We start from the raw sequence: 144179 nt of genomic DNA, 5'->3' as shown, positions 1-144179 counted from the left end.
ATTTTAATTTTTTGATTTTCAATTAAAATATTTTGTACAATGAACAGATTTTGGGAGAGGAAATACAAAGTAATACATACAAAGTAAGCAAATACTCCAGTGACTTATCTGATAAAGTCATTTTCTAAATCACCTTGATATATACATTATAGTCCAAAAGAAATGAAGGAGATAAATTTCACATTATTCTTTTGTGAATATAACATATACTCTTATCCTTTACTATTAGTTTTTAGAATAAAGGAGAAAACCATTAAACCAAATAACGAGGTGGTTGTGAGCTAAAAAAATTTCTTACCTTAAACTATGTAATTCAGAGTCAAGTGGTCATACATTAGTTAAGCTTTTTAAAACTTTCATGCTAACTTTTTCTTAGGCTTACTATTGATATACTGGAGTTTCAGGGTTTTTTTTTTCTTTTTTTTTTTTGTGGGCTCTTAGTTGCCTGACCAGAGATGGAACCCATGCCCCCTGCAGTAGAAGCACAGAGTCCTAACCACTGGACAGCCAGGGAATTCCCTATACTGGGGATTTTAAGTGTATTCTAAGTTACACATGGCCACTCAGTGCATTTTGGACTCAACTGATTCTTTCACTAGAAATGTTTACGAGTTCATATGTATATGAATTATTTCAGGGTATTTTTGTTTTTATCAACTGTTAGTTTGGGATGGTTGGCATCACTTACCAGGGTAAATAAGAGTTCACAGATAATGAAGCAAGATAGACAAATGCTTAAGGAGTAAAGGATATCATTGAATTCTAATTGAGGTACAGTTTTTGCATTACATCACCTTGTACTTCATTCACCATGAATATAGAAGAAAGGGAACCAAATTCTTCATTTCTTCCCTACAATAAGTTTTATCATCCTTTATCTGTTTCAGTGATGTGATCACTTTTTCTTATTAGTGGACTTTGTAACTCAGATTCAGTTTTTTGATTTATTCTTATTCTTTGTTTACCTAATGTAGTTCTGTTCCCCTTCTTTCCTTTTTTTCTTTCTCTTTTTTCCCATTCCCACTGAAACAAGACAAGTTCAGTTCCACAAAGCCTCACATGCAGATTATCACGGTAACCTCTTAGCATGCTTAGCTGATCTGCTTGGTTTTTATTTCAGTTTAATATGACTTATTCTGATTCTCTCAGTTTTACTTTTTTTTTTTTTATCATCAACAGCTTTCTATTAATTACAAGTTTCTGTTTTAGACTGGGGGTATAAGAAATGTAAGTTTCAGGCCTACCTCATGCTGTCCAGATTTAGACCATATTTAATAAAAAGATAAATAATAGTATATGAGAGTAACTGGTTAATGACAAATGAATATTACAGATTATCACAGTAGCTGCTTCAGTGACAGGAGAGTGAGATGAGGTGGTGCTAAAATAAATCTAGGAACTTTGATAATTAGAGTGGTGTTGGTAGTCCATTCTGGGGAAGATGGTGAGAAAAGGGCATGAGCAAAATATGGGAGGAAATAAATATACACTGTGCAGCGGGAACACAGTGAGCTGACTTGACAAGCTGGCACCAGGAATTCAGAATGACTGACTGGCAGCAGAGCAGGTACATCCTTGGCTACCAAAGTAAGGAGACATGGACTTCACTGTGTAGGCAATTGAAATATTTTTGTTAGGAAAGTTACATACACAGAGCCTTAGTTTTGGTTGAATTTAAGGGAGGCAAGACTGAGGGGGGGAATACAAATGAGGAAAAAGAAGTAGCATTTATTTAGTACCTTCTGTAGTTTCATTCATGTTACTGAGGTAGGGAATGGTGGTACAAATATATATATTCCTGAAAAAATATTTGTGTGTTGGAAAATTGTATGTTAAAAGTAACATGGCTTAAAGGAAAAATAGGATTGTGCAGACCACTAAAAGCCTACATAACTTTGAAACCACAGCACTAACAAAAGCAGTAACAATCTTAATAAAAACAGCACAGCTATATCTCCCCTGACATTTGCATCCAGTAACAAAGTCAGTTGCTCCTTTGCAGACTTTTAACCCTTGCACTCATAACTCTAAAGTCTTTGGGAACATTCACCTATAACAGATCAGGTACAACAAAATTGAAAAATCTTATCCAGGGTATTTAACACATGAGAAAATGTCTTCATAGTTACTTCATCAGTACTTTCAAATTCCCTAGGTTAATTAATATTGTGGAAAGTGTAACAGTCTTTGAAGCAACTAACTCCATGCCACTCTTAGATTTTCAACCTTTTTCCTTAAGATTTTGTGTATTACTAACATATTCTCTATGATTGTGAGAAAGTTTGCCCTTGATCTCTTCAAAGTATTGAGAAAGTTATGAATGAACAAACATTATATTAACTTCTGCATTATACTGATATCATTCCCCTACTTTAGCAATCATAAATGAGCTAATTTTCATTAAATAAATACATATTGTAGCAGAACAGATTGAAATATGTTTTAAGGTAGAGGCTACAGAGGATATCAAGAGATCACAGAGAGGAGATACTTGATTTAACTTGAGGTCTCTGGGAAGGGGTGCTGGAACAGGTGACATCTTAATTGGGCCTTAAGGAATAAGTAATAGTTGCCCAGGTAAAGATGCCACATTCCTCCTGATGGAAAGGAAATTGAAGCAGAGAGAGGTTGTAAAAATTGCCTAAGATTGCAGAGCGAGTAAATTATTGAAGTTAGTATTTGAACATATGAATACAGTTCTAAGTGTACAATCTTTGCAAGTATATTAACTTTTTTATGCTTACTATTTAGAATATATTTCCTTAGACTGGGTGAGAAATGTTGAGAGACTGAATAATATCATTGATGCTAGGAACAGAGAAAACACTATGAGTTGGAGAATCATTTTGTAAGTTAGTTATATAAGATTCAGTCACTGATTCAATGTAGGGGTGACAAATGGAAGAACAACCTTCTGACAAGGGCAAATCACTCTTGCAATGACAATATCACTAACTGAAATTTGGGATGAAAGAGGAGAAATGAGTTTTGAGGAGAGATGCTAAGTTTAAGTTCTCTTTTGTACACGTTGAAGTTGATGAGCCTGTGGAAGAGTTAAATGAAGAGGCTTAGCTGAGTAACTGAGTCAAGAATTGTATATGTAGGACTGGAGCTCAGAGAAGAGCTCAGGACTAAAAGCATACATTTATAATTGGTAATTAATTGCATACAAATGATTAAATGCATACAAATTAATTGCATACAAATGATTATTCAAAGTGTGAAAATACATGAGATTTCACTCCAGAGAAGCACACCTAAGCATCAAGCAGAGGAGAAAACTCACAAGAAAGACTATAAAGGGAAAGTTCTGGAAGTAGGAAACAGTAGGGTCATGGAAGACCAAGGTAAAGAAAATTCAGGAAGTCGTGAGTGGTAAATGCAAATTTACTGAAGAGGCCTATTTTAAAACAGTCAGGTGACTGACAGCCTAGATATGATCTAATTTAGAGGATGGGCAAGTCTGTTTCCAATAGGCTAAGACATAAAGAATTGAGGAAGTGTAATTTTGCCTGGAAGGTTAAAGGAGGATTAGGATGGTAGCTTAAATTTAGATCTTAGACCAGGGAGGGACATGTCAGGATGAGAAGTTTCAAATGTGTTTAAAGATTAAGGTAAAGAGTAAGTAGACGTGGATATTTAGGATGTAGTAGAAAAGGGGGCATTAGTAATGGAACAAATTCCTGAATGAGATAATATGCGAAGTGGGTGATCAAAAGAAGAGGTGAAGGGTTGACCCTGAACAAAGGCGAGGACAACTCTGTTCCTAAAACTGGGACCAAAGGAATAAGAGTGGGGGCATAGTTAGATCCACTTACTGGTATGAAGATAGAAAGATGAGATAAATAAACCTGACAGCCTCAGTTGTGTATGTAAGGTTGAAGACAAAAATGACACCTGAGATTAAATGGAATGAAAACAGGTAAAATGGTTTATGGGGAATGGTGAAGGTTCAGAAATGTTCTGAAAGTAAAAGGAGAAGAAGCAGCTGATTAAGAAAATAATGAATTATTATTGGAAGCCCAGCTACTCTTTATGACTTTGAATTCACAGAATTGTATGATTTTCTTCAGTAATTCTCAGGAGTCTGAGGTGGAAGAAAGGAGCAATCGTGGGAATAATTGAGATAACAGATTTTCCTAAGTGGGTACTAGACTTGTGCTAAGTCTTCAGATAAATTATGTCAGGTTATCCTCACATCAAATCTGTAAGGCAGCTATTTTTAATCTCCATTTTACAGATGAGGAAACTGTAAATTTTAAGTGACTTGCTGAAGGTCACACAAGGTAGTCCAACCTAGGTTCATCTGAACACCAAAATCTATGTTCTCTGTTCCACAGTCATGGAAATGGAGGATCCACAAGTTAATTTAGACTGGGGAAATGACAGTGGGAATGCAGTAGAAAGACTTGGGTAGGAGGTTAATAACAAGAAAGTTTTTGACTCATTTTTTATGGTAAGAGAGAAAGAAAAGCAGATAATGTATATATATTTTGCAGGGGCTTGAGAGAATGGTGGTAACCTGGCAATGGAATCTGGCTTAAGGAGAAGTTGATAATTTCAGTTTTAATATGTTGTGTTTGAGGCTATAATGAGAAATATGACTAGAAACAACCAAGTAGCAATTTGGGGTTTGGAACATGAGTTTGAAAGAGATATGGCTGAGGATAAAGATTGGATATCATTTTACTTGAGAGATGACTGAGAGAATGAATGAAATCTCCATTGTAGGGAATAAAAGAGGGGAAAGAGAAAAGCCTGAATAGAATATACATTCAAAGTTGAGTGACATGCATTCAAATTATGGAAGTAAAAATACAGGAAAAAAATACCCAAACTAACAGGAGGAGAATAATGAGAGGGTTGTCCTATATAGACCAAAAGAAGTTTGGTGTTTAGGAACTGCTCCTTGGAGCCTAAGAATAGAAATGGGAATGAGCACTTTGATATATCCATATTGCATTATACAATTATTGACTTCAGAATGAAAATTTCTAAAAGAGAGGTGGGAAGAGAACCTACATTACAGACTTATGTATACACTCATGTATAAGTATTATTTATTGACTTAACAGACTCATATTTTGGTCACAGATTGCAAAAACGTAACTTTCAAATATCACCCTTTGTAATTTCCTTACACTGAGGTACCAACCTGCTTGATGACAAATTAACCTAGGATCTTTATAGGTCTCCCTTTGTCAGCACAAGTATTTAACATTCAGTTTTGGTTTAGCCCAGTCTCACTTCAGTTCACTGTACTCAAAGCCCTCTTGTTGTTGTTTCTCATCCTGCTTCCGTTTCTAAACTCCAGGGGACCTAACTGCTACCAGCAGACTAGCTGGAGAGGAGTGATCCTGCCTCACTCTCACTCGCGGGCCACGCTGCTCTTCTTCTCCTGATGCAGAAGGTCCCAGTATAGTTCTCAGTGTTGATGCCTCTGGCCTTTGTTCTACCAGGTCCTTTTGCAGTAACCCTAGCTCCAACACAGTCCCTTGATGCCCAGCCTCCGAACCTCTAGCCATGTCTTCCTGGGCCCGGCTGCTGGAGAACTGGCTATTCATCTATGCCTTTCTGAGGGCTGCAAGTACTCAAGTGTCAGTGGTTACTCTTGTTGCTCTGTAAGCCCCTCTTCATCACTTCTGTGAAGCTACTGACTACCCGTGCTCTAGCCAGGACAGGAGAGATGCTAGTCCATGCAAGCTAAGAATGTGGGCAGAGACCAGGCACCTACAATGCCTCTAAGTATAGTTTATTTTCTTTTCTCTTCTGCCTGTCTTAACTGAGAATTCTTTATGTGGTAACTGGAAGAAAAACATTCTTTATGTTCATTTCACAGTCTCATTTTTTTTTTCTTTATATCCAATGAATCCTTTCACAATTAGAAGCTACAAAGGAGGGTTTTTTTGCTTGTGTTTATTTTTGCTTTTTTTGTTCCAGTCTATTTTTGACAGCTGTTCTTGGGGCAAAAGCTGGCTCATTGTCTCTCAGTCAATGAGTTAAGTAGGGAGACTCACATGAGAAAATGGAAAATATATGCTGTTTATTATCTCAGATTATTAATCTTCCTTATTTATCGCATCTTTTCCAGAAAATGATTTATGGCAGCTTTCAGATATTTAGATAAATTGAAGTAAAAAAATAAATGGCAGTGGGGGAGAAGGAAAGCAAAAGAAGGAAACATGAGATGAATTCAAGAGTGCCATAAAGGCATCTAAACTTGCTTGAGGCAGGCCACACATCTGACTCTTGAGTTTTGACATTAGAGGAAACATGTTACCCAGTGCCAATAAAAAAGAAGCTCACCTGTTGCCTAGAAGAAGCACAATTATTCCTGGCACTGAGTCCAGAGAAAAACTTCCCCTTTGAGGCCTCATAAAAAGGGCACTGTGACACAGTGAACAGTATCCTCAAGAAACTGTTGTAGTAACTATATGAAAGTGTTTTATGGGACTTTTTGTTACAGAATCCTGCAGTGCAGGCCTGGGCATGATGCCAAGGTGAAAGCACAATTGACTAGAAGTATTTCTATGGGTGGACAGCGTTTGGCTGTCTAGGTGTGCATTTCTCTGTTCATCAGGCTTAATCCATGGGTTGATTTTAATGGTTCCTCTATGTGGATTCAATTACACTTCAGAAAATTTTCCAGATACCATTCTCTTAACTAAAGTTTTGATGGGTACTGAGTGGCAGTAATTTGTAGTTGGATTCCCTAACAAGAGCTTGGAGTGCAACTGCTTTGTGTTATTAATGAAGACCAGAGCTGCACACTTCATTGTTCTGTGGTCTGGGAGTAGACCAGCATTTCTAAGGAAGGAGGAGGGGACTTAGAAGGAGCTGGGATAACAGCTACCCCATTTCTACTCAGCAAATGTCTGTTGGGAAGACATTTCCTCAGAAGGCAGTTTGGAGTCTATTTTAACTCATAGATAAAAAAGACCCTTGTATCTAGCCACTATAATTTCAGCCTGAGGAAAAAAAAAAAGTGTACTGTGTGTATTTAAATACTCAGAGCAATTATGAAACACAGCTCAGCCTCTATAGACCATTTAACCTTGAGCTTTGTCATTTCCAGGCATGTCCTGCAAAATAAATGGATGGCAAATCATATATAGATGTAAATAGATGAGTCAAAATGAGTCTAAAATTATGTCAAATAAATGTTGCTTTGTATCTAACAAAAATAATGAGGTTGTTTTTAGTGGGGTAGGTTAGCACCTCTATTTTGGCAGTAATTAAGTAGTGGACCAACTTGTAATTTTAGAATCATAAAAGTAAAATTCACTCATAACCGTTAATTTTAAAGTATATTTTTTAAATAAAATTCTTAAAAAAATGGAATTCAATATGCTGAGACATTTTATTTCTTTAGCATGGCAATATAGTTAACTTTGCAGAATCAGCTATGGTAAAGAATGGTTGGTCCCCAACAGTATATAGCTTTTTAAAAATTCATGTTTGGATTGTAAACTTCATCAAAACAGAACACTTTCTTTCTTTTTTTTTTCAGAACACTTTCTTTTTGACTGTTTTATCTCTAGCCCGCAGAACAGTGCTCAGCACACAGCAGATGTTAACAGCTGCAATAGCTGATGTTATTACCTTGAACATTATGCTCTGGTAAGACAAAAAAAAAATAAAAATCATAAAGAGATGTTATAGTTTTTGTGTAAGTATTATGCATTTAAAAGTACATGGTATATGTTTGTATTAAAATCATATCAGTTTTTAATTAGTGACTTTTGATTCCTTCTTTAATTAAAAAAGTGGCTATCACATTTTAATCAGTGGTCTATCACAGTATCCATGGAGACATGATATAACTAATATATTTTTACAAGCCACTTTTGCTTGCTTCTTTGAAATCAGACCTCTAAAATGTGATCTGAACAAAATATATAGCCCAATTATGATCCAACCTAAAAACTGAAAAATATAGGAAAGTTTATTGTATCATATTAGAAAGATTAATGTGATGAGACAAAAACTCCCAAAATTTTAGAGACAGTGGTTCTGCATTTGCAGGTCATTATGGTAATTAAAGTAAATGCCAGTTGTTTCTTATGCTTTTAGATTATCTATTCACGTTACTGTGATGCTTTTATGAAGTTGATTAAGTGCTGAGTATTAGATTAACTGTCTTAGCAGGCTCAAAGCCCAAAATCAGAACCCTGAATTTAAGTTTGAATTAATCCAGCTTGCCATTTACTTGCTTTTTGATAATAGTCCACCTAAAATGGCATAAGTAGTAGAGATTTTTATCTCTGAATGATATTCCTGCCAGCACCACCAACTGTTGAATGTTAAATACAAGATCTGGCAGGTGCAGAGATTTTTAGTCACCTACGAAAAGCAGTATGTAGACACCCAAGCCAAACAGCTTTTACACTAACAAAATCAATATCCAAACCACCTGCCAATGGAACAAACATGTCAGTCATCTTTCCATTTGACTGGCGGTGTTTCTAGAAATGGATGATTTTAAACATTATTTCTGATCCAAAAAAGAAAAAAAAAAAACCCATAGAGTTTTAGAGTTTTATTTACTTGACAACTGAGCTGATTCTAGGCAAAATTATGAGGTTAAAAAATGTCTTCAGATTTTTCCCAATGATCTTTCATTGCCTGCTTCCCGGTTACCAGTTTACACCCTGCACACTCATCCTAGCACCGTTACTAACTCTTGCCTGCTGTTGTACAGTGACTAGGACAAGTTAATGCTTGCATCTGATTTATTTCCTCTTAGCCAAACTATGTTTTTTAGGACTCTGCTTATAGGTGATTATATGTAGTAATTAAATCAGGTAAACCGATTCTTGAGATTAAACTACCTAGTTAAATTATAATTCCTAGGTTAAAAATGACATCTGTATAAAATATGCTTCTGCACTTCCCTAAACATCTTTAAAGAGTAAGTATAAATTCTTAAAATGCCTGTATCTCTCTAGTCTGCTTAGGAAATGTTTGAGAAATGGTTAGCTTATTCAGTGCCCCTGAAATTAGAGGTTTTAAGCAGTAATGTAATCTCTACTCATTTCTCTGGCTAACTCTGCTTGGAAAATTCTGCTGACAAATGACTCTGCTATGGTTTGGCAGTGGTAGCAGAAGGTCAGAGTCTCTGAGGTTTGCCAGACTCTCTGAAATTTCAAAAGGACCTAATTCCTCACTCAACAGACAAATTCTTATTCATTCATTCAGTGAGATGCTAGACTGAATTTAACAATAACAACAACAAAAATTCAGCAGCAAGTCTGTATGTTTAAATTAGGGGCTACTTGAATCAGAAAGAAAACAAAATAGATGTTGACAGTATCATTTTATATTTTACTTTCTACTACCATGTACTCTGATAACAATTTATTTCTACTTTTAAAAGGAGAGGAATTAGGTATAGAGAATACTGTAATATTTATCTTGTCTTTCTTTCAGGATAGAGTATCCAATTATATCTTTTGCATAATGCAAAATCTTCACCATTATAGAGAACACATTTTAAATTTATGGCTCAGAGGGATTTCAATCATCTCTGACATTCAGCACTCAAGGGGTTTCAGATATTTATTCAGAGAAGTATAACAGAAAGTACACAACAGATTGCAATTTAAATGCTGTACTTTTTGCAACATATATTTGCAGTAAAAGCTTGTAGAATATGTGAAAGTAAGAATGTATTATGAGTACTGCACATTTTGACTACACATTTTGATAAGAGAATTCTTACATTCTTCCATTTAACAGACATTTTCTCAACACAACTCTAAGCATAAAAGGACACACATCTGATGTTATGATCTTATAGTCATGTGCATTGTTTTTTGTCCACTTCTGGGTATGTGCACCTCTATGCGGAGATCTTTTCTCTATGCAGTAGAGGGCAAATAAAAATATTGTAATATCGCATTTATTTTTTGGCATATAACCAAAGAGTTATGCAGAGGATAGACTGAAGTCATTGCAATAATCCATGAGGCCTGAAGAAGAGGCTCCAGCTAAGAAGAGAAAGAATGGGAGACGAATGCAGAATTAGCATTTTCTAGGGAGGTAAAGAAAAGAATGGAAATCCATGAGAAAGAATGAGATACATTAAGAAATAAATGGGATTGAGGAAAGGCATGCAACATTAAATTAGAAGAATTTTTGCAAAACCTATATTTAAGGATTTTTTTTAAAGTAGCCATTAGGAAAAAATTGTATCAAGGACAATTAATCAAGAGCTGAAGAGTTTCAGGATGTTGAGGGTGAGTACAGTCTTGGTTAGCATGAACGCTGAAAGTAAGTTGGTCTTGCTACCAAACGTCATAGATAAATAGAAGCCCTATGGTATCTGTGTGCACACAAAACTAAGAGAAAAGTAAAAGCAAGAGGATAAAAGAGCATCCACGAAAAGAAGTTAGTGGTTGACCATACAAACCAATGCTTTAGACATATCAAAGAGTTTGGAAATAGTCCAGTTGGATTTGGAAATTAGGATATCTTGTGATGTATGTGAGGGTAATTTTATTAGAATAGTGGAGATGGAAGTCAAACTGCAATTGACTTATGTGATAGGGAACTGGGGAAACTGGGAAAGCAAGTGTGGGCAATATCTTTTAAATAACTTGGTCACTAAGAAAAGGAGGGAGGCAGAGTCTCAACTTGAAGGATATGAAAGTTCAGAAATTTCTCGTTTAAAAAAATAATTATGGAAGGAAGAAAACTGAATATATTTCTATAATGAAAAGCAAGAGAGAGGTGCAGGTAGAATATCTGGAAAAGGCCAGAGAACGTTGAGGTGGCAATTCAAGATGGGGCGAAGTGTGCAGGTGAAAGTGTGAATCTTAGGAGTTGGAAACGTGGGGGCTATTAGGTATAGATGAGAACTGGAGAAGGAGGTGGCAGGGCACTTTCACCACTGATGGCATCTATTTTATTTATGAAGTAAAAAGATATTCTGATGGCGAGACAAGTAGAAATCCTTTAGGGAACTTGAGGAGGGAGAATATCAGAATTGGGATGCCAGATAGTTTGAATGCAGTAAGCACATGCTTAAGGATAAATACTCTAGTCACTAAGGAATCTCTGAGAATGGTGGCTATTTTTAATATTGCTCTCACTAGTGCTTATCACCACACTCTTTATAAGTCCCACAAAGATTTATTGAGATCAGCCTATATGCCTGGAACTATATTAAGGTCTGGCGGGTTTTACAAGACAAGGAGAAGAGGTGGCTCTTTAAGGAGCTTGTGCTCCTGCCAGGTAGCAGTAGGCCAAGGAAAATAATTTATTTCAGCCCATTCTCTTCTTGTATTGAACAGTATTTCATTGTCATGTTATTCCATTTGCTGTTCATATGTGACTGCTTCATGGTTTCCTTCCACTTCCCTGGGCAGGTTACCTGTACTTTGTGAATGGAGAAAGGATCCATAATGATAACATTTTGTTCTTTCTTCTTATGCTTTCAAATAGGCTACTTGTTTATTAGCGCTGCCTGCTGTGAGCAGCTCTGTCCCAATTTAGCATCATCAGTAATGACTCTGTTAAGGTGATTTTCCCTGTGCAAGATCAGTAACCAGGATACTAACCACAAAGCTCATTCCACTAACTCATTATGGAATTTGAGTTATAGTTTCATTATAAATGAAAACAATATTCATTTATTTTTAGCTTATCCAGTAATCTTCAAACTGCTTTTTCAGGTATACATCACCAAAACATTTCCTATATCTGTAATGTTTTCAAACTTCATTATTTTTTCACTCCAGTAATTTAGAATGTATGCCTCCCTCAAATTTTATGAAATTAAACTGCAATCATTTAACCTTTGCCATTATGCTGATTTATTTATTTCTTCATTTATTTATGGCACATGAATACTTAATAAATAATGGGGATAGAGTTAGCTATTTAAAAATAAAGAGCACTTATAGAATAAAAAGTTACCTGACAGAAAGTTTTAAAAATATCATTTTTGTCTATGTATTCACTCCACATTTACTAAAAATCATGGTGGAAATTACTGGTTCCACTTCTATCCCTGCAAACCATCCATTCCTTTTCTTTTCACTAGGAAGCAGTCATTTAGTTCCAGTGGGTTGATCCCACCACTGACAGCAGAAAAGAAGCTCTGCTATTCAGCATAAATCACACATCCCCACCTCAGTGACTGTTCAGGGCACTTGAACTAAGTTGGGCCAAGCAGAATTAAATGCATGGCAGTTATTTTCTGGTTGGGGGAAATCTTTTTCCCCCCTGATGGTGTGGTACTCTGGTGTGACACATGGCCCTACTGCAGCTGAGTGGAAGGGGACTGAAGCAGGGAGCTGACCCACAGAAGAGCAGTGATCAACCCTCCATCACAGTGAGCCAAGCCTGCCCTTTCTCTGGTCATTTCAAGCATGTAAGCCAATAAAACTCCTTTACAGTTTGCACAACGTCATCTTCCTAATTATTACAAAACCCTGTTATAAAAAGCAGTGTGGTAAAACTCTTTGAAGCTAGACACACTGATAAGTTATCCCAGCTCAAGGAGATACTGACATCTAAATGTCTCTGAACCTCAGCTTTTCTTGGGTAATAGAGATAATCGTACTACATTGCAGTTATCATAAGAATTAAAATAATATATGTAGAATAGCTACCACACAATGCATTTATTGTCACAAGGTAGTATTAGGAATACTAGATCAAATAAGAGTGTTTTGGACACAATCACCTAAGTAAAATGCTCTTTAGGTTGATTTTTTTGAAGTCTCAACTCACTTAACTAAGACACAAATATCTGCAGGTAAGCAGGAGACATACTGATTGCGTACCCATCAGTAATGGAACTAGTTTTATGATCTTCATATTGTGGAATTTCTGTGCCCACTGAGTGAAAGCTTTCTTCCTATCTCTCATCAAAATGCATTTTACCAGTTTCTCTGAATGGGTATCTGTATCAATATCCTTTTTGCATTCCAGGTTTTCTGCAAAAGAAATGAAGAATTCTCCAGTCTAAATTTTTTTCTTGACATACTAATTCCTAACTATTCCTGGTTACCAGGTGCTGGATCTGATCCTCTAAATTCTTATCTAGAGCGGTGGTTCTTCTTCAGAATGGCTAGATATTCTGTGACTACCCTGCTGCCTCACCTTTGTGAATCCCTGGAAATGTCTGGAGACTTCTTCAGAGTCTATGCATCTTCTCTACCATAAGACTCTGGGCACTGGCCCGGGGTTAACTAGAATTTGATATTCTCCTTTTCACATTGCAATAGAACCTGAAGACCACTTCCCCATCCCTTCCTTAGGAGCTATCCTCACAGCAAGGTTGGATTTTCAGGGCTTAGCAATATTCTTCTTTGCATTTTCTTTCTCTTAGACATGCTATTGAGATAGCTTGATGGGCTTCATGGTTCAGTCCTCTTACATTCAGAAAAAAATGTTTTCAGAAATATTTAGAGTCAAACAATTGGAATATATTCCAATATTTTTTTTTTTTTTTTTTACTTTCAAAAATTTTGGCTAACATGACTGGGCCTTAATTATGTGCTGGTAATTAGTCTAAGAATTTTATATGCACTTTCTCATTCCAAAGAAGGCATTCTTTGAAGACCTGTGTTTTCATTCCTCCTAGAGTTGCAATATTTGGGAAGGTTAAACTCCCTTAGTATAGAATCTGACTAAATTTAAAAGTAGACAATATTAATAAGAAAAAGCATAGGAATTTCTTGTATTTTTTCCTATGATTTAGGTGTTCAAAATCAGAAGAAGAACAAAAAAGTATTAACCTAAATCTAAGAGATATAATATCTTTGCACTGTGACAAATTTGGTAATAGATAAGCAGAAAAACTGAAAGGAAAAAAACACCCACAGTTTTAAATAGAGTAGTCTATAAATTTCTCATACTGATTATATTTCACTTTAACTTAGAAACATATGAAATTACCTTATGTCCTATAAAATGAATTTATGAAAGTAAGAATTTTTTTTCCTTTTGGGTTATGTCATAGAGTATTCTTCTTTTGTTGAGTAACCAGCAAATTCCAATTGTAAGTCCAAGTTTTATCTTCATTCTCCTTTGAAGTTTTATCTTCATTCTCCTTGAATGACTAAAGGAAGCTGTTTCTGTAGTAAGTCACTTTGAATCTGATAATGCAATCAGATTTATGAATTAGGGTTTCTCCTTCCAGTTACTCTAGGAATTCAACTGAAAATGTCTTCTGAGTGAATAATTCTTCTTTTTTAGGTCTTGAATTTGGGCAATACTTAGGAACTTAGGCAAATAGAATCCAATGAGAATTGCCTGTGAAATCATGTAATCTTTATAATGTTCTGAGCTGAGAAAATCAAGAAAATTCCATTTCCTGACCTATGTATTCATGGGATGTTCTGAAGATTAATGTGTCTCTTTCAGAGCACTAAGGTACATTTAGAGCACTAAAGAAGTCATTTACTAAATGGTGCCCCTGGGACTTGAAAGAGTTAATGTACCTCTCAAAGGTGAGCAATGAACTGTCAAATGTGTGCAAGGATCAGTACCAAAGCTTATAAAGAATTGAAAGAATGTTAGTTAAAAGCAGCTGTTAGTCCATAGTTCTATTATTCATTACTATACTCTTTAGTCAGTATATTTGCTAGTATTCAGTGGGTACCTTACAAACAATGCAGACAAATGAGAATCTTCTTACTTTTAAAAGTGAAAACATGAGGTGCTATAAACATTGACCAAGAAAAAATACTGTAAATGTGTAAATGTTATCCAAATAGCTTAAATTTCAAGAATGAGACAAATTATGGAAAACTAGACCTTCACTCCCAAAGTGTTTTTTTTACAAGTTACATCAGAATAGTATTAAATCCTTTGCATATTTTCTTCTGAAAACAAAGTATTATTTGAAGATAATTCTGAGAAAATTTACAATATGTAATGCTAAATGATAAAGTAGGTATAAGACTGCATATAGAATATAATAACTATTTTATTAAACATACTATATGAGATATGAAAGTCCAGAGAAAATACAACAAAGCATTAAAATCTTTTACTCTATGTGATGGGATTACAAATTATGGTTTTATTTTCTTATAATTTTTGTTTTTCTCTAAATTTTTTGCAACGAACATTTTTCTTGAGACAGTTAAATGTTGAGAGAATGTGAAAAGAGGTTAGTGACAACTTTATCATGTTAAAGAATGTTGCTACTTTGCTTTCTTTCATCTGAAGCAAGAAATTTGAGCATCACTCTATGCAGGATCCTCGCCAAAAGCGAAAATTGCGCTCTTCTCAGTGATTCTTATGGAGAAGTCAATTATTCTTCACAGGCTAGTCCAAGTTTCTCAGTATGGAAGTTGAACATAAAGAAGAGAGAAAACTCCATACCTTGAATGATGGTAGATCCTAGAATTCTCTTCTCACCTTCTCAACTTCTTACTCTTTCTGGGTGATAAATCTACATTCCTGGCTTCAAATGTCAATCTACATACTAAAAACTCTCAAGTATTTATCTTTAGAATATCACACTCTCCAATTTTCCCGATTTACATACACAGACACCTGTAAATATGGTTTACTTAGTACTCAATACAAGATGAAAACAACCTCAACTAAACTCAGAAGCTTCCCTAAAGCATTTCTTCTTTCTGTTTCCTTTCCCAGAGAATGACGTTAACATCCTCCCAATTTCCCAAACCAGAAAAAATGAAGCCACACTTGACTCCCTATATTCCCATTCACTCATTTGTTCTACAAATATTTTACCTCCTACGTATTTCTCACATCTTTTTTATTTCTCTTGAACTCACTCTTACAACCCCTACCTGGGTCCTCAATTTGTCTTACATGAATTAATGCAATAACCTCTGATATTTTCTCCCTACATTTGGCCTCCTCTTTCCATATTTGTCATCTACATTAAAGCTGGAATCACATGAAGTCATAATTCAGGCCCATGTTTATCTCTGATTCCTGAGTTCTTTCCACTGTAATATTTGCTTCCTATGATAAAGAATTTGGGGAAAACTTCAACCATCTGTTTAGGGGGAAAAAAGACAGCCTTCCAGTTAAAGTTGGGGGGTTGAACTCATGTATCAGCTTTCACTCCTTCCTCAAACCCCACAAAAATGATATAATAGAAAGATTGGTTTCTATCTTTCAGTCATAAATTCAAAAGGCTAAATAGAATTTCCAATATACATCTGGAAGTTGGAAAATGATAACTGATTAAATAGAACCAAGAATGTTGAATCTCATGGCAGCAAGATTCTGAGAAGCAGAATCCCCCAAAGGGAAAGGTTAAACAGCACCAGGTATTTCTGGAAGTAACTGTCAAGATGGGACTATAATCTAGTGAATTTGGGGAAGTCTATTTAAGAAACAGTTAAAAGATCTTTTCATTGACACTCTCCCTTCCAGGAAGCAACTGTCCCTCAGGAAACACTGGATGGTTATATTAGTTTGTCCAACAACAGAAGGATGCACTTTATGGTGTGGGTCCTCCACACAAAGCAATATACTGGGCTCTCAAAAAAATAACATATTTTGAAGTGCAAAAGAAGTTACTTCCCCTCACCATGCACTGCATTTAAAAACAAAGAATGAGAAACAACTAACAATAATATAATGTGACAAATCCTGTTATATACCTAAATGCAACCAATCTGGGTTAAATGCAACCAATCTGTATGGTGGGGGCCATAGGGAGAGTTTTCTTAAGTTAAGACTTGGAGGGTATCTATTTTTGTAGAATTTTTAAAAAAGGACACTAAGCAAGCAATAATATTCTAATTATAACTTGGCCTGCATAAATAATGTTTGCACTTATAATAAAAATGCTGCTAGACAGCAGGAACAAATAAATCACCCACCAACACTTGTGCCTTAGGTGTCAGGCACATAGCAAACTCTGGAGAAGGGATATTGTAATGAATTACTCACTCAGACTTTATTCAATTCCAATGACCACAGTTTTGCCCAAACAACAAAACTGCTCTATCAAAAAAAAGATGTAAGGAGCTCCAGAAAGTATTCTAATGGCTCAGTACAAATTCATGTTGACAATTAGAAACAGTACACATATACAGTTTCCTGCTGCATCTGAAGCAGGAGAGAATATATCTGAGAATTAGATACATTCTCACTGTGTCTGGAATTATTTTACTTATTTCCAATTATTTCTACTTTGTTACCAGTTGACAGATATTTTTATGACATTTTTATCACTTTCTTCCAAATAGATTGTTAGCTCTTGAACGGGAAAGCCAGGAGTCATTTATTCTTGTGCCCTCTGAACCTAGCAGAATGCTTGAACATATGATGGATACTCAATAAATGATAATGTCTTATTTGACGCTAATTCTAATACCAAAAATTATTGATTCTTCTTTGTGACAAAGGGTCTTTCTGGTCAATTGGATGAACAGCTCAATTCCTGTATTACGAATCCTGTGTCAGGATCCCTTCCAAATATCCTAGTTCCCTTGGTCTAAGATTCCTATCCTCTGGGAAACTAGAACAGAGTTTGGAATGCTACCCCTGAAAATTACTATGGAACTTTTACCGTGACACTTAATATACTAGTATGCTCCTTTATTTACATGAGAATACTACATCTATTTATTTATTTCCTGTGTTCACTTAAGAATGTTGCTGAGGTACTGGCATTAGTTGAATTATCTCTATATTGCTAGTTACTTTTAGATACTATATTTGTTTTGTTATGACAAAACACATGGAGTGGCTTAAACATCAGAAGTATACTGTCTCACAGTTCTGGAGGCTAGAAGTTCAAAATCAGGGTGTTCAGGGTCAGTTCTTTCTGAGGGCTTTGAGGGAAGGATTTCTCCTAACTTCAGGTGGTTTGCTGGCAATCTTCATATATCTTGGTGTGTAGATATATCACCCCAATCTCTGCCTCTATCTTCATTGGTATTCTCCCTGTGTCTTCACATTGTCTTTCCTTGTGCATGTTTCTGTGTCCAAATATCCCCTTTTTATAAGATCAGTCACACTGAACTAGGGCACAACCTAATGACTTCATTTTAACTTGATTACTTCTGTAAAGATCCGGTCTCTATATAAGGTCACATTCTGATGTACTGGGTATTAGGATTTCAACATATGAATTTCGAGGGGACACAATTCAACCCATAACAGTATTCACTGTCTAAAGAGAAATTATGCTGAAAGTCTCTTGTATGGGAGCATACCAGGCACAGTTGAGAATGGGATTATCATTCTAAAAATTTGGGAATAAAGTAAGTGCTATACATATACTGTGTCTGTGACGCTTTACTTGTTCATCTCTGCCAGACTCCAGAATTGTGTGGGTACAGATAGAATTAGGTCTTCTTAGCATTAATTTAGAAGTGCTTTCTCTAGAAAATGAGATTAGTTTAAGAGAAAGTATACTAACATCAGGGATTCTAGCAAGGGAATGGCCCAAAGAATCACCCTACTCTGGAACCCACAGTTTATTAGCACCACCCAGTATCACATAGATAGAACTTCTAATCAGCATTTGGCTGCCCAAGTCAAATAGGAACAGATAGCCACAGGTCACCAGACTTAGGGAATTCCTGTAACATCAAAGACAGAAGCTAGAACAAACAGAAACACCAAACAAAAAATAAAACCTTGGAAGAAAGAGTGAATATAGGGAAAATGAAACTTCAAAAAAATTGTTAGTGGCAAGGGTGAGGGAGCTACAAAAGAGCAGCAGGAGGGAATCTGTGAGGATGATGTAACTGTTCTGTATTATGACTGTGATAGTGGTTGTATGACTTTATGCATTTGTCAAAATGCATACAACTGTACATCATAAAGAAGAAAGTTTATTGTATATACAAGTTAAAAAAAATCACTTGGATGTAAGTGGAATCCAAAATAGAATATAAACTGTAACAAATGAATCTAACTGTATTACATATGAATGATATAACCATACTGAAGAAGTTGAATTGTGTCCTCTAGAAAAGATATGTTGAAGTCCTAACCTCCAGTGCCTGTGAATGTGATCTTATTTGGAAATGGGGTCTTTACAGACCCAATCAAGTAAAAATGAGACCATCGGGGTGGAGCCTAATCCAATGATTGGTGGCCTCGTAAAAAAAGGAAATTTGGACATAGAGAAAGACATACACAGAGGGAAGACAATTTGAAGACACACAGGGAGAAGAGGGCCGTATTGACCAGAGTGATGCATCTACCAGCCAAAGAATAGCAAGAACTGCTGGCAAACACTATAAGCTAGAAGTGGCAAGCAAGGATTACCCCTCTAAAGCCATCAGAGAGAATATGGTCCCTTAGTTACCTTGATTTCAGACTTATAGCCCCCCAAACTGTGAGACAATAAATTTCTGTTGTTTTAATGTTATCCAGTTTTGGTACTTAGTTATGGCAGCCTTAGGAAACTAATGCAGTAAATTACTTTGGAAAACAGCACCTTTATTAGGTTCTATACAGCTAATAACAAAAAGAACAGTGTACAAATACTGTACTCCAGTTAACAGATTTGTTTGTCACAGGAGTATAGTTTAGAATTTTAGAACTACTTTACATATACAGTAGGACTGAACAAATAAATAAATGTACTGTAGATACTGCAAAGTGAGAGTGATTTCCTGTTTTGGACAAAAACTTTACAGATACGGAAAGGAAAAGGCTAGATGGATTCTGTGGTGTTGGTTTAGAATTGCAGCTATTGATATAAATTAATGATTTTAAATGTTGACCAAAAAAAAACTAACCAACAGTCAATCTAAGAAATAAATAAAAATTTTTATTCAAGCCAAATTGAGAATTATAACCCAGAAGACAGACTCTCAGAGAGCTCTAAGAATTGTTCTGAACAGGTAAGTAGGGAGGTCAATATATATGTGATTTTGGTGGAGGGGATACATGCAACCAACCACACATCTCAGTAGAAAGTTGCTGCTACTCGTAAGGAAGAGACATCTTAGTTAATGGTTTTAGTGCTTTTCTAAGTATGGGAAGATGCAGGAATCCAGGGCCATAAAAAAATTTCTCCTGAAAATACCAAACTATCTGAAGGCCTGCTCTGCTAGTTTTCCCAGAGCACAAAGTGCCTCAACCTGATCTTCACTCTGAATTCCTTTTTAGGTTAGCAACTGCAGTGGCTAACGATTTAATTATTTTAGAGCTGGATGGTGGGCAACATTCTTTATTTTACAATCTCTTTCCTTTTGGTCTTAATTTCAACCAAGGTTTGGGAGGTATCCTTTCACCAGTTTGTCCCATGGCCCTAGGAATGCTCATTCCCAACTCAGGCAAGGATTTAATTCATAAGTCACTCAATGTGCTTTCACTGGACTAGGCCCTGTTAATAGTAATCAGAAAGCTTCTGGACTGCCTGTCTTACTACTCTGTCATGGGAAATGGTTCCCTCTTGTCACTTCTTCCTGTATCTAGAGTTACACTATCAGAATCATTGCTTTTATAGGACTATATATTTGGTCAATCTTTTCAAGTTTCCTAAACGTCATTATTTTTATCTGAGTTTCAGTCACACATTTGGTAATGCAAGAAACAATAATCTTGTAAAATAGGCAGAATACAAGTAACATAGCTAGTAACATTAATAAAATCATAAGTAAGTTTTTTTAACATCTTTATTGGAGTATAATTGCTTTACAATGGTGTGTTAGTTTCTGCTTAATAACAAAGTGAATCAGTTATACATATACATATATCCCCATATCTCTTCCCTCTTGCATCTCCCTCCCTCCCACCTTCCCTATCCCACCTCTCTAGGTAGTCACAAAGCACCGAGCTGATCTCCCTGTGCTATGCAGCTGCTTCCAATAGCTATCTATTTTACATTTGGTAGTGCATATATGTCCATGCCACTCTCTACCTTTGGTCCAGCTTACCTTTCCCCCTCCCCATGTCCTCAAGTCCATTCTCTAATAGGTCTGCATCTTTATTCCCATCTTGCCCCTAGGTTTTTCATGACCATTTTTTTTTAGATTCCATATATATGTGTTAGCAAACGGTATCTGTTTTTCTCTTTCTGACTTACTTCACTCTGTATGACAGACTCTAGGTCCATCCACCTCACTACAAATAACTCAACTTTGTTTCTTTTTATGGCTCAGTAATATTCCATTGTATATATGTGCCACATCTTCTTTATCCATTCATTTGCCGAGGGACAGTTGGGTCATTTCCATGTCCTGGTTATTGTAAATAGTGCTGCAATGAACATTATGGTACATGACTCTTCTTGAATTATGGTTTTCTCAGGGTATATGCCCAGTAGTGGGATTGCTGGGTTGTATGGTAGTTCTATTTTTAGTTTTTTAAGGACCCTCCATACTGTTCTCCATAGTGGCTGTATCAATTTACGTTCCCACCAACAGTGCAAGAGGGTTCCCTTTTCTCCACACCCTTCCCAGCAATTATTGTTTGTAGATTTTATGACGGCCGTTCTGACCAGTGTGAGATGATATCTAATCGTAGTTTTGATTTGCATTTCTCTAATGATTAATGATGTTCAGCACTCTTTCATGTGTTTGTTGTCAATCTGTATATCTTCTTTGGAGAAATGTCTATTTAGGTCTTCTGCCCATTTTTGGATTGGGTTGTTTGTTTTTTTTGATATTGAGCTGCATGAGCTGCTTGTAAATTTCAGAGATTAATCCTTTGTTGGTAGCTTAATTTGCAAATATTTTCTCCCATTCTGAGGGTTGTCTTTTTGTCTTGTTCATGGTTTCCTTTGCTGTGTAAAAGCTTTGAAGTTTCATTAGCTCCCATTTGTTTATCTTTGTTTTTATTTCTATATCTCTAGGAAGTTGGTCAAAAAGGATCTTGCTGTGATTTATGTCATAGAGTGTTCTGCCTATGTTTTCCTCTAAGAGTTTGATAGTGTCTGGCCTTACATTTAGGTCTTTAATCCATTTTGAGTTTATTTTTGTGTATGGTGTTAGGGAGTGTTCTAATTTCATTCTTTTACATGTAGCTGTCCAGTTTTCCCAGCACCACTTATTGAAGAGGCTGTCCTTTCTCCACTGTATATTCTAGCCTCCTTTATCAAAGATAAGGTGACAATATGTGTGTGGCTTTATCTCTGGGCTTTCTATCCTCTTCCATTGATCTATATTTCTGTTTTTGTGCCAGTACCATACTGTCTTGATTACTGTAGCTTTGTAGTATAGTCTGAAGTTAGGGAGCCTGATTCTTCCAGCTCCCTTTTTCTTTCTCAAGATTGATTCGGCTATTCGGGTCTTCTGTGTTTCCATACAAATTGTGAAATTTTTTGTTCTAGTTCTGTGAAAAATGCCAGTGGTAGTTTGACAGTGATTGCACTGAATCTGTAGCTGCTTTGGGGAGTAGAGTCATTTTCACAATGTTGATTCTTCCAATCTAAGAACATGGTATATCTCTCCATCTATCTGTATCATCTTTAATTTCTTTCATCAGTGTCTTATAGTTTTTTGCATACAGGTCTTTTGTCTCCTTAGGTAGGTTTATTCCTAGGTATTTTATCCTTTTTGTTGCAATGGTAAATGGAGTGTTTTCTTAATTTCACTTTCAGATTTTTTATCATTAGTGTATAGGAATGCAAGAGATTTCTGAGCATTAATTTTGTTTCCTGCTACTTTACCAAATTCACTGATTAGCTCTAGTAGTCTTCTGGTAGCATATTTAGGATGCTCTGTGTATAGTATCATGTCATCTGCAAACAGTGACAGCTTTACTTCTTCTTTTCTGATTTGGATTCCTTTTATTTCTTTTTCTTCTCTGATTGCTGTGGCTAAAACTTCCAAAACTATGTTGAATAATAGTGGTGACAGCGGGCAACCTTGTCTTTTTCCTGATCTTAGTGGAAGTGGTTTCAGTTTTTCACCATTGAGGATGATGTTGGCTCTGGGTTTGTCATATATGGCCTTTATTATGTTGAGGTAAGTTCCCTCTATGCCTACTTTCTGGAAGGTTTTTATCATAAGTGGGTGTTGAATTATGCCAAAAGCTTTCTCTGCATCTATTGAGATGATCATATGTTTTTTCTCCTTCAATTTGTTAATATGGTGTATCACATTGATTGTTTTGCATATACTGAAGAATCCTTGCATTCCTACAAGGAAGTATTTTAACTAAGAATTTCCATTAGGTGCGGCCCAGTATTTCCCCAGGTCATCTGACCAGTCTGTTCTGTACCAATCCCAACTTTAAGGGAAATGATATATTGGCATTATTACATATAAAGTTTACCAAAGATGTCTGCACGTACAAGTGGTAAGTCATTGTGACCATTTGTAGGATTGTAAAAGGTATGTTATCTTCTAAGGAGTTACATGGCTAATGCCAGAAGGAGAAAAAATTGATCTTTATAGCTGAGCAGGTATTTCTTCTATTGGAGAAGTCTGGTTAACACATAATGGAGATGCACAGTGCGCACTAGAGGGGAAGGAGGAGGCCAAAGGGCAGATCCAGGGATATAGATACATGTGTGTTTGTGTGTGTGTGTGTGTGTGTGTATACCTGTGTAAGCATAACTTTTTATGTATACATATATTTTCAAGGTCGGTCCACTGCGAGGTCCTACAAGCAATGGTAGACTTAAGGCCAAGATTTAGTTTCTAAATACCATTATTCAGTAAGTGTAACTAAGGCTCCTTGGAAAAGTTGTTGATTCCAGGGCTGGGATGGTGTAAACACATCATGAGCCTGGAACATCTTGTTGTGCTCTTTGTATACATTATGCACTTTTTAGAGTAAGAAAGTGCTCAAAAATAGGTGAATGCATGCTAAAAGTCACTAAAACCAATATGATGCCATGGCCAAGGACCAAAGCTAGAACAATCAGAGCAAGAAAATAAATCATAATAGTATTGGATTAAACTGAAAGAATAAAATGAATATCCATGAGTCTGTACTTATATAAATAAATAATTAAATAAATAAGAAATGGAGGAGAAGACACAACTCTTCCTTGTAAAACAATTCCAATTATTAGATGAAGATGGTATGAGAAAAATAAACATCACAATTATACATAAAGAAAATAATGAGTGATATCTACCCTTGGCAATGGAAGCTAAAATTAAGATCCAAATGTTTGAGATGAACCAGGATATTGCAGTCTCAAGCAATCTCCCCTAAAATATTTATTGACTACAAAGCTTTAAAAAAAGAAAAGAAAAAAGTACTTTTACAGTGGATAAAACAGGCAGATACCACTTACCCAGGTAATCAAGGTAAATGTCATCAGTAATAAGACAGATCAATATCAGGTATCTTTGAGATGATATACTGAGAAGGACACATAACCTTAATAATTTCCTCCAGAACCCACAACCTCAATATAATCAAGGGAAACCATCACATAAACCCATATCAAGTTGTATGTTACAAAACAATTGATCAATGACTCTTTAAAAGTAAGGTCATAAAAGAAAAGGAAGGACTGAGGAACTGTCACAAACCTGAGGAGACTAAGGAGACACGATGATTACGTGTTGTGCGGAATTCTATAAGAGATAAAGGATATTAGAGAAAAAAAAAATCTGGTAAAATCAGAATGAAGTCTGTGGTTTAATTTATAGTATTTTATTAATGTCAATTTCTTAGTTTTGATCATTGTGCAATGGTTATGAAAGATGTTAGCCTTAGGGGAAAATGAATGTAGGTATATGAGAACACTCTACTATTTTTGCAACTTCTTTGTAAGTCTATGAAAGAAAAAAATTAAAAATGCTAATTATAACCTCAGAGAGATATGAAAATATATTGAGCTATGAACAAGATAACAATACTATAAAAATAGTATTTATGGAACAAAAGGATATTCCTTGAAAATTAAAATGATGAGAGTGGAAAAATTCAATAAAACAGTGGGTAGATACAGTTGATGAAATCTCTCAGATGGTAGAAAATTAAAGAAAAAAATAGGAGAGAAAGATAAGAACAGTAGAAGAGAACTTTAAAAGATCTAGCATCCAAGAGAGAAGAATAAGAAATTATCAAATCCATGACAAAATGATTTGAGGAAATGTCTTAATTAAAAGATGTAGAGAATGCTTTTATTTGTCTATATCAGTATGGCATAACTGGTATTTATTAAATTATCCAGTGCTACTGCATTAGATGAAAATGGATATAAAAAAGACATTCCTGTGAAACTTCAGAACATTGGAGGCAAAGAAAAGGTTTTCAGAGAGAGAAAAAATGTCTTAGTAAAAAGGTCAAAGATATAAGAACATTTTATTCTTTTGGACGTTTTAGCAGAAGCACTGGAAGCTAAAAAATAATAGAAAAATTTTAGTCAAAAATAACTTTCAAATTAGAATATAACCAAGCTAAACTATTATTCAAATGTGAGAGCAAAATACAGACATTTTTATACAGGCAATGTCTCAAAAATTTACCTCTAATACACTTGTTTTAGAAAGTCATGGGAGGATTACTTCATCAAACCAAGGGAGTAAACACAGAAATCATGGATCCTGATGCAAAGGAAAAACCTTAGGATGATAAAGGGTATTCCTGTCCTGCCCCCCAAAAAAGAGGCTCTGAAAGAGATTTTCAAGATGAAAGCTCATAGAATACTGTACGGAAAGTGTTTAGTACATTAAAGAGAAAATTATACAACTGAAAAAGAATAGGAGGATAAATTAGTGATAAGTATATAGAAAACCAAGCAGAAAAATGGAAGTAATCATTAACTCCAAGGAAAACAAAAATTGTGCAGTAAAGGAAGAGTTATTCATAGATTACTCCATATATGGCTCAGCTATGAATAGCATTGTGTCATATAAAGTTGAATATAGAATTGACAAAAAAATTCTGTGTTTATACTGGGATAATGTGGAAATTAGAAGCATGAATATGTAATGTAGAGGTAGCTGTATGACAGAAAGCTAAATATTAATACTCCTATCATGGGAGTCCAATGACAATTCTTACAGTGTTAAAAGATAGAAATAACAATGAATTGCAAGGTATTTAGAAGTGTAGGAGAAAATCCCTAAAGAATAAATTCAAAATGTTGAAATCAGTAACCTTTAAAGTATAATAAGAAAACACAAATGTAGAGTTTTTGGAATCTTTAAACAGTGTTTATAAATAAAATTCATAAATATTGAAAACAATATAAAAAAAAGAAGTAACTAGTTGATTCCCAAATTAAAAAAAAAACACATTCCAAAGTTACTAAAATTGTTTTGCCTAGTATTAAGAGAACGTTTACTATGTGCTAGGTACTGTTTTAAGTACTTCATATTTATTAACTCAATCCTCTTAATGGTTATTCTCATAAATAAGGAAGACACCATGTTCAAAGAAACTATGTCCCCAAAGTCACACATAATGATATGGCAGCAACGGAGTCTGCACCCAGTCAGTTAGTCTTCAGAGCATGCATTCTTTTTTTTTTTTGTTTGTTTGTGGTACGCGGGCCTCCCACTGTTGTGGCCTCTACCATTGCGGAGCACGGGCTCCGGACGCGCAGACTCAGTGGCCATGGCTCACGGGCCCAGTCGCTCCGTGGCATGTGGGATTATTCCCGGACCGGGGCACGAACCCGTGTCCCCTGCATCGGCAGGCGGACTCTCAACCACTGCGCCACCAGGGAAGCCCAGAGCATGCATTCTTAACAGAAATACACCAAAATCTCACGCATGAAAAAATCTATTAGCAGAATACTGCAGTCATGTGGACAGATCCCTGGAGGTGGTGCAAGAACACCTAGCTCTATATTTTGACTCTATCATTTAATAACTATGAAGCTTTTTACAAGGCAAGTAATTTCTATGAACTTTAGATTTCTTGTCTGTACTGAGAATAACTTCTGAGTGCTGATACTAAAATAAAATAAAGTGATGTGAAGTCAAGCATAGGGAACAAACTGATATAAAGCCTACATGGGGAATGGCACATAGTAGACATTCAATAAATTCATTCAATAAATGTTAACCTATTTGAATTTATAGGTTACTGAAATGGATGTGAAGTTCAATGTTATGTTGGTGCACCCGTAATTTTTAATTCTAGCTATTGCTCCTTAAGAGTGTCCATACACATCTTATTATGATTGAAAGTAGACGGTCTAAATTTCCTTATACATATATTATTTTTCCCAGAATCAATTTAGGGTAATTATTAATTAATCCACCATGATATCTTCGACATCTTTTTTCAAATGCTCCTTTTCCAAAAATAGCTTGTTGTTTGAAATTAATTCATGCATCTGACTTAATTGCACTTGTTAAAATTATTCTCTCGGGTTGTTCTGCATGAATAATAAGTTCAGTCAATACTTTTACATTCCAGAGATGAAATGTTGACAACTTTAAAATGAATATGCTTCCAAATAATCAGACTCTACAAAACTTTACTGTAGAAGAGCAGCTTTTAAGTTTTCAAACTAAGACATTTTTGTCATCTCTGAGAATTTCCCAAGAGTCCAGAGAAATATTTGTGCCTCAGAATATTAATAGCAGCTATGAGAAAAAGATGTTCTGTGATGATAAAATATTTGGAAAATGCTAAGTTAAACTAGCAAAAGATAGGTTTCTTTTCTGTGAGACTTTTCAGAACCTCTAATGTGGTAGCTTATGCTTCAATCTTAATAGGAAACAAAATGTACACTGTTACTCCAAATTACATTGACCACAGCATCCTTTTTGCTTGGTTTTGTTTGTTTGTTGTTTTTTTCTGAAGCTGACCTATTTCCTATTCGATAAAGTTGACATTTCTCTCTAGAAGTCAAATGAGTAAGGGGTTTTCCCCCAATTATTCTTTATAGTTTATTTTTCTCCTGTATTCTACAATAAAAAGAAAAAAATCAATAAATTCAGAAACCAATGTGTAAATGAGTCAACATGTAACTATACTTAAAACTCAATTAATATGTAAGAGCAACTTTCACCAGGAAACTTATTCCTACTTTTAAAATTACAAACATAGAAAACAAACTTCTGGTTACCAAAAGGGAAAGGTGGGGGGAGGGATAAATTAGGAGCTTGGGATTAACAGATACACACTATTAAATATAAAATAGATAAACAACAAGTACTTACTGTATACCACAGGGAACTATACTATATTCAATATCTTGTAATAACCTATAATGGAAAAGAATATGAAACTGAATCACTTTGCTGTACACCTGAAACTAACACAACATTGTAAATCAACTATACCTTAATTTAAAAAAACTACAAATATAAACAAAGTATTCAACAATGGTTCAAACTTTATGCACTAAAGTTTGGGTTTGAATCAGATCTGGGCACATAGTTTCCAAGAATTAGTTTTGTAGGTATTGTAAAATAGAGAGATGAATCTAGCATATTTTCTCATTTGGGTTGAGGAAGTATTTTGTGGTTTTTCCTAAGGATATTTCCTTCACAGAGAATGAAGTAAACAATAATATATAATTAATGTCTAGAAAACCAAATTTGTATACATGTATTTTATCTCATATATTAAATAAAAAGTGAAATATGAGAAACTTGATTAAGGAATTTCGTTGTATGTCTTCTTTGGAGAAATATCTATCTAGATTTCTGCTCGTTTTTTGATTTAGTTATATGTTTTGTTTTGTTTTTTTGATATTGAGCTGCATGAGAAGTTTATATATTTTGGAGATAAATCCCTTGTTGGTTGCTTCATTTCCAAATATTTTCTCCCAATAATGTCTAGCCCTACATTTAGATCTTTAATCCGTTTTGAGTTTATTTTTGTGTATGCTGTTAGGCAGTACTCAAATTTCATTTTTTTACATATAGCTGTCCAGTTTTCCCAGCACCACTTATTGAAGAGACTGTCTTTTCTCCATGGTATGTTCTTGCCTCCTTTGTCATAGATTAGGTGACCATAGGTGCATGGGTTTATCTCTGGGCTTTCTATCCTGTTCCATTGATCTATAAGTCTTTCTCTGTGCCAGTACCATGCTGTTTTGATGACTGTAGCTTTGCAGTATAGTTTAAAGTCAGGGAGCCTGATTCCTCCAGCTCCGTTTTTCACATGGAAATATGCTCAACATCACTAATTATTAGAGAAACACAAATCAAAATTACAATGAGGTATCACCTCACACCAACCAGAATGGCCATCCTCAGAAAATCTACAAACAACAAATGCTGGAGAGGGTGTGGAGAAAAGGGAACCCTCCTAAACTGTTGGTGGGAATGTAAATTGGTACAGCCACTATGGAAAATAGTATGGAGGTTCCTTAAGAAACTAAAAATAGAACTACAAGGTGATAAAGCATTCCCACTCCTGGGCATATACTCAGAGAAAACAATAATTCAAAAAGATACATGCATGACAATGTTCACTGCAGCACTATTTACAATAGCCAGGACATGGAAGCAACCTAAATGTCCATCAACAGAGGAATGGGTAAAGAAGATATGGTCCATATATACAGTGGAATATTACTCAGCCATAAAAAAGAAGGAAAATAATGCCATTTGCAGGAACATGGATGGACCTAGAGATTGTCATACTGAGTGAAATATGTAAGACACAGAAAGACAAATATAGGATAGCGCTTAATTGTGGAATCTAAAAAATGGTACCAATGAACTTACCTACAAAATGGAAATAGAGTTACAGATGTAGAAAACACACATGTAAGGGGGGAGGAACAAATTGGGAGATTGGGATTGACATATACATACAACTATACATAAAATAGATAACTAATAAGAATCTACTGTATAGCACAGGGAACTCTATTCAATATTCTGTAATGGCACATATAGGAAAAGAATCTTAAAAAAAAAGAGTAGACATGTGTATATCTATATCCCAACAGCCAGCAAGCTCCAGTGCTGGATGGCCCATGCCAATCAGCTAGCAAGACAGGAACACATCCCACCCATTAGCAGAGAGGCTGCCTAAAATCATACAAAGTTCACAGACACCCCAAACACACCACTGGATATGGTCCTGCCCACCAGAAAGACAAGATCCATCTCCACCCACCAGAAAACAGGTATCGGTCCCCTCCAAAAGAAAGCCTATACAACCCACTGAACCAACCTCATCCCCTGGGGGCAGACATCAAAACAATAGAAATTACAAACCTGCAGCCTGCAAAAAGGAGACATCAAACACTGTAAGTTAAAGAAAATGAGAAGACAGAGAAATATGCAGTAGATGAAGGGGCAAGGTAAAAACCCACCAGACCAAATAAATGAGGAGGAAATATGCAGTCTACCTGAAAAAGAATTCAGAGAAATGCTAGTAAAGAGGGTCCAAAATCTTGGAAATAGAATGGAGAAAATACAAAAAACGTTTAACAAGGACTAGAAGAACTAAGGAGCAAACAAACAATGATGAGCAACACAATAAATGAAATTTAAAATTCTCTAGAAGGAATCAATAGCAGAATAACTGAGTCAGAAGAACGGATAAGTGACCTGGAAGATAAAGTAGTGGAAATAACTACTGCAGAGCAGAATAAAGAAAAAAGAATGAAAAGAATTGAGGACAGTCTCAGAGACTGCTGAGACAACATTAAATGCACCAACATTCGAATTATAGGGGTCCCAGAAGAAGAGAGAAAGAAAGGTCTGAGAAAGTATTGAAGAGATTATAATTGAAAACTTCCCTAACAAGGGAAAGGAAATAGTCTATCAAGTCCAGGAAGTGCAGAGAGTCCCATACAGGATAAATCCAAGGAGAAACATGCCAAGACACATATTAATCAAACTATCAGAAATTAAATACCAAGAAAAAATGTTAAAAGCAGCAATGGAAAAGCAACAAATAACATAAAAGGGAATCCCCATAAGGTTAACAGCTGATCTTTAAGCAGAAACTCTGCAAGCCAGAAGGGAGTGGCAGGACATATTTAAAGTGATGAAAGGGAAAAACCTACAACCAAGATTATTCTACCCAGCAAGGATCTCATTCAGATTTGATGGAGAAATTAAAACCTTTACAGATAATGAAAAGTTAAGAGAATTCAGCACCACCAAAGCAGCTTTACAAAAAACTCTAAAGGAATTTCTCTAGGCAGGAAACACAAGAGAAGGAAAAGAACTGCAATAAAACATCCAAAACAATTAAGAAAATGGTAAGAGGAATATATATATTGATAATTACCTTAAATATAATGGATTAAATGCTCCAAGTAAAAGATATAGACTGGCTGGATGGATACAAAAACAAGACCTGCATGTATGTTGCCTAAAAGACACCCACTTCAGACCTAGGGACACATACACACTGAAAGTGAGGGGATGGAAAAAGATATTCCATGCAAATGGAAATCAAAAGGGAGCGGGATTAGCAATTCTCGTATCAGTCAAAATAGACTTTAAAATAAAGACTATTACGAGAGACAAAGAAGGACACTACATAATGATCAAGGGATTAATCCCAAAAGAAGATAAAACAATTGTAAATAGTTATGCACCCAACATAGGAGCACCTCAATACATAAGGCAAATGCTAACAGCTATAATAGGGGAAATCGACAGGAACACAATCATAGTAGGGGACTTTAACACTCCACTTTCACCAATGGACAGATCATCCAAAACGAAAATAAATAAGGAAACACAAGCTTTCAATGATACGTTAAACAACATGGACTTAATTTATATGTATAGGACATTCCATCCAAAAACAAGAGAATACACTTTCTTCTTAAATGCTCATGGAACATTCTCCAGGATAGATCATACCTTGGGTCACAAATCAAGCCTTGGTAATGTTAAGAAAATTGAAATCATGTCAAGTATATTTTCCGACCATAACACTATGAGACTAGATATCAATTACAGGGGGAAAAAAATGGCAAGAAATACAAACCTATGGAGGCTAAACAATACGCTACTAAACAACCAAGAGATCACTGAAGAAATTAAAGAGGAACTCAAAAAATACCTAGAAACAAATGACAATGAAAACAACCACCCAAAACTTACGGGATGCAGCAAAGCAGGTCTAACAGGGAAGTTTATAGCAATACAATCCTACCTGAAGAAACAAGAAACATCCTAAATAAGCAACTTAACCTTACACCTAAAGCAATCAGAGAATAAAAAAAAAAAAAAACAACACAAAGTTAGCAGAAGGAAAGAAATCATAAAGATCAGATCAGAAATAAATGAAAAAGAAAGAAGGAAACATTAGCAAAGATCAATAAAACTAAAAGCTGGTCCTTTGAGAACATAAACAAAATTGACAAACCACTACCCCCACTCATCAAAAAAAAAAGGGAGAAGACTCAAGTCAACAGAATTAGAAATGAAAAAGAAGAAACAATGGAACTGCAGAAATACAAAGGATCATGAGAGATTGCTACAAGCAACTGTATGCCAATAAGATGGACAACCTGGAAGAAATGGACAAATTCTTAGAAAAGCACAACCTTCTGAGATTGAACTAAGAAGAAATAGAAAATATAAACAGACCAACAATAAGCACTGAAATTGAAATTATGATTAAAAACCTTCCAACAAAAGCCCAGGACCAGATGGATTCACAGGAAACTTCTATCAAACACTTAGAAAAGAGCTAACACCTATCCTTCTCAAACTCTTCCAAAATATAGCAGAGGGAGGAACACTCCCAAACTCATTCTATGAGGCCACCATCACCCTGATACCAAAACCAGACAAAGACGGCATTAAAAAAGAAAACTACAGGCCAATATCACTGATGAACGTAAAAATCCTGTAAAAATCCTGTAAAATCCTGTAAAAATCCTGTAAAATCCTGTAAAAATCCTCAACAAAATATTAGCAAACATAATCCAACAGCACATTAAAAGGATCATACACTATGATCAAGTGGGGTTTATCCCAGGGATGCAAGGATTCTTCAATTTATGCAAATCAATCAATGTGATTAAACATATTAACAAATTGAAATATAAAAACCCTATGATCATCTCAGTAGATGCAGAAAAAGCTTTTGACAGAATTCAACACCCATTTATGATAGAAACTCTCCAGAATGTGGGCATAAAGGGAACCTATCTCAACATAGAAAAGACCATATATGACAAACCCACAGCCAACGTCGTTCTCAATGGTGAAAAACTGAAACCATTTCCACTAAGGTCAGGAACAAGACAAGGTTGCCCACTCTCACCACTATTATTCAACATTCTTTTGGAACTTTTAGCTGCAGTAATCAGAGAAGAAAAGAAATAAAAGGAATCTAAATCAAAAAAGAAGTAAAACTGTCACTGTTTGCAGATGACATGACACTAAATATAGAGATTCCTAAAGATGCTACCAGAAAACTGCTAGAGGTAATGAATGAATCTGGTAAAGTAGCAGTATACAAAATTAATGCACAGAAATTTCTTGAATTCCTATACACTAAGGATGCAAAATCTGAAAAAGAAATTAAGGAAACACTCCCATTTACCATGGCAACAAAAGTATAAAATAAACCCACCTAAGGAGACAAAAGACCTGTAGACAGAAAACTATAAGACACTGATGAAAGAAATTAAAGATGATACAAATAGATGGAGAGATATACCATGTTCTTGGATTGGAAGAATCAACATTGTGAAAATGACTGTATTACCCAAAGCAATCTACAGATTCAATGCAATTCCTATCCAACTACCAATGGCATTTTTCACAGAACTAAAACAAAAAATTTCACAATTTGTATGGAAACACAAAAGACCTCAAATAGCCAAAGCAATCTTGAGAAAGAAATATGGAGCTGGAGGAATCAGGCTCCTGGGCTTCAGACTATACTACGGAGCTACGGTAATCAAGACAGTACAGTACTGGCACAAAAACGGAAGTATAGATCAATGGAGCAGGATAGAAAGCCCAGAGATAAATCCATGCACATATGGTCACCTTATCTATTATCTTATCTACCTTATCTAGAATATACTATTGAGAAAGGACAGCCTCTTCAATAAGTGGTGCTGTGAAAACTGGAAAGCTACATATAAAAGAATGAAATTAGAACACTCCCTAACACCACACATAAAAATAAACTCAAAATGGATTAAAGACCTAAGTGTAATGCCAGACACTATCAAACTCTCAGAGGAAAACATAGGCAGAACACTCTATGACATAAGTTACAGCAAGATCCTTTTTGACCCACCTCCTAGAGATATAGAAATAAAAACAAAAATAAATAAATGGGATCGAATGAAACTTAGAAGCTTCTGCACAGCAAAGGAAACCATAAACAAGATTAAAAGACAACCCTCAGAATGGGAGAAAATATTTGCAAACGAAGCAACTGACAAAGGATTCATCTCCAAAATATACAAGCAGCTCATGCAGCTCAATATCAAAAAAACAAACAACCCAATCTAAACATGGGCAGAAGACCTACATAGACATTTCTCCAAAGAAGATACACAGATTGCCAACAAACATATAAAAGGATGCTCAACATCACTAATCATTAGAGAAATGCAAATCAAAACTACAATGTGTTATCAGCTCACACCAGTCAGAATGGACATCCTCAAAAAATCTACAAACAATAAATGCCGGAGAGGGTGTGGAGAAAAGGGAACCCTCTTGCACTGTTGGTGGGAATGTAAATTGATACAGCCACTATGGAGAATAATATGGAGGTTCCTTAAAAAACTAAAAATAGAACTACTATACAACCCAGCAATCCCACTACTGGGCATATACCGTGAGCAAACCATAATTCAAAAAGAGTCATGTGTCACAATGTTCATTGCAGCTCTCTTTACAATAGCCAGGGCATGGAAGCAACCTACATCTCTATCGACAGATGAATGGATAAAGAAGATGTGGCACATATATACAATAGAATATTCCTCAGACATAAATAGAAACAAAATTGAGTTATTCGTAGTGAGGTGGATGGACCTAGAGACTGTCAAACAGAGTGAAGTAAGTCAGAAAGAGAATAACAAATACCGTATGATAACACTATATATGGGACATAAAAGAAAATGGTCCTGATGAACTTAGGCGCAGGACAGGAATAAAAACGCAGATGTAGAGAATGGACTTGAGAATGTGGCGGGCGGGGCAAGGGTAAGCTGGGACGAAGTGCGAGAGTAGAACTGACATATATACACTACCAAATGTAAAAGTTAGCTAGTGGGAAGCAGCTGCATAGCACAGGGAGATCAACTTGGTGCTTTGTGACCACCTAGAGTGATGGGATAGGGAGGGTGGGAGGGAGATGCAAGAGGGTGGGGATATGAGGATATATGTATACATATAGCTGATTCACTTTGTTATACAGAAGAAACTAACACAACATTGTAAAGCAACTATACTCCAATAAAGGTGTTAAAAAAATGCTATCCATGCATCTCATTTCTTCACAATTAAATTTTAAATAAAAGCAAAATGTCACTAATGCATGTCTAATTTTACAATGCAAGCAGATGTTGTTGTTAAAACATCTTCCACTGTTAGCCTCTGGCTCCAGTGACTGCCATCCAAAGAACAGGAAGGAAGAAACAATTTGGAGAGCAAGATAAGTTGTTTGCTGGGGGCACAGAACATGATAAGTAGTTGGAAGTCATTAAATTATAAGTGCCTATAAGTGTGACTCATAATCTGTCTATTAAATATATTTCAACTACAGATCACTTTTTATGAACATCATTTCTCATGATGTCATGAAAATACTCCAAATTTTAATAAATTAAAGAAAATGTGATAAACGTAACTAACTGATATAATATAACCTGAATTTGTAGTTTTATTTAATTTAAAGAATTTATTGGAATTTTTTTTCCATTTAACTAGAAAGAATCTGCAGGTTTGTAAATGAAAATAAAGAAGAACAGCCTTGGGATTTCTTTTAATTTTGCATGTGTGGGAAGAGAGAAGACTTTAAAATGTCCCCCACCTTTGGGAACACATACACAGAAAATTTTCAGTCCTAAATGACTGGATATTATTCAGGATTGATAATTTATTGAGTTAAAAATTATATTCAAATATGCATATAAATAGTAATAACTGATTCATATGTATCTGTGGTCCATTGCAAAAGGTGGCCACAGATAATTCTTACATCTGTACACATATTTCTTTGCAGTGTGACCACTAGTACTTTTTTCATCAAGTGGTAGAGTCTGTTTCCACTCTGCTTGAATTTGAGCTGGCCCTGAAGATTATTCCTTGACCAAGAAAATGTGGTAGAATTGATGCTGTGCAACTTCTAGGTCCAGACTTCAAGAGTACTTGTAGATTCTGCTCTTTCTTAGAACTTACTGTAACCTTGTAAAGAAGCTTGAGATAAGCACCTTGAGGGTGAGATACTGCTGGAAAGAGAGACTCTACCAACAATGCACCAGATGCCCAAAATGTGTAGGGCTACTTTGAACCATCTGTCCTTACTGGAGTCACCAGTAGACTGCAGATGAATGCATGACTCAGGTGAGACGAGCAGAAGAACTACCAGCTGAACCCAATCCAATGCCCAACTCACAGAATCATGGACAAATAAAAGAGTTGTTGTTTTAAGCCACTACATTTTGGGATGGTTCATTTTGTAAAATTAGATTACTGAGACAACAGCATTTTACCAAAGGTTTAATATATGGAATATCTTACAACACTTAAAGGGACGATATTATCCACACTGCTTTTTACATAATTTATAAACTGTATATTTATAATGTTCTAATTTAGAACCCATTAAAGATATTGCATCGGCTAATATATTTATTGGATATCATTTTAAAATCATTTTCTGAAAGATTCTCATCACTAACTTTTTTTTCTGGTTTCCTTATTCACAGCAAAGCTTTCTTCAGTTTAATTTCTTTCTGGTTAAGTATATTGTCCTGAACTCTATTTAATGAATTTCATTATATTGTTGCAGAATGTGTTTCTAGGGTCATTTGGGACACTTCTGTCTTCTTTGGATGTGCTGTTCACACTCCTTAGTTCAGTGTCATTGGTATTCTGTCATCAAGCTCGTTATTTAACATGTGAAATCTCACTGAGTATAGGATTAACTACAGAGGAATAGTTCTTGGTTCTCTCCATTCAGAAGACACAGCTGCACTCCTGACAAGAGCCCTTGCCTGCCCCTGCCTTGTCTCTATCAATAATAATTTGTTCCAGTGGAGCACAGTGCCAGATGTGATACAAAGGTCTTGTCCTATATTCATTATGTCTGGGGTGAATAGAGCCCCACATAAATATGCATATTTAGCAGAGACATCTTACCTAATCCCTTTTAGTATTCCTCAAATTATCTTGGATAGACCCTTGATTTAAAACATGGATATCCTTTACTCTAATAAAAGTTCCACCTCCTAGAAAACCCACCACTAAGCCAGGTCTAAGACTCCATGAATCACAACCTTTGGTTAGGGATGCTGACCAGAATCATATTCAACCATGTAAGACTTTGGAATTAGTGATTTATATTGCAATTTTGCCCTGTCCAGACAAAATCTGTATTTGTTCTTCCTTTGCAGCATGACTACACCAGCTAAAACAAATAAACATCTTCTTGGGAAGAAGCTTCTTGATTTATTCTGAAGGATTATATGTTCATTAGGATCCCAGGAAGAAACAGGTTGTACCCTCAAAGGGATAATTGAAGGGAATTTAATAAAAGGATGCTTTTCAGAGGTGGAGATAAGATAAAGCCATTACTATCCCTGAAGTGGCGAGTATAGGCTGTGGCCTTACAGAATTGGATTAGGGCCACAGTCATAGAAAGTGAGCCACTGCCAAAACAACAGTCCTTCACAAAGAGGAATGGATTTAAATAATATCCTAGATACTATTTCCTTCAGACTTCTCATCTTCAGTTGATTCCTTCCATTTGCCAAATCCAACAGAAACCAGAGGGCTCTACAACTTTGGACTCTTGGGGCAAAGAGCAGGGCAGGAAATGATAGAATGGATATGGGAGAACACAGAATAACCATCACAGCTCAGGTAGAATGGCTACAATGTTCTAGATTGAATTCAGGCTTTTTTCTCCTACTCTTAGCAGATCAGGTGCACTCATGTACTGCTATAGAACAAGATGTCCTCTCTGTATGCCAAATATGAAGTGTTAGCAGGGAATTTAACTTTACTGTATATACACAATAAACATATCAAAATAATACCCTTGCTAGAATTGTCTTTCCTTATCTAGAGAAAATGTGGGGAATAAACCTGGGCTCTGAATATCAGAAAATTTTGTTTTAAATACTGAATTTGTCACTGCTTCGCTGTAAATCCTTGAGTAATAAACTTAGTTTTTTGCTCCTTTTTTCTTTACCTATGAAATGGAAATATCATACCTACTGTATAGAATTACTGTAAAGATTAAATAAAAAGATGGTTGTAAAAACTTTATAACATGCTCAGAATTTAGTAAGCTCTGAATAAATTTAAGGTATTGTTTTCAGCTAAAAGTTGTTAGAGTTGGTAACCTTGATTATTACTACTTTTTTCCTATTTAATGACTGAGAATGTTCCTGAATGTGTGGGCCTCTGGACTCCTGCATCTACTAATAACTTTCTTCCAAAAACTGTGAATTCATCTTCTAAAATAAATAAATAATTGATAATAAAATTAAGAGCAATTAAACAAATGAAATTCATTTAAATCTATTATTAAGTTATTAATAATACTATAATTATCTATTAATGATAAAATGAATATAAGGCACATTAATCTGCTACTCGATGGAAGTTTATGACTTGAGTCTTAGGTCAAAATATGGATTAGATTCTTCACTCATGAGAGTTACTCAGCATGTAGTTAAGATTCTTACTGCCAAGTCCATAAGCTGAGGTGGCTGGAGCAATGAACATCTTAGTGAGAAGATATTTATAGCAGCTGGAGACATATTAGTGATATTCCCAAGAAATTGATCAAAGCACTTACTGCACTGAGGGTTTTTACATTTGAAATTTTAATAAAATGAATTCACATTTGTATGGACAGCATTTTTATAATCACAACTTCAATCAGATATTGTTTTTTTTCTCTCTCTCTTGAAGATTTTGGGATGAATATAATTTTCAAAACCTTTCCTATCACATTCACATGCTCTGTTTTGTGATAAGCTCTCATAGCTGTTACTTTGAGAAGAATAAATGGTACAAGATAAAACCCTTTAGATGGGTCCAGGATTAGGACAAAAAAAGTGATGGTCTAAAATGTTATACTTCAAAAAAAATCACTAGAGTGTTAAGTGATGCTTTATAAACACAGCCAAACTTCCAACCTCTAAGAAAATCTGGGAAACATTTATCAAAACCAATAAGGGTACTTTTCAAATGGTATCTCATCACTAGTTTTATTTTGATCTATTTTTTAAAACTTCAATTCCTCATGAAAACAAGTTGTATAGCTTATGGTATTACTCTAGCAAAATCATTTCCATAAATAAAGCAAGATGCAATGGAAAGGAACATACATAAAGATTAATGCAGCAGGCTTTTAGGCTTATGGTGACTAACTATAATTCCTGAGCCTGAAGTTACTGGAAAGAAAATCTCTCTTATGGAAACAGGCAACAAATCCCGAACTATCTGGTCAGCACAAGCAATTTACTTTCCCTTGACTTAAAGAAGTGTGGTTTTATAGCCATTTTCCCTGTGTTTATTGATTTCATATGCAGTTTTGTACAGTGACATAATGCACCTGGGCTTCACACACAGAGAGAGAAAGGATAACTAACATTTGTCCCATTTGTCAACCCAAAGTAATCAATGGGACCTGGTCTCCACTTAGATGTGCAAAGCAACAAGGCAAATTCTCTTCAATTAAAGTGTCTCAGGAGCAAGAAAGGTAAGAATATTGCAGAAAAGAAGGAGCAAAAATAAGAAAAAAAATCCTAATGTTAAATGCTTGTCAGAAAATAAAATCATGTGTAAGTTTTTTTGCATCTTTCATCAAGTGTCACTTTACCAGCATTGTAAATGCTAGTCATTTGTGTGCTCTATGCACCAAGAAAAAGTGTGGGTTACTTAAGGTTATTAATATGTGTGCTCAAGGAATATGGATGCACTTTAATACAACATAATTAGGTAAATTTGCTGCAATATCAAAGTTCTATTATACTTTATAAACTAAAATACAAAGTTTTTAATATTATTTAATGTTTCATTTTCCTATATCAGTATACCCATTCATGTTAGAAAAAAATAATGAAATATTCAGTAGAAATGATAGCACTCAGAGGCAAACCTAGTCAAAATTCTAAAGTTGGTGAAATTGTTCCTTCTTCCTTCTAACTATTCCCTGCCTGTGCTTTTCTTCCATAACTCCAACCACTGTGCCCAGTATCCACTGCTTTCATGTTATTTCATTGCTGCTCTCTTGTTATGGACTGAATGTTTGTGTTGTACCAAAATTCATATGTTGAAACCCTAACCCCCACAGTGTGATGGCATTAGGTAATGGGGCCTTTTAGAGGTGATTAGGTATGAGGGAGGAACCCCTATGCATGAGATTAGTGCCCTTATAAAAGAGACCCCAGACAGTTATCTATGATCAAGGAAGGTGAACTTCACCAGACTCTAAATCCGATGGTACCTTGATCTTGAACTTCTCAGCCCCAGAGCTAAGAAAAAATAAATGTCTTGTTTAAGCTACCCAGTCTATAGTATTTTTGTTTATAGCAGCCCAAACATAACCTCAAGATCACACAAGGTAATCTAGCAAAGATTTTGCTCTGTGTTGTAAACTATTTGCTCTACCCTACTTATTCTCAAAGAACTTGCCTCTCAATGTAGCTACTGTGAGTAGGCAGGGGACACCTTGACCACATTGCTCCAGCTAGTTTTGGTTGGAGACTCTTTCATAGCAAGTCTGCTAGCTCTTCTTAAACATCTTAAAGGAAATTTTAATGAAACAACCCATAAAAAAACACATCCCAGGTCAAGCAAATAACAATGACACAAGTAAATTTCTTTACCTCTGAAGAAAGTTCTGTGTCATTCAGGTGCAGTTCCAGCAAATCATAAGTTATTCTCATTCATTCATTCAGCAAATACTTATCAAGCAAATATTATATGTTGCTTTTGATGTGGTGAAGCAACAAACTAGACAGACCCATTCCTTGAATTTGTCAAGTTTAAATTCTAGAATAACAAATTCTGACAGCTCACTACTCCTTTTGTCAGTACAGAAATGTTTGTATCCAATATTATAAACTTAGAACCTGGGGAAGCCAGCAATCTAATGAAATATCTATGCAGATTTGGGAGATCCTGAGGGCAGAGGGGCTTTCTCCTTTTTTTTTTTTGGGACTACAGAAGAAAAATACATCATAGGACCTTCTCACACAAATATAAGCAGTAAATTCAGTGGTACATCTTATTGAAAAGATGGAGGGCCTCAGTTTCTCAAGTTCTCTTTGGAATATATACAGCTCAGAAGATGTCTCAGAGTGTATTAAGGGTGTTAGTGGATAATCTGACTGGGTATCTTGACTAAGGAGTTTGCCAGAAAGAGGCAAAGTGAACTGAAGCTGAGGGCTGTGGCAGACAGCCTCAGTCAGACACACACGGAGATCACAGATGGATCCCCCTGGTCCACAGCCCAAAGGGATCAAGCCCAGGACCTGGTCAGTCTGCCCTACTGACAGGGACAAGAATCAGGCTCTGAGATATGCACCCTGGAGATTATACCAGCAAACCTTTTTTAGAATGGTGACAGGAAGAGCAGTGGGGCTTCAGTTGTCACCAGTCTGGTTTTTCAGCACAGACCAGTCACACTTAAGTATATACCAGTGAAGATGAGAACCTGCCTGGATTGAAGGGCTTCCAGAGACCTGCCCTGCTCCTTCCCATCACATATGGTACCATACACATATCCTATATACCCAGATAACATCCTAGAGAGAAACAGCAAGAACATGGAGGTAGGGGGAGACTGGGGAAACTCTAAAGGCAATACAGTTCATTCGAAAAAGAATGATCCAACTAAAGATACTGTCTAAATTATAGGATAAACAGCATATATTATATTAAGTTTAGTTTTGTATTGCTCATATGCACTAGCATAGTGTGTGTGTGTGGCGGGGGAGTTGTGAGGAAGATCAGATAATTTAATAGAAAAATTAAGAAGCTGTATAACATAACTTAGTGTAGTGAAAAGAAATTTGCAAGCCTGTATGTTATCATCAACTCAAAAGAAAAGAAATATATTTGTGAAATATGGATCACTGCTTTTTATCAAAATTACGTGTAGGGTTTTATTTCAAGTACATTTTTTTAAAGTACCATTATTGGTTCATTAAAATAAAATTGAAGTCTAAATCATATTAGCAGCTACATCACATAGTAATTAAAACTTCCAGTCAAAACCATTTCAATGTATGCCTGTTTAGACACTGTTATTATTATTACATAGTGTCTCTAATGCATATAGAGATTGCTTATGATTCCAGATTATAGGTGATATTTATGCGAGGATAAAACTCTAAAATATTATTTGAAATTTCCCTTTTTGGTGTCCACTGGCCCTACATGCAGCTCAGCTAGCTGGGCTACGTCTAATGGCCAGTCTCAGGTAATGGATGCCAAAGCAGAATTTGAGGCCAAGGAGAACAGTTCTTGGTGTTTTTATTTTCCAAATATAAGCTTTGAAGTTAAGGTTTTAAATTTGCAAGAGCCGTATTAGGTAAGGCCCAAATGTCTAAGCCCTAAAATCTCTAGTGATGAAGATTATATCACAAGAATAGAGTGGGAAGAAGAGTAGCAGTGCCAGTCTCCCTCCTCCCTCAAGCCCACAAGAAATAAAAATTCCAAGAACCAAGGGAAGAAACTGAGGGAGCACCGTAACGGGACAGAGCTATGTGGGCTTCTGCTGGAGAGAGAAGAGGAACGACCCTGTGGATGTGACTGAGTCTGCAGTGAGTGACTGACTCTGCTCCACCCAGGTCACAACCACTCATTGCAGGCTGCCAGGGAGCCATGTGGGAGACAAGCCAGTGTCCCAGACCATCCCAGGAGCATCTATACCGCATCAACAGTGCTGAGGAAGCATAGCAGCAGTTCTTTTCAATATTGTTCAAAGAAGACTTCCCTTTTGCAGCAGTCAGAACATCTCTCATTGTTCACACGGTAGCACTGACAACTTCCTGGGCCCTGAAACTTTGCTCAACCCTATCTGAACTACCCTTCCAGAACAAATGAACTACCCTTACAGACTATTCAATGTCTTATGATCCACTTAAGTTCCAAAGTAGGGAATGGAGGCCTGGACACCTGTACTTACGTGGATGTGCTGGTTTAAATCACTTCAACCTTCCCTGAGCCTGGATCCGTGTATCTTTACAAAATGAACTGCCTTTGAAAATAGAGCTGACAATGGTATTTAGTGAGCAACAAACGTCATGCCTCTCATATACATAGGAAAGAAGAAAGTGTTAAAGAGAGTTTCCTCTTCAGGGAGAAGTAGTTACCCATCAAAACTTTAAGTCTTGATGAAAGAAATTAAAGATGATACGAATAGATGGAGAGATATACCATGTTCTTGGATGGGAAGAATCAACATTGTGAAAATGACTCTACTACCCAAAGCAATCTACAGATTCAATGCAATCCCTATCAAACTACCACTGGCATTTTTCACAGAACTAGAACAAAAAATTTCGCAATTTGTATGGAAACACAAAAGACCCCGAATAGCAAAAGCAATCTTGAGAACGAAAAAAGGAGCTGGAGGAATCAGGCTCCCTGACTTCAGACTATACTACAAAGCAACAGTAATCAAGACAGTATGGTACTGGCACAAAAACAGAAAGATCAGTGGAACAGGATAGAAAGCCCAGAGATAAACCCACGCACATATGGACACCTTATCTTTGATAAAGGAGGCAGGAATGTACAGTGGAGAAAGGACAGCCTCTTCAATAAATGGTGCTGGGAAAACTGGACAGGTACATGTAAAAGTATGAGATTAGATCACTCCCTAACACCATACACAAAAATAAGCTCAAAATGGATTAAAGACCTAAATGTAAGGCCAGAAACTATCAAACTCTTAGAGGAAAGCATAGGAAGAACACTCTATGACATAAATCACAGCAAGATCCTTTCTGACCCACCTCCTAGAGTAATGGAAATAAAAACAAAAATAAACAAATGGGACCTAATGAAACTTCAAAGCTTTTGCACAGCAAAGGAAACCATAATCAAGACCAAAAGACAACCCTCAGAATGGGAGAAAACATTTGCAAATGAAGCAACTGACAAAGGATTAATCTCCAAAATTTACAAGCAGCTTATGCAGCTCAATAACAAAAAAACAAACAACCCCATCCAAAAATGGGCAGAAGACCTAAACAGACATTTCTCCAAAGAAGATATAAAGAATGCCAACAAACACATGAAAGAATGCTCAACATCATTAATCATTAGAGAAATGCAAATCAAAACTACAATGAGATATCATCTCACACCAGTCAGAATGGCCATCATCAAAAAATCTAGAAACAATAAATGCTGGAGAGGGTGTGGAGAAAAGGGGACACTCTTGCACTGCTGGTGGGAATGTGAATTGGTTCAGCCACTATGGAGAACAGTATGGAGGTTCCTTAAAAAAACTACAAATAGAATTACCATATGACCCAGCAATCCCACTACTGGGCATATACCCTGAGAAAACCAAAATTCAAAAAGAGTCATGACCAAAATGTTCATTGCAGCTCTATTTACAATAGCCCGGAGATGGAAAGAACCTAAGCGCCCATCATCGGACGAATGGATAAAGAAGATGTGGCACATACACACAGTGGAATATTACTCAGCCTTAAAAAGAAATGAAATTGAGTTATTTGTAATGAGATGGATAGACCTAGAGTCTGTCATACAGAGTGAAGTAAGTCAGAAAGAAAAAGACAAATACCGTATGCTAACACATATATATGGAATTTAAGGGAAAAAAATGTCATGAAGAACCTAGGGATAAGACAGGAATAGAGGCGCAGACCTACTGGAGAACGGACTTGAGGATATGGGGAGGGGGAAGGGTGAGTCTTGACAGGGCGAGAGAGAGTCATGGACATATACACACTAACAAACGTAGTAAGGTAGATAGCTAGGGGGAAGCAGCCGCAAGGCACAGGGATTTTAGCTCGGGGCTTTGGGACAGCCTGGAGGGGTGGGATGGGGAGAGTGGGAGGGAGGGAGACGCAAGAGGGAAGACACATGGGAGCATATGTATATGTATAGCTGATTCACTTTGTTATAAAGCAGAAACTAACACACCATTGTAAAGCAATTATACCCCAATAAAGATGTTAAAAAAAAAAAAAAAAAAACTTTAAGTCTATAGAGATAATGACACCAGGAAAATTAGAGCTTGTAACCCTCTTTTATAGCTACTGCTGAGTGCTCTCTCAATTTGTAAGAATATGATCCATCTAGGTAGTTGTCTCCTTTGTAGTGCTCTCCCTTGCGTTAGGGTTGTCCATATGCATTATAACTGACATGGTGAGAGCCCCTCTCATATTCCTCAGCCCACCTCTGGAGTCAGATTCTGTTCTGGCAGACAGATTTTATTCATACCTATAGCTTTCTGCTCCCCTTCTCCTGGGGCCAATCTTTGGCCCTGGGACTGTGTTTAGCACGGAGCTATGCCACCATGAGTGCCTCTCAACCAATGAATAGCAGTCGGTATATAGCTTCATGCTTTCCTCCCTTGGTTGCAATAATTCTACAGAATCTCTTAAAGGGTCCAGAGCAGGACTGAGCTCCAGTTCCCCACAGCAGTAATCCACTCATTAGTAAAACTTTGATGGCTGTCCTCCCTTTTGTTTCTCACTTGTTCTCTCCTTCACTGTCCAAATATTTGGTTTAGTATCTGCTTTTGAGGGACCCAAACTAAGAAATGCACATTGTGGAGTCAGCGTACCTATGTATCACAGCCCCTGATAACTTCAATTGTAAGAAATGTGATGTGTTGATATAAATTATCCTTAAAACAAAAAATCATTTTTATAGCTCCATCTTTATAGATTTATTATGAGAAAACGTCTTTCTTTTAACTTTGTAAGGAAATTACAATGAATGTCAACTAAAGGAATTCTTAAAAAAATGAAATCTCAAAGACAGGTTAAGTGCAAACTGTTTGCCTGAGTATTCCATTCTTTCGTGTTTATACTCATTTTAGGTTCAGGTTTATCTCTAAGCTGGGTGCCTATCATTTTCTATAAATAGCCATTAAAATTGTCTTCTGAATCCCTTTACAGCACTCCAAAGATATGAAGTTCTCATCAGAATAAAGCACAAGGGAATGTGAGTTTGATTTTTTTGAGTTGAGAGATCTGTCCTTGGGAAATGTTTGTTATGTTTAATTATGTACCCCTGTGTCTTCACGAAGCACCCTGTTAAAGCAATATTGATCTACTTCCCTTTCTGTCTGGGCATTCTATTCCACAGATCACTGTGGACATGTCAGGCATTCCGAGAAATTTAAGTATAGAGAAAAATATATAGGATAAAAAGAAAAAAAAAGAGCACTAGTTCCTGTTCTTACATTTTTGCATTAGTTTGTTGATAAAATACGAAGAAGCAAGGGTAATTGTTTTTACCTCATACCTTCTAGAGGTCTTAGAGGCTGTGAGTGAAATGAAAAAAATAATAAAATGAAAGCAGTGAGTGAATTTTTGGATCAATTTACATAGCTCTACACCTGGGGCCAGCTTGCCCTGGTTATGATGGACAGGTGTCTGTTGGTGCCTTCTTGAATTCATCTTTGCTTATGGATCTGAGAAGGCACTTGTCATTCCAGCCACATCTCATGTCATATATAGACTATAACAGAGAATAAAAGAACAAATACTGAAAGAGGAAGGCAGCTGGCATAATTCAAGGTGAATCTCACACCTGGGGAGAGTCTGTCTTTATAAGAAGGCAGTGTAAACAATAGGTATAATTTGTGTCAGGACACATTCCTGAGAGCTTTCAAATTGTCTGATGGTAAAAATGGGAATGCTGCTAATAAAAATGATTAAGGGGAAAAAAACCGAGGGCAACTGGCTAGCTAAGACGTTTAGTAATGGAATATGACACTGTTTGCTTCTAGGTCACTAGCTCCAATTCAGTCAAAATCAGAAGCAGCTGAAAGCTGTGATCATGTAATGTGTGCTTGGTGGCCTATGAGAAATAGTGTGATGGTCTTAGTTCAGGGAAGATGTGTCCCCTGCACCCATAAATATACTGAGTATCAGTTATAGCCTTTCAACAGTTTTAACTGTTTTGCAGTTACTCTAAAGAGACCAAATATTGCTCAGGACTGACTAGATTCTATTCTGATCTTTCTTACTGGTATCTCATTGTTGCCAAAAGGGGCCCCTCAAAATGTGAGTACAGTCAGCCCTCCTTATGTGCAGATGCAGAACCCACAGATATAGAGAGCCATCTGTACTACGCCAGTTTATATATGGGATTTGGGCATCCATGGAGTTTGGTTTCCACAGTATGTGGGTGGGGGGGGAGTGGAAGTTCTGGAACTAATCCTCTGAAGATACCAAGAGATGATCAGAACAATTTTTTCCCCCAGAGACTTTGGGGACTGATTGGTGACTTTAGTTTTGTCCCATATGGCAACTACTAGCTTCTTAGAATTTTTATTTTAAAGAAAACAAAACAAAAATAAAACAAAAGGCATTGTGTTATTTTGAGGTGGAATATGAAGGAATTTGCATTGATTTAAGGGTGGTATTTTCTTCTTTTTTTTTAAGCTTCTTTAAAAAGCATAGCTTGGGTTTCTGGATAATTTTAGAAATGTGATAAAAAATAACTTTCTAAAAAAGCCACCTAGTTCCCACTATGCTTAGCTCAACATTTAATTTCTCCAGAGAAGTATCAATTTTGAAAGGTACAGACTTGTAGCCACAAAAATGGGCAGTAATACTACAAGTCAGGTACCTTCTATGTAATACATACACAAAATAGCAATGTAGTGTTTACTTTACCAAACCCTAGAGCAGAAGCCATTTTCAAAAAGTAAATAGTTATTTACTCCAGTCCAAGGGGAGAGGATTAAACTTGAACAATAGTAAATGACTATGAAGGTAATTATTTTTCAGTTATGAATGAAAGTCTTCCAGATAGTTATCAATCCTAAATATACTCTCTATATGTTATACTCCAGATGAGATTTGCATTTTGACGGTTTTGGAAACTTATGTCATTGTGAAGTATTAAATAGGAATAATAATAGATAAAATGAAGTCTGTGTCACTGAGGAAATGTTGAATGGTCTTTGGCGTCTGTGGAGCTTGTACTCTTGGCTCCATCATTTACTACTAGTGTGCTCTTAAGCAAGAGTATTTCCTCTAGCCTCAATCTTCAATCCTTAATTTGTAATCCAAAACCTACAAAACTGGACATAACAGTATAAAAATTATTTGGTTCCTGTGGCTATATAGAGATTATAGACATATTAATATTAGTTTGCTTCCATTTAAAGTTTGAATTTAAATAAATAGCATTTCATATATATTAAATTAGATAAAAATATAAAATATTACACACACACATATATATATATATATATATATAGCAAATTCCCTCCAGTATGAAAAACCTGAACTCAAGATACTTATCTCCTTCGACCATTCTAGATAGTATATAGAAATTTACAGTTTGGCATGAATAAGATAAACACTGCCTAAGCAAAAAATAAACAAACAAAAATAAAGTAACAAAGAAAGGAGCCGGATAGGATGGGATCCTGCCTGCTACCATGATTATTAACAGTTGATTCATATTCAATGCATAAATGTATATTATTTATAATTTTTTCTATGTATTATGGTGTGTGTGTGTGTGTGTGTGTGTGTGTGTGTGTAAGATAAGTATAAATAAACTGATTCTACTTCATGAGTTCAATCTTCTCATCTAATTTGTTGGTAGCTGAAGGGCCCAATTAAATATTCTCCCCTTCCAGTGTACTGCAAACAAAGGGAGAGAAACAAGGTGCCAAATGAGAATTTCAATATTGGTATTATTCTTGATGGGCCAATCACTGCCAGTAGTGCTATACTGTAGAAGGCGGTTGCAACCTAAAGCCAAAATGGGACACTTTTCCTTCCTCCTCCTCAAATCTCCGTTTGGTACAGCTGGGACTACAAAGTAGTTTAAAAGTACACGCATTTGGACTTCCCTGGTGGTGCAGTGGTTAAGAATCCACCTGCCAAAGCAGAGGACATGGGTTTGAGCCCTGGTCTGGGAAGATCTCACATGACGCAGAGCAACTAAGCCCATGTGCCACAATTACTAAGCCTGCGCTCTAGAGTTCGCAAGCCACAACTACTGAAGCTCGTATGCCATAACTACTGAAGCCTGCACGCCTAGAGCCCATGCTCTGCAAGAAGAGAAGCCACTGCAATGAGAAGCCCGCGCACTGCAACGAAGAGTAGCCCCCACTCGCTACAACTAGAGAAAGCCCCCGTGCAGCAATGGAGACCCAACGCAGCCAAATAAATAAATTAATTAATTAAAAATAAATAAAGTACATGCACCAACAAGCTTTGTGGAGGATCAGTGCACTTTACAAAACAGGTCACCTGATAAGAAGCCATTGAGCTCAAGAGAGAAAGATGGAGTTCCTGACCTAGGTGCAGTTTCTGCTTTCATTATCTACTAGGTATGGGCTGTGTGGAAATCACTTAACATCTCTTATGCTTCAATTTCCTTCTCTATAAAATGGAGATGACTAAAGACATTTTACAGGGCTGTTTGGAAAATTAAATGAGTTAATGTATATAAAAACTTTAGAACAGGTGTCATTTTTCTTACCTACAGGTGAGAAGTGGGATGGGGATGGGTGCCTGTTTTGAGGCCTTAGACACTAGTATGGTACTTGGACTAACACATATCAATAATCTTAGCTACAATGTTGAAGAGTAAGGAGTGGAGAGAGAAGCTACACATGTTCACTTCCTTATTGCTCTTTCCTGGAGTAAAGCAGAGCCCATGCCCTCTATTGAAAGAGGAGGAATGAGAGACAATGCTGCCCTCTAAATTCAAATAATCATTTCACCAGCTTTTTGAAGTCCCAAGGTAAAAGCATCTCTTCAGGTACTGTGAAATACAGCACCTGAAATGTGCTTTTGTCACACTCATCTCTCTGCCCTTGGAAGAATAGGGAAGTATACACTTCAGAGAATGGAGTCTAAAAAGGAACCGCTCCTATCTGGCTGTTCCATTCTTTGTGAAAAATTCAAAAAAGTACCTCCATAAGACCTTCCAGATTAAGAATTTAATTTACTTCCCAGAATAATGATGAAGGTTGTTGTTTTTCAAAATAATAAAATCCATGGACTTAGTAAGGGATCCTGATGAAGTACTATATAACTATGCAGTATTATTTTAAAATGTGTACTTTTAGAAATCACAGAAGATTAAATGGGTTGAATTTACAAATATTTGAATCATTTCTCTAAGGCTTATGGGGAAAATTAAATTCAAACAGGTTTCCTATAGGCAAAGGCTGAAACCTTCTGGTAGTGAAAGTTAACAGCAGTGACTGAGTTTTCAAATTCTTTTAAATGTATTGTCTTATTTGATCATTCCAACAGCTTTGGGAATTAGGACACTTCCTAGTCACACAGCTAGAAAGTGGAAAAGGCAGGAATCAAACCACAGGGCTCCACATCTCTTGCTGCTTCACCGTGCTGCCACTAAGCAGTTACGATTTTACTTTCCATTTTATTGGGCATTGGGTTAGATGTTTTACCCTGTAAATATCTCTCAGAAATTACAGTGCAAACTAAGAGAGGATCATTCAATTCAACACATACGTATGGTATATCTATTATGCTATTTGACAATAAACTCTCTTTTTATAGTTCTCAGGTACACAAAATGAGATCAGCTTACACTATATATTTGCCCCTGTGAAGAACTGTTTGTTTAGCATTTCATCTACTGCTGTTCCTATAGCAGGGATCTAAGGCTAAATGTCTTCTAAATGGAAAACTGAACGTACAAGGCTCTTTACTAAAACAGACAAACTAGTGAGCCAAGTAATAGATCTCCTTAACACAGTTGCAGGTTATTCCCACAATATCTAAGCCCCTCTGAGTTTAGAAAGATATGTGACCATTTTTAAGTTATTCCTATTTTGTACACAGATTTGAGAGACTGAATAGTAAGTAGGTTCAAATCTTGAAAGCCTTTTGCACAGATCATATACTGACTGGCATGATGTTGAAAGATGCCCTAGTGGAAAATTCATGGCTTACTGCATTCCCCTAAACTCCCCAAAGTTAGAAACATGAATTAGCTTATCTTCTTGAGAACTATTTGTGAATAAGTGTTCAACATTCATTGGTAAAGTAGAAAAATCTTGATAAATATTTTAATTTTAGGATCTTAAGTATTTTACAATTGATCAAATACTTACAATTACAAAAATGTTTGTCATAAAAATAGATATTACAGAAGTAGGTATTTCCATATGTCTTCCTTTCCAAGATATTTATTGCTCATTAATCTTGCATCATTATCTCTTACACCTTTGTTAGAAGGTTAGTAGCCTTCTAACAAATCAACCTCTTCCACTTTTGTCCCTCTCCAGTCTATTTTTGCTTTCTACTGCCATCTTTAAATATATGTATATGCTCTTTTCTTTTCTTTTTTGTATAAATACTTCAGTGATTGAGCAACACAGTAAGAATAAAACCCCAACTCCTTACTATGGTTATAAGGCTTTCCACAATCTGGTTCTAGCCTGGAATGACCATCTTATTACACACTTCTCTCCTTTTTTTTCACATTAAGTGATAGACATAGTTTTTAGCTTGGCAAACCTACCAAAGCTTCTCCCACCTCAGGGCCTTTGTACAGGTTGTTCCCTCAGCCATTTTAACATAGCTGGTTCATTAACACTCTTTAGATTTCATCTCTATTGGGTAGTCTTTCCTGAGCTAGAGTAGATGGACATCCCCACAAACACCAGCCCTAATTACAGAAAGAACAAAGTAACGTTCTTTTCAACTTTGTTTTGTTTCTTAGCTTCTATAATAATTTATCCTGGTCACACTCCCCATACCCTACTTTTCTTTTTTTTTTTTTTTTTGGCTGCAATGTTCAGCTTGTGGGATCTTAGTTCCCTGACCAGGGATTGAACCCATGCCCGCTGCAGTGGAAGCAGGGAGTCAACCACTGGACCACCAAGGAAGTCCCCCAACACCCTACTTAAAAAAAAATTTTAATAGATTCTAATGAAATATTTGAACTCACTTATTAGAGAAAATATACAGAAAAAATACATTCAAAGATTTGAAAAACTTTTAATTAAAGTATAAAATACATATAGACACAAATTAAAAGCATACAAATTGATGAACTTTCACAAATTGAACACACCCTTATAACCAGTACCCAGAACAAGAAATAGATCATCACAACTAGCCCCAGAAGTCCCACCTAGTCCCTTCCCAATGTTCACTAACACCCAAGAGTGCACAATAGCCCCATATAACACTATAGATTAACTTTGCCTGATTTTGAAGTTTTTATAAATAGAAATGTGCATTCTTTTTTGTCTGTCTTCTTTTCCTCAACTTTATGTTTGTAAGATTCATCCATGTCTTTGCTTGGGGTTACAGTTTGTTCATTTTTATTCTGTATTGTATTCCACTGTGTGACCTTTATTTTATTATTTATGGAGTGTGGTTTTCAGCTTTTTCTACTACAAATAGCATTTCTATGAATATTTTCCTACATATCTTCCTGTGTGTGGGGAAAAAATATATATACATATATACTATGGGTTATGCATATGCTTAGTTTTGTTGATACTGCCAAACATTTTCCCAAAGTGATTGTATCAACTTATCTTTCCATTAGCAGTGTGTAAGTGTTCTCATTGCTATACATACTTGTATAAACTTCTTTTCTTTTCTTCTTCATTACAGCCTTTCCAGTGGCTGTCTAGTTGTATAATACTGTTACTTCGGTTTGTTAGTTTTCTTAGTTACTAATGAAATTAAACACCCTTTCAGATGTACTTTTTTGTTTCAAACTCTTATCTATTCTTTTTGAATGGTTTTCCTGTCTTTTCCTACATTTTTAAAAATTTCCTTATATATTCTAAACAAAAGTTACCTGAATCTGTACATTGCTTTGGGTAGTATGGACTTTTTAACAATATTGAGTCTTCCAGTCCATAAGCATGGAAAATCTTTCAATTTATTCGTCTCTTCTTCAATTTATTTCATCAATGTCTTATAGTTTTAAGTGTACAGGTCTTTTAACTTCCTTGCTTAAATTTATTCCTAGGTACTTACTTTTTTTGATGCAATTGTAAATGGAAATGACAAGAAATAACAATTGTTGGCAAGGATGTGGATAAAAGGGACACTTTTGTACTGCTGGTGGGAATGTAAATTGATGCAGCCACTGTGGAAAACAATATAGAGGCTCTTCAAAAAATTAAAAATAGAACTACCTATACACTACCAAACGTGAAATAGATAGCTAGTGGGAAGCAGCCGCATAGCACAGGGAGATCAGCTCAGTGCTTTGTGACCACCTAGAGGGGTGGGATAGGGAGGGTGGGAGGGAGGGAGATGCAAGAGGGAAGAGATATGGGAACATATGTATATGTATAAGTGACTCACTTTGTTATAAAGCAGAAACTAACACACCATTGTAAAGCAATTATACTCCAATAAAGATGTTAAAAAAATTAAAAAAAAATAAACCATGCTCATGGTAAAGAAATATGAATAAACTTAGTGTTGAAAAGGAAAAAAAAACAAAAATAGAACTACCATATGATCCAGCAAATCCACTGCTGGGTACTTATCCGAAGAAAAAGAAAACACTAATTCAGAAAGAAATATGTACCCCCATGTTCACTATAGCATTATTTAAAATTAGTCAAGATATAGAAACAACTTAAGTGTCCATTGATGGATGAATAAAGAAGATGTGATATATATATATATGTATCTCCAATGACGGACATTTAGGTTGTTTATATATATTTTAATATGTTTATACACACGCACACACACAATGGAATACTATTCAGTGCTAAAGAAAATGAAATCTTGCCATTTGTGACAACATGGATGGAACTTGAGGGCATTATGCTAAGTGAAATAAGTGAGACAGAGAAAGATAAGTACTGTATGATCTCAGTTATACATGGAATCTAAAAGGAAAAAACAAAAAGACAAAACAAAGCTCACAGAAATAGAAAACACATTGGTGGTTACCATAGGCAGGGGTGTGCAGTGCACAAAATGGGTGAAGGAGGTCAAAAGGTAAAAACTTGCAGTTATAAAATAAACAAGTCATGGGGGTATAATGTACAGCAGAGTGACTATAGTTATTAATACAGAACTGTATATTTGAAAGTAAATCTTAAAAATGCAATACTAGGAAAAAAATAAATTTCTGTAACTATGTATGGTGACAGATGTTTACTAGAATTACTGTGGTGATCATTTCACAATGTATACAAATATTGAATCATTATGTTGTATAATTGAAGCTAAAATAATGTTATATGTTAATTATACCTCAATAAAAGAATTCTTAAAAAAAAAAGTTACTTGCAGGACTTGTAGGATATTATATTGCATTTTCTCCCTCTCTGTGGCTTCCATTTTTCAGAGCCTTATTCAAGAGATGTCTTTTGAACAGAAGTTCTAATCTTATCATTGTCCTATTTACCATTTTCCTATGTTTAGCACTGTTTATTATATGTGATCTTTGAATACTCTATATTCATGAGGATGCTTTTCTATGCACTCTTTGGAAAGTAGTATTGATTTCCCTTTTACATTTAGATCTGCAATCCATCTGGAATTTACTTTTGCATAGTGTGAGGTACAGGCCAGGATTTATTTTATCCATATAGGTATCTAACTGACCCAGCACCATTTACTGAAAACTTAACTCCTGGCCCACTATGCTGACCACATTGTTACCTTGTCAGAAATCAAATGACAATCCATCTATTGATTCAATTCTGAACTCTCTTTTCATTTCTATTTTTCTGTTTGTCTTTGCGCCAATAATATTCTGTCTTAATTACTATAACTTTACAATACAACTTGATATCTGATAGTTTAAGTTTTTCAGCTTTATTTACCAGCTTTGTTCTTAGCCCTTTTCAGTTCCATATAAATTCCATATAAATTTTACTATCAGTTTGTCAATTTCCAAAAGGAAAAAAAAAAAGAGGGGGATGAGCTACTGGGGCTTTAATGAATCATGTTAAATCTATTAGATCAGTCGGTGATATTGACATCTTTATAATATTGAGTCTTCTATGTTGCACAGACATTTTTACTCACAGTTTGACTGTGTTTCTTCCAGTTATACTGAGATATAACTGACATACAGCACTGTATAAGCTTAAGGTGTACAGCATAATTATTTGACTTACATACATCATGAAATGACTATCACCGTAAGTTTAGTGAAATCCATCATCTCATATACATACAAAATTTAAAAAACAGAAAAAAATTTTTCCTTGTGTTGAGAACTCTTAGGATTAACCCTCTTAACAACTTTCATATATAACATTCAGCAGTTGTTTATCATGTTGTATATATTTATCATGTTGTACATATCACATCCCTAGTATTTGTTTATCTTATAACTGGAAGTTTGTCCTTTTAACTGTTTTCATCCAATTCCTCCTCCTCCCACCCCAAATCTCTTGTAACCCCAGATCTGATCTCTTTTTCTGAGTGTTTTGTGTGTGTGTGTGTGTGTGAAGTATACTTGACCTACAACACTATGTTAATTCCTGGTATGCAACGTAATGATTTGATATCTATACATTTCAAAATGATCACCACAATACATCTAGTTACTATCTGTCACCATAAAAAGATATTACAAAATCATCACCTATATTTTTCACACTGTGCATTTTATCCTCAGGACTCAATTCTTTTGCAACCGGAAGCGTGTACCTTTTAATCTCCCTCACCTACTTCTTTCCTGCCCCCACTGCCTCCCCTCTGGCAGCCACCTGTTTGTTCTCTCTATATATAAATCTGTTTCTCTTTTGTTATGTTTGTTCATTTGTTTTGTTTTCTAGATACCATATATAAGTGAAATCATTTGCCTTTCTCTGTCTGACATTTCATTTAGCATAATACCTGTAGGTCCATTCATGTTGTCAGAAATGGCAAGATTCCATTCTTTTTTATGGCTGAGCAATACTCCATTGTATCTATAAACCACATCTTTATCCATTCCTCTATCAGTGGACGTTTAGGTTGTTTCCACATCCTTGCATTGTAAATAATGCTGTAATGAACACAGTGGTGCATATATCTTTTCTAATTAGTGTTTTGTTTTCTTCAGAAAAAATACCCAGAAGCAGAACTGCTGGATGTGCTGGATCATATGGTGGTTCTATTTTTAATTTTTCTGAGAAACTTCCATACTGTTTTCCACAGTGCCTACACCAATTTACATGTCTACTAACAGTGCATGTAGATCCCCTTTTCCCCACATCCTCACCAACACCTGTTGTGTGTTGTCTTTTTGATAATAGCCATTCCGACAGGTGTGAGGTGATATCTTACTGGGTTTTGATTTGCAGTGCCCTGATGATTAGTCATGTTGAGCATCTTTGCATGTGCCTGTTGGCCATCTGTAAGTCTTTTTTGGAAAAATGTCTATTCCCATCCTCTGCCCATTTTTTAATCAGGTTTTTTTTTTTGATGTTGAGTTGTATGAGATCTTTGTAAACTTTGGCTATTAATCCCTTACTGGATATATTATTTGCAAATATATTCTCCCATTAAGTAGGTGGCCTTTTCATTTTGTTGATAGTTTCCTCCACCATTCAGAGTTTTTAGCTTGATGTAGTCCCACTTGTTTATTTTTGCTTTTGTTGCTTTTGGTGTCAGTTTCAAAAAAGAATCATCACCAAGACCTACATCAAGGAGTTTACCACCTATGCTTTCTTCTAAGAGTTTTATGGTTTCAGGTCTTATGTTCAAGTGTCTAACCCATTATGAGTTAATTTTTGTGTAAGTTGTACGACAGTGTTCCAGTTGCATTTCTTTGTGTGTGCATTCCAATTTTCTCAACACCATTTATTAAAGAGACCATCTTTTCCTCATTATATATTCTTGCCTGCTTTGTCACAAATTAATCCACCATATATATATGTGGGTTTATTTCTGAGCCCTCTATTCTGTTCTACTGATCTATACATCTCTTTTTATGCCAGTATCATCCTGTTTTAATTACTACATCATTGTAGTATAGTTTAAAATCAGGGAGCATGATGCTTCTCGCTTTGTTCCTCTTTCATAAGATATCTTTGGAAATTAATGGTCTTTAGTGGTTCTACACTAATTTGGGGATTGTTTGCTGTATTTCTATGAAAAATGCCACTATAACTGGATAAAGGTTACACTGAATCTGTATTTTGCTTCGGGTAGTAAGAACATTTTAACAATATTAATGCTTCCAATCCATAAGCTTGAAATTTCTTTCCATTTATCTGTGTCTTCAAGTTTTTTCATTAATATCTTGTAGTTTTCAATATCCATGTCTTTCATCTCCTTCATTAAATTTATTCCTAGGTACTTTATTCTTTTTGATGTGTTTATAAATGGGATTGTGTTCTTAAACTCTCTTTCTTATAGTTCATTATTAGTGTATAGAAATGCAAGTGATTTTTGCATAATGATTCTGTACCCTACGACCTTACTTGATTCATTTATTAGTTCTAATGGTTTTTACTGAGTCTCTAGGGTACTATGCCTATAATATCATGTCATCTTCAAATAGTGACAGTTTTACTTCTTCCCTTGCAATTTGGATGAACTTTATTTCTTTTTCTTGCCTAATTGCTCTGGTTAGGACTTCTAATACTATATTGAATAAAAGGGCAAGGGTAAGCAACCTTGTCTTGTTCTTGATCTTAGAGGAAAAGCTTTCAGTTTTTCACTGTTGAGTACAATTTTAGCTGTGAGCTTGTCATATATGGCCTTTATTATGTGGAGGTGAATTCCCTCTATACCTGCTTTGTTGAGAGATTTTATCATAAATTGATGTTTAATTTTGTCAAATACCTTTTCCTGCATCTATTAAGGCGATTATGTGATTTTTTTTCCCTTTGTTTTGTTGCTGTGGCGTTTCGCCTTGACTGACTTGTGGATGATAAAACATCCTTACATATCTGGAATAAATCCTGCTTGATCATGGTGTATTTTTTTAATGTATTATTGAATTTGTTTTCTGTTGAGGATTTTTGCATCTATGTTCATCAGGGATATTGGCCTGAAATGTTCTCTTCTTGTGGCATCCTTATCTGGTTTTAGTATCAGAGTACTGCTGGCCTTGTAAAATGAGTTTGGAAGATTTCCCTTCTCTTCTATGTTCTGTGAGAAATTGAGAAGGATTAGTATTAATTCTTTTTTAAATTTTTGGTAGAATTCACCGGTGAAGCTACCTGTTCCCAGACTTTTGTTTGTTGGGAGGTTTTTGATTACTGATTTAATATCCTTAATAGTAATTGTTCAGTAAAAGTTCAGATTTTTCTACTTCATCCTGATTTCATCTTAGTAGGTTATATTTTTCTAAGAATTTATCTATTTCTTCTAGGTTGTCCAACTTGTTGGCATATAATTGTTCACAGTAGGTTGTTACAATCCTTTGTATTTCTATGGTATCAGTCGTCATTCCTCCATCATTTCTGATTTTATTTATTTGAGCCTTCTCTTTTCTTTTGGTGAGTCTAGCTAAATCTTCATCAATTGTATTTTTTGAAAGTGATAAAGTTGATAGGAGCATTGTTTATTATAATATTTGGTCTCAGTCCTGGGTTCTGGAAACAGGAGCTTCTAAAACAATTATAATCTCCAGAATGGGTGAGGAGAGTCATTTTGTATGCTAATGAAATGACTGGTGCTTAGAGGACCATAGATAACTTCATGATGGGGACTGGTCTCCAGAAAGACCAGAATATGATTAGAGGATTGGAATTTTCAAAGCCAACCATTCACTTCCTCTAGGTAGGGGAAAGGGGCTGGAGACTGACTTTATCAGCAATGTCCAATGATTTAATCGATCATGTGTACATAATAAAACCTCAATAAAACCCCCTAAACGATTTGTTTGGAGAGCTTCCAGACTGATAAACACATCCACATGCTAGGAGGGTGGTGCACCTCAAACTCCACAGGGTCAGAAGCTCCCCCGCTTAAGACTCTTCTGGACCTCACCCTATGTGGCTCTTTATTTGTATCCTTTATAATATCTGTTATAATAAACTAGTAAATATAAGTAAAGTGTTTCCCTCAGTTCTGTAGATCATTATGGAAAATTATTGAACTTGAGGAGGGGCCTGTGGGAACCCTCCAATTAATAGCTGGTTAACTAGATGTATAGATACCAACCTGGGACTTGTGACTGGCATCAAGTAGGGAGGCAGGCTTGTGGGACTAAGCTCTTTACGTGTGGGATCTGTGCTATCTCCAGGTAGTTAGTTAGAATTGAATTGAATTGTAGGACACCTAGCTGGTATCCAGAGAGTCAGAGAACTGATGGTTACTGTGGAAAAAAGACACATTTGTTCTCAGAAGTGCTGGGAGTAGAAACAGTTCATAGACCCTGAGATTGTATAGCTAAATTCAATAATGAGTAAAAAAATCTCCAAAGACAGGTGGTTTTGTTAAATTCAGATGGTTAATCTCCAGCCTATTAATCTCCTACATGCTGAGGCAGCCATGGAAATAAAAATGTGTAACAGAGTTGTATTTGATATTAAATGTGAGAATTGTTATTAAGGCCATGTTGAAAGAATGTTTCTTAATACATTATATTTTAAGTTCAGAAAGGCCTCATACATCCTTGCACAGGCTTACTGAGCATTGCCATTTCAGCAGAACCAGTACTCCTCTCCTATCTTCTACCCTCACAGATAATATTAGAGGAGAGCTAAGAGGAAGAAAGAGTATGGACAATGCAGTTTCATGAAGGGAAAGAAGGGACAACTCACAGGAACTGCTCACAAACTTGATATTTAATAATGTAATAGTGCAAGTTAGTATTATCCACCTACTCCACTTAAATTTCTAATCCCAAGAAAAACGTAGGTTAGAATATAAATGTACCTATCAGCTCCAGGTCTAGAGGGCCTCCACTGTTTGAGTTCAAGATCCTGAGCATCAAAGAAATGTCTTCTGAGGCCTTTAGCTATAAGTCAACCTTAGGTTAGCGGAAAATGTGGCTAAATCTTTTAGAGGACCATTAGTATCTAGAGGAGTGGTTTGGGAGGAAGCCCTCCATCAGTGGGGCCTATTGTAATCACCATCATCACACACCATTTCCAACAGCAATATGGTAGGCATGGTGATATGTCACCCAGTTCTTTCTTCAAGGAAGAACTTATTGCCATAGCTGCTGGGCATTGCTGTTTGTAAACAGCCTTCAGCTGTCAGCCCCTTGAGGGATTGTTGCAAGTACGAATGCCACCTCTCCAAAGATCAGGGCTGCATTCCAATGACTCTTCAAGGCAGGGTGGTAAAGGTACAATTCAGGGCAATTCTAATTCTGGCCCATTTTAGGTCCAGAGATTTCTATAGCGTATGCAATAGCTGTTCCTGAGCCTAAATGGTAGCTCAACTTCCTTTTCTGCCAAGTTATGTTTTCTTTTCAAGAGCATTTCTGGATAAACACCCTGTAAGCTAAACTCGTCTAATTCTACTTTCCAGAAACCCAACCCAATCCTTCAGGTTGGAGACAAGATGGTGATAGAAGAACTTGAGCTCACCTCCTCTGTAGAAAACACCAAAATCGCAACTAACTGCTGAACAACCATCAACAAAAAAGACTGGAACCTGCCAAAAAAGATATTCTATATCCAAAGACAAAGAAGAAGACACAATGAGATGGTAGGGGGGACACATGCACAATATAATCAAATCCTATATCTGCCGTGTGGGTGACCCACAAACTGAAAAATAATTGTATCGCAGAGGTTCTCTCACAGGAGTGAGAGTTCTGAGGCCCATATCAGGCTCCACAGTCTAGGGGTTTTGGCACTGGGAGGAAGACGTCTGGCTTTGAAGGCCAGTGGGGCTTGATTGTAGGAACCCCATAGGACTGGGGGAAACAGAAACTCCACCCTTGGAGGGTGCACATAAGGTCTTGTGCACACCAGGATCCACGGAAAAAGCTGTGACTTCATAGAAGCCTGGGCCAGACCTACCTGCTAGTCTTGAAGGATCTCCTGGGGAGGCAGGGGTGGCTGTGGCTCACTGTGGGGACAAGAACACTGGTGGTGGAGGTACCAGGGAGTACTCATCTTTGTGAGCTCTCCTGGAGGTTGACATATTGGCACCAAGACCTGGCCCCACCCAACAGCTCTATCAAATTGCCAATGGCATTTTTTGCAGATCTAGAACAAAAGAATCTTAATATTTGTATGGAGACACAAAAGACCATGAATAGCCAAAGCAATCTTGAGAAAGAAAAATAAAGCTGGAGGAATTCGACTTCCTGACTTCAGGCAATAATACAAAGCTACAGTAATCTAAACAGTATGGTACTGGCACAAAGAAAGACTTATAGATCAATGGAACAGGAAAGAAAGCCCAGAAATAAACGCATGCATCTATGCTCATTTAATCTATGACAAAGAAAGCAAGAACATACAATGGAGAAAAGACAGTCTCTTCAATAAATTGTGTTGGAAAAACTGGACAGCTACAGGTAAAAGAATTAAATTAGAACATCTCTAACACCACCCACAAAAATAAATTCAAAATGGATTAAAAACCTAAATGTAAGATTGGATACTATAAAACTCTTAGAGGAAAACATAGGCAGAACACTCTTTGACAAAAATCTCAGCAATATCTTTTTGGATCCACCTCCTACAGTAATGAAAGTAAAAACAAAAATAAACAAATGGAACCTAATTAAACTTAAAAGCTTTTGCACAGCAAAGGAAACCATAAGCAAAATGAAAAGACAACCCACAGAATAGGAGAAAATATTTGCAAACAATGCGACTGACAAGCAATGAATCTCCAAACTATACAAACAGCTCATGCAGTTCAATATAAAAAAAACCAAACAACCCAATCAATTAATGGGCAGAAGATCTAAACAGACATTTCTCCAAAGAAGACATACAGATGGCCAAAAAGATCATGAAAAGATGCTCAACGTTGCTAATTATTAAATTAAAACTACAAGGTATCACCTTACACCAGTCAGAATGGCCATCAACAAAATGTCTATAAATAATAAATGCTGGAGAAGGTGTGGAGAAAAGGGAGCCTTCCTACACTGTTGGTGGGAATGTAAGTTGCTATACTATGGAGAACAGTCTGGAGGTTTCTTAAAAAACTATAGAGCTACCGTATGATCCAGAAATCCCACTCCTGGGCATATATCCAGAGAAAACCATAATTTGAAAACATACATGCACCACAATGTTCATTGAAGCACTATTTATAATAGCCAACACATGGTAGCAACCTAAATGTCCATCAACAGATGAATGGATAAAGAAGATGTGGTACATACATACAATGGAATATTACTCAGCCATAAAAAAGAATGAAATAATGCCATTTGCAGCAACATGGATGGACCTAGAGATTATCATACTAAGTGAAGTAAGTCAGACAGAGACAGACAAATATCATATGATATCACTTATATGTGGAATCTTTAAAAATGATACAAATGAACCTATTTACAAAAGAGAAACAGGCTTACAGACATAGAAAACGAACTTATGGTTACCAAAAGGGCAAGGTGGGTGGGGGGGATAAATTAGGAGTTTGGGATTGACATGTACACACTACCATATATAAAATAGATAACCAACAAGGACCTACGATATAGTACAGGGAACTCTACTCAATATTCCGTAACAACCTAAGTGGGAAAAGAATCTGAAAAAGAATAGATACATGTATATGTATAACTGAATCATTTTGCTGTCTACCTGAAACTAATACAACATTGTAAATCAACTATACTCCAATATAAAATAAAATTTCAAAAAAAGGAAACCCAACCCAAATGACAAGCAGTTACAGCTAACTGGAGAAATGACAACAACCTCTCCCTGGGCAGTTTATTAAGTATGAAATGTCCCTATTTATCTTTTTCTAAGGTAGATGCTATGCTATTTGCTGGGGAAAGGGAGGGAGAAACTGTGGCAGAACATCTTGTGGGTGGGGTAGGAGGGTTACTATCTGAGAAAGAAAATTTATAATGACTAAGGCTGAGATGTAGCAATGAGATGTTTTTCAAATAAGGAATAATTATTGAAAAGTCATGGTTTCAGACTGATATACCATTGAAAAGCCTGATCTCATATAAGAAAGTGGAGATTTAGGTAGATCATGGAGAGACACTGTTATAGCATTTTAAAAGCCCTTTCTTCCTTATTTATAAACAAATGAATTGAAACTCTTCTCTAAACTAATTGTGTGTGTGTGTGTGTGTGTATTTCCATGTGTGCTTTGTATGTGGTTGGCATGACTCCAACTGCTAGAAAAACGTCATGAAATCAGAAATGTCATATTGCAAATAATGATGACATATATCCAATGTATATCCACTGTCAAAATATATCTACTTGTTTATTTCAATGAGCTTCATAATAATAGTATATTTATTCACTTTACTGCCAGATATTATGCACATTCGATTTTAAAAATTCATTACAAGTCGATAGGTGTCTTTTTCTAGGAATACCCTGGAATCTGCCGTTATAAAATGTCCAGTACCACTGAATACAAACTTAAAAGGGATTTTGAATCTCAAAAGTTAAATAAGTTAAACACTGATAAACTATAAACTACAATTTTACTGTGAGAGAACTTTGAATTCCCTTTAACAGATTTTTCTCAGTCTTTTTGTCTTTCTTAAAATTGTTGAGTATGTTACTATTTTATAGCAGTCCTACATGCAAAAGTAAATTTGTAGATTCAGATAATGAAGAAGCATAAAGTCAAGTAATAAATAAAATATTTATTTATTTATGGCCACCAAATTGATGGTGGCCATACAAACACATTATTCTGAGAACTAATCTTTCTGAAAAACTTTAAAAATCCATAAAAAAAGGAAAATTACATTAAGGCTGAGAAAAATGTGACTGCTAAATAAAAATATATAAATGAATAAAGAAAATAATTGAATAACAGGTGAAGTAATCAGTAAGAGCCTCAAATCATCAAAAATATGAGAATTGTGATATACGTATGTGTATACACCCAAAGTCTATGATTTATATGATTTACATATAAATTTCCCAGGTATATTTGATTGCAGGATTTTAAATTGAGCAAAAATTCACCAGCGGAAGCAATATCTTGGACTTAACTATTTGTCTCTTCTAATAAGATCCAATAAATGCAACTATTTGTCTCTTTCAATAGGATCCAATAAATACATAGTTTAGAATACCCAAGCAGTTATTTAATTAACTTTGAGAAACACACAAAGACCAAATAAATACAGGAAATATGTGATTAGTACTGAGGAGAAACAACTTGGAATAAGGCAGATGCTGGCATATGGCAGAATTGGAGAGCTACATATTTCACATCCAGAGGGATCCAAACAGGGAATATGACTACTTCTGGGATATGGATAAAAATGAAAATGGAGCCATTGGACTAAATCCTCAGAGTAAGATAAATACTCCAGAAGATACAGATGTCAATTTGGACAGTAATGGTGATTACTGTGATTTGGTAATTGAAGAGACAGCAAAGGCAGAATCTGAAATCTTCTACATTTAGGTCCTGTGACATGTTGTTATTTGACTCAATTAACTTAAATTACTGAGATATAACTGAATGCGTCTTATTGTGAGGCATGACTCATCCAAGCACATGCTAGCTAGTAAGGAAATTCAGAGTTTTGTTAACTGTAAATTAAGAGTTAACGGGAATTTGTAAACAATATTTGATCCCAGGAACACAGCTTTCTATTTTCCTGAGGAAGACTAGTGGCTTAAAATGGCATCCTGCCTCACTGGTTAGACAACAGAATGAGAAGACAGGGACTGTATATTCTATTGAATAATGATTCATCTCACATTAGGTGAAGCAATTAAATTTGGTTTACTTGGGTATAAAATGGAACAAATAATACCTAATTATCTTGTGGGAATATTGTAATAAGAAACTCATGATGCATACTTATAAATAACCTCAAAAATATAAAGTTCTACATAACTAAGTGGTAGTATTTTCAAATTCACCAGTCATATGCAAAATATATTGCTGGTTTTATGCTATATTATTAAGCTACTACCATAGAGTAGTATGGGAATGCATAAAAGTTGTCTTTATTTTCTAGATAAAATGATTATGAGGCAAAATAAAATTTATTCAAAGCATTTTTTTTTTTTTGCGATACGCGGGCCCCTCAGTGCTGAGGTCTCTCCCATTGCAGAGTATGGGCTCGAGACGCGCAGGCTCAGCGGCCATGGCTCACGGGCCCAGCCGCTCCGCGGCATGTGGGATCTTCCCGGACCGGGGCACGAACCCGCGTCCCCTGCATCGGCAGGTGGTCTCTCAACCACTGCGCCACCAGGGAAGCCCCCTATTCAAAGCATTTTAAACTTACAAAATTTAAGAAAGAATGGCATTGGTCCATAGATAGAAAAATTGACCAATAGAACAGAAAAGATTGCAGAAAAAGACCCATACATATACCGTCTCTGAATATGTCAAAATAATTACTTAAATGCAGTGAGGGAAGAATGGTCTTTTTAAGAAATGATGCTGAATAATTAGATATAATATAGAAAAAAATCTGACTGTACTACACCTAGAACTATACACTAAATAAAATCAGGTGCAATTGGATTATGGACCTAACTGTGAAATGCAAATCAGTTAAGCTTCTTAAGGAAAACATGAAGAATATTTTTTGAGTTGGAGAGGATTCAGAGATTTTTTACATAGGACAAAGTAAATATTAAAGAAAAGATTGATAATTTGGACTTCATTAAAGCTAAGAACTTCCATTTGTCAAAAGATTCTATTCAGAGAATAAAAAGTAAGCCACAGAATTGGTGAAAATATCTGTAAGTCATATTTGACAAAAGGCTCACATCCAGAAAATTTGTATTTTCTTTGTAGAACTTATAAAATCAATGAAAAAAAGAAAGGAAACAATAGAAAAATGGGCAAAGTAATTATGCTGCACTTGACAAAAAAGGTTATCTAAAGGACTACGAAACGTGTAAAAAGGTCCTTAACCTCTTTGGTCATCAGGTAAATGTAAACTAGAACTACAGTGGGATAATTTCCACTGGGAAGGCTACAACTGAAAAGACTACTGTTATGCTCTGAATTGTTTCCTCCAAAATTCATATGTCGAAGTTCTAACCTCCAGTACCCCAGGATGTGACTGTATTTGGAGACAGGGTCTTTAAAGAGGTAGTTAAATTAAAATGAGGTGATTAGGTTAAGACCTACTGCAACATGACTGGAGTCTTTATAAGAAGAGGAGATTTGGACACAGACACAGAGACAGTGGAGAGACCACATGAGGTCACAGGGAGAAGATGGCCACCTACAAGCCCAGGAGAAGAAACCAACCCTGTGGACATCTTGATTTCATACTTCCAGACTCCAGATCTGTGAGAAAATAAATTTCTGTTGTTTGAGCCACCCAATCTGTGGTATTTTGTTATGGTAGACCTAGGAGACTAATATAATGAAAATACCAACTGTTGGCAAGGCTGTGGGAGAAAACTGTATCCTCTTACATAGCTGGGGTATGCACTCCAAACTTGCTGTCACTTCAGGGCCTTTGCACAACAGCATGACTTGCTTCCTCACTTATAACAGGTCTTTGTGCAGATATTATTGATACTTTCTTGTGAGATCTTTCCTGACCTCCCTATCTACTACCTTATCACTCTTCCACAGTCTTTATTTTCTTTTTCTTGCTTCATTCTGAGTAATTATTTATCACCATATTTATTAGATATTTATTATATATCCCTCACACAACTAACATATAAGCCCTTGACAGGCATAGATTTTATCTGCTCTTTTTTTCCTTTTTTGTATTCTCTTCACTTGGAATACTGCCTGATATGTAGTTGGCAGTCAGTAAATACTTGTTTGAAGGGGATAAACAAATCAGTTTTCTCCTCATTTTAATTATTAGGCCTCAGTATTACCCTGTCATCTGTAACTTCTAGTAAATGGATAATTGTCAAATGAGAATCATTGGTGGGTTACCTTAAATTATGAATAGAGATGTGAAGAAGAACCTAGGACACCAAGCATTTATTAACATTAATCAAATGGCTTGATTTAACATGCCTTATTTTAACAAGTCACAATGATCTCCGCGATGGTTTGGTAGAAAATCAACATATCAGAGGGGAAAAAAATGCCATTGTTTATTTCCTCTCGAAGAAGTTGTCTCCTACTATGTAAGTAAAGATTGCATAACTATATGTCTTTCTCAAAAACTAAAACTGTTTAAGCAATGTAATTGGAAATCAATTAATCAGATTAAATTTTAATGTTGTAAATGGGACACATGAAATGCTGGAACAAAGTGGTTTTTAGTGTTGGCCTCACTTTTGTCATGTACAATTTTGTTATTGTGGTTGGTCTTTCAGAATGTAAACTGTAACTTCACCAGAAATGCTGTCTATTTTCATGTTTCTATGTCAATATTTTGTGAATCACAATGTATTGAAATGTCAGAAGACCAAGAGTGTAAGAATAAGTAGCTAGTATTAGATGTTTATGGCTCTATTCCAGACCTTGATCTTTATGTGAATATGATGACCTCTGTATTGTTCATAAGGATATCTCAGTGACTACCTTAGTGCTTGTCACAGACAGTGCTCAATAAATGTTTCGAAATGGATTCTGTTTGCTTGCTTTTATTTGGCACTCACATAGCACATCCACATTTCAAATATCCTTAGCTATCCATTTGACTCTATTGACTATTTAAATCTCTAATTAAAATAAATTTCAATTGAAGTGTGTCCTTTGAATGCTCTTCTGGTCAAAGTATGGAGCTTTAAATAATAGGGTTCTAAAATTTTATTGTCATTAAAATCTATATCTTTTCTGCTAAAATATAATTCTCAATAAAATGAGAGAAAAATGCGTCATTTTCTATTCATCATTTCAACCTCTTATACAGGAGAAAATATAATTGTCAAAGAACTAATACTGACACTGGAGAACGTTATGAGGGGAAAAGTGAGGTAAGACTGCCTGAAAATTATCTTGTTTACATTTACATGTAAAAAAAACTCACTTGCAAATACTAAAGCTGTGGCACTGGACTTCCCTGGTGGCACAGTGGTTAAGAACTCACCTGCCAATGCAGGGGACACGGGTTTGATCCCTGGTCTGGGAATATAAGACATGCTGCGGAGCAACTAAGCCCATGAGCCAAAACTACTGAGCCTGTACTCTAGAGCTCATGAGCCACAACTACTGAGTCTGTGTGCCACAACTACTGAAGACCACGTGCCTAAAGCCTGTGCTCCACAGCAAGAGAAGCTGCCTCATAAGAAGCCCGCACACTGCAATGAAGAGTAGCCCCCACTTGCTGCAACTAGTGAAAGCCTGTGCACAGCAACGGAGATGCAATGCAGCCAAAAATAAATAAACAGACACATGGTGGGGTGTCACTCAAGGAACTTGCTTCAGACGTTTGAGCTCCCATATCCACTGAACCATTGATGATTCTTTCGCTGACTCGGCACTCTTTATTTGGTCTTGAAGCTGGGCAAGTGCAGGCCTTGTAGGCCACCAGGGTGCAGCCCAACAACCATCAAAAAAATAAAGCTGCGTGGCTGACAGGGTCTTGCTGCTCTAGCCAGGTGTCAGACCTGAACCTCTGAGGTGGGAGAGCTGAGTTCAGGACATTGGTCCACCAGAAACCTCCCCACGTAGTATCAAACAGTGAAAGCTCTCCTAGAGATCTCCATCTCAACGCTAAGACCCAGTTTCACTCAACAACAAGCAAGCTAGTGCTGGACACCCTATGACAAACAACTAGCAAGACAGGAACACAACACCATCCATTAGCAGAGAGGCTGCCTAAAATCATAATAAGTTCACAGACACCTCAAAAACACCACTGGACACAGTCCTGTCCACCAGAAAGACAAGAGCCAGCCTCATCCACCAGAACACAGGCACCAGTTCCCTCCACCAGGAAGCCTACACAACTCACTGAACCAACCATACCCACTCAGGGCAGACACCAAAAACAAGGGGAAATAAGAAGCTGCAGCTGGCACAAAGGAGACCACAAACACAGTGAGTTAAGCAAAATGATAAGAGAGAAATACTCAGCAGATGAAGGAGCAAGGTAAAAACCCACAAGACCAAAGAAATGAAGAGGAAATAGGCAGTCTACCTGAAGAAGAATTCAGAGTAATGATAGTAAAGAGGATCCAAAATCTTGGAAATAGAATGGAGGAAATACAAGAAATGTTTAACAAGGACCTAGAAGAACTAAAGAGCAAACAAACAATGATGAACAACACAATAAATGAAATTAAAAATTCTCTAGAAGGAATCAATAGCAGAATAACTGAGTCAGAAGAACGGATAAGTGACCTGGAAGATAAAATAGTGGAAATAACTACTGCAGAGCAGAATAAAGAAAAAAGAATGAAAAGAATTGAGGACAGTCGCAGAGACATCTGGGACAACATTAAACGCAACAACATTCGAATTATACAGGTTCCAAAAGAAGAAAACAAAAAAGGGAAAAAATATTTGAAGAGATTATAGTTGAAAACTCCCCTAATATGGGAAAGGAAATAGTCAGTCAAGCCCAAGAAGTGCAGAGAGTCCCATGCAGGATAAATCCAAGGAGAAACAGGCCAAGACACATATTAATCAAACTATCAAAAATTAAATGCAAAGAATAAATATTAAAAGTAGGAAGGGAAAAGCAACAAATAATGTACAAGGGAATCCCCATAAGGTTAAGAGCTGACCTTCAGCAGAAACTCTGCAAACCAAACGGGAGTGGCAGGACATGGTTAAAGTGATGAAAGGGAAAAATCTATAACGAAGATTACTCTACCCAGCAAGGATCTCATTGAGATTCGATAGAGAAATTAAAACCTTTACAAACAAGCAAAAGCTAAGAAAATTCAGCACCACAAAAGCAGCTATACAACAAATGCTAAAGGAACTTCTCTAGGCAGGAAACACAAGAGAAGGAAAAGAACTGCAAGAACAAACCCAAAACAATTAAGAAACTGGTAATAGGAGCATACCTATCAATAACTACCTTAAATGTAAATGGATTAAATGCTCCAACCAAAAGACAGAGACTGGCTGAATAGATACAAAAACAAGACCCATATATATGCTGTCTACAAGAGACCCACTTCAGACCTAGGGACACATACAGACTGAAAACGAGGGGATGGAAAAAGATATTCCATGCCAGTGGAAATCAAAAGAAAGCTGGAGTAGCAATCCTCATATCAGACAAAATAGACTTTAAAATAAAGATTATTATAAGAGACAAAGAAGGACACTACATAAAGATCAAGGGATCAAACCAAGATGATATAACAATTGTAAATACTTACGCACCCAACACAGGAGCACCTCAGTACATAAGGTAAATGCTAACAGCCATAAAAGGGGAAAAAGACAGTAACAAAATCATAGTAGGGGACTTTAACACCCACTTTCACCAATGGACAGATCATCCAAAATGAAAATAAATAAGGAAACACAGGCTTTAAATGATACATTAAACAAGATGGACTGAATTGATATTTATAGGACATTTCATCCAAAAACAACAGAATACACTTTCTTCTTAAGTGCTCATGGAACATTCTCCAGGACAAATCTTATCTTGGGTCACAAATCAAGCCTTGGTAAATATAAGAAAATTGAAATCGTATCAAGTATCTTATCCAAACACAACGCCATGAGACTAGATATCAATTACAGGAAAGAAATCTGAAAAAAATACTAACAGATGGAGGCTAAAAAAGTACACTACTAAATAACCAAGAGATCACTGAAGAAAGTAAAGAAGAAATCAAAAATACCTACAAACAAATGACAACGAAAACACAAAGATCTGAAACCTATGGGATGCAACAAAAGCAGTTTTAAGAAGGAAGTTTATAGCAATACAATCCTACCTCAAGAAACAAGAAACATTTCAAGTAAACAACCTAACCTTACACCTAAAGAAATTAGAGAAGAAGAAAAAACAACCTAAAGTTAGCAGAAGGAAAGAAATCATAAAGATCAGATAAGAAAATAAATGAAAAAGAAATGGAGGAAACATTAGCAAAGATCAATAAAACTAAAAGACGGTTCTTTGAGAAGATAAACAAAATTGAAAAAGTTTTAGCCAGACATCAAGAAAAAAAGGGAGAAGACTCAAATCAATAGAATTAGAAATTAAAAGGAGAAGTAACAACTGACACTGGGGAAATACAAAGCATCATGAGAGATTACTACAAGCAACTTATGCCAATAAAATGGACAACCTGGGAAAAAATGGACAAATTGTTAGAAAAGCACAACCTTGTGAGACTGAACCAGGAAGAAATAGAAAATATAAACAGACCAATCACAAGCACTGAAATTGAAACTGTGATTAAAAATCTTCCAACAAACAGAAGCCCAGGTCCAGATGGCTTCACAGGAGAATTCTATCAAACATTTAGAGAAGAGCTAACACCAGTCTTTCTCATACTTTTCCAAAATATAGCAGAGGGAGGAACACTCGCAAACACATTCCATGAGGCTACCATCACCCTGATACCCAAACCAGACAAAGATGGCACAAAAAAGAAAACTACAGGCTAATATCACTAATGAACATAGATGCAAAAATCCTCAACAAAATACTGGCAAGCAGAATCCAACAGCACCTTAGAAGGATCATACACCATGACCAAGTGGAGTTTATACCAGGGATGCAAGGATTCTTCAATATATGCAAATCAATCAATGTGATAAACAATATTAACAAATTGAAGGATAAAAACCATATGATCATCTCAATAGATGCAGAAAAATCTTTCAACAAAATTCAACACCCATTTACGATAAAAACTCTCCAGAAAGTAGGCATAGAGGGAACTTACGTCAACATAATAAAGGCCATATATGACAAACCCACAGCCAACATCATTCTCAATGGTGAAAAACTGAAACTATTTCTACTAAGATCAGGAAAAAGACAAGGTTGCCCACTCTCACCACTATTAGTCAACAGAGTTTTGGAAGTTTTAGCTACAGCAATCAGAGAAGAAAAAGAAATAAAAGGAATCCAAATCAGAAAAGAAGTAGCAAAAATGTCACTGTTTGCGGATGACATGATACTATAAATAGAGAATCCTAAAGATGCTACCAGAAAACTACTAGAGCTAATCAATGACCTTGGTAAAGTAGCAGGATACAAAATTAATGCACAGATATCTCTTGCATTCATATAAATTAATGATGAAAAATCTGAAAGTGAAATCAAGAAAACACTCCCATTTACCACTGCAACGAAAAGAAAAAAATACCTAGGAATAAACCTACCTAAGGACACAAAAGACCTGTATGCAGAAAAATATAAGACACTGATGAAAGAAATTAAAGATGATACCAACAGATGGAGAGATATATCATGTTCTTGGATTGGATGAATCAACATTGTGAAAATGACTATACTACCCAAAGCAATCTACAGATTCAATGCAATCCCTATTAAACTACCACTGGCATTTTTCACAGAACTAGAACAAAAACGTTCACAATTTGTATGGAAACACAAAAGATCTGGAATAGCCAAAGCAATCTTGAGAAAGAAAAAGGGAGCTGGAAGAATCAGGCTCCCTGATTTCAGACTACAAAGCTACAGTAATCAAGGCAGTATGGTACTGGCACAAAAAACAGAAATATAGATCAATGGAAGAGGATAGAAAGCCCAGAGATAAACCCACGCACATATGGTCACCATATCTTTGATAAAGGAGGCAAGAATATACAATGGAGAAAAGACATCCTCTTCAATAGGTGGTGCTGGGAAAACTGGACAGCTACATGTAAAAGAATGAAATTAGAACACTCCCTAACACCATACACAAAAATAAACTCAAAATGGATTAAAGACCTAAATGTAAGGCCAGACACTTTCAAACTCTTAGAGAAAAACATAGGCAGAACACTATATGACATAAATCACAGCAAGATCCTTTTCGTCCCACCTCCTTGAGAAAGGGAAACAGAAACAAAAATAAATAAATGGCAGCTAATGAAACTTAAAAGCTTTTGCACAGCAAAGGAAACCATAAAGAAGACGAAAAGACAACCCTCAGAATGGGCGAAAATATTTGCAAACTGACAAAGGATTCATTTCCAAAATTAAAAGCAGCTCATACAGCTCAATATCAAAAAAACAAACAACCCAATCCAAAAATGGGCAGAAGACCTAAATAGATATTTCTCCAAAGAAGATATACAGATCGCCAACAAACTCATGAAAGGATGCTCAACCTCACTAATCATTAGAGAAATGCAAATCAAAACCACAATGAGGTATCACCTCACACCAGTCAGAATGGCCATCAACAAAAAAATCTACAACAATAAATGCTGGAGAGGGTGTGGAGGAAAGGGAACCCTCTTGCACTGTTGGTGGGAATATACATAGATACAGCCATTATGGAGAACTGTATGGAGGTGCCTTAAAAAACTAGAAATAGAACTACCATATGACCCAGCAATCCCACTATGGGGCATACATCCTAAGAAAACCATAATTCAAAAAGAGTCATGTATTGCAGCTTTATTTACAATAGCCACGACATGGAAGCAACCTAATTGCCCATCAACAAATGAATGGATAAAGAAGATGTGGCACATATATACAATGGAATATTACTCAGCCATATAAAGAAATGAAATTGAAATATTTGTAGTGAGGTGAATGGACCTAGAGACTGTCATACATAGTGAAGTAAGTCTGAAAGAGAAAAACAAATACTTCATGCTAACACATATATATGGAATCTAAAATAAATAAATGGTTCTGAAGAACCTAGGGGCAGGGCAGGAATAAATACATAGATGTAGAGAATGGACTTGAGGACATGATGGGAGGGGGAAGGGTTAACTGGGATGAAGGGAGAGAGTGGTATGGACATATATACACTAATAAATGTAAAGTAGATAGCTAGTGGGAAGCAGCCACATAGCACAGGGAGTTCAGCTCGGTGCTTTGTGTCCACCTAAATGGGTGGGATATGGAGTGTGGGAGGGAGATGCAAGAGTGAGGAGATATGGGGATATATGTATATGTATAGCTTATTCACTTTGTTATACAGCAGAAACTAACCCACCATTGTAAAGCAACTATACTCCTCTAAAGATGTTAATAAATAAATAAAAATTAATTAAAAAAAATAAAGCTGTGGCACTGAGAAAAGATGCAGTTTTCATTCATCGATAATGAAAAGATATTTGCAAGGTCAAAACTCTCAGTGATTTGTCCAACAGAATTCCTCCTATGTTCTTTTGGGAAAATTGATCCAGACTGATACACAGGCTAAAGAAATAGATACAGAATTTCAATATGGTTTAACTACCCTGAGGTATGCCAACTAAAAAGTGGCACTTGCCATCTGTTTCTACAAGGATTAGGTTGCTAGTCGCTGCAGCTGCTGACCTTCAACACACCCTGAGAGGAGTTCAGGCTGGAGATCAGGAACCAAGGCACTCTGTGTTCTGGGAAAAACTGGCAGCACAGGTCTTCAGATAGTTAGATATTATCAGGAGAAGATTTTATGAGTCTAATTCTTACATCTCCTCATATCTAGAAAAACACTAAAATCTTAATGGTGACATCTGCTCCTTGTGCCTAGCAGCAAGTCTCTGCCAAAATGTAGATTTGACTGCATGTACCCCCTCCCGCTTCACTAAAATCATATATAATATTGACGTTCTACCCTACGTCTGGTACAGTTTCTCAGAGCTATCTGAAATGCTATTTCTCGGGCTATAGTCCTCATTTTGCCCCAGATAAAACTTAACTTAGAATTCTCATGTTGTGTATTTTTTTGACTTGACAGGGAGATGTATAAACAATATGAAATAGTTTTCTCCTTTAAGAAAATCATTTCAACACAAGAAGAAACAAAGAACCCAAGAAAGGGCTCCAGTGGATTTATACACTCCTTTTGCCCTTTTTAGTTAATTAAGTGACCTCAATACAATGGAGGGCATCCATTTTTAAATCTCGGGATTTCTGAACAGTAGATTATATCTGAAAATCAAAACAGAAATGGCCAGTTCTGCTATCAAAGGGAAGGCAAATTCATGGATGGATTAATTTAGCTTTTTGTTTCATCTATTTCTTTCATTAACTTTTTGTTTTTATACTACTTATTGCTTAATTTTTCAGTTTTAATGAGAAAGATATTGAGAGAGATGACATGTTAAACTCTTGGTTGAAATTAAGTTTTTTGATTGTCTCTTTTATGTTTTCTCTCCCAGCTGACTATTAGACTATAAAATCAATTATTTTAGAATTAAAGACATCTGTTATAATTATATATGAAAAGAAGGGATTTTTAAAAATTAAAAGGTTTTTGTTGTTTTCTCATAAAGTGGAAAAGCAGGTATCCTGCAAGCCACATCTAACAGATGGGTCCATAAACCTGATTTTTAAAGATGCCTGTGTTGCTGAGTCTCAAAGCTGCTAAGAGCATCTCCCAGCTGTGGGATGTTCTAGGTAGTGCCAAGGAAAGAACCTGACTCCTGGTCTACAGAGATGTGGCTCTTGCATGAAGAAAGTTTGCAGAAGTCCAAGGAGATTAAAGAGGAAGATGAGATTGAAGGACCTGAATAGAGACATAAAGCACGGAAAGTTTTGGCATATGACAAAGTGGTGCAAAGCGGTTCAGTAAATTATCCACAAACCCAACCTTCTTTATGTGTTTGCTTATAGCCTTCACATATATTTTTTAAAGAACTGAGGCAATGAGAATGGGTGTTCTATTATTATTACGTAAGAGGCATTGTCATATTTAACTTTATGTTGCGCTCAGTGTTTTGTAAATAAGCACTCAGTCAACATTTGTTTAGTTTAATTTAGTTATAGATAGAATCTCCCAGTAGCCATAGATCAAAACAGATAAATGAATTTCCTTTCTTTTTTACTTTAGGATAACATTGACATTTTGTAGGGAGGTGGATTTACTTAGTATTTATTTAACCACTCAAATATAATAATAATAATAAACCTTATTTACTATTATTACTAAGTGTAATTTTTTAAAGTGTCAAACTTTTCTTAATTTTATTATTTAACTAATTTTGTTATTAGGTTAATTTTGATTGATAGTGATATAATACTATTCATATATTAAGGCAGTTTTAGTTCTAGATAAAATTTTATGAGTCTTAGAAAGATAATGATTTTGATAGCATTATTTGTTTACTCAGAAACAGAAAAGTGTGCTGTATATTAATCTGGGTTATCTAAGAAAAAAGAAATATCATATGCTAATTTCAATGTCTCCAGCTATTTTTGAAAAAAGATAATTTTATAGTACTGTATCATTAAAGTGAATCTTAATATATAAATATTTAGCATAATTTTTCTTCTGGGGACCTTAAATCATATTATTGATGCATCACATCATTTTTGAAGATTTTTTAAAATGTTGTGCTGTTTAGGGTGATAACAAAATAGTTATTACTATACATGAAACATAAAACACTGCTCTTTCACAAACACCTAAGTGTTGTTGGCATGAATCAGTTTTAACTCATATTTCCTCTTTTACTATAATCTAGCCCAATGAACAAAATATTATCAGGTGGCTATCACATAATTAGACAATTTTATTATAATACAGTAATATCAAGAATATCATATAAAAGCAAACATAATGCAAAAATTCAAATACCCTGTTAAAAATTTTTTTTGCGAGGCTGTCTCTCACTTATGACAGAATTATTTGCCAGAGGCTTAAGTAATATACATATATTGACTATTCTTGAGAAACCTATTACATTTCATTATTCAGAAAAGTGAGCATTGACTGGGAAGAATGTTGCATTTGGATTACATTTTGTCCTTGGGTCACGATTTTCCCCACCCCCATCTACAGGAATGTTAACTACTTAATGCACATCATTCTTTTGTTCCTAATAAGTAAAATGCTCTGGATTGAGTTTTAAGTTGATTGATGTCAGCAGAGTGTAAAGATATATAAATATGTAATGTTTTCGGACATAAAAAACTTGACCTTCATTTGTTTTTTCTGTCTTTTGTCTACTTTATTAGAAGAAGTCAATTGACACGTGATGTCCTGCCCTCACCTTCCCCTCAGGATTGAGGGCAGAATATCCCCCTCCTGTCTGGGAAGTAGTAAACAGACAGTTTTGTTTCTAACAAAAAAACCTCCCTAACCAGGGAGAAAGAGAGAGAGAGAGAGATGGACAGAGAGACTGTTTTTAGTGTGTTTTGTTCTGTTTCTTTTCTTTTTTAAAATAAACGGCTAATCTGAAAGTGAAAGGAAAAGAAGATGGGATCCAAAAGATCAGGAACCATTGAGCTAAGGAGCAGACCTAGCACAGGGGGGTTGCCCTGGAGGTTATGTTTCAGTGTCTCAGAGAGGCAGTGCTAGAGTTCAGGAGTGTGGGAACTTCATGTTGCCACATAGTATGTACTCACCAGTTGACTGTTCTCACACCAACAGTAGTAGGAGGGATATTAGATCCACATTACCAGACTTCCTTCTTGCTGCCTTATTTTTCTGTGAAAATGATTCCCAGCAATGCATCTCAAGGTTTCCATAAGACCAAAGCATACACCCCCATTCTAAGTATTCATTTCTGCATAAAGTGGCTGTTGTTTGAGCCATGTGTGTAAAGTGGGATCCACTTGTGCTAAGATGACTGCAATTAATTACATACAGATAAAGTGTCTGACCAAAGAGCAGCTATAGTTTCATCTGAATATAACTGCAACCAACTGGGTGGTGGACAACTGAGCTCCATTTCTGGCTCTCTACCTGGCTTTCTCTGCATCCCAGTCTTGGATCTGATCTGACCACATGATCCATATTGCTAAGAAGATGACAGCCAAATACTTGGGTCTTCAAAGACAGTTATGGCAAGCTAAGAATTGATCATAATGGTATCTCTCTTGTTCTGACACTTCTGCTTCTCTCTTCCCAATTTAAGAGTCCTTGTAAACACATTGGGCCCATCTGGATAATCTAGAACAAACTCCTTATTTTAAGGTTAGCTGATTAGTAACCTTAATTTTATCTGTAACTTTAATTCCTCTTTGCCATGTAATACATTCACAGGGATTAGGGATCAGGATGTTAACATTTTGGAAGACAACATTTCAAATTCATAGGAGAAGTCATTTGTATGGTACACAGATTGAACAACTCTAGTCATGCAAAATTCCTGGTAGCTTGAGATAGTGAGACTAATTCTAGACCCAACCATGCTATTGTGGATGTGATTTCTAATAACTGTTACACATGGTGGCTCTAGGATTGGATAAGGTTTGAACTTCAGGGAGACAGTTTACTGGTTTATAGCTGGAGAGAGTGGAGCAGTCAGAGAATAAGACTTTCTCATTATTAAATAAAATATATCCCAGCTACCAATTTCATTTCTGTTATCTTTTTCACTATTTTTTCTTTTGAAGGCTTTTCAGGATTAAAATAGCCCTCTCTTATTTCTAAGACTTAAAAATTATTCTTGCACAAAGCCATTCAAAATACTGAATAACTGGACTTTATTTAAGAGTTCTAACTGTTAAGTCTTAAAAGTGATTCTTGCTGTGGAATGCCCTGAAACAATGAACCACTGAGTTTAAAAGATTTAGTCAGGCCTGCTGTGTGCTGATGAAACTGAGCAGGACCCTCTGGGGTTCCTGGGCACAGAAGCCTTTCTGTCCCCTATTTTTTTGTTTGCAGGGAATAGACCCAGCCTCCATGACCTTCCCTGAGTTCCAAAGGGCAGATTTGAACAATTGCTAATCAAGGTAGTAGCAGCCAAGAATCCACCTGAGGCTACATTAAAAGAACCAGAGAAGCTCACCAAGAAGATAACCTCAGACTAGATTAGAGGAGTGCAGACCCTGCATATACTCTAATCTGATCAGTAACCCCACCCTTGAACCATTGCTATAAAATTCCTCATCATAATCCTCCCAGGTTGGGTCACATAGTTTTTGAGGTTAGGAGGCCACTGTGTCCCCCTTTGCCTGGCAAAGCAATAAATCTATTCTTTTCTACTTCACACAAAACTCTAGTCTCTGAGATTTAATTTGGTGCCAGTGCACAGAGGCTGAGCTTTCAGCATCACTGATATATCTGCTCTATTCCATCATCAGTTACAGAATCAAAAAAAAAAGGACACTGTTAACCTCCTTCTAAACTTCTCAACTGTGAAAAAAGATAATGATAATTGAAGCACAGAATTTATCCTGTTTTCTGGAACATCTGAGTGTGTTTTAGTTTCTTTGCTGTGAGGCTGTGGGGACAATTTTTACCAGGTTTTTTTCCCCAGGTTGTTCACACACACACACACACACACACACACACACACACACCTTTCTTCATACATAGCTTCTTTAATACATCAGGCTATAATAATGAAAGTAGATATTCATTACATTTGGTTAATATTCTCCTATTTTTTAAAGATAGCCACAGTTTAGTTTTCTCAAGGAAAACACAAAGTGACTTCCAAAAATTACTTATTTATTACGTGAACTGTTAATGATATATTCCATATTTTGTAAAGGCTTAAATATGGCAAAGAAGAAATATTTACTTTGCGGGTGTTTAGACAATAGTTTAAAGTTTCTTTCTCCATATAAATATTGTTGTCAAGACTATTCCTTATACTTCACACCCCACAATCTGCCTTTTCTTACATACATGGCATCTCTTTCTTCCCATCTTCATCAGCAGCTCTACTGTTTCACTTGAAATTAACACTCACTTAGGCAAAAGATTTTTAAGTGAATCAAAATGCCCTGGGTTCATCTACACTGAAATCTACATTGTTTTCTACCTGTCAGAAAACAGATCAGTACTGGGACAGAGGGCTTCAACTGTGCAATAAAGGGCAAAATGATTTTGGCATGTAAGTCCTAGTTCAGTCTGCACCCAGGACAGAAGCCTGATATGTCAATGAGAACGGCACCCTTTCTATAACCACCTACAAATAGCTTGGTGAGCCTCGCAATATGGTTCTTAAATCACCCTCTGGTCACTTAAAATGATATTTGAGTTAAAAGAACATGTATGAACCTATAATATTCCTCAACTAACCAGAATCCCTTGTGATTGGCAGCTCAGCTGGTTGTGGCTGAACAGAGGCACATAATTGTTTTCATATTGGTTTGCCTTTCTCTTTGGGCTTATTCCATTTCTTTTAGCGGTAAGGCTCAGAATCCAAATGATCTTGATTACTATGTGATTTAAAACTGAGGCAGTTAGAAGTCTGCCTGCCGATGCAGGGGACACGGGTTCGTGCCCCAGTCCGGGAAAATCCCACATGCCACGGAGCAGCTGGGCCCGTGAGACATGGCCGCTGAGCCTGCGTGTCTGGAGCCTGTGCTCCGCAACGGGAGAGGCCGCAGCAGTGACAGGCTCGCCGTACTGCAAAAAAAAAAAAAAAAAAAAAAAAAATTGAGGCAGTTAGAGGATAAAAGAGACTCAGATTTGAACCAGAGCAGTGATCCTTCATAAAATGTTGTCCTCTCTCAGAAAATGTTTTTTAATATTTCGGGGGTAGGGAGAGAATTTTTGTCACGATAATCAGTAGATGATTCTTCTGGCAATTTTGTGGACAAGGGTCAGGAATGTTAGGGAATCTACAATGCACAGAGCAGCAAATCATGTATTTTCCTATTTTATATAAATTATTGTAATCATCATAATAACTTAGCAAGGTAGGAATTATTAACTCCATCTACAGATTGAGAAAGAGAGGCCCAAGGAAGATAAATGACCCTTCCAAAATTCAAACCGAGGTTACTTTGGTCTCCCATCTAATCTAGAACTTCTACTCTGTCACACTGTGTTAGTTTTCAGGCACGGATTCTTATTCTTTCTAAAATCACCTTTTCATCTTCATATAGTTTATGTAAGATCTTTTGTGTTCATTTTCATCAGTATAGATGACTATCACTGTCATACTATCCTCCCATCTTTTTGTAACTAATTGTGCCACATACAAATATATCTTTTCTTTTTATACTGGTATTATAAGTCCATAAATAACTGATGCCAAAAAAAACCCTCTGCTATAAAACAGAAGCTAAGTTAACAAATTCTAGTTTTCCAAATGTAGTACTAATGATGCACCAAATAATAGATATGGAATTGATAAAATTTTCACATGAATTTCTGCCTTCATTTCCTGGAGAACTAAAATTTTATCATTTAGTCTCCTAAATCTTTAGAGAGTGATCATCTGAGCAGAAAGATTTTATAACATTTCAAAAATATGTAATCTTACATCAAGGTGGCTAGTAGGAAGCTGTTGCATAGCACAGGGAGATCAGCTCGGTGCTTTGTGACCACCTAGAGGGATGGGATAGGGAGGGTGGGAGGAGACGCAAGAGGGAGGGGATATGGGGATATATGTATATATATAGCTGATTCACTTTGTTGTACAGCAGAAACTAACACAATATTATAAAGCAATTATACTCCAATAAAGATGTAAAAAAAATCTGACATCAAGACCATTTTATATCAACAATAGATGCACACCTCCTTTCAACATTTCTATGCTAAAATATAACAATTTCCACTTTTCCTCTCATAATTCAAAATTCTGGATATTTACCAAAATATGATATAGTTCTGGTAAACATCAAATTTTTCCACATTATAAAATTCAAGTTTCTCTAATACATTGATAGATATGATTTTAAATTATTCAATTTTCTTCTTTTTCTGAAAATGATCTGGTATCAGAACTTAACATTTCATAGCATTTTTTAGGCTGATGTAGTTTGACACAACCACTGAATCACATTAGTACTTTTGTTATGTAGGGGATGTACTGTACACAAATAAGAGAAACTGAGTAAGTGTCCACAGATGCAGCCCTCTTTAGCCTTTATCCTCAGTTGCCTTTCCTTCCTCCCTCCCTTTCTCTCATTTATTCTTTCTCCCTCCCTCCCTCCCTCCCTTCCTATCTTCCTTCCTTCCTTCCTTCCTTCCTTCACTTCTTCCCTCCCTGCCTTCTCTTTTTTTATTGCTATTTGATTAGCAGTTATTAAGATGGATGTTAAATGATGATAGCACTCTGAAATTCATGCCCAGGAAAGAGAAACATTTTTATATCTACCTGTGCACAAGAAAATTTCCAGTTGATTTTCTTCTTTGGTTCTTTTTCTCCAATCTTATGACAATTTTATTGCTCTATCTGTGACAAGCCAGTGTCATTTCCACTGGCAGCACTTGTAAGTGGCATTTATTCTTGCTCATGAATGTTCAGCAGTGCCCTTCATGCCTAGAACATTTTATCTTCTCCTAAATTTTCTTTGTGTATTAAAGAATTCCAAAATCTATACAACCTGCATCTGATACCATTTGATAATTTGTTTCTGAATTTACTTACTTGTACTTTGTTCTATCTTATGCAGTTTGAGAGTTGAAATAATGTTTCTCTTATTTCTGATATGAACATGAACCATAAAACCTAAATTCTGGCTGGTGGGGAATGCCAAAGAACAATAGGTCTGTGCTTAATAATTCCATCCCCATACTGAGATTCACTCATCCTTGGTTTTATTTCTACCTTTGTGATTGACTCTTATTAAGACTTTAAACAATCCAAAACAAAACAAAACTTTGTTAAAAGCTCATTTGCTCCTTTTAAATGTAGAAATAATAAATACTCAACAAGGAATGTAATTCATTGCAGTTTACTGTAATATACAGTCTTTCATGCATTGCATGAGTTTTCAAACATGACTAGATTTCTTCTCACAGAGCCCTATTTAATTTCTTAGAGTGAAACACTGAAAGTTCCATTTAAATATCTTCAATAAGACTAGAGAGCACATTCCTAGTATAGGCAAGAATATATTTTCTTCCTTCTCACACATGTTGCTGTGATGCATCTATAAGCAAAGCCAAGTTCCTTTTATGAGAAAATGTGGAGGAGGAGAACAGACAGGAGAAGAGGGGTCTAATAACCTACTTGTTCCTCATTCTTCCCTCCCATTGCCTAATATACGAAAAATGGTACCCAGCATTTACCAATTGATTACAATGTGCATCATGTACATTGTATACATGTATCAAAGTATGTACTTTGCAGTATATATCATGGTAAGCCTTTTTATATACACTAACCATTTATTCTTCACAAAAAATCTAAGAAGCTAGTATTTTATCTGAACTTTATGATTAATGAACTAGGTATAAGAGGTCTTGCAGATTGCTTGCCCAACGTCTACTAGATTGTAAATATCGGACTTTAAATAGAAACTCAGGTTGATTTGATCCCCAAGCCTGTGTTTTAAATAGGCTACACTGCTTCAACTTCATAAAACCGCATCTGCATATTTAGAGCTTAGCTATTGTCTTCCAAGTACTAGGAAATATCATCTCCAGAGCCAAGTAGAATTAGGGAATCCCTAAATGAAATATTCAATGACTCACATTAGGCCACTCTTTCTGCTAGTCATAGTTCTAATTTCAGGATTGTTTTCTTGTTTCTTGTAACCCAGAACTCAAAAATCATGCATATAATTTTCATAATCTGAATTTGGAGCTAGTTTCTAGAACAAAGCCCTTTTTCTGGCACTTTCCAGAACTCAGATATACTGCAGTTTCATTCCTAACCTTTAGTTCCCAGGTCTGGTCTTTCTGTACAGTGCCACATCCTTCTGATTCCAGTAAACCATCTTTCTGGATTACTGCCTAATCCTGGCTCTCTGACTCCCATGAGTCCTCTTGCTTGCCGAGATTTCTTCTTCTATGTATACTTGGGTCCTCTTATACTTCACTTCAACAACCAAAAGGATCTTTCAAATCTTTGAATGCCTAGCCCTTCTGATCGGTTCTCTTTCTAATACTTGCTTAAGTTTCACAAAGATTTCTTCTATTATATTCCAAGAAGTAGGAGGTATTGAGGATATAATAGGAAGAAATAAGACAACAAATAGCTATTCCCTTGTGGAAATAATAGTCTAGTGAGGGAGCAGAACAGAAACAAAGACTATAAGAAAGTAACCTTATTAGAAGTTAATACAAGTGCTATTAAAGGAATAAATGGGTGCTCTGGTAGGGGAAAGTGTGGGTTAGGTGAGTACTGATTTAATGGTGTAGTTAGGAAAGGACTTTCTGGGGAAGTAGAGTTTAAACTGGAGCACGCAAATGTATATGACGTGTAAGTAGTGAAGGGAAGAATACTGCAAAGAGAAGAATCTGTATGCACAAGGATATGTGGGTAGAAAAGAACTCAGCATGTTCAAGGAACTGCAAGGAAATTGGTTTGGTGGGTGATAAGTTGAATTAGATGAGGTTAGAAAGGTAGATGGAAACCATGGTTTTAAAAAAAGTCATACTATATTTGTTTTAAGCAGGATATTAATAAAAGCTGCTTTCCATTTTAAGAAGGCTTTTCTAGCTGCTTCATTAAAAGTTGATTTAAAATGACAAATGCAGTCATGAAGAGACCATTAGAAAGCTGTTCCAGTTTTGTAGACAATGAAAGTTGGTGGCTTGGGCTTGGGTGGCAACACTGAAGATGGAGCTAAGTGAAGTACCCCATATATGTCTGTGTGATAAAAATTTACAAGGTTCAGCTAGAGTGAGGTAGTAAGAGAAAGGGTAACAAATGCCAAGATTTCTTACTTGAGTAGCCAGGTGTGTAGAAATGTCCAGAAATGTCTTTTAATTAAATGGGAAGAACTAAGGGAATTAGGATAGACTTGGGAAGTAAAATCAATAGTTTGGATTTAGACATGCTCAGCTTGAGATGTCTGTGAAATGTCCAAGTGGAAATGTCAATTATCAATTTCATATATGAGTCTGTAGTTCAGAGGAGACGTCTAAGCTGCAGATGGAAATTAGAGAAATCTGGCATATTTCATAGGGATGAATGACAATTTAGGAAAAGAGTGTAGAAAGGAAAGGAAATAAAACTTAGGACAGACTTCTGACTAATTCCAACATTCAAGGTAGAGGAGAAACTAGTCACAAAGATTCAGAATTGGCCAGAGAAGAAAAATAAAATCCAAGAGGGTATCTCTGAAGCCAGACATGAGTAGAAGGATGAGATCAATAGCACTGAACACTTCTAAGAGGTGAGTAAAATGATAATGTTGTTAATTTCCAATTCTGACAGCTTCATTATGCCAATATTCTTTGCATCAGTACTTAATTTTGAAAAATCTCAAAATAAGTAAATAATCCTAACAGTGCCCAGATATCAGAAGAAATCTTTCTGGTGCAGAAGGAGTAACTGAGTTAAATAAGTAATTATCAAGCACAGCCACTTACTCTGGGAAGGGCTCCTAAAATTTGAAAGCAATACATTTTCAAATTCTTTTGTTGAGATGCTTCCTACATTGTTTTTATTAATAATTAACTACTAATCAAAGTAGGGTCATGTTACAAATATTTGTTTTGTCTTAAAATAATGTTTCTACTATATCAATTATTACAACCTATCTAGATCTCGTAGTTTTATTGAATTTTGGCATATTGATGATTATCCTTTAACTGTAGATATGGTCCTTTTTGACTCCTTGTTTTTTCTTTTATGTTTCACAACCAATCAGGAATAATTATGCAAAAGATTCAAGATTGTCATATTATCTTAGTTTTTACTTGGATTTGCAGCTTGCTTGTTTATTGGGCTAGAATTTCTCCCAACTGCAAGATCTACTTCTCATTTTGGTGATATTTACCATTAAATCTGTTAGTTGATACTGTGTATGATATTTAAGTAGGAAGAGATCCATAGATATCTGATAATCACATGAAATCGACATGATATTGAAAGCCATATTAAAATGTAAAAGGATAAAAAGCTCTTTCAAGTAGTATCTTTCTTTTCAAGTTATGCTCTACAAAATAAATAAAACTTTGGTGAATAAGGGTTGAAGAATATTCTCATCTACAGTACAGGTTAGACTTTAAAGTACACTACTAGTTCTATTTATGTATTCAGTGTTCTTTCCATCCATGAAGTCCACAAAGGTGGGTGCCATATCTGTTACTCTCAACAATGGCACCATGCCTGTTACACAGAAATCTCTCAGTAGATATTTGGTAATGAGTGAGTTTAAAATGGTTAAACACAAGAGTTGGTCCCCAAATTCCAATATTCCAATTACAACTTAACTTTATATTACTTACATTTGAGCCCTATGAAACTAGTTGTATTATGCCATACTTGGAATAGAGGAATTTTTCCCAGTAATAAGCACGTGTATTTATACACAAAAAGAAAGAGAGACAGAGAGAGAGGAAGGAAGGAAGGAAGGGAGGGAGGGAGGGAGGGAGGGAGGGATAGAAGGAGGAAGGAAAAGAAAAAAATTCTCAGAACTTACTTCTCTTCCTCTATTTGCCCAGATGATCAGTGATTGGGGTTCAAAAAAATTTTTCCTACACACTCAATGGCTAACACTAAACTCCAGCAAGATTGCAAAGAAACTGGATCACTTACATATTACTGGTGGGAATGTAAAATAGTACAGCCACTCTGGAAAATAGTTCGACTGTTACTTATAAAACTAGTCATGCAAGTACTATACGATGCAGCAATTTCACTCGAGCATTTACACCAGAAAAAATAGATACTTATGTTCACACAAAGACCTGTACAAAAATATTCACAGCAGCTGTATTCATAATAGCCAAAATCTATAAATGACCAGATGTTCTTCAACAGGCAAATGTTTAAACAATGTTATATCCACACCATGGAATACTACTCAGCAATAAAAAGGAATGAACTATTAAAAAACTCAGCAACTTGGATGACTTGTCAGGGAATTATGCTCTGTGGAGAAAGACAATCTAAAAGGTAATATACTGTGCAATTTAAATATTTAATTTAAAATGCAAAATATATGTGATCTTCTCTCACTATCTTTATACACTGGGTAGGGCATTTAAAAACCAAGACATAATTCTGAATTTTAAAAATCTAATCAAGCTTTATAAGACTCTCATGACATTGTTCTTATTTTTCTCATTTTGATTAGCCAAACACTAATCCATGTACACGCCTTTAGATAGTGCTGATTTGGAATAATACATTACCTAGAAATTCCAAAAATCAACAAACAATTTTCCCAAGTGTAAAACACTGAGTATACAGGTACCAAAATGATCATAATCTTAGCTGTATCTATTCAATATGTACAGGGACTGCTCCCAAAATCTATTCTCTCCCACTTTCTCCTCACTCTCACCTTCTTCTTTCTTCTTGTGTACCTTATTTTCCATAGAGTTTGGGACTGGGCAGAAGACCTCCTGCTCAGTTATGTGTCATATAGCTAAGTTCTGAATATCCATTGGGATAGCAATTATAAATAATATATATAGTATATATTATTATATATAATAATAGTAATAACAACAACAACAGAAAATAACAAGTGCTGTCAAGGATGTGGACATTTGGAACCCTGAGCATTGTTGGCAAGAATGTGAAATGGTGAAGCCACTGTGGATAATAACAATACGGTGGTCCCTCAAAATATTAAACATAGAATTATCATATGATCCAACAATTCTATTTCTGGGTCCATTCCCCAAAGAACTGAAAGCAGGGACTCAACTAGGTATTTCCACACCCATGTTCACAGCAGAATTATTCTCAAGAGCCAAAAGGTAAAAGCAATCCAAGTATTTTTGGCCAATGAAAGAAAAATTAAATGTGTTACATATATATATATATATATACACACACACATATAAGATTGAATATTATTCAGCCTTAAAAAGGAAGGAAATTCTGATAAATGGTACAAAATGGATGAAACTTGAGGACATTACTCTAAGTGAAATAAGCTAATTGCAAAAGGGCAAATGTTGTATGATTCTGCTTATATGAAGTCTTATAATAGTCAAATTCATAGAGATAGAAGGTAGAATGGTGGTTGCCAGGGGCTGGGGAGAGGGAGGAATATGGAGTTATTATTTAATGGGTATGGAGTTTCAGTTAGAGAAGATAAGAAAGTTCTGGAGATCGATGGTTGCAATGGTTTCACAACAATGTGAATGTACTTCATGTCACAGAACTGTACATTTTAAAGTGACTAAAATGGTAATTTTTACATATATTTAATCACAATTTAAAAAATAAATAATATTTCCTTTATCTGAATTGAATTGAGTGATGTGAGAAACTAAAGGCTGAAAGACACAAATAAGGACTGAGGAAAACAAAGACAAGAGGATGGAAGAGAATGAGCATGTGGGTTTTCTGTATTTATGGGAACAACATAGATGTTGTTTCCAATTTTGTTTTTAATCTGTTATTAGGTTTGAAAGAATAACAAATACTGAATAGTTTTCAGAGTAAATCTGGCAGAAAAAGTAAAATAATTGTGTGTGAAACCTTCTGAATAATCGTGCAATTGCTATAAACTGGCATAAGGAGAACCCACATGAAATAGATGTCCTTAAGTAAATATAAAAGGTATTTGCTATCTTTCAGTCATTCATACTATCTCATTAGGTACTACTGAGACCTGAAGAATAACGACCCCTCATTTTCAGTAATTTTGTAATCACCATGTAGAATATTACTCGTTTCAATTTCATCATCTGTGTCAACAAATTTAGGGTAGAATATGCCACAAAGCAACTGAAACTTATATGTAATATTTTTTCCAAATTTGAACATATAACAGATGTTGTCAGAAAAACAGGATAAACTATTCTAACATGTTTGTTATACTTTGTTTTCCCCTGGTCCTTATATCTGAAAATTTGGGCATTTCTAATGACTTTTAACACTTCATTTTTGCTTTTATTTTTGTTTGAGGATGCAAGGAAATAGAATTGATATGAAGAGAAATCTTATTGGGTAAGATTTCAACTGTTTTGATATTCAACTTTAGAAAAAAATCAAGTTTTTCCTTTGGAGGTATTTCCTAAAACTTTTAGAAAATTGTTTATTTTTTTAATTGAAGTACAGTTGATTTACAATGTTGTGCAGATCTCTTCTGTACAGCAAAAGACATATATACATTATTTTTTAATATCTTTTTCTATTATGGTTTATCCCAGGAGATTGGATATAGTTCTCTGGGCTATACAGTAGGACCTTGTTGTTTATCCATTCTAAATGTAATAGTTTGCATCTACCAACCCCAAACTCCCAGTCCATTCCTCTTTCTCCCCTGATCCCCTTTGGCAACCACAAGTCTGATCTCAATGTCTGTGAGTCTGTTTCTGTTTTGTAGATAGGTTCATTTGTGCCACATTTTAGATTCCACATGTGACTTCATATGGTACTTGTCTTTCGCTTTTTGACTTACTTCACTTAGTATGATAATCTTTAGGTCCATCCATATTGCTGCAAATGGCATTATTTTGTTCTTTTTTATGGCTGAGTAGTATTCCATTGTGTGTGTGTGTGTGTGTGTGTGTGTGTGTGTGTGTGTGTATACACACTGCATCTTTATCCATTCATCTTTCAATGGACATTTAGGTTGTTTCCATGTTTTGGCTATTGTGAATAGTGCTGCTACAAACATAGGGGGTGCATGTATCTTTTTGAATTATAGTTTGTCCTGGTATATGCCCAGGAGTGGAACTGCTGGATCATATGTTAGTTCTATTTTTAGTTTTCTGAGGAACTTCCATACTGTTTTCCAAAGTGGCTGCACAAACTTACATTCCCACCAACAGTGTAGGAGGGTTCCCTTTTCTCTACACCCTCTCCAGCATTTGTTATTTGCAGACTTCTTAATGATGGCCATTCTTTCTGGTGTGAAGTGATACTTCATTGTAGTTTTGATTTGCATTTCTCTAATAATTAGTGACATTGAGCATCTTTTCATGTGCCTACTGGCCATCTGTATGTCTTCTTTGGAGAAATGTTTATTACGGTCTTCTGCCCATTTTTTGATTGGGTTGTCTTTTTTTTGTTGTTGAGTTTGAGCTCTTTGTATATTTTGGAGATTAAGCTCTTGTCGGTTGCATCATTTGCAAATATTTTCTCCCATTCTGTAGGTTTTTTTTTTTTTTTTTTTTTTGTGGTTTCCTTTGCTGTGCAAAGACTTGTGAATTTGATTAGGTCCCATTTGCTTATATTTGTTTTTATTTCTATTGCCTTGGGAGACTGACCTAAGAAAACATTGGTACAATTTATGTCAGAGAATGTTTTGTCTATGCTCTCTTCTATGATTATTATGGTGTCATGTCTTATGTTTAAGTTCCTAAGCCATTTTGAGTTTATTTGTGTGCATGGTCTGAGGGTGTGTTCTAACTTCATTGATTTACATGTAGCTGTACAACTTTCCCAGCACTACCTGCTGAAGAGACTTTTCCATTTTATATTCTTGCCTACTTTGTCTAAGACTAATTGACCGTAGGTGTGTGGGTTTATTTCTGGGCTCTCTATTCTGTACAATTGATCTGTATGTCTGTTTTTGTACCAATACCACACTCTCTTGATTACTGTAGCTTTGTAGTAGCGTCTGAAGTCTGGGAGAGTTATGCCTCCTGTTTTGTTTGTTTTCCTCAGGATTGCTTTGGCAATTCTGGGTCTTTTATGTTTCCATATAACTTTTTGGATAGAAAATTGTTTAAAACAGTTATCTTTTACTACGAAGGAAATTTTAAAAGTAAAATTTAATTTTTCTATTTATTTCCTCCTTTTTATTTTATTTATTTATTTTTTGTGTTACGCGGGCCTCTCACTGTTGTGGCCTCTCCCATTGCGGAGCACAGGCTCTGGATGCGCAGGCTCAACGGCCATGGCTCACGGGCCCAGCAGCTCTGTGGCATGTGGGATCTTCCCGGACCAGGGCATGAACCCGTGTCCCCTGCATCAGTAGGCGGACTCTCAACTACTGCACCACCAGGGAAACCCTATTTCTTCCTTTTTAAATCTCGGAAAACACATGTTGAAAAAGGAAATTTTATTGAAAACAAAAGTACTTTTCAATTAAACTGAGATATTTGCCAAGTATGAATCACCTACTTTATTTAATATTAAAGGTTCGGAACAATAATCTAATCATCTTCAGAATATTTAACTCTTATTTTCTTAGTTTGGCCCTTTGTCACAGTAAGTGTCCTGATACTAGAGTATTACATATTTTGCTGTTTAAAAGACTGTTTTAAAGGAAAATTCAAATATTTATGAAAGGTTACAGACAATAAATAGCAAATGTAAGCTCAATTTAGAACATTCATTCTTTTCCTGCACAGAGTAATAGACTTAAATCATTTCACATATGGAAATTCACATTTGACGGCCAGTGAGCTGTGAACTTTCCCCATGTATCAAAATTACTGCAACACCTGGAGCAAATTTCTCTGTGATGATGCACTGCAGTTGCACCCTAAAGTGTTCAACAGCTTTCAGAATCTCTCGTTCTCACCCAAATGTGATTTCCACTGATGTAGTACTGCACTGTATTTCAGAAGTTTTTTCAAACTTTGATTTAATATCAACTGATTTAATTTTAAATGTTACTCACAGAAAGTAACATCTATCCAACTGCATTTACAAATGGATATTTCTTCTGATTCTCTGTTTTTATCTGGAGTACTTTTATCTAGAGTACTGAATGTATTGATTATAAAAACATATTTAGATTTGGTTTATACATATTGTAACAGAAGAGATCTTTAGGTATTTTCATTTTTACCCTAGAGCATTCTGAAACAAAAATAGAGACATGGAAAAAGTCATAAAACTTTGAAACGATGCATCGTATTTCTATTTGTTAATTAAAACATACATGCACTAAAATGCACACAATGCATAATATATGCTGCCAGGTACTTTTCTAAGCATTTCACATACCTTAACTTTGTTTGTTGATCCTCAAAATAATCCTATGAGGTGGGTATTATTATTATTCCCATATTAGAGAAGAAGAAACTGAAATAACTTGCTCACAACAATTAAGTAGCAAAGTAAAGATCTGAGTTCAGGAGTCTAGTCTAGATTTGCTGTTGCTAACTGTAAATTTGGACATATTTTAACAAATGTCTTCTAGCTTGGAATACTTAAGCCTTAGCCACAAGCTCCTGACTAAAATTTCTCTGCTTTAAAGGTACATCAAAGCAAAGGGACTCTTTTGCTGGGCTCACGAAGATGCACATAATCAGGCTGGCAGGAGAGAGGGTAGCTTCCCCAGATGCTAGAATATTTAAAAAATAAGTGATGCCACAGGAGCTACATTATGATGGGTCTCTCCCTTTGGCTACTGATTAGAATTTGTGTATCTGCCCTTTGAGTGGTAGTAGAGAGGACTGCGCTACTGTGGCAACATACATTTCTAACAGAGGAAATGCCTTCAAAGGGATGATACACAGCTGTACTCCCCAAATACATTTCATGGAACAGTAGTTGAGTAGTATCGATCTTTTTCATTTAATATATTTGAATCCCTTAAATGTGTCCAGCTAATTATTGTTACTTAAGAAGAAAATTCAGATAAAAATAAGTGAAGTGGTCTAAGTCTTATTTTATAAACACAAATATATAAGAAATACTGTATCTATTTAGAAATCAAAATAAACTCAATTTTGAGTTACCCATCTTGCTAGTTTGGCAGGAAATTCGACATTAGTCATTATCAGAGTCTCTCTACTTCTTGCCTACAATTTCAGATTGCACACGAACACAAGAGGTTTAGAATGCTCCAGCAAAAGATGTGGGGACTATCGCTCATGATCACAGCAACTGCAAACATCCTCATTGTCTCAGACCATGTGATGCCATATGGCAGGCTACACTGTGGCTTTTGTGTGCAGCTTGAGCCACAGGACTTTTTTTCTAAAGTTTAAGGCCCTGGGACCTAGGGTCCTACCCATACAGCCATTACTCTCTGGGTTTTGTTTTTGTTTTTTTTTTTTTACTCTCTGGGTTTTGTCACCTGTCATGGGCGATGTCGTAAAATGAGAATGCATCTGTGTTATACCCAGGACCTGTTGATTTCAGGACTGGTTCCCAGGCTGGGGAAATTTCTCATTTATGACTCTGTTCAAAACTCTCTCTTTCCCCTTTAGGTCATTATCATCCTTTCTTAAATAATCTTAGGCTTTCACAAAGAGAGAAAGAAGAGAAATTGATCACTTCAATAATCATCTGCTTTGGGCCAAAACAAAAGAAATCAGAAAGAGTCTTGCTCCTTGCTTGAATAAGGAGAAGAGGACATTGCAGAAAATTTAAAATGAGATAAAACCTCAATAAATTTATTCTGTCACCAAAATTAAACACATTTCTTTCCTGTAGTACTTCCCAGAATATTTAATCTCTATGTATTACTAAACAAAAGATTTATTATGTAGTATTTTCCAAACATCTTTGTCCATGAAAACTTTGTAGGTTTTCCTCTTCTCTGAAGAGCATCTTTCAAGAACTAGTTTGGAAAATGTTTCTCTTGGAGAATGTCTGGACCTCTAAGATTCTCCACATTTGGGTTTCCTAAACCTCACAGTTTCACACTGCTTCTATTCCCAGAGAGCACAAGAGAAGACAGCTTGTTTTATAATGGCTCAGAAGACTTACCTCTATATTTTTTATATTTAAAAAGGAGACGGAAATGTTCTAAAGAAACTTAATGTGTGCTCTTTTTGAAGTTCCTTCACAGGTAATTAATAACATTTTTTCTCTAAACCTTTTTACGGAGGGGGGCTCTGTGTCTTTTCAGGATAAACAAAGCAACAGGTGAGGGGGGGTTGTGTTATTTAATGATTCTGCCATTAATTCTGCCATTAAAGAATGATAAAATTGAGCACAGGCAAGCTTCCTTCTTTTGAATCACTGGATTTATTGAAAGTTAAGCAACAGGGAATACAGAAACATTTCTCTTTTCCTATAGTTCAAGGAAAATAAAGCTCAGAAAGAAAGAACACAGAAGAAACTTGTCAGTATGTAGCAAACAAAAGTCATCTGTGCATTCTTTGGATTAAGACTTGGTGATGTATTGAAATGTTGGATAATTCATTGTCTAAATGCTGTCTCCAGTGCTTTGTAATTTGAATTCAGAAGTGTGATTTTATTTCCTTTTTGGTGGCAATATTATTTCATATAAAGAAGAGTTATATGAAGTGCTTATAGTATGACTTTGGTCAATTAGTAAATTTTTGTCAGTTACTTTTAAGAAAAGGAAAGAAAAGAGAAAAAATATCACTTGCCTAGTGAACTTTTAGTCACTGCATAACTATCTATTGGGTATAAAAAGGACCTTTACTAGCCCATGGAATATAATATTGGTCAGACAGAGAAGATCTTGCCTTCATGTATCTCACAGCCTTATTTAAGGCAGATCGACTTTATGAAATATGGAATAAATGGTTCTAGAGTATAAAATGGTATGAAAATAAAAAGTATAAGGTAGGTGAAAATGGGCTCTGGAAGAAAGTTAAACCAAGATTTAGCATGAAAAGGGAAAGCCAAGGACAGGCAGAACATCATACTAATGTTGGAGGAAAAAGCCAAACCTTATGTGTATGTCACAGATATACAGAGCACCCTCGTTTCCATTTCTATTCAATTTGTTCTGGCAAAAGATTAGGTAAATGTAAAAGCTACTCGTCTTATATATTTTGTATTTTTATCCTGTTCCATGAAATGTCTACCATGCATGCTTATTTTCTCCTCATCAATAAATTAATGAAGGAAAAGATATTTAAATTTCTTCCCTTACCCCAGTGCTTTTGTAATGTACATCTTCCTAAAGGTCTAAGTAAAATGTCAAATGTACTGATAGATATTACCACCATAAAACAACAGCAACAATAACAACAAAAACTCAAGTAAAAACAAGCAAACATAGGTAACTTAAAAATGCTCTAAGGTTTTACAAACTTGCAAAAACTTTTTCTTGTGTGTGTAATTTTTTTTTTCATTTTTTCACAAAATATATAACTCCAATCTTTGTAGACTTCTCTTTATGAGATTGGGACTCACTTGGCTTTTTCACCTCACCTTTGGAACCTCTTTCCCCTTCTCCTTCTCAGAATTTAATTAAGAAGGTACACTTTGGGTCTCTAGACTTAAACGTACAATCAGCATTACTATGTGTCTCAACTTTGCTTCCCAACTCAGCGGCACATGTACAGATTTGCTCCTTCTCCCACTGTCCCCAAGAAGCAGTGTGAAGTCCTTCTTGAGGGCTGTCTCATGCTTCCTCAGGTGACTAACATTAGGGGCATCCTGGTGTCACCACCTTATAGTGGAAGTCCCGAGAGTCCCCAGGGTGTTTAGAAAATCATCCAGAGGATCTGAGATGCTTGCTCCTAGCAGTGTATTGGAGAGAAATAATGTCTCTATCAGTCCCATCCCATCAATATGGAGTCACTGAATTTATTTGTCATATAACAGTCCACAGTATTATTGATGTCAGAATAACAGGAAAGAACTGTTGTACTGAATTGAATTAACTGGGAAACTTTCCTCATTACCACTGGTAAATCACTCTTCTTAAACTGGCTCTTGTTTATGTCAGAACCTGGTACCTGAGGTGCCAGTGAATGAAAATGCTCAAATCACTAACCTGACATTGAAATAATATGAGTTGTGCTGATACTGCTGACTATAGGAACTGACTCACCCAACTAGGAGTCTCAACATATTTTCTTGAATTTCCTCAGATAATAACCTCATAAGATACAGCAAGGTTAACACATCCTCCCTTAACAATTTTCTAATCTTTAGGAAAATATGAAATATAGGGCAGACAGTCTTAACACCAACTTATATTAGTGAATATAATGAGCCTAAAACAATATTAATTAGTTTACTGGCACAGCAAGCTGACTAACCTTGAAATTAAAGAGTTTCTAATCCAAGCAAGTAATATTTGAAGATATGTAGATATCTTAAATATACTTAGGCTTCCTGACCCTGTGTCTGTCTATTGTCTTTCCTACTGTTCTATGCTTATCTGTTGTTCTCATGAAGACATTTATCTTCAGAGGGCCAGCAGTGAATTCCTGGGTTGACGGTCTCAGTTGTTTCTGGATGGACATCATCTGTTTTTAATCTGTGGCTCACCTTAATTCCATAAGACAAAAAGATAGATGCGTTTTTGTTGTTTTGTTTTTCTGTTTTCTTTTCTTACTGCCGTTTCCTCTCTTCATTCCTGGAAATCTCTGCTCCATCTACCAGTTAACATATCATTTCCAGTCTCTCCTGGTGGCTATTTTACCCAACCAATCCACTGAGTCCTTTCATTTGGTAGATCCTCTAAGAATCAATGACCATGATGGCTTCTACTTTAAAGTTTGGTTTATTTGTTTGTACTGTTTCAGTTATGCAGTTTCTCTTCTTGGTACAGCTTGTTCTTGATGACTCTTAATGAGATGACATTTAGTGACAGGACATTTTCTGTTGGACACCTACACTAATGGTAAAGTTTCTTGGTTTAATAAACCTATTTGCCAGTCCTTGTGGGAAAGCAATAGAAAATTAGTTACATTTGTGAATATTTTGGAATTGTTGTTATTGTTTCTCATTATTTACTAAATAATAAAGAATCCTTGGTTTATGATTGTAGCAATATTCAACATGTTGCCATGGAAACAAATTATTTGTTGTTTTGAAATTTTACATTTAGATTTGAACTGTAGAAAATATAAAGCTAAAAACAGAAATTAGATGGTTAAGAATTATTGGTAATAAATATTAGTTAAGTTTATCAGGAATGAAAAGTTACACAGTATTTTCTGTAATGATATTTTAGCAAGATTTTTAAACTTTTAATTTGTGCACAAGTATTTATATTCTATATTTGAATAAATTTTTTGGGTTTAAGAAAATATGTAATTAAAAGATTTTAATTATTTCTCAAAAATATTTGAATAAATGACTATTGATAATTAAGTTAAACACTTGTCATTTGTAGACAGTGGAAACGACTGTTTGCCACTGCTATGATATTAAAATTTATGTAAACTTATATACATGAAAAATAAGCCAAGTTTAAGACAGCAAAATGCTATCACATTTCACTATCTTTTCTGTTGTATTCTGCACTGTATAGTTTTCAAGGCAGCAGAACATTTCAATACTACCTGCAAATATCCTTTATATCAGTAAAAATGTATTACATTCTTGGAACTGAATTTTCTATTCTTCTCTCAGATGAAATCCCACGCTTTGAGAGAGAATTTGGCTTGTGTAAAATGAGGGAAATGTACAATAATCATAGCGATGGGCATGGATTTCCTTATAGAGCAAATTAAAACTCTTATTGTTCCATACCGTAGTCATAATCATTAAAATCTCTTTTTTGACTGTTGTATAATATATTGAAATGCCAAAAAGATAAAACCCCATATATACCTGTGATGTAAAATGCTTACTACCCTAAAGAGAATAATGAAAAAGTATGTCTTTCTTACTTTAGAGTTTATGACAATTGTAGTGTTACTCTGATAATTTTCATAGTAAAACTTCTTCCATTAGGTAGTGGTCTTTGTACAGTTTAACCTAATAAAACAGTGGCTTTCAAGTGTTTTTGCTCACGTACCACCTAAAAGAGTTTTCAAAAATGATATATTCCTTCATAGGCTTTCAGGTTATCTAAAATTTTACATTTAAATAATTTCCAGGATAATTTTCCAGAGTGTTATACATTATATCTGTGCTTTAAATGTATTTTCATCAAAGTCTTTGAGGTACAAATTTAATTCGTTCAATTTATGGAAAATATCTTGCAATTTTCAGCCTTTGTTATACAAAGCAGCCAAATGGGAACTATTCTGTCTGAAAATGGGTGCCTTTATTGTATTTTAACATTTAATAATTGCAAATATATTTATTACAATTTACAGATTAGCTAACAGTTATATACATAAATATAAGTTTAGCTATAAAGTCCCAACAAACTGCTTACATTTAAATCATTGGATCTGTAGAAGTCAATTTAGACGTCTTCTAGTCCCCTAACTTCACCTTCCTTAAATCATAAAAACATAAAATCTGATAGTTTTGATTTCAAGTTAACAATGACTAAATGATGTTATCACATTTGAACACTCAGAAAAGGAAATTTTACTTGTCTGTACAAAGCCTTTCATATACTACATTGATACTTAAAGCACCATCGCAAGATTTTTAGGTGTGTAAAATGTTCAATTAAAACTTCCAAGGATTTTCTTTTTAAGATTGAAGGTTTAACTTTATTCTAACAACTAGAATCAGAATTAAACTGGTAAGAATTCTGTTTTTTCCTTTTCCAACTTTAAAATGGTCCCTTTTGTCCTTATCACCATCTGATCACTTCTTTTAAAGGAGGGTAGTAAATGGGAGAATTCTTCACCAAGCTTTTAGGTTATTTGGTAGTGAGGTTGGAAATTCAAGGGAACAATTCTCCAAAATCCAGTAAATGTAAAGATATCCCATTATTTTCATATATGCAGAGGTGTAAGATTTCAGAAACACAAAACACAACTTAAGTCTCTGAAATAAAACAGTATACTTCAGTCTGGTTTTAAAAGAATACCTATACATTTTCAAAGTTTTCTTTTCAAGGCAAGTGACATCCTTCCAACTGACACAGCTAGTGCTTGAAACTTAGCCTATTTCCATGGTGTTATACCAGACTCTATAAATGCATTCCCTATGATTACCTAAAATGGAGGGGCACAAAACACACTGAAGAAGGGTTTTGCAAAAATCTGACTAACTTTTAGTTGTTGTACTATCAGTGTGTTTATGTATGAATATATATATATATATATCCATATATATCCATATTAACACTAGAGGCAGTTCTTAGAGCAAACTAAATAGAAATAAAATAGTGACTAGGTAGATTATAAACTGAGGTAGTAACCCTGCAAGCACTTCAATGAAAAATTTGTCCCTACTCTGAAACATGTTCAAAATTAAGAGGTCATCTATTCTATTCATGTTTTCCATTACCTGTGATAGGAGGCACATGAAGTATAAATAGACCAGTTAACATTAGGAGTCAGTTAACATTCCCCCACCTAACAAATGTACACTATGTAGAGCTAGCTAAATAAAACAAACACAGTCATTGCAAAAACTTCAATTCAATAGTAAACTTTGGTCAAGGTAAATCTGGAAAATCCCATTCTTCTTAGTTTTTTTTTTTTCTTTTTCCTTTTTTTGCTTGTAGTTTGCTTAGGAAAATAAATATTGTCACCTTTGTTTATTAAAGATATTGGCTTTTCAAGTGGGGAAAAAAAAAGTAAACTTTGGGCGGAATATATTAAGACTTTCTATTTGTTAAATCTATAGTTCTTTCCTGAAAATATAGGCCTTGCCATTACTTCTCTCCCTATTAAAAAAGGATAACACAATAAACTTGGATATTGGCTGAAGTCTATATTTTACAGTTCAAACTGGAAAATTAAGAACTGCCCATTTCCAAGTTTACAGTGCCACCCAGACAGGTTTTAAAAGTGATGGTGCTGAGGCATGATATTAATAACACTGGTTTTCTTTGAGAGCATATACAACAAAACCAAATTGCTCTGACATGTCTCCTATCTTCCTAGGAAAATTCTAAGCTTTTAAATTTCAAAGCAACTATGATGCAATTATTACTTTCTGAAGTTTTTTACAACAATTGCTACCTGTTGAAGACACAAAGAACCACTCAAGTGGGAACTACAATAACATATACAGACCCTTCTCCAAAAAAAGAGTTTGCACAGAAATTAAGTATATCAGATGTTAAAATATGGCAGAAATATGCAGCTTTCCAAAAGTAGCAGAAAGTACTGCACATATAGATTTTGTGGCAGTCCTTGGAAATATTCTAGGTAGAGCTTAACCTAGAAATAAAAACCCACCACACATTTTCAACCAGTCATTTTTAGAAAGAAAAAAAACCCCAAAAACAATGACACAAGATAATGTACTTTAAGTTGGTAGTATATACAAGATTATTTTCTTAGCCTTGAAGTAGAAGGGCCAAATTACTAAAATAAAACCATATAGAGAGAACATAACAGCCCATTAATTTTAGAATGTTCAGGGGGAAAAAGAGCCCGAAGTGTTTAGACAACTACACATAATTTAAATTAGAATGGAAAATGGGCTTTGAACCCTACAAATATTGTTTCCTAAGAAAATAAGTTTCCAAAGTACAAAATTACACCTTAAGAGGTCCCCTTTACAAGTCAGCAAGCAAACAATCAAAAACAGTTTCAACTAAACAAAAAAGGGAGGATTAGAAATCACACCATCTCATCCTTCATTTTCAGTGGGTGCCTTTATTTTAAAATCTGGATTCATGTGTCAGTGTGACTGAGAAAACATGTGTTTTCTGAGAAGTCATGTGTTAGCATGACTGAGAAAACAAACTTTTCTCTAGAATGCTAACTCTAAGATAGATAGGGAGATTGTTTATGTATATAAATAAACTGTTGTTCTAAGTTTGTGGCATATATGAAATTTGGTGCTCACTCTTTCCAATTTTTTAGAAGCTATATTTGCTGTGCTCTCACAGAATTCATCTCGGTGGCACTGTATTCTTTTTTTTTTTTTTTCTACATCTTTATTGGAGTATAATTGCTTTACAATGTGTTAGTTTCTGCTGTATAACAAAATGAATCAGCTGTATGTATACATATATCCCCATATCCCCTCCCTCTTGCACCTCCCTCCCACCCTCCCTATCCCACCCCTCTAAGTGGTCACAAAGCACCGAGTTGATCTCCTTGTGCTATGCAGCTGCTTCCCACTAGCTACCTGTTTTACATTTGGTAGTGTATATATGTCAATGCTACTCTCTCACTTCGTCCCAGATTACCCTTCCCCCTCCCCCCATGTCCTCAAGTCTATTCTCTATGTCTGTGTCTTTATTCCTGCCCTGTCCCTGGGTTCATCAGAACCATTCTTTTTAGATTCCATGTATATGTGTTAGCATACGGTATTTGTTTTTCTCTTTCTGACTTACTTCACTCTGTATGACAGACTCTAGGTCCATCCAACTCACTATAAATAACTCAATTTGGTTTCTTTTTATGGCTGAGTAATATTCCATTGTATATATGTGCCACATCTTCTTTATCCAGTCATCTGTTGATGGACTCTTAGGTGGCTTCCATGTCCTGGCTATTGTAAATAGAGCTGCAATGGTACATGACTCTTTTTGAATTATGGTTTTCTCAGGGTATATGCCCAGGAGTGGGATTACTGGGTCACACGGTAGTTCTATTTTTAGTTTTTTAAGGAACCTCCGTACTGTTCTCCATAGTGCCTATATCAATTTACATTCCCACCAACAGTGCAAGAGGGTTTCCTTTCCTCCACACCTTCTCCGGCATTTATTGTTTGTAGATTTTTTGAAGATGGCCATTCTGACTGGTGTGAGGTGATACCTCATTGGGGTATCATTGTGGTTTTGATATGCATTTCTCTAATGATTAGTGATGGTGAGCATCCTTTCATGTGTTTGCTGGCAATCTGTATATCTTCTCTGAAGAAATTTCTATTTAGGTTTCTGCCCATTTTTGGATTGGGTTGTTTGTTTTTTTGATATTGAGCTGCATGAGCTGCTTGCATATTTTGGAAATTAATCCTTTGTCAGTTGCTTCATTTGCAAATATTTTCTCCCATTCTGAAGGTTGTCTTTTCATCTTGTTTATGGTTTCCTTTGCTGTGCAAAAGCTTTTAGTTTTATTAGGTCCCATTTGTTTATTTTTATTTCCATTACTCTGGGAGATGGGTCAAAAATGATCTTGCTGTGATTTGTCATGGAGTGTTCTGCCTATGTTTTCCTTTTAGAGTTTTATAGTGTCTGGCCTTACACTTAGGTCTTTAATCCATTTTGAGTTTTTTTTTTTTTTTTTTTTTTTTTTTTTTTTTTTTTGCGGTACATGGGCCTCTCACTGTTGTGGCCTCTCCCTTTGCGGAGCACAGGCTCCAGACACGCAGGCTCAGCGGCCATGGCTCACAGGCCCAGCTGCTCTGCGGCATGTGGGGTCTTCCTGGACTGGGGCACGAACCCATGTCCCCTGCATCGGCAGGCGGACTCTCAACAACTGTGCCACCAGGGAAGCTCCATTTTGAGTTTATTTTTGTGTATGGTGTTAGGGAGTGTTCTAATTTCATTCTTTTACATGTAGCTGTCCAGTTTTCTCAGCACCACTTATTGAAGAGGCTGTCTTTTCTCCATTGTATATTCTTGGCATCTTATCTTCTTCTCAAAGATAAGATGACCATATATGCATGGGTTTATCTCTGGGCTTTCTATCCTGTTCCATTGATCTATATTTCTGTCTTTGTGTCAGTACCATACTGTCTTGAATACTGTAGCTTTGTAGTATAATCTGAAGTCAGGGAGCCTGATTCCTCCAGCTCCATTTTTCTTTCTCAAGATTGCTTTGGCTATTTGGGGTCTTTTGTGTTTCCATACAAATTGTAAAATTTTTTTCTAGTTCTGTGAAAAATGGGTGGCCCTGTATTCTTAAAACACTACTTGTTTTGTTCCCTAGATCTAGTTCAGAAGAACTTTCTGCCTGCATTGTAGAAAATAAATGAGAGTGAAGATGAGACTGGAATGAGCAAAACAGTCAGATGGTTGCTGCAGTGATGATACAGGTGAAAGATGTGATGCTCTGGACTTGAATAGAGAAGTAAAGATTGAGAGAAATGAACATATCTAGAGATATACATAAAGAATGATCAACAGAATATATTGATTGCTTGGATGAGTCAGTTTTAACACCCAGGGCCCTGGCTTGGGAAACCAAATTGTTGATGGTGCCATTTACCAAATCAGGATGCAAGTGATGCATCTGGTCCAGTCATCAGGAAGAAGAGATGATGAGTTCAGTTTGGGAAATAGTCTTGAGGTCTTCCCTGACATACAAGTGGAGATCAAAGTGGATTATTAATCATACAGGTCTGAGCCTCAAATATATCTCAGAGGAGAGGGGTGAATATTTCCTGTCCTTCAGTCAAGCAGTTTCAGAAATCTGCTATTCATAATCTTTTCTTGATTAATTATGAAGATGGTGGCACTGGTTCTCAAGACATACTTTCTATGATTTCTCCTCTACCTGCTACTCCACATATTAAACATCACTGTCTATTATACATCAAAGTAAAATTATTTCATTTAGTCTCTCATCCTTCTTTAATAAATATTTTGGTAAAAATATACTGAGGAAATTATACAACCATGCAGATATCATTCAATGAATTTCCACATCCTAAATACATCTACATAACCACCACCCAGAGCAAGAAATAGAATACAATCAACAGTGCAAAAGTCCTATCATGTTCCCTGTCAATCACTTCCTTGTCAACAAAAGTAGCCACTGTCTTCACTGTTAACTTTATAAGTGTGCCTGTTTCCTTGTTGCTGTTGTTGTTTTTATTTTCTTTTAACTTGATATTGCAGGGCCTTGCTTGGAACCTCAAAGTAGGTATGAATATTATTTTCACCTAAAGAGATTTGAAATTCAATAGATGCAGAAAGAAGTCTTCTTGGAGCTTCCCTTATCTGACTAAAAGCAACAACTTCTGAGAAATGAAGCTACCATAAATCCCCTCTCTTGGGAAATTTCATTGCGATGAAGAAGACAGAATGGCACTCACACCCACATAAACAAATAGCACAAATTTTCTTATCTCCCATTAGTTGGCCTAGAAACTCATTTGTCTTTCCTAAAGAAATCTATTTCTTCTTCCCATAGAAGACTTTTCTGCCCTCCTCCCTTTCCTCTACTAAGTTAGGTACATAAACCTCTCTCTTCAACTATTCAGCAAACTAGCTACTTCTTTTGTTAGCTCCTGTATGCATATGAATAAATATTTCCTCTGTTGATCTGTATTTTGTCAGTTTAATTCCCAGGCCCCTGAGAACTGAACCTAAGAGGAAAAGTTTTTCTTACCTAACAATACCAATGGAAATACATATTATGTTCTTTTTTGTGTCTGAAAATTTTGCTCAAAATTATATTTGTATGATTATTTTCATTGCTGAATTAACATTTCCTTGCATGAAATTACAATTTAGTCAGTCTAGTACTGAAACAATTTTGGGTTTTTTCACTTATTCATTAATGTATCAATAAGTATGACATACATTTATTGAGTATCAATTTAACATTAGATACTGTACTAATTAAAGATAAAAATATTGATAGGACACAATTTATGCCCTCAAGGGACTTATAGTCCAATAGCAGTAATAAAAGATGAACAATGTAACCAACTGCAATATGGTTGGACTTGATAATTTAGCTTTCTTACACTATGGTTGAGTGAAATGATAGTTGAGATGCATAAATCCTATAATATGTTCAACAATGAAGATATAGTTATTTGCATTTTTTGCAGTAATAATTTTAATGTATACTTGGTGCAGAACAGTATCTTAACACAAAACAATGTTCTTACTAAATAAAGAAACTAAATAAAAAATGAAGACATATAATTGAAATTGGCTGTGGTGCTCATTATTTTTTAATTTCATCTTAACAAATTGCAGTGTTTTCCCAGTTGATGTAGAAGGTACAGCTGTAACAATACACAAACATACTTGTATATATTTCAAAACTTAAAATAATGTTAAGTATTTTAGCACTGATGTTCACCCTCAGAAGTGTCCTGGTTTTGATGATATAAATGATATGAACACATTAGGCAAGGACAATAAGCAATAGCAAACAAACCAAAATACTGAAAAGTGAAATTTGTGGTTTTCATGATGTTCCACTAAAAAGTTATGTACCATTAGTTTATGGTATTTACTTCTAGTCATTCTCAATTTGTTTCAGATTTCAATGGGTGACTTTGGGGTGAAAGATGCCATCTCCTATAATGTCTAATACATCCAACTACCCCACACACTGAAACAACAATTTTAAATGGGAAACATTAAATCAGCTTCCCCTCTGGCACAAAGCTTGAGCCTTTGCTCCTCTACTAGTCCTCATGAATGTATCAGCCTCTCAGAATGAAAGATTGCTCTACTTTACGGTAGACATATATTTTACAACAAGGAATTCCTGACCTGTTATTTTACAAACTATAAAATCAGTAATGCAGTTATGAAGATAAACTCTGGTCAATATATCAAAGATCTGAAGAAAATGAGGGTGACAGTATTAAGATTTGGGCCACAGCCAAGAGAAGAACTGTAATAAACTCCATTTCCATTACATCTTAGTTGTTTTATGCATATATGAAGTATCTCTTAAACTAAAACCTGTAAGCAAAAGAATATTGAGTAAAATTCAGACAAAATTTATTTTCCAGATGGGAATGACCTAGACAAGTGATATTTGTGAACACTTGCAAGGCTAAAGTAATTTGAAAACTTGTTTACACAATTGTTTTGTGAGTTGAAGTTGATATACAAAGTTACTTAATGGTTTTTCACTTGAAGATTGAAGTAGGGAACACAGAGAGACAGTAGAGAGGTAATGAAGATGAATGAACGAATATAGGTAATAAAGGAAGGTGTGTATAACTTATAAGCAGCTAAAATATTTGCCATGGTGTTGAAAACCTCTACTGAAATTCAAGTTGATTTCAATGACTCCTACCCTGTATATGAACCTGTTCTGTGCTGAGAGCTCCTGGCCTCACTATGCAAACCCTTAGCATATTTCCACCCACTGGGCATTTTATTGACCACAGCAAAGAACAGTTACACTGTCTCTGAATAACGAGAATATCAACTTGACATATTTAGACAGATTTTTAAAAGCACCTATTTAAAAGAAAGAAGCAGCTTGAAGAAAGAGTTAGAATGTAAGGCAAATAAATACTTAAATTCTAAGTCCCCCAGTTTTCCTGTGCATGGGCAGTTAGTTCTAGTATACTTGGAAATGTCTGTGTTGGTAGGTAATTTAGCAAAATACCTAAGAATACTGTTTTTTATTATGGAAGGATTATAGCTTTTCCCCTTCAGTGATTTAACAGTGAGTGATCATAAATTCAAATGTGCTAACAGTTTTAAATCTCTTATAGGTTACTTAGAGGAACCCATTCGTGTGTGTGTGTGTGTGTGTGTGTGTGTGTGTGTGTGTGTGTGTATGTGTGTAAAGTCAATGATAATGTAGAGACTGACCAGAATGTAAATAATGTAGAGACTGACCAGGTTTTAAATAGCTTTTATAATATGAAAATGACAGGAATTTTGAGAGAAGAATTTAATTACGATCCTTTTTAGAGGCACATAAGATTGTGAATAGTTCACTCACAATTATGCATGAGGTTACATTTTCTTCTCCTGGCATTGTGGGGTCACCTAGACACTCTCATCCAGCGTACCACCAGGTATCGAGGAGGAAGGGATGAAACTTTGCAAAATGCATCCAGTAGACAGAGTATCAGATAGAAAAAGGGAATCAAATTGACATCAGGGTTCCGTGCAGATGAAATCTGGGCTCAATCTCAGATACTTTAGTATCTTACACTTGAAATGGATGTTAAGAATTAATCTAGTTTTGTCAGTTGAAGTCTGATCTTCAGGTAAGCTGTTGTATTACCAATGTGCACATCAATGGTATCTATTTTATTCTCTCCTAAAAAACACCATTAAAGTAAAAGAAGCTCATCATTAAAAAGTAAAGCTAGATATTAACTTTTGATAAAGCAAAGATATCCAACAAATTCCTTGTACTTGTTATAGTACTAAACACTGAAAATCCTAAGCAAAATACTACTGATGGAGAATGTTATGGAAAACATGAAATGACAGCTATATAGATGTCCTTTCTTAGTCAAATTTGTTGACAACTCTCTTGATTTTTTCTCCTTCCATATCCTTTCAAATAATTTCTATTTTGCTCTGTCTCTATTACTTGATTGAAACAGCTCTTGTCCAAGTTACCACTGACAACTTATGCTACAAAATTTAAGGAATGCCTTTTTATTCTTGTTGATCATTTCTCTGCCTTTACACATGCTCTTATCCTGGCTTCTATGATTAGCACTATCCTATATATTCTGTAAATCTGCTCTGTCCCTATAATGTACTCAAATATTTCAATGGCATTAAATATAAGTTGTTTGCTTACGTTTCCCAAATTTACATTTTAAAATCAAACTTACCTCAGCAGTAAGCTCATATATTCAAATATTTCTTGCCATAGACTACTGAGGTTTCATTCTATAATCTCAAAAACAATAGGCCCTTAGAGGAATTTTAACTCTGTTCTTAACTTTAGTTTTTTCTCTCTGACACTTTTATTTCCCCTGGGTTTCTCCAAACCAGCAAATGGCACCACCATAATTAATAAAACTTCTCAAGCCATGAACCTGAAACTCATCCTGATTCCTCTATTCTTTACCCTCCATATCTAATCAAACAGTGCCGATTATAGCCCACCAATATATTTTAAGTCCACCCATTTTATCTCCAACTTGACTGCCATCATGGTAAACCAAATCATCATCAATTCTTACCTAACAAAATTACTTTCTAACTGATCTCAGCATGTCTATTTTTAGATTCCTAAACTAATTGTGTGCAAAGCAGACAGCAGGATTAAAACAAAATGAAACAAAACAAAAACTTGAATTAGACCTTGCTTAAAACCTTCTGATGGCATCTTATTGCAGTTAGAAGGAAATAAAAATATCTAGACAGGTCCTATATAATCCTTTCTGATATTAGGCTGCCAACCTCTCCACCTTCCTTCATAACTCTATACCTTTCACTCTCTACACTCCTGCCCCATTGTTTTTCTCAGTTTTTCAAACATACCAAGTTCTCTCTCTGCTCAGGGTCTGTGCACATTTCAGTTTTTGTCTGTTTTGCTTACTGTGCTTTTGTTCCTGCTCTTAACATGTTTGCCAATTAATTAATTTTTGCTACTTCATTAACATTGAAGGAAAAAAGGCATTTTTTCAGAGAATTACTGACCTATTTAAATGACCCTGAAACTACCAACCTATTTTAAATGATATTGGGCAGATATCTCAAGATGAGGAACAAATTTCTCTTGACTCTGGGCTGAAAAATTTTATGAATATCATTACCTTGAAAAATAGAGATGAATATAACAAACAAAAGGACATCGTTATTCTGTGTTCCTATTCAGTATAAAGATAAATATACACAAAAGAAAAACCGCAAAAGTCACAGTTAACTTTTTGAAAAGGTTGCTGTCTATAAAACTGCTTAACATTGATGTATTTTCTTAGGAGAGCAAGAAGAAAGGGAAGCAAGCAAGTGGGCTTTAATAAACCGTTATATTCATTTGCTATCTTCTTTTTCCTTACCTCTCCTCTAACAATATGTCTCTTAAATTGGGGACAAAACATAGATAATAATTTAAATTTCGAAGAAAAAAAAGAGCCCTTTTAAAATAGTAGTTACAAAAAGTGACGGCCTGCCAGCTGCACTGATGACCTCTTAGCCCGCAGACGGACTCACACTCAGTCCACCTGCAGTGTTGCTCTAACTGGTCTGCTGTGTGGAAGGAGCCCCTTTTCAGTGTGTGTTTAGTCAGTCATATCTCAACTAGTTTCCATGATGTAGTTCAAGTCCTACCTTTCTAATATGCCTCTTGCAGACCATTTGAGCCTGTATGTGGACTTATTCTGACATATGCTGCTCTATCTACCAGTATGACCACTTGATCACCTCTTTTATCTTTTTATAAAATAATTTATGGGGGGATTCTTCTTCCTGGTGACATTCTAATTTCACTGAGGGCAATAATAATGTGCTTTCTGTTTATTTAATATATTTTCTAGTGCTACCTTGTCCTAAGCATTTGTTTTATAATAAAGAATATGATTCACTCAGCAAATAGTTACTGAGTTCTGCCATGAGACTATAATATACTATAGTGCACTGGGAATACAACGTTCACATATATTAAGTATTTCATATATGTCAAGTATTGTTCTTTGTGTTTTACATTTGAAAACTCAATTTTCACTGTCAAGTTCTGACATAGACACTATTATTACCTCCACCCGCAATTTATAGATAAAGAAACTGAGACGCAGTCACATGAAATAACTTGTTCAAGATCACAGAGGTTATAAATAATGTCAAGATTTGAATCCATGAAGGCTCACTACAGGTATATGTAATTAACTGCCTAGCTCACTGTACGTACAAGCTTGTGAAGAACACAACAATTGAATGAGCAATTATAAGGCGACATAAATACTGTAACCGGGTATAGACAGGGTATAGAGGAACACAAAGGAAAAGATTTAATGTAGACCTGTGGGCTTAAGGTCTATATAGTCTGTACATATATATTATATATAAATTGTGTGTGTGGAGAGAGAGAGGAAGAGAGAGAGAAGCTCTGTGTGTGTGTGTGTGTGTATACCTTATATTGAACATATGCATCACACACACACACACACACACACACACACACACACACACATACCACACTACATTAGTCCTTAGGCGGTTTTGGTCTTCAATTTGTTTCTATCTTTTGCATACTATCAGTTTTGCATTAAAGTCATTTAAAAGTGGGTTTACAAAAAAAATTACTGCCCTGTCATCAGCAAAATCTTATTGTCTACATTTTCCTACTGAATTCCTGGGAAAAATATTAGGTTTAAATTAGTTTACAGTATAAAACATAAATATTCTCCTAAAATTATATAAACTAATTTCTTCTAAAATGGAGAAAACCATTCGCTTACAGAGTCATATACAAATATATTGCCTGCATTCAAATGTTTGTTTTTTGAATTAATAACCCTATCTAGAATATTTACTAGGAAAAATATCTGAAAGTTTTACAAGTCATATTAATCTTTTAGCAATGGAATTTCAAAATCTTTACAAATGTTTTACCAAAGTAGAACTCTTCATATGTAACAATTGCACTTAACTTTTCAAGTTTGAAAGTTCCTACAGTGCTCCAAAGAGTTCGGCATATTGTCATCTGTGAGAAGACCCAAAATCTCACTCAACTTCTCTCAGCGTTCTTTGAACCCAAGGAATAAATTACTCCATCAAGAAGTTATTTTCATTGCCCATTCATTGCTTATGTATTAAGCGCCGATAATATAAAAGTAAGTCTGCCATCAGGGGAGCCAGAGACTAGTGGAGAAAGAGATTCCTTGTTTTTGTTTTAATCCTTTTCAGATGACACATCAGTACAGCCTAAGTGTGAACCTCAATGTCTTCCCAAATGTGCCAGGGAGGAAAAGCCTGATGTAAAGAGAAAATGTGACGTGAAAGATGAGCCACAGATGCACTGATAACATAATGCTCTGAGCAGGGCTGCTGCATTGCACAATTCCAGGAGGCAGTCACATTATTGTCTATGTGTTAATAAATAACGCTCTCTGGAGTTGTGCAGTTTACAGCCTGCTTAACCACACCTGGCAGCCCTGACTAGGGCTTCTCTTAATGCTCCAAGTAACAGTTCCATTGAATTCATTTTAGAGACATGAACATCAAACAAACAAGGCTACTCCTCAGCTTCAGAAGCAGCTTTTCAAGAAAATGGAGAGAAAGCAAATCATTATAAAATTCAACATTTACATTGCAGACCATCAATGATTAATTTAAGAGACTTTTTTTTTTTTAAGTAACCACGCCTACTGGGGGACATGGAGCCAAACTTCTATGAATGATTCCATCTTGCTCCCCAACAAAGCTTTTAATTACGGGTACTTTATAAAGTGCATGATATTAACGAGCCATTTGCTCAGCAGGCTGCTTCCCAGGGCTCCTTCTTTTAGTTCCCTTGACTCTGTGGCAGGACCTGGCAGAATTCAATGATCAGAATTCAATGATCTTTTGCCAACATGAAGGAGATAGATATGAGCATAAGGAAAAAAAAAAAATACATTGCTCTGCAAAACACTGCTTCATTTCTCAAACACAGAGGGAAGGCAGAGAGGAATAAATTGCATTGGGCTGCTTCTCAGTTTTAAAATAAAGGTTTACAAAGCAGTTTCATTTTTCTTTGTGCAATTCATCATTACTTTAATATTATTTGGATAGGAAACTGATTTAACTCAATTATCCTTAACTGAATTCAGGGCATTTTAGTCACGCAAACAGGAAAGGAAGAGTGGAGTAGCATGAGAGTTATTAGGGTTGAGACAGAGAAGAAATGTTCCACCCACCCAGCTGCCCACCAGACCATTACTTTTCCCATCTGTAATTACATTCTCTCCACAATTTTATTCTCTTCACAGAGACACATAATCTGACTTTGGAAGTTATCTTTCTAAAGCCATAACATGCTGGAAAGCCTCACAATTTCACAAGCTTTATGGAAAATTCTGGACCTTTCTTCCCCACTGTTTCCTCTTAACTATGATTTCAAAACCTAATTTAGGAACCTAAAAGTTTGGGTTTGGAAGTATTTTTCCGTATCATCCTCCTTGCATTGCACAAGTATGAGTTTGTTTCAGGAAAATCTGGCTACAAAAAACATGGAAAGACTCGAGCCTGGGAAGGCAAGACTATTGCAGGGGCCAAATTTGATATCAATTAACATTACTTGGTAAAATAAAGCTCAGCATCTGCCTTGTGCAGTTCCTGACAGCTATCCCCACTACTGTCAATTTCCCTCTTCTGAATCTTCCCATCTTACTTTCCCTACACATGTCAGGCAATACTTATAATCAAGGCATATCTCAGCTAACCTTCTCCAAGGTATAAGAGGCACATCTCCTGGTTTCATACTGTGGAGTTATCCTAGGTAATTTATTTATTTATCACATTGGCTAATAAAGCCTCAAATATGTGACGGACTTATCTAGGTATCACCATAGAATTCTGTGACGATGGGCGTAACTCAGAAGGAGCATTCATGTAGAATCTCAGACATATTTTTTAAATACATGGGCTATTAAATAAGGTGAGAGAAAAAAATATATGTCAAGTACTTTTCCTTTCACCAAACTAATTCAATTTGTGCCACTGACAACACTGATGATGGCTTTTCTGAAAAAAGCCTTCTCAGTTTGAGATTGTCTCAATATTATAAGCATAGTTTTCAGAAATGGACTGCATAAACAACCCTGCACAGAGTTAGAAGCAGAGAGAAAGCAAATGGACTGTGGTTCCATGGAAGGCTCCTCCAAGCAAGCTCTGGGGCTCAGATGTTCCCAGGAAGGGAATACGTGTGCAGAGACTGCTGGGTTGCCTTTCCCTGGTGTTAGCACTCAGAGCCATTGAACATGGACTAATATTCTCCATTATGCAATATCACATTGTTTTACTCTAACCTGTTTTGATCAGAGACAGGCTAGAGTCTGTGGACCTTTTTTTCTACCAGATCTCTGCACTAGGCATGGGTGTAGGTAATAAGAGGAAAATGCCTTGTATGTGAACAGTGGCACTTAGTCTACAAAGGGCTTATTACACATGATCATTTGCCCTAATCCTCCAACAAATGTTTTAAGGAAGGATTATTAACTCCATTTTTAAAATGAGGAAACTGAGTCCTGAAGAGGTGAAAAGGTTGGCTCAGAACCATACAACAAATAATGTCAGAGTGGAGGCTCAAATGCAAGGATTATATTCCTAAATCCAGTGTTTGTTTAATTTATTGCATATCTCTATAGTTACCTGAAACTTAAAATAATTCTATATCATTGTAAAATCTTTCTAAAAATTTCCTAGTGACCTAAAAGAAAAGAGAGAATAGATGATACACCAAAAACTGTGTTTCCATGTTTTTCTGAGGAGTTCTTTTTTTTATTTGATAGGAACATAGAGAAACTACAGAAAAGTCATAGAACAGAGGACAATTCCCTGGAATCAAAGAATACAATTAGGCTAATTTGTTTTTAGTGCACCAAAATATATCTTATGAACAAAGCAGCTGCTGAGCCAAAGCTGTATTCATGGTAGTGATACACACAGGCATACACAAATTGTGATGCAGATAACCAAGTCTTTGTGGTCATTGGAGTATGTGGGGCAGTGAAGGTGAAGCTCATTGACAAGTGTGGTTTGGTTTCTTCCCAGATTTCTCTACTTTCTGAGTTTCTTATTTTTGACTCTATAGGTAATTTTTAAATTATCTAACTACCATTCTGAGATGTCTATTAATTATTACTTTGCCTTAAAATAGTCTTAAAAAGATATATTGGATATCTTGTGTTTTTAAATGGTCATACACAAAAGATTCTCCTTCCTTATAAAATATTATTTCTTTGCATAAAAAAGGTATTTATTTTAATTAATTGATTTTACTCTACTCACATTTTAAATTCCAATGCTCCAATTCTCGTCAACTGTCAACTAGGTCAATGACACCTAGATCTGCATCTTCAGTGCTCACTTCCTCTCTGTCCAGTTCTTTCTCATACTTCCTGGTCACTGATTTACCTCTGAAACATTTCTCAAGACTGTTCATATTGGCCTGCTTTCCTAAAACCCTTCAACATTTAGTACTTGAATAGCAACAATCTCCTACTTGGTGTCCCTATTTCCACCTCTCTTTCTTCCATTATAAAGACAGAACCTATCTTTTGTCAAAATTTAATAAACAAAAACCTCAGTTAAGTAGAGTCAGGGGACCAGAAAGGGGAGCTCTCATGCTCTACCACTTTGTGGAGCCCAATAGGGAGACAAAAGACTTCCTCTTCTTGACTGGCAAGAACTCAGCCAATGAGAGACTATCACAGCTCAGCCAGTGAAAAGTCCTGGACTCTGTTTACTATAGTTCTCACAACTTCCTTTTCTACTCTATAAAAGAGTTCTCCTCATTTTTGCTGGGGGATTGCAAATGCCTTGCCGTGGTTGCAGACCTAAAATTGTAGCTCTTCACTGATCCTGAATAACCCATTTTTGCTGGAGAAATAATTGGTAGTCTATTTGGTTTATGTAAACACTTTCTAAAATGTAAATATAAGTATGACAATCTTTTATTGAAATGTATAATACCTGAATAAAGAAGGTATTTAAAATATAAAAATATTTATGGGACGGTATTAAAAAAAAGAGTAAAGATGCTGTATGCAGTGTTAGACTTAACTAGGTAAGTATAATGCAAGCATGTAGGTAGCAACACACAAACTTCTCAGGCATTATGTATTATTGTGGAGGATGCAAAAATATATTTTAATGATATCTTTTCTGTTTATTTTTGTATAACTTTAAAATTAAATAATAAAAATGTATATTCAATAGCTGTGTTGCCTAGCATATTTAGTCTAACTGTATCAAAACAACACAGAAAATTCTTTCAAAGCTGAACTCAATTTAATTTTCCGCAGACACAAATTAAAAAAATAATCGTATCCAGGCATACAATGCTATTCAATCTTTTAAAAATATGCCTTGTTAATTCCTCTTCCTATACTTGGCACATAAATCCCATTTTTCAATGCTTGTCTTTTATTTCTGTCCTAGATCCTACCCAAATTTTCCAGGCGGTGAGGTTCTTCATCATCTGTGTTTCTAATACTCTGTTCAGCCGTAAAAAAGAAGGAAATCCTGCCTTTTGCGGTAACATGGATGGGCCTTGAGGGCATTATGTTAAGGCAGCCAGAGAAAGACAAATGCTGTATGATTTCACGGATATGTGGAATCTTAAAAAAACAAACTCACAGACACAGAGAGCAGATTGGTGTTGTCAGAGGCCAGGGTGAGGGTGGGGGAAATGGGTGAAAGAGGTGAAAAGGTACAAACTTCCAGTTACAAGATAAATCACCCCTGGGAATGTAATGTACAGCATGGTGACTGTAGTTAACAATAGTGCGTTGTATATTTGAAAGTTGCTAAGAAAGTATATCTTGAAAGTTCTCATCACAAGAAAAAAAATTTAACTATGTGAGGTAATGGATGTGGACTAAACTTACTGTGGTAAACATTTCACAATATATACATATATCAAAGTACACTTTGGACTAATACAATGTTAAATGTCAATTATTACCTCAGTAAGACAGGGAAAAAAAGTTCTTGACATGTTGGGCCCATCACTGGACCTCCTTGAAATGAAGAACCTTAACTTTTCATTTTTGAATCTCTCATTTAACCTATAAACTCCTCTAGAGTACTTCATTGTCCTCCGAGTAACCTCTCATCCCTCTTACCCCTAGCCTCAGTTTATAGCATGGCACCTGGATTGGAGCTGAAGCTGGAGCTTTCTGCTGAAATGATGTATTCCCTCAGACTTATAATGGTTATAAGTTGAAACAGAAGCAACATCATTAAAAAAAATAAAACAGAACCCATGTGAAGCTGTGACCCGTAGTCTGGTCTAATGTGTAGAAGAGCTAACCTTGGAGAATCTTTTCATTTCCTATTATGTGAAATAGTTACTAGGTCTTATAAAGGTATCAGAGAACAACAATGAAGACACATGAAAGCCAAGAATCCAATGAATAATCCCTAGCCATGTCTAGCTATAATAAAGAATATGGGTTTCCTTGGTGAAGGACTATTCTGGGTCTTTTGCAGATTTCTGAAGTGCTTAGTATAGTGTCTGCCTCTCCGTATGTGTTCCATGAATATTATGCATTATTATAATTATATTATTGGGTCCCTGTGGTACATCAACTGCTTCCTCTGACCATTCGATACTATTTCTTGAATCATTGCTCTGAGTTGCCCAATTGCAAACACAGATAACCTCAGCTCAAATTTTTATACAAACCATCATCCTATAACAGAAACTCACCTTACCTATTTTGCCTTACTTTAAAGTTAATAGAAAATGTCACCTCTTGAAAGATAATTCTTGAGCTCATGTCCAACTTTATTTAATATCTTCATCTGGATCTATACTTTTATTATTAGTCTACTTAAAGTTTACATGTTGTGATAAGCAAACCACTAGGTAAAGTTACAAAATTTGATAGCTATACGGTCTTGATTGTAATATCTTTTCTTTAAAAAGCAGAAACATAACTTGTTGACTGTAAAGAAGATTCAGTAAAAGTTAAAAACAACTCAGAATACATTAAGTAACATAATGAAGCATATTTTCAAAATATGAGAACTAGGTCTGGTTCGGAAATCAGTTATAAATGCATTATTTTTTAAAAAATTACTTAATAATTAACTCAGAGGTCTAATCATTGGCAAGTCCTTAACTAGCATGGATTTTTCTTTTTATGAAAAATTAATGAAATAAGGAATGATTTGGTTAGGTTGGGGTCCACCTAGTTTTCCAAACAATATGGTCTTGAATCTTAAATGTTTGGATTATGTTCTAAGCAAGAAAATCAGGTTTCCAACTCTTGACTGGGGGTGTGGAGACATCTTACACATTTTCTATACAAAACTTCATGAAGAAAGCATTAAATGACAGTAAATTAACCATGCTAATGCATATGAAATTGGATGCAAAGGTTATGTTAATTGAAAGGTCCAAGAAGTGCTTACTAAAAGCCTTGCTTTTAACTTGGTCACAAGTACATTAATTTTAATTATTTTTACTGTTAGATTATTAACTCAGTGTACATTTGAAATATTGGTTAATTTCCTTCAGTGTTAAATCATAGACTGTCCTCTGCCTCTCATCATGTATACAAAGAACACGGGAATATGAATGCAGAGCATGAGAATGAAGATGGCATAAGGGAAGTAAACAGGGAACTAGGAGCTACTAATCATCATAATAACAGACTTAGGTTAGGTACATTGACGCCTTATTTTATAAATCATTTTTCATTTGGCAGCAATTGACTTGTTTAATGAAAGGACAATTTTTACATCATCTTAGTCTTTGAGTTTTCTCAGCTAGAAAATATTGCACCCATAAGTCACATTCCTTGGAGGCTCCAAGACCAAATCACAAGAACTCAGTTTAATGATGGGCTTTCCTTTTGTGTGCTAGGTCAGTGGTCCCCAACATTTTTGGCACCAGGGACCCGTTTTGTGGAAGACAATCTTTCCACGGACGTGGGGTGGGGGCGATGGTCTAGGCGGTAATGCGAGCGATGGGGAAGCGGCAGACGAAAGCTTAGCTCTCTCACCGGCTGCGCACCTCTGGCTGCGCGGCCCGGTTCCTGACAGGCCGTGGGCCAGTACCAGCCCACGGCCCAGGGTTGGGGACCCACGTGCTAGGTGACTCTGTCTTAAGTAGAACTTTACAGCTGTATCTTAGTACCTCCATCTATAAGGGAAGGAAAATGCACTCTGTCACCTACTTGAAGTACACAGAATCAATAAAGCACATTTAAATCTCTATAAACTTAGGTAGTTGTATGATTTTAGAGCACTTCCCTTCACACACAATCTCTCAGTAAGTGGTAAGTTATTGCCATTCTGATACACACACTCACTTATATAGTCACACTCTTCTCGTCTCCCCGGTCTGTCCTTACTTTTCCTTTCCAAGCACTGTGTTAACATCACTTAGTTTCACATAGGTAAAGTCAGCACTGAACCCATACTTTCTTCATTCTCATGTGTTATGTTACTTCAGCAGCATCATCACTATCGTATAGCGAGTACCACTACATAAAGGCATTTTCTAATGACAGAATAAAATAGGTTTGAGGGGAAATCCACTTTTCTCCCACAAGTGCAGAAGCATGATTAACAGCTCCTCATAGAACAGTGTTTAATCATGATGAGTCACAGAAAATCTTCTTAAAAGTGAGCCCATTAAAAAAAAAAAGTAACATGGTAGAACCTCCCTTTTCTATGACCAAATATTAGTGACACCATGTCCTTCCTCTTCCTCACCATGTCCTTCCTCTTCCTCACCTTCCTCTTCCTCACTTCCTATTCCTTCTTGAGAGGCACATGCAACACACCTTTTAACTAACAAGTTTTATGTACCCATATATTCCAGTACACTTTTTCTGCTTCCTACTTGTTCCTATAAGATGGAGGAACAGTTCTCATTTTAATCATGCTGCTCTCCACAGTTTATAAGAGCTATCTGACACTGGCTTTAAAAGCCAGAAATAAAGTGCACGCTTTGCTATTTTAACAAAGTTCATTCCTTTAGGCAGAGCAGCAAAAGGACTACAGGGCAGTTTATTCCAGTCTCTTTACCAGATACCTCCCACACTTCAATAGATAGCCAGCTTTTCACAAGCAAAGGCTGTTCTTCAGATGTACAACCACACTCCTAAGGGATTCTTCTCCACCAGCTATTCAAAGAGTACACTGTGGGATATAAAGATATTTTAATTTGATCCACTGACTGCCCGATGTTTTTAAACATTCCTGGTTTTTAACCAAATTATCATAATTACCAGAGTTTGGTTCTTTCTTCCCTTTCTAAATTATTGCTATATTCTACCTTGTATTCTTTTCGTGGAGCCTCACAAGCAGCTAGATCATCCTAAATGTACTTATTCCAACAAACTGAGAGGAAGGGGACCTAACATAAATCTGTACAAGGACACAAAGTGTGTTGGGAGGATGGTAAAAAGACCACTTAAAAGAAAACCAAACAATTCATCAGTGACTGCACTTTAAAAGTGTCAAGGTCATACAAAGACAAGAAAAGGCTGAGGAACTGTTACAGACTAGAAGAGTCTAAGGAGAAATCATAACAACATGATTCTGGAACAAAAAAGGCCTTCAGTGGGAAAAATGAAGAAAGTCAGGTCAGTTCAATACATTAATAGTTAATACTATTGTACCAATGTTAATTTGCTGTTCTTACCACTGTTCTGTGGTTATGTAAGATGTTAACATTAGGGGAAGTGAATGAGGTGAGGAATATAAGGAAATTATGCAGACTCTTTTTTTTTTGGTAACTTTTCTGTATTTCTAATATCAGTTCAAATTTTATTAATAAATAAATAAATAAAATGAAAAAAATGTAAAGCCCATGCACAAACCAAGGTCATGTTCCAGAAGTTTTGGTTGAAGCCTAACTTTCAGGGAAAATGGAGAACCTAGACAGGGAAATGATTAGACAAATATATGGAAAATCAAACTTCACTTTTTAGCAGAGACACCTAAATGAATCATCTAACAAGTTCTGGAGAAACAGCAGATTAAAGGGCCGGGCCTAGAAGGCAGAGAGCAGGGAAACGTGTTTCCTCACTGTTTTCTTCAACATTCCCAGCAACAGAGGAAAGAAAGCAAGCCTGAGTAAGCAGCAAGCCATGTGCTGTGACTCTGGGAAGCCTTCTCCTCCCTCCACCCCCATTTACTTTGTGCTTCTTAAAAGGAAAAAAGTTTACTTGGTTACTGTGACGGAACGTCTTTCATTAGGAGGATCTGAAACACCTACCAATATTAACGTTCATGGAGATAAAAAGTATTCCTCTTTTAGAATCCCAGATATGATACCAAGGTGAAAAAAAAATCCAGTAATTCACACAAATTGTCTTGTGCAATGACGCCCTAAACTGAATACATAGATTTTGAATAGCCTCGATTAGCAGTGATAAAATATGAGTATCTAGCCTTAGAAAAATTTTAGTTGTTAATAGCGTATTGCATTTGCTTAGCATAGTAGATATCCACAGTGTTTCAAAATATATTATGCCGTCATGACATCCTTATAAAATATCAATATATCTAAATTTTCATATGAAAAAAGTGAAACTTCACAAGGTTTATTAACTGCATAACCTACATATGGCAGTAACTGACATTTGGCTTGAGTGCAGAGGAACTCCACAGGCATGGTAAAAAAATAGCCTATGTTCCTGGGAGGGAGGAAGCTGATATGCAGCTCGGAGCTGGCTGTCATGCAGGACTGCAGGCCTGATGCGATCTGCCAATTATTCAGCAGGAAATCGAAGTTTCATCAAAGAAAATTTTGTCAACCAAACACTGACTGTCTTGTTTCTACTCCAACTCAGTTGGAGTCAGAATGGCATTTCTTTTTGTTTTCCCCAATAAATTTATTTATTTTTAGCTGTGTTGGGTCTTTGTTTCTGTGCGAGGGCTTTCTCTAGTTGTGGTGAGCGGGGGCCACTCTTCATTGCAGGGCGTGGGCCTCTCACTATCACAGCCTCTCTTGTTGCGGAGCGCAGGCTGCAGACGCGCAGGCTCAGCAGTTGTGGCTCACGGGCCAAGTTGCTCCATGGCATGCGGGATCTTCCCAGACCAGGGCTCAAACCCGTGTCCCCTGCATTGGCAGGCAGATTCTCAACCACTGCGCCACCAGGGAAGCCGCAGAATGGCATTTCTGAAATATATATATTTCTAGGTATAATAGTACGTTAATTTCCTCAACAACGATCACTTGAAGACTAAAAAGTGGGATAAATTTGTGGCTATTTTACTATATCTATTGTGAAATATATAACATTTTACTTCATGTAAATATTATGTGATATTTCTTAATATTTAAGGATTCAAAAACTTAGTTTTTTAAAAAATAAAGTGCCGGGGGACCTTCAAGATGGCGGAGGAGTAAGACATGGAGATCACCTTCCTCCCCACAGATACATCAGAAATACATCTACATGTGGAACAGCTCCTACAGAACACCTACTGAACGTTGGAAGAAGACCTGACTTCCCAAAAGGCAAGAAACTCCCCACATACCTGGGTAGGGCAAAAGAAAAAAGAAAAAAAAAAGACAAAAGAATAGGGACGGGACCCACACCAGTGGGAGGGAGCTGTGAAGGAGGAAAGGTTTCCACACAGTAGAAGCCCCTTCGTGGGTAGAGACTGCAGGTGGCGGAGCGGGGAAGCTTTGGAGCCATGGAGGAGAGCACAGCAGCAGGGGTGCAGAAGGCAAAGCAGAGAGATTCCCACACAGAGGATCAGGGCCGACCAGCACTCACCAGCCCAAGAGGCTTGCCTGCTCACCCGCCGAGGCGGGTGGGGGCTGGGAGCGGAGGCTTGGGCTTTGGTCGGATCCCAGGGAGAGGACTGGGGTTGGCTGCGTGAACACAGCCTGAAGGGGCTAGTGTGCCACAGCTACCCGGGAGGGAGTCCGGGAAAAGGTCTGGAGCTGAGGAAGAGGCAAGAGACCATTGTTTCGGGGTGCGCGAGGAAAGGGGATTCAGAGCGCCACCTAAAAGAGCTCCAGAGACGGGCATGAGCCACAGTGATGAGAGCGGACCCCAAAGATGGGCCTGAGACACTAAGGCTGCTGCTGCCACCACCAAGAAGCCTGTGAGCCAGCACAGGCCACTATCCACAACCCCCAGGAGCCTGTGCAGCCCGCCACTGCCAGGGTCCTGTGATCCAGCGACAACTTCCCTGGGAGAACACACGGTACACCTCAAGCTGCTGCAACGTCATGCTGGCCTCTCCCACTGCAGCCTCGCCCCCCATTCTGCACCCCTCCCTCCCCTCGGCCTGAGTGAGCCAGAGCCCCTGAATCAGCCACTGCTTAAACCTCATCCTGTCTGGGTGGGAACAGACACCCTCAGGTGACCTAAACGCAGAGGCGGGTCCAAATCCAAAGCTGAGCCCCAGGAGCTGTGTGAACAAAGAATAGAAAGGGAGATCTCTCCCAGCAGCCTCAGGAGCAGCAGATTACATCTCCACAGTCAACTTGATGTACGCTGCATCTGTGGAATACCTGAATAGACAACGAATCATCCCAAATTGAGGCAGTGGACTTTGGGAGCCCATAGAGGTGGAATTTGCTGTCTGCCACTGATTTCTTCCTGTTTTATGTTTATTTTAGTATAGTTTTTAGTGCTTGTTACCATTGGTGGATTGTTTATTGGTTTGGTTGCTCTCTTTTTTTAAAAATTATTTTTTTAATTTTAATAATTGTTTTTGTTTCACTTTTTCTCCCTTTTCTTCTGAGCAATGTGGCTGACAGGGTCTGGTGCTCTGGCCTGGTGTCAGGCCTAAGCCTCTGAGGTGGGAGAGCCACGAGAGACCTCCAGGCCCCATGTAATGTTAATCAGTGAGAGCTCTCCAAGAGATCTCCATCTCAATGCTAAGACCCAGCTCCACCCAATGGCTAGCAAGCTCCCGTGCTGGATGGCCCATGCCAATCAACTAGCAAGACAGGGACACACACCCCCCCATTAGCAGAGAGGCTGCCTGAAATCAAACTAAGTTCACAGACACCCCAAACACACCACTGGACGCGGCCCTGCCAACCAAAGACAAGATACAGCCCCATGCACCAAAACACAGGCAGCAGTCTCCTACACCAGGAAGCCTACACAAATCACTGCACCAACCAGACCCACAGGGGGCAGACAACAAAAACAATGGGAACCACAAACCTGCAGCCTGCCAAAAGGAGACCCAAAACACAGTAAGTTAAACAAAATGTGAAGACAGAGAATTATGCAGCAGATGAAGGGGCAAGGTAGAAACCCACCAGACCAAACAAATGAAGAGGAAATAGGCAGTCTACCTGAAAAAGAATTCAGAGTAATAATAGTAAACATGATCTAAAGTCTTGGAAATAGAATGGAGGAAATACAAGAAATGTTTAACAAGGACCTAGAAGAACTAAAGAGCAAATGAACAATGATGAACAACACAATAAATGAAATTAAAAATTCTCTAGAAGGAATCAATAGCAGAATAATGGAGGCAGAAGAACGGAGAAGTGACCTGGCAGATAAAATAGTGAAAATAACTACTGCAGCGCAGAATAAAGAAAAAAGAATGAAAAGAATTGAGGACAGTCTCAGAGACCTCTGGGACAACATTAAATGCACCAACATTCGAATTATACAGGTCCCAGAAGAAAAAGACAAAAAAAAAAAAAAAAAAAAAAGGGACTGAGAATATATTTGAAGAGATTATAATTAAAAACTTCCCTAACAATGGAAAGGAAATAGTCAAGTCCAGGAAGTGAAGAGTCCCATACAGGATAAATACGCCAAGACACATATTAATCAAACTATCAAAAATTAAACACGAAGAAAAAATGTTAAAAGCAGCAACAGAAAAGCAACAAATTACATACAAGGGAATCCCCATAAGGTTAACAGCTGATCTTTCAGCAGAAACTCTGCAAGCCAGAAGGGAGTGGTAGGACATATTTATAGTGATGAAAGAGAAAAACGTACAGCTAAGATCACTCTGCCCAGCAAGGATCTCATTCAGATTTGATGGAGAAATTAAAACCTTTATAGACAAGCAAAAGTTAAGAGAACTCAGCACCACCAAAGCAGCTTTACAACAAATTCTAAAGGAACTTCTCTAGGCAGGAAACACAAGAGAAGAAAAAGACCTACAAAAACAAACCCAAAACAATTAAGAAACTGGTAAGAGGAACATACATATTGATAATTACCTTAAATGTAAATGGATTAAATGCTCCAACCAAAGATACAGACTGGCTGAATGGATACAAAAACAAGACCTGTGTGTATGCTGTCTACAGGAGACCTACTTCATCCATGCAGGTGGAAATCAAACAAAAGCTGGTGTAGCAATTTTCATATCAGACAAAATAGACTTTAAAATTAAGCATATTACAAGAGACAAAGAAGGACACTACATAATGGTCAAGGGATCAATCCAAGAGAAAGATGTAACAATTGTAAATATATATGCACCCAACATAGGAGCACCTCAATACATAAGGCAAATGCTAACAGCCGTAAAAGGGGAAACTGACAGTAACACAATCATAGTAGGGGACTTTAACACCCCAGTTTCACCAATGGACAGATCATCCTAAATGAAAATAAATAAGGAAACACAAGCTTTAAATGACACATTAAAGAAGATGAAATTAATTGATATTTATAGGACATTCCACCCAAAAACAACAGAATACACTTTCTCTCAAGTGCCCATGGAACATTCTCCAGGATAGATCATAACTTGGGGCACAAATCAAGCCTTGGTAAATTTGAGCAAACTGAAATCTTATCAAGTATCTTATCCAACGACAATGCTATGAGACTAGACATCAGTTACAGGAAAAAAACTGTAAAAAATACAAACACATGGAGGTTAAACAATACGCTACTAAATAACCAAGACATCTCTGAAGAAATGAAATTACCTAGAAGGAAATGACAATGAAAACATGACCAGCCAATACCTATGGGATGCAGCAAAGGCAGTTCTAAGAGGGAAGTTTAGAGCAATACAATCCTACCTCAAGAAACAAGAAAAATCTCAAATAAACAACCTAACCTTACACCTAAAGCAATTAGAGAAAGAAGAACAAAAAAACCCCACAGTTAGAAGAAGGAAAGAAATCATAAAGATCAGATCAATAATAAATGAAAAAGACATGAAGGAAACAATAACAAAGACCAATAAAACTAAAAGCTGGTTCTTTGAGAAGATAAACAAAATTGATAAACCATTAGCCAGACTCATCAAGAAAAAAGGGAGAAGACTCAGATCGACAGAATTAGAAAGAAAAAGGAGAAGCATCAACTGACACTACAGAAATACAGAGGATCATCAGAGATTACTACAGAAACTGTATGCCAGTGAAACAGACAACCTGGAAGAAATGGACAAATACTTAGAAAAGCACAATCTTCTGAGACTGAAACAGGAAGAAATAGAAAATATAATCAAACCAATAACAACCACTGAAATTGAAACTGTGGTTAAAAATCTTCCAACAAACAAAAGCCCAGGACCAGATGGCTTCACAGGTAAATTCTATCAAACATTTAGAGAAGAGCTAACACCTATCTTTCACAAACTCTTCCAAAATATAGCAGAGGGAGGAACACTCCCAAACTCATTCTACAAGGCCCCCATCACCCTGATACCAAAACCAGAGAAAGATGTCACAAAAAGAGAAAGCTACAGGCCAATATCACTGATGAACATACATGCAAAAATCCTCAACAAAATACTAGCAAACAGAATCCAACAGCACATTAAAAGGATTATACACCATGATCAAGTGAGGTTTATCCCAGAGATGCAAGGATTCTTCAATATATGCAAATCAATCAATGTGATACACCATATTAACAAATTGAAGGATAAAAACCATATGATAATCTCAATAGATACAGAAAAAGCATGTGACAAAATTCAGCACCCATTTATGATAAAAACTCTCCAGAAAGTAGGCATAGAGGGAATCTACCTCAACATAATAAAGGCCATATATGACAAACCCACAGCCAACATCATTCTCAATCATTCTCAACTCACTGCTATTATTCAACATAGTTTTGGAAGTTTTAGCCACAGGAATCAGAGAAGAAAAAGAAATAAAAGGAATCCAATCTGGAAAAGAAGAAGTAAAACTATCACTGTTTGCAGATGACATGATACTTACTGTACACAGAAAATCCTGAAGATGCTACCAGAAAACTACTAGAGCTAATCAATGAATTTGGTAAAGTAGAAGGATACAAAACTAATGCACAGAAATCTCTTGCATTCCTATATACTAATGATGACAAATCTGAAACAGAAATTAAGGAAACACTCCCGTTTACCACTGCAACAAAAAGAATAAAATACTAGGGATAAACGTACCTAAGGAGACAAAAGACCTGTATGCAGAAAACTATAAGACACTGATAAAAGTAATTAAAGACGATACAAACAGATGGAGAGACATACCATGTTCTTGTATTGGAAGAATCAACATTGTGAAAATGAATATACCACCCAAAGCAATCTACAAATTCAATGCAATCCCTACCAAACTACCAATGGCATTTTTCACAGAACTAGAACAAGAAATTTCACAGTTTGTATGGAAACACAAAACACCCCGAATAGCCAAAGCAATCTTAAGAATAAAAATAGAGCTGGAGGAATCAGGCTCCCTGACTTCTTACTATACTACAAATCTACAGTAATCAAGACAGTATGGTACTGGCACAAAAACAGAAATATGGATCAATGGAACAGGATAGGAAGCCCAGAGATAAACCCATGCACATATGGTCAACTTATCTTTGATAAAGGAGGCAAGAATATACAATGGAGAAAAGACAGCCTCTTCAATAAGTGGTGCTGGGAAAACTGGACAGCTACATGTAACAGAATGAAATTAGAACACTCCCTAACACTGTATACAAAAATAGTCAAAACGGATTAAAGTTCTAAATGTATGGCCTGACACTATAAAACTCATAGAGGAAAACATAGGCAGAACACTCTATGACATAAATCACAGCAAGATCCTTTTTGACCTGCTTCCCAGAATAATGGAAATAAAAACAAAAGTAAAGAAAAATAAACAAAATATACAAAAATAAACAAATTGAAATAAAAATAAACAAAAATAAACAAACTTAAAAGCTTTTTCACAGCAAAGGAAACCATAAACAAGACGAAAAGACAACCCTCAGAATGGGAGAAAATATGTGTAAACGAAGCAACTGACAAAGGATTAATCTCCAAAATATATAAGCAGCTCATGCAACTCAACATCAACTAAACAAACCAATCTAAAAATGGGCAGACCTAAATAGACATTTTCTCCAAAGAAGATATACAGGTTTCCAACAATCACATGAAAGGATGCTCAACATCACTAATCATTAGAGAAATGCAAATCAAAACCACAATGAGGCATCACCTCACACCAGTCAGAATGGCCATGATCAAAAAATCTATAATTAATCAATGCCGGAGTGGGTGTAGATAAAAGGGAATGCTCTTGCACTGTTGGTGGGAATGTAAATTGATACAGACACTATGGAGAACAGTATGGTGGTTCCATAAGAAAGTAAAAATACAACTACCATATGACCTAGCAATCCCACTCTTGGGCATATACCCTGAGGAAACCATAATTCAAAAAGAGTCATGTACCACAATATTCATTGCAGCATTATTTACAATAGCCAGGACATGGAAGCAAACTAAGTGTCGATCAACAGATGAGTTGATAAAGATGTGGCACATGTATACAATGGAATATTACTCAGCCATAAAAAAATGAAATTGAATTATTTTTAGTTAGATGGATGAACCTAGTGTCCGTCAGACAGAGTGAAGTAAGTCAGAAAGAGAAAAACAAACACCATATGCTAACATATATATATGGAATCTAAAAAAAAAAAGGTTCTGATGAACTTAGGGGCAGGACAGGAATAAAGATGCAGATGTATAGAATGGACTTTAGGATACAGGAAGGGGGAAGGGTAAGCTTGGATGAAGTGAGAGAGTAGCATTGACATATATACACTACCAAATGTAAAATAGGTAGTGGGACGCTGCTGCATAGCACAGGGAGATCAGCTCGGTGCTTTGTGTCCACCTAGAGGGGTGGGATAGGGAGGGTGGGAGGGAGATGCAAGAGGGAGGGGATATGGGGATATATGTATACATATAGCTGATTCACTTCGTTATACAGCAGGAACAAACACAACATTGTAAAGTAATTATACTCCAATAAAGATGTTAAAAAATATACATTTTTTTAAAAAAAATAAGGTGTCACGCAGGCCAAACTCAGGTAAAACAAATTGCCTGAGTTGCACTTTTTATAAAAATTCTTGAGAATTTTTAAAGAGGAAGAAGAAAAAAAAAACGAACTCTGGAATAATTTCTCCCTCAACTATGTTACTGGTTACCAGGATCAAGAAAGAAAATGCATGTGGAAGGGATGGTATTTTATAAAATCTGTACAAAGATAAGGAATTATCATTACATTTGTACTTTATTTTACTTTATGAAAAAATTACGTTTGTCCCAGAACTTTTATCCTGGCAGTTCATATACTATCACAGTATATGACTCCATGTGAGTAAAAGAGTATACACAGGATCCAAACACAGGGCTGAGTTTGCTTCTATGGATTTGTGCCTTCTTGCTTACAGAAGCAAATATGAAGAAATGAAAATAGTAGTAGTAGTAGTATTAAAACATAATGTTCCATGTAGGAAATGAGTATAATGAGACAGCTAAAACTTAGCTTTCAAATCAGAACTGATAAAAAATTTAATGCATATAATATGCATCAACATGAATTTCAAAAATAACCATTGTCAAATGTCAGAATAGAAAAAATGAGATTAATAGTTTGCTCCACCAACTAGTCAACTTGCTATGAGATAAAATTAATAACCCAATATCACTTTCCAAATACATGGAAATACCAGAAAAATAACAGAGAAAGTTAAGCAAATATGTATGTGTCACTGCATTTCTTTAAAAGGCAAGGGTAGTAAATAGGGACTTATTTTGTAGAGATAAACTTGGATAAATGGCCCTAGGGCCAAACCATAGTCCCTCAGAGCTCATAGGATCTCTCATAATGAACTTCCCCTGCCTTCACCCCTTCCAAGAAAGGAGGATGTGAAGCAGGTTTTAAACCCCACTTGTTATGGAACTTTCCACTCAGGCTTTAGGGCCAGACTGACTAGATTCTGAGCTCTGTCATTTACTGTGAGACTGAGCAAGTTATTTAATTTTCTTATTCTCAGGTTCTTGATATGTAAACTTTTGGCATTAAAAGTACTTACCTGTTCGGTAAGGAACATCTAAAATTGACTCCAATTTATTAACAAAGAATATTTTTAGATTTTGTGCTCTCAAGGAACATAGCTATTTTTCAAATAGAAAAGGAGATTCTACTCTGCATTGTCTGCTGCTGTATGTTAATTTGACATAAAAGGAATATTCTGTGTGGGTTTTGATAGTATTCAAGAGAGATTTATTATTCTCTTGACTTTATTTAGTTTTAGAAAGAGCCAATTTCATATATATGTATAAATTATATGCTAAAATTTAAATATTAATAAATTATATATGTGACTCTCAATGTCCCAGTGTGTTTTTTTTTCCACAATGTAATTTCCATTATTCAAAAATATTCTCTGTGAACAAACTGGAGTATATTTTAGATACTAATAGCAATACTTATTAGCAATTACTTGAGAATCTCACCGTGTGACAGGCACTGGGCTAAACATATTACACACAACATTGTGCTGGTGAATGAACAAAGGTAGAAAGTTTGGAGTAGGTATCCTGAGTTCAAATCTTGACTCTGCTACTTCCTAGCTGAGTGAATAAGGGAAAATTATGTAACCTCTCTGTGTCTCAGTTTGCACAACTGTAATATGGATCCCATGAATAGAATTGTTATAAGGATTAACTCAGTTAATTAGAGCTTTCAGATCAGTGTCTGGCAAATAGGAAGCACAGAATTAACGATTATTATTATTAAATATTTTAAATGAGACTTTTGTTTTGTTTTCAGAATCACTGTAGTAGGCCTAGCAGCAAAATTTGCATTAAGAAGACCTGAATTTCAATTCCAGATCCAATTTCTAATATCTGTTGTGACCTTGGTTGAGTCATATGAAGTCACTGAGCTTTAATTTACTTATCTGTAAAATCTGAATAACAACATTTGACTAATGGCCTACTATTATTGTCAAATAGAACAAAGTAAGAAAAATTCCTCATAAGGTATAAAACCATAATGAAAATATAAGTATCTTCTTACCTAAACATAGAAAAATGAGTATTTATTGTTTTGCCTTTTCTTTCATGACATCTCCCTCAGTCCACCCTAACCCTGCTCAGTGGAGGGTTTCAAAACTACAAACCCCAAATCACAATGGTTTCTATATGTGTTTGAAGATACAATGTCCCTACCGAGAAATATGTAAAGCAGCTGCTTTCTTTCTTCCTTCCTTTTTTTTTTTAAAAAGCAGCTGCTTTCTTAAAGAACAAACTATAATTTGGAACAAGTTCTTCCATATGCAAAAATCAAATAATGGTATGCATTTCCCAATTCACAGGAGGAAAAAAATGATAGCATTTTCTCAAGATTGAGACATTCTTTCATTTATTTTTTTCTTGTCTTTCCTTCTTGCTATTCTTTGTTAGGGAAACTGAAAGTGACAAAATGAATTGTTGAGTATCAAACACACATTAATTAAAAGCCTTAGCCTCAGCCATCCTTTTTCTTTGGCAGCAAGTTTTCTGATTGATACATGTACTTGTGATTTTGCTCTTATATTGTGTTGATAAAATGTCATTTTTCCCTGCTATTTAATGGTTATGACACTGGGTGGAAATGTTTCAGTGTAAAACATTCTCCAAGGAAAATCACATATGGTTTTTCCCACACTAGGCAGAAGAATTTTTCAGTAATTAGGTAGGATTTTACCAATCCAAGTAGAGATTTCTGAAAATAACTGGAGATATTCTTTCCTTGGGATGGAAAATTTTTAAATGATGAAAGTGAATTACATAGTTAACTAAAACTTAGTTTTTTCCAACAGCTCTGGAAACCATACATTGGTCTGATTTTTTAAAAGCTTAATCACTAAATTACTAGTGGGAATCAGTATGTGACTTATCAGATATGACTAATAAAATTTTTCTCTTATTTTTCCAGTAGAGAAGAAAAAATTCTGACAAGTCAGAATTTATCTGAAAGTCGTTTCAGTGGAGACCTGTGATTGGATGGTGTTTTGGAATTACACTTGGTTATGTAATTCTTCTAAATCTTTTCTCACTGTGTACTCCTGGAAGTAGAAAAATGTGTTCTTTGGATGCTCTGGGCTGATAAAGCATGAAATTTCTTTGAAGTTTGCTGTTTCATTTTTTAAATTCACGCGAACTTTGCATTGTCTTCCTTAATATAGGTGAATCTCTTTTAAAAGGAAAAAATCATTTTAAAGATAAAAATAATAAAATTAATAGTAATGTATACCAGGAAGATGTTTATCATGATTGAAGAAAGTATTTCAAATTTTAATGTCCATACAAATCTCCTAGTAACCTTGTTAAGATATAGATTCAAAACCAGTAGTCTTGGTGAGGGCCTAAGACTCTCGATTTCTGAAGGCCCTGATGTGAGGAGATGCTACTTGTCCCCAGACCATATTCTGAGTAGCAAAGTTTTAAAGGACAACTGAAAACAAATCCAGATGAGTCTCATGTAGACTCATTACAGTGGTGTTAATTCTGAAGTCATGTTGAAATATACAGGTAATGCATAGGAGTAGTGATTTCTGAATTATAAACAAAACATAAAAATTTCTCACTTCAATTAAATTCTAGCTACTTAAATAATTTCAATTACTCAAAAGCTAATTGGTATCACTCAGTTTACACATATTCTTTAGATTCTAATTTAGTGTTGAACTGAACAGATTCCTTTATGCCCTTTCTAAGTAATGCAACTCATTCCTCCAATGAAACCAGTTCTGCCACTCTCACCCTAGCAAGGGTCTAAGGATCAGAGTCAGAACCATAGGTTTATAAAGCCCCAGAAACAGTAAATGATGGGTCCGGAATTTCAATCCAGTTTGACTGCAAAACCTTGCCATATACCTGTACAAGACAATGTTTATTTCCTGTGTTGTAAACACTAAAACCCTAAGTTTGTAAAGGCATTAAAAACGGAAGAAGTTAATATATTGAATATAATTATTTTCTTGAACTTATAGCAGTTGATAGAATACATCTTTATAATATAAGGTACTGAAAATATGTTGAACTGAATACATTTTTTAGGTATGTTCTAAAATAAAGCAGCTGAATTCCATAACATCTGACGCAGATAACGGATAATATCCAGTCTCAAAAGTTTGACTTGATGTTAACCTAATACAAAATAACAGCATAATCACGTTATGAGAAAAGTGAGGATCTGAATTCACACTGAAATCGCTTGTTAAGTCATTCTAGAAGAATTCTACCATTTTGCATAGTTTCAAATACACTTGTATTTTTCTGCTCTGGGCAATAGATGTTTATATGTCTATTTATCAGAGATTATCTTTTTCATAGTACCTTTAAAAATCAGTAATTTGAGAGAAGCGGTACTGAGTGTCGAAAAATGCTACTATTTGTTAGTGTTAGTAAAATACCAAAGTGTGAGAAAATCATCTAACACAGCTATACTTTTCTCGAAACCTAAAATAGCTTCTGAGAGCTTAGCTTGTACAATTAGATCAGTGACAGCTGAGGAAGAGAGAAGTTCAAAGAGTGGCTCAATCAAACCAGTAAACCAGGCAAATGGAAAATTGCATTTTGTTGCTTTGAGTTAGGTAGGCTATTACCCTAATATGTATGCACATATTTATTTTCCATGTTTATTAATTTGGAGTTCTTCACTTTTCTTTTACCCTTTCTATAGACCCATATTTAAACAAGTTGATGTTTTGGTTTTGGTTCTTTAATCTCTCAATGGCATTTCTCACAGTACGAGGTTTTCCATATCTCATGTTAATATCATTTAGTATTTAAGAAGAGTACCTATTTGCGAACCCCAGTTTATTAGTCATGCTCCAAAGTAAACATTCTGTAGAGCCCTCTGGAAGCACTGAAATTAAACTAGAAAACACTAACTCAAATGAATACAGGGCTGATGTGCATTCAGTCAGATAGCAATGTGCAACAAATGATCCCATTTTGATTTTTTGTGTGTCTTCATGCATGAGGGTGTGCTGTAGACCATGGTATTTAACCTGGACTCCACAGGCCCATGAACTGATTTCAGGGATCCATAAACTAGCTGATATTGGGTGGAAAATTTGTATATATATGTGCATGTGTATATTTCTGGAAAGAGGAGATGCTGCTTTCAGGAGCTTCTCAAAAGGGTTTAAAGCCACCAGAAAGATTAAGAATCACTGTCATAAACCAAGAGATATGTGATCTGACATTTAGATGTGGGATATAGCAGGTTAACGGAGAACACAAATAATGCAAGCTAAGGTCAGATATGGAAGAATGTGGCAAACATCACCAGCAGTCCTAAAAATCTTCAGTTGGGCAGAAGATACTAGCATTGGCTGAACTACTACTACAAGTCAGGCACTGTGTCACATGCTTTTCATATCTCATTATATCTTAACTACACTTCTGTGAGATGATTCTCCTTTACTCCATTTCACAATTGAAAAATTTGAAGGTCAGAATAATTAAATGTTTAGCCATTAGACCTCAACATTTATTGACACCATTATTTGTGCCAGCCACTACTTCATGCATTATTTCATTTAATCCTCACAACAACCCTATGAGGAAAGTATTATCCTTATTTAATAGATGAGTAAATTGAAATTTAGAAATTTATGTAGCTTACTGAAAATTACACAATTAGGGAAGGGAAGAACCAAGATAAACTCAAATAACATATGAAACAAATTCTATGCCCATAATTACTATTTTAAACCAGGTAAAACTCAAAGTTCATATTTTTCTTACCAGGGCACAGCTCCTAAGAAAGCAACAATGTTAATTCACATTTATAGTCTACCAAAACGATTTTATATCTCTTTTTTTTTTTTTTTTTTTTTTTGCGTTACGCGGGCCTCTCACTGCCGTGGCCTCTCCCGCCGTGGAGCACAGGCTCCGGACGCACAGGCCCACGGGCCCAGCCGCCCCACAGCACGCAGGATCCTCCCGGACTGGGGCATGAACCCACGTCTCCTGCATCGGCAGGCGGACTTTCAACCACTGTGCCACCAGGGAAGCCCCAATTTTATATCTTAAAGGGGATTAGCAGTAGGAGAGAATAATTTTTTTAGAAAACCTGTAAGAATTAGGTCAAACTCTTTAGATGAGAGTTGAGTTCAAGAGATTCTTCTTTGCTTAGAGCTTTAGGGTTGAAGAGAAGTACCTTAGTACAGTCTAGTCCAACCACCCTTTGATGCTGAGTTTCCTCTGTCTCCAAGTCAGTATCCAGCTCTTGCTTAAAATTCTCATTGGGTATGAAACTCATTTTCTCTTGGTTAGCCCATCATAACATTTTAAATTTTCACAATGGTAAAAATTATAAAGGGAATAAATTATTTCCTGACCCGGAATATAATTCAACTAGGTTGGGCAACCCAAGCCTAAACTCATAGAGAACATGTAGATGTTCTTTTCCTTTATTCGTTCCCCTTGAGCATCCATCCTCTTTGGTTTAGTATGTCCTCTTTTGTTTCAAGATTATTTTTATTGGCCAAAAAAGCATAGGTGCAAAATGTCAAAGATCTCTATTTTTGGTCACTATCCCTTCTTTGATTTTTAAAATCCAAATTTTAAAACCCAAATTTATCTGAGAGCTGCTTGTGCAGTCAGATGGCTCTCTCTGGGAAACTAACCCTTCTCTTAATCATCAGAATGATTTGTGGTTGCAGAGTTAAAATTGCATTTGTGATAACATTTTCATCTTTTAGAAGCCTCATGACACATTCTGATTCTTATGTTTATTTTGTTGACAGAAAACTCAGAAAAGAAACATTTCCCTTCCTTCTAACTGCCCTATTTTTTTCTCTAATGTTTTCCTGTGTGACAATTGTCAGGGTCACTCTCACATAGGTGGTATATTGGCAAATAACAAGTGATTAGATCAGACTAAGAGAAGATGTTGGCACTGAATTACGAAGAAACAAAATACAAATTGCTAATAAGAAGATTGTATTACCTTCCCCAGTGTGAAAAGAATCTAGAAAGAATGAAAAATGTCTTCCAACTTTTAATCTATGTCTTCAAGTTTTGATCATGGTTGATCATGAATCTGATAATCTAGTGATGATATCTTTAGCTTTGTGCCTACTCATTTTTATGCATTTAAACATTGAGTAATCTGATTTTCTCCTTTTTTCCCATGTTTGCAGCTCAAGCTTCTAGAAAAGTCATGGTAGAAGCCTTTTGTACCCTGTGGTTCTGCCTAAGCTATCGGAGTTTCTTTAACAGGAAAGGGCTTTTTAAGCCATATTTAATAAAGAAAAACAAACCCAACTCACTAGAATTCTCAACCATCATCTTCTTTCATGTGTCTTCAACATGTGTCTTCTTTCATTCATCTTCAACAATGTAAGCTTTAGAGAAAAATGTAGCTTTTTGTCCAAATAAAATAATTACTATAGTACAGTAATCTGGCTCCTTCTACTTACTTTCTTCCATATAACTGAAAGAGCTTTCATGAATATTATCCCATCCTGAAGATATGGAGGTACCAGTTTTATGGTCACCATTTTTTCTCTTGAAACAGTCCTACAACATTCCTGTTCTCACTGGTTCTAAACTAACTCTTATCTCCCATAACCAAAAATGATATATTTTGCTTTTATCTATTTTCCTTCTCATATATGTTGTTACTCAATATCATCTTCTGCCTTTACAATAGTCTTCAAACCTGTGTCATCATCACCATTTGTTAACATCCTTCCACAGAAACTCTCTTCTGAAGAATGAGCTTTCATCTTTCTACATTCTCTGTTTTGCCCATTATCTATTTCAAGAGGTATAATATAGCAAAAGTCACTAAATGGCATAAAACAACTTGCTTGCAATAAATAGATTATATTAAAACCAATAATAAGATATTATTCTATATACTTCTTAAGTTTAAAATGTAATTTAAGTTTGTTTTTCCATACCCCATACCTTTAGGGGTATGGAAAATAAAAAATCAACTGTCCTTTTGCCTTGGTCCACTCCCTTGTGACAGCTTAACCCTACCCTTAAATATTTTAAACATGCATGTAATATCTGGAAAAGAGTAATTTTCTATCCACCTTCCTGCCTCCATAGAATATATCCAAGGTGTGTAGGCTTCACTTCCTAAGTAAATTCTGGGGCATGTTGTCACCTAAATCAGAAAAAAGGAAGTTCTCTTTTGAGTCTGGATACTTATAACTTTTCTAAATCTCATTAGAATATATTCTGTTTGAGAACAGGTAAAGAAGGGGTGGAAGATGACAAAATAAGCCCCGAAAAGGAAGGCACTAAAGCAAGCAATCTGGTGCCATTAATGCGACAGCTGTCAGAAACATAGCTTGTAATAACAGGAACAGCACTTCTTTCAAAGCCTAAACTTAAAGCTTCAACAGTAAGCAGGAAAATATTTACATTGAGATGTAAATTACAGCCAGTGACACTGTTCATTTATATAAGATGGGTTTATTTTGGTGTTCAGAAATATAAGTTGAAACCCTGTGTTTTCTTTTAGAGAGACTGCACAGAAAGTAAAACTTAAACTTGTCCCTGATATACCAGGAAAATGCAAAGGCCACTTCACTGCCTAAATGTGAGTATTAATATAGTGCAAAGGTAATCCTGTTTAAGAGGAAATCTACATTAGTAAGATTATTTCCAAGTTCTCTTGTAAAGGCCATTGCTTTTGAGGCAATGGAAAGTCTATAAAACAGTAAAGCCTTCCATACAGAAATATGCAGACACTTCTCCCTTATCCCTGAATATTAGGTAAACAGCTTCACAACTCTGTGTACCCTAGAGACAAATGGTGTATTTTATAGAACTAAAAGACTGAAAGAGAATTTAAAATACTATTTAATTTGAATTTCTCCTGGTACAAATAGATTATGGGTTTATTTTTTCCATACAAATTCCTAGAAAAGATGATTCTTTAATACCTGTGATACTATATTAAAGCAATCACAACCTTTATCGTAAGGAAGCTTGGGAGACCAACTCTAACCCTACCTCCTTCCATTTAGTACACTGACTAAAACATTCCTTAGTGGAAACTCAAAACAATGATCAATCACCATACAGTGCACATTTGTATTTGCCCCTTCAGTAATGCTCTGCATAATTTTATGATAGCACCAATCACATTGGAAAAAAGTTACACCTGTCTCTCTCACCTGATGGATTGGTCACTCTTTGATGGCAGTGTATTTTCCCAGTGTCTATCTTAGTAACTGGAACACAGTATGCATTCAATAAAGGTTGAGTTATGTTATGTTTGTTATATTCAGTTATGTACACTATTTTTAATCTAAATACTTTCAAGCACTTCAGCTATTAAGAATTATTTCTCAAACTCTTTCTAGAATTCATCAACATACTTTATCAACAGCATCCCAATAAATGCTTTGTAGTTATGATAATAATACAAAATATAATTTATGAGTTGCTTTGTTATTATTTTCAAGACCCATCAAGGTGTCATGTTATACATTGTTTATAGTATAATCTTTGTGACTGATATATAGCCTACATTTGAGATAATTTTGGGGGAAAGTAAGAGCTGCTTGGTACAAACCACACTATTTGTTGTGATTCCACCTTAACATCTCGTTATAATCCCCAGGTATGTTGGAATAAAAATGATCAGGGCAACTTTAACAATAAATAGAAGGCGAATATCAGTCACAATACTAGTTAAAGAAGATAGAGATAACGTCAAAGCTATTTCGAGAAGTTGTCTTCTCTTTGCTTTAGAGATCGTGACAATTCTCCCTCAGGTTCCAGCTGATCAGACTGCCTCCATCACCTTTCCCACTCTGGCACCCTGAGTGGCTTGGGCAAATCTCGCACCAGCCTTGCTGCAGCAAGGGTATTCCAAAACCACCAAGCTCTCTGTAATATAGCTCCACTATGATCAAGATTATTAGTTCATTCATTCAACTAATATTTTTGAAGCCTTTGTCATTCATCAGACATTTTTCTGAACACTAAACAATTATTAAAAAGAAAAATTCTCTACTATGGAGCTTATATCTAGTACAGGCAGACAATAAATATATGTGAATAAATATACAGTATATTAGATTGTGCTAAGCATTATGGGAAAAAAATCAACAGGCTGAGGCGATCATACAAATCATTGTACAAAATGAGAGATTTTTGAGATTTTTGAACATTAAAGAAGGAGTATTTATAATAACAAAGTAGTCATAAACCAGAACTGTCTCATGTAACCAGAGCATGTAGCCACTGTAGGTGAGGGAGATGAGAAATGTGTTGGGGTACAAGAAAATGCCTTAATTCCTAGGACCTAGAGACCTGAAAATTAGGTAGCTAGCCTACAGGTATTGAGTAGTAGGAACTGTTTAGAGTACATGACCCATAGTAACTCATTTCAACATTATCATAACATTATGAGATAGGTGCTACTATTATTTCTATTTGATGGTTCAGGAAACATATGCATAAAGATTTGAGAGCAAATTTTTCCTAGGAACAATTTTTTCATTACCTCCTTGTTCTACTGCCTCCTCTGGATCCTTTTTCCCATTAGCCTGAAGTGCCCGTGACCACATTTTCCCTTCCAAGGAGGCTTCTGCATGTGATTCAATAAGATACCATGCTTACCAAATACGGTAAGTTAAAATAAAGACACTGAATTCTCATCATAATTACGGTGCTTGTGAAGCTGGGGATATAATTCTTTTCATGGGTCCTCTTTGGTAATTAAACTCTTTAGACAGAGCCTCTGGTGTTTGGCCACAAAACTATGTCTACTTTCTCCCTATATCCCTCTGTACTGAGATTTGATGAATTGCCTTCATATCATATGCATAGTTTTATTTCACTTTTACATATATTAAGAAAAGAGGAAATATAGTCAGTTGTTAGACAAGCCTAGTTATAAAATCAAATCTGTACCTTTTCTCTAGAGGTATCTGTAAGCAGAAATGTAACAAAATATTTCCTCTAAGTATTAATCATTTTAGGAAGTTATTCCTCTAATTAAATGGTAAGAAATAAACATATGTTGCCCACATATGAGTCAGTGGATATCTGCATTTTTACAATTAAATCAATAAAACATAGGAAGCCAATAATGAGATATTGGATTATTTATATTATACCAAAATAATAAATATTCTGAAAATATCCAGAGTTGCAAGAATATTATCACATGAACACAGGCATATTTTTTGGTAGCAGTATAACTTGTTATACCCTTCTAGAAAGCAATTTGTCAGTACTTTTCAAAAAAAAAAAAAAGGTAGAATTCATAATCTCAGCACCTAGACACAGAAAAATTACCTTAAGAAAAATAAACAAATTATGTATAATTCTATTGGCATAAATAAACAAAAACTGGAAACAATCTAAATGTTCCAAAAAAAGGAGATTAATTAATTCATTGAGTTCTATCAACTCTATAGAATATTTTACAAAAATTAAAAATCTCCTTTTGGAAAGTTGTATGCCATCAAAGTAAGGCAATCTGATATAGAAATATTAAACTAAAAAGAAGAAAATATAAAGTTTCATTTGTTATATAAATATCTTTGTGTAAACCATGGATATTAGTGGGAATTGAAAGAAAACATGCAAAATTAAAATAAAGTAGATGTATTAAAATTATGAGATTGTGAGTAATTTTTAATGAGTTTTATTATTATTAAAGATTGCAAAATAAATAGAATTAAAAAAAATCACCGAGCACAAGTCTTATTCACATTTTAGAATAATTCGAGAGGCGATTTATGGTCCTTATATTTTTAGAAGCCATGTAAATTAAATGGTACTCTTTTATGATACATGGATTGGTTTAAAGCCTTATCTATCAGTTAAGCATTTTAAACTTGCACAGAATGAATTGGAGAAAGGGAACACAATTGAGTAGAAAGATTGTTAGAGAGTTTTGATGAAATCTGATAACAAGAGTAGACTCTGATAAAGTGTTTTAACAGAGACATTTTTAAAGTAAAAGTCTATGATTCGACATCCACTCCATCTGTGTATTTTGAGGGATGTCTGGAGAATTTGCTGGTGCCCTGCAGAGAGACAGATCCATGATACTGAGAAAAATAAATGTTTCTGATAGTTCTTCGTGGATAAAATTTGAATGTTATTTATGCCCCACAGCTCAGTTTTAAATTAATCACTCCGAAGCTATGACAGTCTTTATATATAACACTTCAAGTTGAAGCTATGTAAATAAATAAATACATATTTAAATTTTAATTTAAATATATATATGTTCAAAACTGCTAGCTCTCTGCAAAAGAAGTATTTTTAAAAGGGACTTCCCTGGTGGTCCAGTGGTTAAGACTTTGTGCTCCCAATGCAGGGGGCCCGGGTTTGATCCCTGGTCAGGGTACTAGATCTCACATGCCACAACTAAGAGCCCACATGCCACGACTAAGACTGGGCTCAGCCAAATAAATAAATTAAATAAATAAATAAATAAATATTTCAAAAAGGAAAACAAGCAAGATTAGAGGATTGAAATAAACAAGTTAAGAAAGTTTAAATGTCTTATCCTTGCAGAGAGACTGTACATTTGTCATTCAATATTTAGAAAAACAGCTCCTTGACTTTGACATTTGAAAAACATTGCATGCATATGTTCATTTAAAAATGCTGCCTTATCAATGTTGTCTAGGAAATCAAGAAAGTACTTTTTGTCACTGTCCCCTTCTGGAAGATGAATGAAAGCAGATGTTGAACCAAGAAAGGAAAGGTTACTGCAAGATACGTGTATATGGGCGCATTTGAAAAGAAATAATATTGGATATATTTACGCGTAGGCATTGAGTATTAATTGGCTCAAAGTGTCTGCTAAATTTAAACAAATGTTATACTAAGCCTTGTGATATAGCCTTTAAGGTGTCTTATTTTCCAAGTACTACTAAGCTTTGTCAGCTTCAGCAAGGCAAGTAATGCAAAGCCTCAGCAAGATGAATAATAATTAAACACCCCTCTGCTCCAAACAGTCTTTGAGTAGGTCTTAGGAGACAGGAGACAGAAAGGATAAGCACTGGTCTGAAGTTGGTCTTAGAGCCAAGAGGGGGATGCTCTAAGGCGATTTACTCATCCAGATAATCTTTTATGGTGAGTTTGTTTTTGACAACTCCCTCTTTAAATTGAGAAACCTATCCATACTATTAGATCAAGTAACTCAGCCATGGTCAAGCTCTGGTTTAAAATATTATCAATACCACATCTATGATATCCATTGTTAATCCCTTAACCAATCCTCTCTATGGCCAGACCCCAAGGTTGAAGAATGAAGGATTGGGGGAAGACGGCATAATACTAATTCCATTTCTATGTTTTCATTCTTTGTATGCAGGCTTTCTTTCAATTAAGACAACATTAAAATATCTCCCACCCTCAAATCACAAAAACAATAATCACTTGTTTGGTGCTTCCACCACAATAATGATCAGCACAAGAGTAACCATGGGAATGAACTCTATAGAAACCAATTAGAATGCCATTGTATGCCGTGGGATGTATGTGTATGAGGAAATGTTTTAAAAGTGCATCACTGTATTACAGTGATTATAAGATGTTCTTTATAAAATTAACAGCAATGTTTATGGATAATTTAAGCTAAACATCTAGTTAGCAAGCAAAACAAAAAGTTAAAGGTAAATCAATACTTTTGATGTAATAGGAGTAAGAACATTCCAGTGCATTTAGCCTAAGTACATAAGCTTTACTAACAAGAACATTTGTTTAGTCTTTTCTATTAGGTTTTATCACTACATTGATTGTGAAACTATAATAAAACCTGTTGAGACTTTATAACCAAATAAAATGTGCTGATAAATGAATCACCTAACACATAATGCATAATACACGATGGCAACCACTTTTTAAAGACCTAGGCAAATACACTTAATCAATAGACAGCTGTTTCCTAAACACTGTGTTAGGCACAACTGGCATCATAAAATATGCAAATGTATTCAGTACAATCTGTAATACTGAGTTCATGTTACAGAAATATCTCTAACACTCCAAGGAATAGAAGTGACACGTGATGTAGAGATAATAAATGATAGAGGAGTTCATGATATTTGAGTAGTAAAAACATGTTTAATGACAAAGAGTGTAATTGAGTTAGGCCTTCCTTAATACAGGATGAGAATCTGGAATGGTAAAAAGGAGAAAAGAAAGGCATTAGGGGATACAATGTGCAAAGTCTGCAGACACTTGACAGACTAAGAGGAATTATTACAGCTAAAACAAAAACTAGTGATTAACCTTAGAATATGTAAAGAACTCAGGTGAATGAAAAAGACAAGAAGCCTAACATGGATGTTAACAGGCACCAAAGGGGAAACCCAAAGTATAAGAAGGTATGCTCAATCTCATTATGAAGACAGGAATGAAATTAAAACGCAGTGACCATCCCTTTTGCAAACATTATTTAAGCAACATGGTCGGACTTAGAGATAATCATACTAAGTGAAGTAAGTCAGACAAAGACAAATATCATATGATATCATTTATATGTGGAATCTAAAAAAATGATACAAATGAACTTATTTACAAAACAGAAACAGACTCACAGACATAGAAAACAAACTTATAGTTACCAAAGGGGAAAGGTGGGGGGTATAAATTAGGAGTTTGGGATAAATATATACACACCACTGTATATAAAAAAGATAATAAACAAGGACCTACTGTATAGCACAACTATACTCAATATTCTGCTCAATATTCTGTAATATTGGGAAAGAATCTGAAAAATAATGGATATATGTATATGTATAACTGAATCACTTTGCTGTATACCTGAAACTAACACAACATGTAAATCAACAATACTCCAATATAAGATAAAAATTAAATTAAAAAAAAAATCAAGCATGATACAGCAGTTTGCAACTCAGATTTAAAAGATGAATGTTTTCTCAGTAGGCAAGAATCCTCAGTGGTAACATTTAATGTGCATGTGGAAAGGGCTAGAATGGCACAGATTTGCCTGCTCCAAATTTTCTTACCACTGTGTTAGTCTGGTTTCATCCACATTCCCTGGAAGAAGTTGGGCAATTTCTCTCCTCCTCGGCTTTGGCCTGTTGCTCTCAGTATCTTCCAAGCCACAGCCATTGCCTCCTAAACACTGCACGCTCTGAACCCAGTCCATTTTTCCCCCCTTTTCTCAGGTCTATATTTCAGGAAAAAAAAGAAAAAAAAAAAAAAACCACACAAAAATTTCAAGGCTCTCAACCAGGCCTATAATCCTGCTGATTTACGCCATGTATTATAAAGTCCTTGTTAAAAAAATTCAAGATAGGGCTTCCCTGGTGGCACAGTGGTTGAGAGTCCGCCTGCCGATGCAGGGGACATGGGTTCGTGCCCTGGTCCGGGAAGATCCCACATGCCGTGGAGCGGCTAGGCCCGTGAGCCATGGCTGTTGAGCCTACACGTCCGGAGCCGGAGCCTGTGCTCTGCAACGGGAGAGGCCACAACAGTGAGAGGCCCATATACCTCAAAACAAAAACAAAAACAAAAAATTCGAGATAATGTTAACCCAATTTTATTCCTTTTGCATAGAATTATAACTGTATGCCAAGAAAACACAAAGGCTGACTATTTAGCTTTCCTGTTTTGGGGACCCAGGTATTAAGAGTTGAGTACTCTCCAGTTGATTGTCCCTTTCATCTCTAGTCTCTGCAAATCACCCTCTTTTATTTTTCTTTCATCTCAGAATCCTTCTTATTTACCCTCTCCTACTGTAGGTATCTATTCCTTCTGTTTGCTATATATCTCTGGATATGTATGGAAGCACTATCAGTGGTCCCCAATATTCATCCCAGTCTCTGACACTGTTTGCCAAGATTGTTTCCTTTAAAATCAAAGGAACTGAGATATTAGCGTCAAAGCATTATTAATCTAACTGCCTCAGAATCTATATGCTACCTGAGCATACTGTGCTACCTACTGCACATTCTTCCTCCAGCTCCTACCCTACTCAAATCCATCCCCAGAGCATTTTCTAGGCCATCTCTTTCCCTTTTAAGGCCCACCCTTGGCTCTTGGCCTAAAATTTCACCTTCTGCCTACCCAACATAATTCCCCCATTCTTAAGATACTGGCCCAATGCATCATTCTGATTCTGTGGTACAAGTCTGCCCTTTGATTCCTCCCTTGAAACATGTAGCATTTGGGGAGTTGTGAAAATATTGGTTTGATGGTTTGACGAAGGACATTAATGGGGAAACAAACATAGAGGAGACTCCAGAGTATAATGTTTTACTTTGTGTGAGAACTGAAGTTGAATCTCCTTTCCTTTTCTTCAGCTGATATGAACTAGGAATTGTTCTTATCACATGAACCACCAAAACTCCCAACACCGTTTGAACAGCTTCTCACCAGGTCACTGTGAAAAGGGAGTGACACTGTATGAACTCAAACTCACAAAAAGGCATTTTGATCACTGACTTTCATGTGAGTTGCTTACAATTTTATACCTAATTACTATGCTATAGAATAATGATTATGTAGACTATTTAATGTTTCCTTAACATTTTATGTCTTTTATTTGATTAGTACAGGAAACTCTATTCATGTGTGTTTTGTGTTCATAGTTTATTAAATGTGCAACAAGGTTATCTGCCCATAGAGCTTGATCTCCCCTGGTGTACACATAGGAAATTTTCAAATGTATAGTCTTTTTTTTTTAAGTTCCTTTTTTGCCTTATGTTGGAGTATAGAGATGGAACCACGAGACAGAGTTACCAGAAATTTCATATAAGTATAATGCAGTAAAAACCAACTTAAAATAACCTTTTTAAAAAACTGAATACTTTGGATATTGTAATAAACAAATTGTGTCTTTCTGTATCCCAGCTCCAGACTTTCTGTCCTGTAGCATGAGTACAAGTGCCCTCATTCTGGGTTACACAGTTCAGTTAAATGGAGCGTGTGTTAAATGGCAGCATACATTTATAATGGTGACAACAAATAGAAGCATGTCCTTCTAAAAAACATGAAGGAACCTAGGCTTGAGAACTTTATAACACTTTATTCATTCCC

Source organism: Phocoena phocoena, chromosome 5 (assembly GCF_963924675.1).
Source record: "Phocoena phocoena chromosome 5, mPhoPho1.1, whole genome shotgun sequence".
NCBI classification, from domain to species: Eukaryota; Metazoa; Chordata; class Mammalia; order Artiodactyla; family Phocoenidae; genus Phocoena; species Phocoena phocoena.
Note: the sequence above shows the minus strand (reverse complement) of the source record.